General features: G+C 46.3%; 7 protein-coding genes and 1 long non-coding RNA gene across 14 annotated transcripts; 3 read left to right on the top strand and 5 right to left on the bottom strand.

Moving 5' to 3' along the window:
• Window positions 1–1,276: 1,276 nt before the first annotated feature.
• Window positions 1,277–4,856, bottom strand: ALDOC (aldolase, fructose-bisphosphate C). Its single transcript, XM_047080745.1, has 9 exons — window positions 4,751–4,856; window positions 3,576–3,697; window positions 3,276–3,487; window positions 3,110–3,164; window positions 2,855–3,015; window positions 2,652–2,735; window positions 2,248–2,422; window positions 1,922–2,121; window positions 1,277–1,773 (listed from the first exon to the last, which is right to left on the bottom strand). The coding sequence occupies exons 2-9, from the start codon at window positions 3,685–3,687 to the stop codon at window positions 1,678–1,680; spliced, it is 1,095 nt and encodes a 364-aa protein (XP_046936701.1). The 5' UTR covers window positions 3,688–3,697; window positions 4,751–4,856; the 3' UTR covers window positions 1,277–1,677.
• A 657-nt stretch (window positions 4,857–5,513) lies between these two features.
• SPAG5 (sperm associated antigen 5) lies at window positions 5,514–27,792 on the bottom strand. Of its 2 annotated transcripts, none has more exons than XM_047080731.1 (24): window positions 27,643–27,792; window positions 27,276–27,401; window positions 20,379–21,466; window positions 20,099–20,273; window positions 14,828–14,902; window positions 14,496–14,588; window positions 14,270–14,404; window positions 13,932–14,051; window positions 13,719–13,811; window positions 13,503–13,616; window positions 13,036–13,129; window positions 12,684–12,831; window positions 12,502–12,604; window positions 12,178–12,311; window positions 11,598–11,736; window positions 7,953–8,064; window positions 7,699–7,785; window positions 7,315–7,435; window positions 7,094–7,205; window positions 6,637–6,717; window positions 6,317–6,472; window positions 6,155–6,229; window positions 5,943–6,023; window positions 5,514–5,710 (listed from the first exon to the last, which is right to left on the bottom strand). In XM_047080731.1, the coding sequence occupies exons 1-24, from the start codon at window positions 27,691–27,693 to the stop codon at window positions 5,639–5,641; spliced, it is 3,585 nt and encodes a 1,194-aa protein (XP_046936687.1). In that variant the 5' UTR covers window positions 27,694–27,792; the 3' UTR covers window positions 5,514–5,638. The 2 variants fall into 2 exon arrangements, with proteins under 2 accessions (XP_046936687.1, XP_046936686.1); XM_047080730.1 differs by having other exon boundaries at window positions 20,099–20,276; window positions 27,643–27,791.
• Window positions 27,793–32,874: 5,082 nt separating this feature from the next.
• LOC124513135 (MLV-related proviral Env polyprotein-like) lies at window positions 32,875–38,863 on the top strand. The gene is made up of 6 exons (XM_047080899.1): window positions 32,875–32,929; window positions 33,869–34,066; window positions 34,115–34,239; window positions 35,199–35,419; window positions 36,453–36,902; window positions 37,483–38,863. The coding sequence occupies exons 1-6, from the start codon at window positions 32,875–32,877 to the stop codon at window positions 38,747–38,749; spliced, it is 2,316 nt and encodes a 771-aa protein (XP_046936855.1). The 3' UTR covers window positions 38,750–38,863.
• Window positions 38,864–43,591: 4,728 nt separating this feature from the next.
• Window positions 43,592–48,520, bottom strand: RSKR (ribosomal protein S6 kinase related). The gene is made up of 12 exons (XM_047080729.1): window positions 47,934–48,520; window positions 47,292–47,540; window positions 47,116–47,199; window positions 46,934–47,002; window positions 46,485–46,554; window positions 46,154–46,258; window positions 45,937–45,977; window positions 45,668–45,695; window positions 45,467–45,556; window positions 45,295–45,383; window positions 45,048–45,158; window positions 43,592–44,665 (listed from the first exon to the last, which is right to left on the bottom strand). Exons 1-12 carry the CDS (start codon window positions 47,988–47,990, stop codon window positions 44,444–44,446), a joined length of 1,215 nt encoding a protein of 404 aa, XP_046936685.1. The 5' UTR covers window positions 47,991–48,520; the 3' UTR covers window positions 43,592–44,443.
• A 93-nt stretch (window positions 48,521–48,613) lies between these two features.
• On the bottom strand, window positions 48,614–76,057 carry BLTP2 (bridge-like lipid transfer protein family member 2). Of its 2 annotated transcripts, XM_047080727.1 has the most exons (39): window positions 75,929–76,054; window positions 74,921–75,044; window positions 74,361–74,410; window positions 73,916–74,063; window positions 73,620–73,738; window positions 73,328–73,388; window positions 72,972–73,161; window positions 72,711–72,834; window positions 72,176–72,300; window positions 71,863–71,930; window positions 71,604–71,749; window positions 70,868–70,986; window positions 70,593–70,756; window positions 70,175–70,433; window positions 68,856–69,061; window positions 66,422–67,514; window positions 65,796–65,987; window positions 65,463–65,665; window positions 65,203–65,321; window positions 64,868–65,088; window positions 64,385–64,575; window positions 64,163–64,262; window positions 63,835–64,037; window positions 62,291–62,585; window positions 59,713–59,870; window positions 59,238–59,444; window positions 55,064–55,163; window positions 54,670–54,852; window positions 54,212–54,333; window positions 53,574–53,729; window positions 53,367–53,488; window positions 51,909–52,089; window positions 51,184–51,270; window positions 50,873–50,983; window positions 50,600–50,735; window positions 50,365–50,495; window positions 50,083–50,184; window positions 49,599–49,733; window positions 48,614–49,177 (listed from the first exon to the last, which is right to left on the bottom strand). In XM_047080727.1, the coding sequence occupies exons 1-39, from the start codon at window positions 75,991–75,993 to the stop codon at window positions 48,995–48,997; spliced, it is 6,699 nt and encodes a 2,232-aa protein (XP_046936683.1). In that variant the 5' UTR covers window positions 75,994–76,054; the 3' UTR covers window positions 48,614–48,994. The 2 variants fall into 2 exon arrangements, with proteins under 2 accessions (XP_046936683.1, XP_046936684.1); XM_047080728.1 differs by lacking the exons at window positions 48,614–49,177; window positions 49,599–49,733; window positions 50,083–50,184; window positions 50,365–50,495 and having other exon boundaries at window positions 50,600–50,751; window positions 75,929–76,057.
• Window positions 76,058–76,210: 153 nt separating this feature from the next.
• On the top strand, window positions 76,211–77,732 carry LOC124513024 (uncharacterized). The gene is made up of 2 exons (XR_006962279.1): window positions 76,211–76,474; window positions 77,607–77,732. It is a non-coding gene; the product is annotated as an uncharacterized LOC124513024 (long non-coding RNA).
• Window positions 77,733–79,107: 1,375 nt separating this feature from the next.
• SDF2 (stromal cell derived factor 2) lies at window positions 79,108–88,166 on the bottom strand. Of its 2 annotated transcripts, XM_047080726.1 has the most exons (4): window positions 87,906–87,996; window positions 87,475–87,635; window positions 84,599–84,795; window positions 79,108–79,789 (listed from the first exon to the last, which is right to left on the bottom strand). In XM_047080726.1, exons 2-4 carry the CDS (start codon window positions 87,581–87,583, stop codon window positions 79,502–79,504), a joined length of 594 nt encoding a protein of 197 aa, XP_046936682.1. In that variant the 5' UTR covers window positions 87,584–87,635; window positions 87,906–87,996; the 3' UTR covers window positions 79,108–79,501. The 2 variants fall into 2 exon arrangements, with proteins under 2 accessions (XP_046936682.1, XP_046936681.1); XM_047080725.1 differs by lacking the exon at window positions 87,475–87,635 and having other exon boundaries at window positions 87,906–88,166.
• A 258-nt stretch (window positions 88,167–88,424) lies between these two features.
• Window positions 88,425–121,309, top strand: SUPT6H (SPT6 homolog, histone chaperone and transcription elongation factor). 4 transcript variants are annotated; one of them, XM_047080723.1, is made up of 37 exons: window positions 88,425–88,522; window positions 98,112–98,244; window positions 99,265–99,423; window positions 99,520–99,596; window positions 99,953–100,145; window positions 100,379–100,463; window positions 101,333–101,606; window positions 101,990–102,091; window positions 102,342–102,458; window positions 102,801–102,890; window positions 103,072–103,214; window positions 103,860–104,008; window positions 104,157–104,255; window positions 104,779–104,908; window positions 104,994–105,144; window positions 105,321–105,475; window positions 105,667–105,862; window positions 106,215–106,354; window positions 106,471–106,588; window positions 107,711–107,787; window positions 108,065–108,200; window positions 108,502–108,639; window positions 108,717–108,884; window positions 110,485–110,612; window positions 111,748–111,955; window positions 112,539–112,686; window positions 113,123–113,265; window positions 114,024–114,164; window positions 115,215–115,410; window positions 116,028–116,266; window positions 116,808–116,921; window positions 117,093–117,217; window positions 118,858–118,970; window positions 119,249–119,326; window positions 119,419–119,585; window positions 120,042–120,229; window positions 120,509–121,309. In XM_047080723.1, the coding sequence occupies exons 2-37, from the start codon at window positions 98,136–98,138 to the stop codon at window positions 120,693–120,695; spliced, it is 5,181 nt and encodes a 1,726-aa protein (XP_046936679.1). In that variant the 5' UTR covers window positions 88,425–88,522; window positions 98,112–98,135; the 3' UTR covers window positions 120,696–121,309. The 4 variants fall into 4 exon arrangements, with proteins under 4 accessions (XP_046936679.1, XP_046936676.1, XP_046936678.1 ...); XM_047080720.1 differs by having other exon boundaries at window positions 88,425–88,526; XM_047080722.1 differs by having other exon boundaries at window positions 88,425–88,567.
• The last annotated feature ends 796 nt before the right edge of the window (window positions 121,310–122,105 follow it).

The raw sequence follows: 122,105 nt of genomic DNA, 5'->3' as shown, positions 1-122,105 counted from the left end.
GCCCCGCGTCGGGCTCTGTGCTGACAGCTCGGAGCCTGGAGCCTGTTTTCGGATTCTGTGTCTCCCTCTCTCTCTCCACCCCTCCCCTGCTCATGCTCTGTCTCTCTGTCTCAAAAATAAATAAAAACATTTTAAAAATAATAAAATAAATAAATATTCACCAAATAAAATTAAAAAAAAAAAACAGAATACAATTTATATAAGGGGCGCCTGGGTGGCTCAGTCGGTTAAGTGGCTGACTTCAGCTCAGGTCATGATCTCTCAGTCTGTGAGTTCGAGCCCCGCGTCGGGCACCGTGCTGACAGCTCAGAGCCTGGAGCCTGTTTCAGATTCTGTGTCTCCCTCTCTCTGACCCTCCCCCATTCATGCTTTGTCTCTGTCTCAAAAATAAATAAACGTTAAAAAAAATTTTTTTTTTAAAAAAGAATAGGGCCTGGTGGGAGCACATAGCAAGTGCTATATAAGTGTTAGCTATTTTTGTTAATATGAGGTCAGGTCACACTGGACCTACATTCCCATATTGCAATAATTTGGTGGGTGGAGCATTGATTGCACACTTTACACAGAGCATGGGCTGCCCAGTTCACACAGAACATGCCTACCAAGTTCTTTCAACTTTTCATCCCTTCAGACGGCCCCAGGTGTTCGATGTATGTACCCCCCACACCCCAGCCAAGTGGTCAAAGTTTAGCATGAAACCTCACCAGGGCTTCCCTTGCCCAGACCCTCAAATTGGCCTTCTCTGTGCCCTCATCTCCCCCAAACGGGAATGGGCAATAGCCCTTGGCAACCTCCTAGGTACCCTGCTCCGTCTGGCAGTCCTGAGCCTTGGGGCTTTTCCTTGCTGGGCAGGAGCCCAGGTGTTCCTCCTGCAGTGCCACCCCCACCCCAACAGAATGTGTCAAGCCCCAGCAGGGTTCAGCACACAGAAGTGAGTGACTGCCATCCCCCTTATCCCAGTTTTGGGCCATTCGCAAAAGCTGCCTTCAGGAATTGCACAAGTCTCGCCTTACTCCATCCTTCAGACGCAGCCCAGTGCCTCTGATGTGGCGGTCCTGAAAGACCTGCAGCCTTCCAACTTTGGACATTAACCCGCAAGAGCTTGAGCTGGGAATGGTGACTGGGTGTGCCCCTCCCCTCAACACTTCCAGCCCAGTAAAACTCAAAACCTACTCTGTCCTCCACAGTCAGAGGGCCCAGGCAGTCAGCCAAAATCAGAAACTGAGAAGTGGGCGTCTGAGGCATCTGATGTGTAAAACAGACAGACAAAGTAGCATGTTTTGCTACCATTTATTTGCTATGTGGTATGTACCCAAGGTGTGAGTCATGTCTGGTGTCCTATCCTCTGATCCCAGAAGAGAGGACAGGCAAGGAAAGCCCAAGGAGAAACTACCACATCATGGGGAAATTGCGGGGGCTAGCAGAGGCAGGGGGAAACCGAAGCATCCTGCTCTGGCTTCTAGCAACTTCTTCTGCCCTCAGTCGTGAGGGGCACCCCATCCATCTAATGGTCCCAGGTGGCAGCAATGGGAGAGGGGAGGGGAGGACAAAAAAGGAAGATGACTCCGTGCTGGATGCAGGCATGTCTGCTCTGCATGACTGTTTGGCGCTAGCCATTACTATAGGTGAAACTGGGTGCAGGTGGCCAAGCCAAGGGCTGTGACATGGGATGCGTACTCAGTAGGCATGGTTGGCAATGTAGAGGGACTGTGCCGCTGCTCCGCCATCTTCTCCACTGCCTTCATACTTGCCCTGGGCCGCAAGCCCATTCACCTGCAAAAGAGCAGGCGGGAGGGGGGTTCGGGGGGAGTAAACAGGCTGACCCAGCCCACAGGGGCCAAACCCTGCCCAGGCTGTAACCTCTGAGTGCCCCCTGCCTAGCTATACCCCTCTCCCCCAATCACCACCTCTAGCTCCCAACCTCGGCCCGCTTGATGAACTCCTCAGTGGCAGCCCCAGCATTGTCTTGTTGCCCTCTCCAGGCATTGAGGGCAGAGGCCTGCAGGGCACGCCCGTAGGAGAAGGTGAGGGCCCAGGGCCGAGGAAGGGGGCAGCGGTTGATAGCATTGAGGTTGAGTGATGCTTCCTCTTCACTCTGACCCCCAGACAGGAAGGTCACTCCTAGGGTAGAGTAGAGAAGACAAAGTGGTCAACTCTCTAGTTTTCCAGGGTACAGGACCCACGAAGACCAGAAGAACCTGAGGATGGGTCTTAGGGATAGGAACGGGTTAGGAAGCACGGTGGTACCTGGGACAGCCGGGGGCACAGTGCGACGCAGGGCAGTGACAGTTGCCATGGCGATCTCCTCTGGGCTGTATTTAATGGGACAGGCATGGCCAGGGGTCACCATGTTGGGCTTGAGCAGGGTCCCTTCGAGGTACACGTGATGGTCACTCAGGGCCTTGTACACGGCAGCCAAGACCTGGGGAATCAGAGGTTTACTAAGGTTCTGGACTCTTGTTTAACCCTCCCTGTTTAGGGGAAGGTGGGCATGACTGGGAGGGTCAGTACAGGCTCAAACTCACAGGTGTGTTCTTGGATGAAGTAAAAGAATGCTTGGGGAAAGTGCTTGCATCTAAGCCAAGGACTATGGGGAACAGGCTCCCCTGTCAGACTGTGCTTGCGGTGTCTGTACCCAGGTGTGGACTCACCTTCTCCGTAACATACTGACAGCGTTTGAGGTCATGGTCTCCATCAGGCAGGATCTCAGGTTCCACAATAGGCACAATTCCATTCTGCAGGTAAGAGCAGAATAACTTGGGAGGGGCATAGGTAGGAGGGGAGAAAGCCCTGGTAACCCTCTCCCCACTAGGCACCGGGCACCCATCTGACCCCCCCTCACACATACACACACCTGCTGGCAGATGCTGGCATAGCGGGCCAGCACGTTGGCATTCTCCAGAATGGCAAGTGCTGAGGGTGTGCGCTCACTGATTTTCAGCACGCAACGCCACTTGGCAAAGTCGGCACCATCCTTCTTGTATTGGGCACAGCGTTCCGAGAGCCCATCCAGCCCTGCAGGCATAGTGCCAGCCTCATCACTCTGCCCCTCTGTGCCAGCATCAACCATCCAACAACCCTGTGGTCCTGAAGCCCACCCATCCTGTACCTTGAGTGGTGGTTTCTCCATCGGTCCCCGCTAGAGGAACTACACCCTTGTCAACCTGTAGGGGAAACACAGGCAGAAGGCTGAACCCAGGCAGGATTCCCCTTGTCACCTCTCTCACACACACCTATTTCCATGTTCAGTCCCCATTGAGGGCCAGTGGCTGCACCTTGATGCCCACGACAATGCCCTTATCCTGGATGGTACGAACGAAGGGAACACCACTGTCATCTTTCTGGTAGAGTGTCTCATGGAAGAAGATCACCCCTCCGATGCACTTCTTCACACGGTCATCAGCACTGAACAGGACCTGGCGGTACAATCTGCGGTTTTCCTCTGTGTTCTCCACTCCAATTTGGCTCAGCCGCTTGGCCATGCTTCCTGGGGGCAAACAAAAGAAGGGTAAGCAAGCTCATCCCCAGGGCTCTCTGGCCACCTCTACCCCACCTAGCCACAGGCCCTCACCTACCTACAGACTCATCCGCGGCCAGAATGCCTTTGCCTGGGGCCACAATCCGAAGGGCGATGTCAGACAACTCCTTTTTCTGCTCAGCAGAAAGGGCTGGGTACGAGTGGGGCATGGTGACAGCTCTGTGGAATTGAGACAAGATATAAAAGCTGGACCCGACCTACTACATCCTCTGCTTCCTCTCTTGGCCATATGGGCCAAATGGCCTCCCCCCACCTCCCAACCAGCATGGAGCTAGGAACAAGGCAGTTGTCCTTGGCATAGGTCCTGGGCAACACAGTGGCACCAATCCCTCTGACAGCTAGCAGGCTTAGGGCCCCAGTTCCCACATCTCCTTTTGTCACTGGTGGGCACCCTTCCCAGCCCTGGGGAAAGATGCAGGGTGGGGGTGGGGACGTGAGCAGCCCCGAAGCTACAGGTCTTCTTGTGAAACTACTGCCCAAACGAAGACCCAGTCCTTCTTTTACTGAATTTGGCCCTGTGAGGTAGGGCATGAGCCCTGGCCTTTCCAATTGCCATTTGTCAGCCTCAGCAGGGCCCCTAGGGAAAAGTGCACTTACTTCCCAGGCTTCAGAATGAGGCAAAAGTACCTATCACCCCTCTTCCTGCACCTTCCAGGGGAAAAGTGGGGGACAAGTGGGGAGCAGGAGTGGCACAAAAAATTGCCATAGGCTTCTGTTACCGCTTCTTTTCCATAGCTCAAAGCTGACTGTCTTTGCAACCAAATGGGAGCAGAGGATCAGGGTTGAAAGGAGTAGAGGGCCTGAGAAAGGGAGGAAGAGATGCAGGAGCAGGGGGGAGACCTGTGGGCAGTGGATAGGGAGACAGGCTAACCAAACCAGGGGGCAGAGAAGGCAAGACAACGGGACAAGGACTTAGCCCAGGAAAGGGAGCAGGCTGAGATGAAAACGGGCTGGGCGGGAGAGGCTGACCCCAAGGAAAAAATCCGGTAGGCAGAGGAAGACTGAAGTCGGGGCCTGAGGGCTGAGAGGAAGGGGTGCTGTGGAAGAGGCTGAACCACAGGGTTTGGGGTGGACAGAAAGGAGACAGGATGTAAGGAGAGAGTTGAGAAGGCACATCCAGGCACCCTTGGGAGCAGGCCAAGGGGGACAGAAGTTAGAGTCATAGAGAGGAAGCGGAGATGCTGAGCAGCTCCGGCCTCGCTCCAGCCTCACCTGTCCGCAGCGAGTTAGCAGGCAGCCACAGGAACAGCGCGGATTAAGGTCGGCGACAGCTGTGGCTCCCAGCTCAGGCTCCGATAAATGAGGCTGCGGATGCCGCAGAGCTACGTGACACCCCCGAGGGGCGGGCACCTCCCCGCCGTAGCCACGCCCCCTCCCCCAGACTGGTGTCCTAGCAGGGCCACGCCCACAGAGGCGGGGCGACGAGGTGGAGTGACTACACGGCCAGGTTCTCCGAGGCTGTTGTCCCCTCCTACCTCTTGGAGCCCTGCCAATAGGGCCCCAGGGGCAAGAAACGGCCTTGCCCTCATTTCTGCCACAATCGCCTTCACCGTGTGCCCGGCACTGTGCTGGATGTTGGGGATTGAGCCTGGTCTGGTGAAGGAGAGTCACCTAAGCAGTCACAACTGGTGAGGTAAGGTGGCACCAACAAAGGGTGGCAGTCCAGCGCAGGGAGGAGGAACTGAGTTTCTCTGTTCTCGTGCCCTTATTTACCAAGACCTAGCCTAGAGGGGGATGGAGAAGGTAGGAGAATGAATCCTCTTCTGTCCCGCCCCCAGGCTAAGAGCCAGGGAACAAGCAGTCCAGTGCCTAGAATATTGAGGAAGCAAGAGAAGGGAGGAGGGGCAGCCAACTTTGGCTCTGGATGCAGCCAGAGGGTTGTGTGAAGGGTGCCTAGGGAAAGTGGGCCAACAAGCTTCTTTGACCTCATCCACCTCCCATGCCCAAAAAATAAGATTCAGTGAACCTGAAGAAATACATTAAATATACTTTATTTAAATAGCATTAAACATAGCTAGCTCTATGCCGGTTGGTCCTGATGTTGGGGTAAGGGAGTATAGTAGGTAAAAAGGGGTGAAATGGATTCGAGCTTTCAGTTTCTTAGCTCAGAAATTCCAGCAATCCCTGTAGCTCCTTGCAACCCCTCACAACCTCTGGGATGGATAGCAGAGTCTGCAAAAAGAAACAGAAAAGGCAGCTCAAGGTCACAAATCCAAGGCTCTCAGCCCCAGGGAGCACCAACTGAGTCAGAGAGGAGAAAGCAGAAGCCACAGGGAAGCCTGCAACAGTGAGTCAGGCCCAGTGCTCAGCACCGGCTGAAAACCAGAGCAATGCTCATCAGCACTTCCTGGGGCCAAGCCCCGTGCCAGGAGACTTAGCTGCATCAACTCCTTCCCTCCTTTACCTCATAAATATGCTGAACGATGTCATCTAGTTTCTTTAATTCCTTGTCAGAGCGCCGAAGATTCTCCTCCAGGATGTTTCTCTAGAAAGCAAATAGGTTGCATTAAGGCCTATACTCAGAAGAACAGCATAGCTTGTGGGGCAAGGAAAATATGGCAGACCACTTGCTAGTAGTAGTGGGAAATGGCCCTGGAATGACAAGGGAATTCTTACATGGCTCTGGAACTTGACCATGAGTTTTGCCTTCTCATTTTTCATCTCCAGGAACATCACCCTTAGCTTGTCCACCTGTAGATATGTCCATATCAGCAGAGGCACAGCCTAGGGTTCCCTCCAGGTGCCCAGCTCCTTTGTTAACTCCGAGTCACCTCTCACCTCTTGGGAGAGCCACACTTTCTCCTGGATCCAGTTAGTGGCCATAGGCTGACAGTCGGGATTCAGCTGACCTGCTAGGGTCTCTTGTAGCACCTTAGTCTCTGTCTCCGCACGCCGAAGTGAGCGGGTGAGCTGGGTGACCTCCTCTCTAAGGCTCTGGGGATGAGAATGGAGAGGTACCCAGTGCCCTCAAAGGGCCTCTCTATCCTTTTTATCCCATGTAGTGACCAAGGGTAGACCAGGGGATCCAGTTCCCATATTTGAGATTCTAGCTATCAGTGACACAGAAGGCAGATGGCCAGGCATCATCCTGAACGTACTATGAGTTCGCCACTCTTGTCTATCTGCTCTAGGATCTTCTCGTTCTGCTGTTTTATCACTTCCTGGAGCTCCTTTTCATTCTGTGAGGGAAAGGGAGGTAAGAAGTACTGGAAGAGCTGGCTTCTTGGCAGCCCTTGCCAGGAGATAGGACCCATGTTTAACTCCAGTAATACCAATTGATAACACCCCAGTTCTTCCTCCAGGGCTATGTTAAGCAGGCACATTTCAGTGTTGAGAGAGTTCCGCCAGAGTTCCTGACTTCTAGGTCAGCCTGGCAGATGGGTCAGCCCATAGCTAATTCCCAAACATGTGAAATGTCTGACCCCAGGAAGGGCAAAACTAGGGCAATGGTTGGAAAATCCCCACCACCCAGATTCCTGGAGAGACCATGGCTCCCAGTGGGCCAGTAGAGCTGCCCCAGTTCTTGATCGCCCCACTTTCAGGCCCCTCCTTCACCTTGTAGCGCAAACACAGGGTCTGGTTCAGCTTCTCTATATCTGCTTCCTTTGCCTTCTGGGCTTCCTGATGTCGTTCTTCCTGGGCCTGTAGCCTAGCCTGCAGATCACAACTAGGGGAGGGAAGAATTCAGCATTACTTCTGTCTTCTCAGGCACTGGCTGGGCCCTTGACCTATCTCACTTGACCTGTCCTCTCTAATCAAGACTGCCCTCCACTCACATCCTTCGCTGCAGAGTCCTGATGGCTTCTTCTTTAGACTCTTGCAGCAGAGAACACAGGCTTTGCAGCTCCAGAGTCATTGTACCCACTTTTGCCAGGCTCTTCTCCATGCCTGGGGTCTCTGAAAGAGCAAGTCCTAGCTGGAGATAGAGCCCTTTGGCTCTGGAAGGAAGAAGTGTGTGTAGCCATCATTGCCACAACTCTTATCCATGTTCCCCACCCATAGGATTTGAATGTCCGGAACACTGCAGATCCCAAAAGGCAGAAACAAAATGAGCCCATGTAAAATTGAGGTTTTTAGAGCAAAGTACCTCTCACTGCTTTAGTCTTTATCATTAGTACCAGATCTAGAAATGAGGCAGGATCCCTGGAGCCCATCCTAACCTGTAGGCTGAAGGGAAACCATTGAAGCTACTCTGGTGAAAGCACTCTTGTCACTTCCAAGCAAGGGCACAGGAGCTGCTTCTGGCTCTAAAACAAAAACCAACCAAGGTAGAAGGCTCCTCTGGTGACCCGGTCAAGGGTCTGCCATAATAGAAGCCAGGGAGACAGAAGTCTGTTGGTGGGTATCTTCAACAGCTGAAGATATCAGGGGCAAGGTCACAACTTTCCCACCCTTAAATTCCAGGGCCTTTAACCTTCATCTGCCATTGCTGTCAAGATGTTTCCCAAGAAGGCACTGTCAGCAGGTGGAGGGTATTCCTGGGTAGGAGCACAGGCTGTGCTTACTGGGAGGGTCTCTGCTTCAGCCTAAAGATAAAGGAGAAAAATTATCAGCTGCTCTTCGGGGTTCATGATTTCCTAAACTTCCAGGTACTCACCAGCCGTCTCCTTTGGAATGTTATTCTATCTCCTCCTTTTTTTCTCTATCTTCAACTCCTCAGCAACTTTCCCTGAATAACTTCTCTCACTAAAACAATAACAACTAAAAACAGAAACCTTCTTCTTACCTTAAATCCCATCTTAAAATTGCCCTTTCTCTTTCCCTTCTATTAAGAAAAAAGAAAAAGAAAAACAAACAAAATAAAAAAAAAAACAAACCTGCATTTCCTGGGGTACCTGGGTGGCTCAGTCAGTTAAGCGTCTGACTTCAGCTCAGGTCATGATCTCACAGTTCATGGGTTCGAGCTCCACGTCAGGCTCTGTGATGAAAGCTCAGAGCCTGGAGCCTGCTTCAGATTCTGTGTCTCCCTCTCTCTCTCTGCCCCTCCCCCGCTCATGCTCTGTCTCTGTCTGTCTCTCTCTCTCTCAAAAATAAATAAACATTGAAAAAAAAATTTTTTAACCCTAAAAAACCCTACATTTCCTGCCTAAAATTGCCACTATCTACTGACTCCTTAGTCCACTACACTCAGCCTTTTCTGCCCCACCATTCTACCAAAATTCTTGTTTGGTTCACCAACAGCATCCTTACTTTCAAGTGCAATGGACACTTTTCAGCTGTTTTACCTGACCTATGTGATAATCGATGACCATGTTCTTCCTTTAGAAACGTCCTTTCCTCAGCTTCTGGGACAGGACTCTCTCTCCTTCACAGGTAGGCCTCATACCTTCCCATTTCACCTACCCATAGGTCCTTCCTTAAACTCTTGGGAGTCCTTTTGGTTCATCCTTGGCCTTCTTTCTACTCTAATCCATTCCTCATGTGGCCTCACCTTGGGAACTCCACAACCTCCACTTCTACGTGGATAACCTTTCAATCTGTCTCTCTCAACTGTATTATTTTCCCAATCTCCAGACCCAAAGGCTCAAATCCCTGTGAAAATCTACCAGAATGGTCCATAGTTAATCTGACATTCAGATGTATAAAGCTGAGCTCACCATTTTCCCTGTCCCATCCCACCAAAAATCTGGTCCTCCTCCTGTATTTACGATCTGAGAGGGGGGGCTGGAGGTGGCAGCAAATTAAGCCTGCAGTTCAAATCTGGCCTGCCACCCGTTTTGGTAAATAAAGTTTTATTGAAATACAACCATCCCATTTATATACATACTATCTATGGCTGCTCTTGAGCTACAAAGGCAGAGTTGAATAGTTAAGACAGAGACAACATGGCTCACAAAGCCAAAAAGATTATATTGTACTTTAGAGGAAAAGTTTGCCACCCTCAGTTCTAGAAAGTATCATCATCTTTCCAGCAATCTAGAGATAATCATTCACTCTTGCAACTTACTCCTACACCAAATTGGTCTATTATTTCTATTTCCCTAATAGGTATTGAATTCATCCAGTCCATCCTCTCCTCTACCTTTTATAATTGCCATTAGTTCAAGCCTTCAGGCCTCTGGCCTACTATCCTAGCCTTGTCTCCATGTCATTCTTTTTTTTTTTTTTTTTTTTTTTTAAGTTTATTTTGAGAGAGAGAGGGAGAGGGCATGCGGGGCTCGATCCCATGAACTGTGAGATCATGACCTGAGCCAAATCAAGAGTCGGACACTGAACCAACTGAGCCACCCAGGTGCCCCTCCTTGTCATTCTTGCCCCATGTAGCTCTTATACTCTATTTATGAAGAACTACTTCCCAGTCCCCAAACTTGCCAAATTCCATATGAGCAGGGCCCTGCCTTGTTCACTTGTAGTCCCAGCACCTCACCCAGGTCATGTTACAAGGTAGATACCACAAAAAAAGTACACACAGTGTGTCTCTGACTTTAACAGACTGTTCCCCTCTACCTGGTAGGTCTTCCTACATAATCCCCCACCCGCCTTGGCCTTCAAACTTCCAAACCTGAAGACTGCCCAATTGTTACCTGCTTTGAGAAGACATATTAACTGTCAAAGGTAGAACTGATGTTTTTTCTGTACCCCCACAGTGGTCATCCATGCAGACATCTATCATGATCACAAGTCAAGATGTCAAGTTTACACCTATCTGCCTTCCCTGTAAGGCTGTGGATTCTTTGCATTTCCTGTGCTCAGCACACACTGGGGTCAAATCATAAGCACTTCCAGGTTTTAGGACCGTGGGTGTATCTTTTACTATTGAATAAGCTAATTAACTCTCTATTCTTTTTTTTTTTAACTTTATTTATTTATTTTGAAAGAGAGAGAGAGAGAGAGAGAGAGAGAGAGAGAGAGAAGCGGGGGAAGGGCAGAGAGAGAATGAAAGAGAATCCCAAGCAGGCTCCATGCTGTCAGCTCAGAGCCCAATGCGGGGCTTGATCCCATGAACCCTGAGATCATGACCTGAGCCAAAACCAAGAGTTGGCCACTTAACCAACTGAGCCCCCCAGGAGCCCCTAGGTCTCTATTCGGAAAGATATCAACAGTTTATTGTTTAGTGTGCACTGTGGGAAAGTCAAAGAAGCAAGGCTAAATTTCTGCTTTCTTTAAATATAGTCTAGTTGAAGAGACCGGATATCCAAGGGAAACTAAGGCAAGTGCAAAAGGGAGAGCAAGTTCATGACGAATACAATAGGAGATTACTGAGTCCATGTGATGGTGGAACATTTCAAAGAAGGTGAAATAGGAAAATAAGGAAAGGAAAAGGTATTTCCAGTTTGAAGACAGAGGAAAATGGACAACAGAGGAAAATGGACGTGGTAACAGCCCAAGCCTGGGTGTGAATAGAAATGGGACCTGTGTGTAGTATACAGGCAGTCTAGTTGGAGTAAAGAGTTCATAACAGAGAGGCAGGAGACAGATGAAGAAAAGTTTAAGTGACAGGATGAAGAAGTCTTATAGGCAACTGAAAGTCAGTGAAGGTCAGAGATGAAACAAGAGTAGCATTTTAGGAAGACCATTCTATATAATAAAGATACAACTGGAAAAACTCTCAGTAAACTAGGAATAGAGGGGAACATCCTCAACCTGATAAACAATATCTAGAAAAGCCTATAGCTAGGGGCGCCTGGGTGGCTCGGTCAGTTAAGCAGCATCTGACTTTCGCTCAGGTCACGATCTCACAATTTGTGAGTTTGAGCCCCACATCGGGCTCTGTGCTGGAGCCTGCTTCTGATACTGTGTCTCATTCTCTCTCTGCCCCTCCCCCACTTGTGCTCTGTCTCTCAAAAATAAATGTAAAAAAAATTTTTTTAATTAAACAAAAGCCTATAGCTAACATCATACTTGATGAAGAGAAACTCCAAGCTTTCCCTCTAAGATCAGGTACAAAGCAAGGACGTCCCCTTCTACCCCTCTTTTTCGACATCATAGTGGAAGTTCTAGCTAACGCAGTAAGATAAGAAAAGGAAATAAAAGATATACAGATTGGGAAGGAAGAAATAAAACTGTCTTTGTTTGAAGATATGATTGGAAGGGAACAGAAGGAACCCCCGGATCCTACCTTCTCCTTTAGTTTTGCCTGTAGGAAGAGAGTCAGTCTCTGGAGTCGCTCAGTTAGCACCCCTAGCTCTTGGGAATACTGACGTGTCTTCTCCAGGTCTTGTTCCTGGTTCTCTGCTACGGTACTAGCCAGTTTAGCCCTAAAATAAGGAAGGAACAGAGAAAACAGCCAAAGACCAAGCAACCTTCTCCGAACACCTCTCCCAAATCCCCATACAGAGCTGCATTCAAAAAGGGAAACAATATGGGGCGCCTGGGTGGCGCAGTCGGTTAAGCGTCCGACTTCAGCCAGGTCACGATCTCGCGGTCCGTGAGTTCGAGCCCCGCGTCGGGCTCTGGGCTGATGGCTCAGAGCCTGGAGCCTGTTTCCGATTCTGTGTCTCCCTCTCTCTCTGCCCCTCCCCCGTTCATGCTGTCTCTCTCTGTCCCAAAAATAAATAAACGTTGAAAAAAAAAAAAAAATTAAAAAAAAAAAAAGGAAACAATACACTCTCTTCCTTCTTGGAGACTTTAGCTTCCAGAAACGTTCCCAGGAAACATAAACACTTAGCAGGGGAAGCACCAAAAGGCAGAAATCTTACTTCAGGTTCTCTACAGTGTCCTTGAGGCCCTCACACTGCAGGCTGCGCTCCCGGAGCACTTCCAGTGTGGTTTTCAACTGACACTCAACCTGGCCCAGCTCTAGGTGAGCAACCTGATTCTCTTGGTCTGCAAACTGGGGACACAGGAAAAGGAAGGCAGGCAAGGAGCAAGAGAGGGAGGGGAGAAAAATGAGACTAAGTGGGACATTTTAGAGCCCTGGGAACAGAGGCTTTTTCCAGTCCACAGTCTCAAACCTCACCTCAATACCATTAGGTGAAAGTCACACTCCTACCAGTTCCCCTGCCCCAAGCCACATTTCTTACCTCCAGCGTCTCCTTCAGGTCCTGCACCTCCTTGGTCAGGACAGCTTGTTGTTGCTGCAGCTCTGCCTGCATGTGTTTTAGTGCCACCTCTTCCTTTTGCCATCTGCCAGAGACCTTATATTAGACCCCTTCAGTCCTATATCCTGGGCGCCTACTGCCACAATAGCCTGATCAGAACTCACTGAGTAGCCTGCTCCTCATTGCTCTGGGTAAGCTTGCAGACCAACTCATCCTTCACGGCCAGGTCCTGGGTACAATGGGCATGCTGACTCTGTAGCTCTTTTAGCTGACTCTCCACACTGGCCAGGATCTGCAGCTGAGCCCGGAGATCTAAACCAAAAGTATCCTAATTGACACTATGTAGTCATCGGGCCAAAACCTCCCCATACTTCTGCTCCAAAACAAGTGCTCTAGAGCACCCCCTGGCTCTACTGCCACACCCCAAACTTCAGCAGGGCACAACTGCTTTCACATGTGCGCATACACACACACACACACACACACACACACACACACACACACACACACACCTACCTGTTGCTAGGCGACTGTTTTCCAATTCCAGTTGTTCTATTTGGCCTTTGCACTCCTCTAAATGGGTAGAGACTTGTTCCAGCTCCCTGGAAACCTAGGAAGAAAAGATCGTTTTTCTACCACAGGTTTTCCTGAATCAGGAATCCTAGGACTCAGCCCAGCTTCTCTTTCTGGACAGGACAGCAAAGCACCTTGTTCCTAGGCAGCAACACTGCAGAAACAGGCTGGTCCTCAGGAAAAAGTAGAAAGAGGAGAAAAGTTGCTAAAGAAGGTGCTAAAGAGCAAAGGAAACAACTGGGCCCAAGGCCATCTATAGTGAAGGGACCTGGCTGGTTTCCAAACCCAGAGTGAAAAAAAAGACAGGTCCAGCGTAAGAGGCTAACGATACCACTCATTAGAAAGTCCTTCTGAAGAGAAGGAGGAAACTAGGCCTTAGGCCTAAGCAGTCCCCCACTCCTGGTTTGTACCTGCTGTTTTTCCTCAACTGCAGCATCACGTTCCTGCAGGGTCTGCCGGCTCTTGGCTATGAGTTTCTCTGTGAGTTTTCGAGACCGGCTCAGCAAAGCTGTCCATGTTTTATACTACCGGGGGAAGCAAGCAGGTCAGGGAAGCACGTTTGAGGCAAGGCTCCCAACAGGGCTGACTGTGCATAAAGGAGTGATATGATGGCCCCAAATACTCACATCCAACTGCATGGATATCCAGTCCTGTTGTAAGTTTGATGTAAGACTCGCTGTCTGCTGACCCAACTCTTCTTGCTCAGTATGAAGCCCTACCTACACAAGAAGGATTGCCTATGGAGACCCTTTCCTCTGGAAAGAACAAAGTGGGGAAATAATGGCCATCCTCCCGGTATGTCAGTATGGACCCCAGGAAAGAAAATGCCTTCAAATTACCAGCTGGGTCTGGGTGTCCTTCAAAAGGCCTCTGAATTCCCCCAAGGAAGCCATGTCCTGTTCCAGCTGGCTGATGCGCTGGCTGGCACGTGCACAGAAAGCCTCTAGCACAGTCTCTGCCTATTAAGGGGAGAGGTTGTGAGGACATGGTGGGCAGAGGAGTGAAAAAGCGCAAAAAGCCATAACTCTCCACTATTATTTAGTTTAGTTTAGTTCATTACTCCTCAGAGCTGGCAGTTCTTAGGCCACCCACCTGTGTCGCAAGCGAAATTTATGTTCCTGCAGGAACCCTGGGGAAGACACCTCCCACATCCAAGAACAAAAGCCTGACACCTTACCGCATCCTTGCCTCTGACGGCCATTTCCTCTTTGTGTTTCGCCTCCTCCTTTTCTGCTTTGAGGCTCTGGAGCCTTGCCTTCACTTTCTTCAACACATCAAAACAGCAGGAGACCAAGGTTTCTGCACGCCGAGACTATAAGACAAGACTCAGACATGGTGTCTAGTTCCTTTTTTTGGCTTTCAGTCTCACCAGAGGCCTCTGCGTTCATATTCATGCTGCTTACCTCCTGACTCACGGTAGTTTTATCTTCCTCTAAGTGCAACAGAGACAGATGAAGCAAGGATATCAGCTCTTTGGAAACCAGCACCCATGACTGCTGTAGAGGGAAAAGTGGTTAGGCTAGATCAAATAAAGTCACTAAGTAGGAAGTAACAGGGACACTGGGGAGGAAAACCACTGACCCCAATTTCAAGCTCCCAGGAGGGAGATGTGCTTAACAAAGGTTTGGAAACCTCCCTTTACTACCATAGCTGAGTATCACCATTTGCTAACCACCCAAGGTTTTCCATGCTTGATGTTCACAGGAGACCCAGTGATGGTATAATCAAAACTTACCATGGCATTCCTGGCCTGCTGCAGAGCCTGTCCGATCTCTTGACTCTCCTGAAGATGCTGAGGTTTCTTACTTATCTAGTCAGAGAAACAAAGTTGTGCCTTCTGCATAGGCATCATACACAGCCAGCACCACATTCCCCCTCCCACCCACTGAGACACAGGAGCCTCTCCTATTAAAAGCAAGAGCAGGGGCGCCTGGGTGGCGCAGTCGGTTGGGCGTCCGACTTCAGCCAGGTCACGATCTCGCGGTCCGTGAGTTCGAGCCCCGTGTCAGGCTCTGGGCTGATGGCTCGGAGCCTGGAGCCTGTTTCCGATTCTGTGTCTCCCTCTCTCTCTGCCCCTCCCCCGTTCATGCTCTGTCTCTCTCTGTCCCAAAAAAATAAATAAACGTTGAAAAAAAAATTTTTTTAAAAGCAAGAGCAAAGCTCACAGCTCAATGAGGCCAAGCAAAAAAAAAAAAAAAAAAAAAAAAAAAATCGAGGCACATAAAAATTCCTTTTCAAAATAACCTTATTTTTTTTCTAACTATAAGGATGACATGCATTTATTGTAAAATTTTGGAAATATAGAGTGAATAAAATGGAAAAAGAAACCATTAGTTTTACCACCTGGAGCAATGATTATTTATATTTTGAGAGAGAGAGAGAGAGGGAGAACACAAGAGGAGAAAGCGCAGAGAGAAGGAGAGACAGAATCCCAAGCAGGCTCCACGTCATCAGCGCATAGCCCAATGCAGGGCTCGAACTCAGGAACCATGAGATCATGATCTGAGCCGAGATCAAGAGTCGCACACTTGGGGCGCCTGGGTGGCGCAGTCGGTTAAGCGTCCGATTTCAGCCAGGTCACGATCTCGCGGTCCGTGAGTTCGAGCCCCGCGTCAGGCTCTGGCCTGATGGCTCAGAGCCTGGAGCCTGTTTCCAATTCTGTGTCTCCCTCTCTCTCTGCCCCTCCCCCGTTCATGCTCTGTCTCTCTCTGTCCCAAAAATAAATAAACGTTGAAAAAAATAAAAAATAAAAAAAAAAAACAGAGTCGCACACTTAACTGTGCCATCCAGGCAGGCGCCCCTGGAGCAATGAATCTTACCAACAGTATAGCAGCCACCCCCAAAAGGTTTCCACATAACTCCAGAGATTTCCTTACTATAGGGATTTGCTAGAAGTGGAATATATTACTTCCCTCAGGTGTCAGAGAGAAAAAAAGTTGCAGACTGATTTAGAAAGAAACTACCATATTCAATGAATTTTAAGATGATTATCTTTTTACACAATGCCACTGAAATTGGTATATATCTTAATATTGATGGTGTTTTAGGTATGATAAATGACAGTAATGCTTAAGAAAACTACAATTGAGATTATAACATAAAAATGAATGTGTGGTCCTGCTTTTATTATTTAATTTTATTATACTGTTATTTAGCCCTGAATTTCTTTAAAAACATTTTTTTTTAAATTTTTATTTATTTTTGAGACAGAGAGACAGAGCATGAGCAGGGGAGGGGCAGAGAGAGGGGGAGACACAGAATCTGAAGCGGGCTCCAGGCTCTGAGCTGTCAGCACAGAGTCCGACGCGGGGCTCGAATTCACGGAGCATGAGATCATGACCTGAGCTGAAGTCGGATGCTCAACCTACTGAGCCACCTAGGCGCCCCTAAAAAAATTTTTTTTAATGTTTATTTATTTTTGAGACAGAGAGAGACGGAGCGTGAGTGGGGAAGGGGCAGAGAGAGAGGGAGACACAGAACCTGAAGCAGGCTCCAGGCTCTGAGCTGTCAGCACAGAACTCGATGCAGGGCTCAAACCCATGAACTGTGAGATCATGACCTGAGCCAAAATCGGATGCTCAACCGACTGAGCCACCCAGGCGCCCCTATTTAGCCCTGAATTTCTATTTACTGTCCTCACTGGAATAGCCTGAAACTGGGACATCTGCTTAGGGGGACCTATCAAAGTAGAGTACCACCCATTTTTAACTTCTGCTGGTATTTTACCTCACATTGAAACTTCTCAGAGATTATCTGAACTCTGATTTCCTTTCTTTAAAAACCATGACTGCAGGGGGAGGGAGGCAGTTCATGAGTTCGAGCCCTGTGTTGGGCTCTGTGCTGACAGCTCAGAGCCTGGAGCCTGCTTCAGATTCTGTGTCTCCCTCTCTCTCTCTCTCTCTCTGCCTCTCCCCCACTCACTCTTGCGTTTTTTCTCTCTCTCTCAAAAATAAACATTTTTTAAAATTTGAAAAAAAAGGGGGGGTACCTGGGTGGCTTAGTCGGTTAAGTGTCCGACTTCAGCTCAGATCATCTCATGATTTGGGAGTTCGAACCCCACACTGGGCTCTCTGCTGTCAGCTTGCCTGCTTCAGATCCTCTGTCTCCTCACTCTCTGCCCCTCCCCCACTAATTCTTTCTCTATCTCAAAAATAAACATTAAAAAAAATGTTTTTAAAGAATAATATTGGGGCGCCTAGGTGGCTCAGTTGGTTGAGCATCCGACTTCACCTCAGATCATGATCTCACGATCTGTGGGTTCGGGCCCCACATCGGGCTCTGTGCTGACAGCGCAGAGCCTGGAACCTGCTTCAGATTCTGTCTCCCTCTGTCTCTGCCCCTCCCCTGCTCATGCTCTGTCTCTCTCTCTGTCAAAAATAAATAAACATTAAAAAAAAATTTTTTTAAGAACAATATTACTTTAAAAAAATAAAAAAGGATATATCCGAGGAAGAACTACTGAGTCAAAAAGTTTGAAATGCTTTAAGGGTCTTACTTTCAAAAAAGGTTGAACCAATTTATATATCCTACTGACAACAGGACAATGCTAGCCAGCATTATCTATTTTATTATTTACTATTTTGTTAGACAAAAATAGCATCTCATTGTTTCAATTTGCAATTCTCTGATTACCAGTAACTTTCTCAAATATTTATTAGTCATTTTTATTTTCTCATTCTCTGTCTATTCGCTGTGTTGGCACAGATAAAAATTAGTATGCTATGCAGAGGACTTTCAAGTTCTGAGAAAAGCAGGGAGCCGTCATTACCGCTGAAAGGCAGCCATCGTCTGAGACAAAACCCACTGCCGGAGCAGCAGTGCTGAGTCACGATGTTACAGAAGTCTGGATTTAAGGAGATAATCTTGAGGAGTTCACCACTCCCTTCCCCAGCGAGGCGGTCATCATTCCCTCCTGCATTGTGCAGTGGGGCACGGAGTATTCTATGAGTACAACTAGTGCTCAGAGGTGGGCAGTCAGGCAAGTGATGAGATTAGCGTGAAGGGGGCACCCAAGCGGCAAGGACAGGGCATTGTGATGGGGAATGGCTGAAGGTGCTGTCACTTCCCCTCTTTGGCTCTGCTTCAGTTGCCTCCAAAGGGATTTGGCAAGCTTCAGGGAAAGGCCGACTCAGGGATGGGGATGGGGATGGGGATGGGGAACAAGGTCAGGATTCTGGCAAAAGGTAAAGTCTTATTTTGAGGATATTTTCAACCCAAGGTCTTTGGGCGTCTGGAGACCATCTCTTCTTAGCAGCAGCCACCCATTACCCCAAAGGCCCCAGTACTGAGGCTCTCCATTCCTTCCCTGGACACCATTCCCTTCCTTCCTCAGTCTGTGCTGTCACAACCAGAATCCTCTAGAACAGTAGTCTTTAAACTATTTTTCTCTCAGATCTCTCAGAATAATTTTGAAAGACTGAGTACGCTTAAGTTTAAATTGTTACAAAGGCTATAATTTCAACCATATTATAAACACTGATAATTTGAAATAAAACTGTTAGATCACTCTTAAATATATCCAGTGGTATACTACATCTAGCATAATGATTTAAAGCCTATTTGATGCCATTAAAAAAATGCACCAATCAGGCGCCTGGGTGGCTCAGTCAATTGAGCGTCTGACACTTGATCTCAGCTCAAGTCATGATGTCATGGTTCATGAGTTAGAGCCCTGCATCGGACACAGTGCTGACAGTGTGCAGCCTGCTTGGGATTCTCTCTCTCTCTCTCTCTCTCTCTCTCTCTGCTCCTCCCATATGCGTTCTCTCTCTCTCTCAAAATAAATAAATACACTTAAAAAAATATTTTGAAAAAAAATGTACTCTTCTTCTTTTTTTTTTTTTTTTTGAGAGAGAGAGGGTGCAAGTGAGCACCCAGAGAAAGAGAGAGAGAGAGAGAGTAGCAGGGCTCACTTGAAACAGGGCTCATGTTTTGTTTTTGTTTACCCGAAGCAGGGCTTGTGTTCACCTGAAGTGGGGTTGGTGATCACCAGATGCAGGGCTCATGCTCACCTGAAGTGGGCACGAGCTCACCCGATGAGGGACTCAAACTCACCGACCGTGAGATCATGACCTGAGCCGAAGTCAGATGCTTAACGATTAGGCCACCCAGGCACCCATGCACAAACTCTTCTTAAACAGTCAGACATTTTTTATCAGCCCTTCTCCTTAAAATTGCATGTTTACTCCTCTCAGACTTTTATCCTAATGTAATATATCTTAAGTCTGTAACATACTTAAAGTCTATTATTCATCAATATCACTGCAACAGCAGAAGTCCATTTTACTCAGTAAAAATTTTATTGGGAATCGTCTGTTAATGAAATGGATATAGCTTCCTTCCCCATATTAGTTCATGTGTCTGTGGATTACTGTAATTCCTACAATAAAACATGGCTCAGTGACAATTCTATACCTATTTCTTTTCTTATAGATATAAGCACTCAGAATCTTCTTCACATAAATAATGGGAGGAATGGAGGTAGGAATGGAGAAAGAGAGGAGGGCGTGTCACCCAATCTACGAGCTCCTTTGGAGATCCATGCCAAAAATCTCATAGTAAACTTTCATCAAAAATTTTTAATGATCCACAAATATAATTAAAGTCTTCCTTCAATTTTGCTGAAAGCATGCAAAAATGGTGTTACATAACCATTGCAGTCATTTGCTTTCTCAGCATGTACACAAACATTTTCTATTGTCCTTTGATTGCTATTCCTTGACAATGTAAGATTCAGGATAGGTAGTAAATATGCTGTTCTTCAGTAAAGGGGGCAAGGGCAGTTGAGAATGGGAAAGTAGGAAAGAAAAAAAAATTGGTCAAAAGTACATGTGGAAGATGAAGACCTAGAAACTGATTCCTTTAAAATTTTCCTTGCATATATTCCCTCGGAAAGTCTTGATGTATCCCAGGAGTAAAGTGAGTACCCACAGCTTTAAGGGATTTTCCAGATCCTCAGCATACATATTCTAAGGAAAAGGCCCACTGGGAAGAAGAGCTTTCTTACCCCACTGGGAGAGGTGTCAGTCTGTGTGCTACTGTCCTGAACTTCTGAGTGAGGGACAGTCAGCTGCCTCTTCCAGTCCCGCAGCTGGCGGGAGAGAACCTCCAGAATGACAAGAGAGTTCAGCAGGTTATCTTCTAGGTCATGTCGAGATAAGGCAGTCAGATCTGGAGGATGGCTGCTGCAGCAAGAGAAGAACATGAGGAGAAGAAAGGGAAAGGGATGGGAGTGGCAGGTCCAGATTAATGGAACCCAGGAGGCACAAAGTTACCGGGACACTTACCCCCATAGGAGGTGCTCTGTCTCAGAAGTACCATCCTTGATGTCCACTGGGCCTGTCTGGGAGGTGTTTGTACTTTTTTCCTGCGCTGCTGGGGGAGTAAACCAAGTCCCCACCGAGCAAGTAGGGTAAGGGGTAGTGCCAATCGCTGCGTCCCGAAGCACAGAGGGGAGGGATAAGCTCTGGCGGAGATTTTCCAGCATGACCGAGGTATTCACACCTTTTTCCAGCCAAGCCAGTGGGGACATCCACGGCCCTGTATCAGAGACAAGAATCCTACCAGCATCTTTTACTGCTGGGCTTGGAGCAGCCTGGGATTCCATTTCTCCTGGATTTGGGGTCAGGCATGTGGATGGAATAGCTTCCATATTTGAGACAAGTGCTTGTTCTCCTAATTCACCCTCCTCAGGGAGTGTGGGAAAGCTCAGTTCTCTTTCCTCTACAGCGCTGTGCTCTACAATTTCCTCCCCTGGGTCCACATGAGTGCCAGGGACATCTGCTGCTAAGGCAGTTGAAGGGGAGAGCCAGAGCCTGGAGGAAGGCAAGAAGGTATTTCTTTCGGAAGGGACTAAGTCCTCAGGCACAGCCTCAGTCCCATCATCCCTGAGGCTTTCTTTGGAGCAGTGTGGCTGTTGCCCAGAACAGGGATTTGGCAGACACTCCAAGACATGGGATGGAGGACGCTGAAATGTACATTTCTCAGACGTAGCAGGAACAACTTCTGAAAAGCTGTCTTCTATGCAGGCCGCCACCCCCTCTCTTAGCAGATCTCCTGGCCTCAAAGACTCATCTGGAGAGAAGCTGTTTGTCTCTGTCATGGAATCTAAATGAGCCTCAAGGGTAACTTGCTGTTGCCCCACTGGAGAGGATACGAGGACCATGGTTTTAACCACATTGTTGTCCAGTGGGTCTACTGCTTCCTCAGATGTTTTGGGAGTAGAGTTGGTTTGGGGATTCAGATCTATGAGCCGCTCATCTGATTCATGCTGACAAGCTTCTAGCCACTTTGAGGGATGGCTGAACTGTTCTGAAGGGGAATCTGTCCTCTTGGCATTGACAAAATCCACTGGTGATGCATTGTTGTTGCCTTCCTGCCAAAAGAAACAGAAGTAGTTGGCCAAGGCAGTCATTTCTAGTTCCCAACATATAATTACAGGTATAGGATACTGTCTGAACACAAAGAGTTTTCATTACCTCTGCTTAGGTAAAAATTGGCTAAGCCTGGCTGCTCACTAAAGAAACCCTAACCTAAACCTAAACTAAACCCTAACTAAAGCTGGGAAGTCATCTTAGGTTTTTTCCAAGTGAATCAGTCTACAGTATAAACAAGGCTGAGATAATCTATTCATATCATGGGGAGATGGTAGCTTGAATGTGACCCCACTTGTCTCCAACCCCTCCCTCCCATTCCTTTGAGAGAGGATCCTGAGGTAAGCTCTGCCAGACTCTAGAGTTGCTACAAGATTTTCTCTTCTAGAACAGATGAAAAACTGGGGACCAGAGTTAGTGTAATGTCTTGCTGGGGCCCACAGAGATCCACAAACCCTAGGAAAAAGGGCAACGTCAACCTGCACTAGTGACCTAGTCTCCCTGGCCCCAAGAGCTGAATGTGTCCTAAACACAGGAGTTGAATCCATTCAACCCTTGGGATTTGAAGAGCTCTAACCTTTGTAGCAGAGGAAAATGAAAAGCAGAGAGACTTCCTGCTGGTACCCTCATAAAGGACTGATAACCCCCATATGCCGGTTCACAGGGACAAAGACCCACTGTACCTTCTACCACCTGCAGGGTTGCTGGTACCTGAGACTCAATGAACAAGAAAAAGAAAATATGAATGTACTTAAATGGATCTAATAGCCGGAGAAAGGGCAAACCCTAAGATAGTAAAGTAAACCCTAACAAAACAGCTGATGGGGGGCGCCTGGGTGGCTCAGTCGGTTAAGCGTCCGACTTCAGCTCAGGTCACGATCTCGCGGTCCGTGAGTTCGAGCCCCGCGTCTGGCTGTGGGCTGCTGGCTCGGAGCCTGGAGCCTGCTTCCGATTCTGTGTCTCCCTCTCTCTCTGCCCCTCCCCCGTTCATGCTCTGTCTCTCTCTGTCTCAAAAATAAATAAAAAACGTTAAAAAAAATAAAAAAAATAAAATAAACAGCTGATGGAAGAAAGAGACGACAAGGTAAGACAATTCAAATACAGCACACATACACAAAGACTTTTTTTTTTTTAATGTTTATTTTTGAGTGAGAGACAGAGCATGAGCAGGGGAGGGGCAGAGAGAGAGGGAGACACAGAATCCAAGGCAGGCTCCAGGCTCTGAGATGTCAGCACAGAGCCCAATGCAGGGCTCAAACTCACGAAACACGAGATGATGACCTGAGCTAAAGTCGGACACTTAACCGACTAAGCCACTCACATGCCCCAAGACCTTCTGAAAATAATAAAAATTACTTTTAGAAACAACAACAAAAATGAGCTTTTAAGCAAAAAAAACTCATTAAATGAACTGAAAGAGGATGGTCAGAGTTGAGGCTCAAATTACTGGCCTGGGTAATCAAGTGGAAAAATATCTTTTTTATTTTTATAATTTTTAAAAGTTTATCTATTTTGAGAGAGAGCATACATAAGCAGGGGAGGAGCAGAGAGGGAGGGAGACAGTCCAAAACAGGCTCCACACTGCCAGCACAGAGCCTGATGTGGGCTTGAATCCATGAACCACAAGATCATGACCTGAGCGGAAACCAAGAGTAGGCTTTAACTGCCTGAGCCCACCCAGACGCCCAAGTGGAAGAGTATTTTAAAGCAAAGACAAAAATGCAAAGAAATGTATATCTTAGGGAAAAGCTAAAAGAACTGGAAGATAAACCCACTAAACCTAACACACGAGGAAAAGAAGTTCCATGAAAAAAAGAGAATACTTATAGGAGGCACTAATTAACAAATATTAGAAGGAAATGTCGGGGCGCCTGGGTGGCGCAGTCGGTTAAGCGTCCGACTTCAGCTCAGGTCACGATCTTGCGGTCCGTGAGTTCGAGCCCCACGTCAGGCTCTGGGCTGATGGCTCAGAGCCTGGAGCCTGCTTCCGATTCTGTGTCTCCTTCTCTCTCTGCCCCTCCCCCCTTCATGCTCTGTCTCTCTCTGTCTCAAAAATAAATAAACGTTAAAAAAAAAAATTAAAAAAAAAGAAGAAAATGTCTCTGAGGTAAAGACCAGAGTTTGCATATTGAAATGGCTCACCAAGTTCCAAGCAAGATTGATAAGAAAAAATAAAATTTCTGAACCATAAGGAAGATAAAACTATTTTAATATTTTTAATGTCTATTTATTTTTGAGAGAAAGGGAGAGAGAAAGAAGGAGAAAGAGAATGAGTGGGGGAAGGGCAGGGGACAGAGAATCGGAAGTAGGCTCCACGGTGACAGCAGAGAGCCGGAAGTGGGGCTCAAACCCACAAACTGCGAGATCATGACCTGAGTCAAAGTCAGACATTTAACCGACTGAGCCACCCAGGAGCCCCAGAAGATAAAAACCATTTTAGAAGCTTGATATAAAGACCCATTATTAAAAAAAAAAAAAAATCAGACTTACATGAAATCTCATTTACAGCAGTGGATGAAGCTTTAAAAAATAAGGTTGAGCTAAAATGGGCTTCCGATATGCTGGCAATGTCCTAAATACTGACTGGGTGTTGGTTACTATGATGGGTACTTTATACAAATTTGTTAAGTTGTATGTTTTATGTACTTTCATATATTTTATTTCAATTTTGAAGTTTTTCTTTCAAAGTGTTTTAAAGGAAAAGTAGAAAATAAAGGGATGTCAAAAAGATATGTGGTAAAAACCAACAAAAAGAAAGATAGGATATACAAAACATAAATCAGTCTGCATTAAATAGCCCAGAGACTAAACAAACCAAAGACTTTTAGGAATGCAAAAGTGCACCTTACAGTTTTTGCTGTGTTTACCAAGTTCCTATTTATTCTTTTTAAATATCACTTAAGGAGAGACGCCTGGGTACCTCAGTTGGTTGAGCATTCAACTCTTGATTTCAGCTAAGGTCATGATCCCAGGTTCGTAAAATCAAGCCCAAGTTGGCTCAGCGTTCAGTGGGAAACCTGCTTAAGATTCTCTCTCTCCTTCTGCCCCTCTCCCCTGCTCACTCTACCTCTAAAATAAAAGTATGATAATATATGGATGTGTGTGGATATAAACACATACAGACAGATAACACATAAAGAGATGCAAGAAAGGGGGCACCTGGGTGGCTCAGTTGGTTAAGCTTCTCTTTATTTCGGCTCAGGTCAGGATCTCACAGTTCGGTTCTGGAGTTCAAGCCCTGCCCTCGGGTTATCAGTATAGAGCCTGCTTGGGATTCTCTCTCTCCTTTCTCTGCCCTTCCCCTGCTCTCTCCTCCCCTGTACTGCACCCCACCCCACGCCCCCGCCAAAAAAAAAAAAAAAAACAAGAAAGGATTGTCTCTTTTTTTTTTAATGTTTGTTTATTTTGAGAGAGAGAGAGAGGGGGAGAGAGAATCTAAAGCAGGCTCTGAGCTGTAACAGAACCCAACGGGAACGCCGGATCTCAAGAACCGTGAGATCATGACCTGAGCCAAAATCAAGAGTCAGATACTTAACCCACTGAGCCCTCCAGGTACCCCTAAATAATCAAAAATTTAAAAAGCAAAAAATAGTGGGGTGTCTGGGTGGCGCAGTCGGTTGGGCGTTCGACTTCAGCTCAGGTCATGATCTCACGGTTGGTGAGTTTGAGCCCTGCATTGGGCTCTGTGCTGACAGCTCAGAGCCTAGAGCCTGCTTCGGATTCTGTGTCTCCCTCTCTCTGTGCCCCTCCCCTACTCACACTCTCTCTCTCTCTCTCTCTCTCTCTAAAATAAAGATTAAAAAAAAATTTTTTTAGCAATAAATAGTTATTTTGTTGGGAGAAAAACTCTTTTTGTCTATGTAGCTGAGCGTATCAGGAGGTAGCAGAAGGGAGACCTAAATTCCATTCCATTCTATTCTGCTACTGTGATTAAATGGCTATGGTTACATTCTATCAAGTTCTATGAAGATCAGTTCCCACTAGGTACTTTTCTTTTTGTCTAAGCTATACTATCTAATTTGGTAAATTAAAATTAAATAAAACTAAAAATTTAGTTCCTCAGTCACATTAACTACTGTAAGGGTTAAATTGTAGTGTAGGGCTAATGCTTAGCTTGAAAAATAACAGCTTTGTGTTGACACTGAAGGTTAAGCCTTGCTTTGCTCTGGTAAACTACGCCTCATACCCTTGTAAATTAGGCTTCACCAATTAAGGAAACAAAAGTTCAAAGAAAAGAGCATCAGAGGCAGGGTCAAGGAGATCCACTGGTTGCAACTTAGAGGCAGAAAGTCTAAAGTAAACACCTCATTAGGCAACTGTTTCTAACTCATCTGGAACCTGTTTCTTTGTTCTGTTCCCAGGTGATGATAAAACGATGTGATCGGTTATAAAAACTCTGTACCCCGGCTGTTCGGGGCCGCACTCTTATCAAGAGTGTTGGTCCCGATCGGTCGGCCTTGCCTCTCATTGTAATAAACTTTGTTGTGACTGTCACTGGTGCCCGTAGCATTCTGTTTCAGGAGTCGTGTGGATGCAACACTACTAGTGTTCAATACCCACATAACTAATAGCCACCAGACTGGACAGCACAGATTATCAAACATTTCCATCGTCCCAGAAAGGTTTTTTTTTTTTTAATGTACGTTTATTTTGAAAGACAGAGAGAGAGAGAGAGAGAGAGAGCGAGCGCACATGCGGGCAAAAGAGAATCCCAAGCAGGCTCCAGGCTCAGCACAGGGCCCAACATGGAGCTGGAGCTCATGACTGTGAGATCATGACCTGAGAGGAAATCAAGAGTTGGACGCTTAACTGACTGAGCTACCCAGGGACCCCTTTCATCCCAGAAAGTTCTATTGGTGTTACAGTGTTTTCAAGAAAGGCTGCTACCCTCATACATCTGTTATTCAGGCCGCTTAAGATTCTGTTTTTACATTTTCTTCTTTCCTCCTCTAACCTATTTTATTTATATCCCATCTTCCAAAAATAGTTCAGGCTGCATAAAAAAGAAGATAGATGGACAGATCAACTTAATGAATACAAAATCATAGTCAAGAAAGAAAAAGAAAGCAGATTTTCGTATTTCAAAGAGTAATAGTAGCTACACCTGATGATCAAATTTGACCCTGAGCTTTTTAGAAGCCAGAGCAAAAGGGAAAATATGGTAACCCACTTAGTTCTCATTATCAGAAAGAAAGAAAAAGTGATTTCTTCAGGAAAACAATTTTCCCAGGCAGTTAAGTTCTAAAAGAAATTTCTTCAAGGAACCTTATAGAGGGGTCAATCTCCTTCTTCGGCAAGTTTTTACAGCAACTGAAAAGCAGTTTATACATGGGTACTTCTCTCAAGACTTTTGACACATGGACAACTCAGTGAGGGCACTTCTACCAGGGGCTAGTTTAAGTGAAGATGATCCAAGTACCCTGCCTTCCAGTGGGGTAACTTGACTCCAGGAAGAGTTCTGACTACTTCTTGGAATGGATATGAATATTGCCTCACTACCGCAGCCAACTGATCTCTGCTTGAGTGAGCCCACGTTTAGGGGGAAACCACTAATCAAAGCGATAGTATTTCTCAGTACTTTGGTAAAAGTTTAACGGGGGAAGACGTGAGAAAAACTAACAGCCAAATAGAGGTCCGGGTTCTCAGTGGATTTCCTTTAACCACCCTAGGGCACCTCTCTGTTGGCCTGAATAGCTGTAAATGGATGTCACTAAGGTAGAAGACTTCATTACCGTTATTAATTATGTTCCAGCCTTGGCCCTCTGTTCCTCTGAGGCCTCGGCCTCGGCAGAGAGCCCAGTCGAATCTCACCTGCAGTCCCAGCTTGCACAGTGATGAAGTCGGCGAGTAGCATCCGGGGGGCCCTTTTCCAGAGTTGGTGAGGGCACCAGGCTGCAGGGTAAGTTCTCGGAGAGGAGTTCTCATAGCTGGTTTTCCCTGAGAAAGAACAGAGTGTGAGAAAGCCTGAGCTGGGTCTTCCCTCTCTAATAAGCTCCTGGGGGCAATAGGAAGAGTAGACTTCCACCCCAATGGCGCTGAAGTTGCGGGACCAATAAGACTCCACACACATCGCGGTCCCCAGGCTGGACCCAGCTTTCCCCGACACTCGGCGTCGCCGGCGTCTCCCCCACCGAAGCCCCGATCCAGCTCTCTCTGTCCCTGAGGCTCCCCTGCTCACCGACTGGGGCGAAGGCGACAGGCTAAGGTTCAGTTTTTTCACCCGCCACATTTTCACCACAGAATACGGGGTCGATCACCTCCCAGACCCAAGAGGTGACGCCATCTTCACCCGCCTTCTTTATTTGAACCCGCTCCACGCCTCCCGATTGGCTGCTGGGGCTTCGGTGCGTCGGCCAGACGCGTCCGCTCAGGGCTCGAGCCCGGCGGGCAGGGGGCGGGGCTTGGTCCGGCCCCGCCCCCACCGGCCCGCGGGCGGCCCTCGTTCCTTTGACCGACGCCTCCCCCAAGCAGCTCGGGCGTGGGCTGGAGGGCTGCTTCACCCTGAGGAGAGGGTACCGCTGGCAGCTGGAGAGTCGAGTATCCTGTCCCTCCCGCTTCCGGTAGACCCCCCCCACCCCCCACACACACCGTCAAGAAAAGTTGTCTCGGTTGCCTGGCCTCAGGAAGTCCCTCCTCAGGTTTCCCTTAGTTACCTGGAGCCTCAGGCTCGACCGGAAGGAGCCGGCCGCGAGTGCGGAGGGGAGAGGTGAGTGGAGCGTTTTGGAATCAGGCTTCCTCGGGGCCTTGGCGCCTAGGCCCTGCAGCGGCGGTGGTGGCCTGAGGCGGAATTCACCCGCGCTGTCACTGAGCCTCCTCACGGTTTCTGGTGTTTTCTTGGGACTTCCCTCGGGGCCTGCAACAAGTTTGCGGGAACCACGGCTAACGAGTATTGAACATTTGTTATGTACCTGGCACTGTTCCAAATGCTTTATTATCTATTAACTGCTTTAATTCTCCCGGGAACCTGTGAAGTAGGTACTGTAAATACCACCCTTTTACAGACAAGAAACGCGGTCATAATGAAATTGGCCCAGTGCCCCGCAGGTAGTTAAACAGCAAGAGTCGAGATTTCAACCCGCGTTACCAATAAAGTACTATATTCTCACGTCAGCCTGAGTCCCCTCCGTGGGAAATCTCCTTATGGAAGGTGGAATTGATTTTTGGAAACAGCCTAACGGTAGGTATTCAAAATTAATAGTTTATGATAAAGTGTGTTCTTTGCAACACTCACTGCGCCTTATTCACACTCTTGAGAGTCTTAATGAATTGGAAAAGGAAATCATCCAAAGAGGAGGAACTATTAATCTGTCATGAACTGCAGGGCCCTCAGGGGATGGGCTTCTCTAGAACCCTGTTGTCTGATACCATGTGGCCAACATGTGATTACTGAACATTTCAGATGTGGCTAGTCCAAATTGAGATGTGTTATAGGTGTAAAATACAAAACCTGGGTTTCGAAGACTTTGAGAAAAAGATTATAAAATATTTTTTAATATTGATGTCACGTTGAGATTCTATTTTAGGTCTTGTTAGGTTCAGTAAAATGCATTAAAATGAATTTCACCTGTTTCTTTCTACCTTTTTAATGTGGCTACCAGCAAATTTAAAATGACGTATGGGAGCTTATATTGTACTTCTATTGGACAGCACTGCTCTAGAAACATAAGAGTCCCAGCGTGCAGGCACTACAGAGAACAGTTGCTTGAATGGAAAACTGGAAGAAGGACAATGTAAGAGCACACACAGACTTGAGCCTGGGGTTTCCCAAGACTCAGCAGAGAGAATCCCAAGGTGTATGTACTTCTGTTCCATCAAAAAGATTCAGCAAATAAAACAAGGGTGGAAAATGGCAGAAAAACCAAAACAAAACCAAGTGCAAGGGGTAAAAGCTTGTATTATAGAAATGTGTGTATTGGAATGCTTAGTTCTTGTCGCAGTTGGTGTATCAGATGCTAGGTGAGTAGCCAAAATGATATGGTGCTTCCAGCAGCAGATGAGGAGGGATATGGAAGGGTAGATGAGTGGGAAAATACCATTATAAATAGGTAACATAAACATAAATAGGATGTTTGTTGGTGGTGTTTTGCATAACTTCTTAAATGTGGTGTTTTTCAAATTATAAAAGTATTCGATTTTTTTTTATAGCAAGTGAAACAATGCAATGCAAAGATATATTAAAGACAAAGCCTCCCCTCCTGTCCATTCTACCTTTCTGAGGTAATCAATAGTGTGCACACCTTTGTAAAAACATATATGCATACACATACACACAGAAGTTTTGTATGTCTTTATTTACACACACATTTCCGCCCACCCCAAATTAATTGATTCATAGAATGGGGTCTCTAGTGTCTTTTTTTTTCTCCACTTCTCTCCCATTTTTTCATGTTCTCTCTCTCTCTCTCTCTCTCTCACACACACACACACACACACACACACGGAGGGGAAGAAGGCATTGAGTTCTTCACAAAAATGGCATTATTTCTTACACTGACATTTTTTTTCCCCTCACTCAGTGTCTTGTATAGAGTTGTTTCATTAAGTAAATTCTGTCCCCAGCGTGCGGCTTGAACTCTCAAGAGTCATGTGCTCTACCAACTGAGCCAACCAGGTGTCCTTATATACAGCCTTCTACCTCAGCTGATAGAGATGTAATTAATTAATTTGTTACTTCATATACCTTGCCCTTTTATAAAAAATAGGTTCTCTATTATAATTTGTAGGAGTTTTATATTATAGACCTTAACTGTCATCACACTGCAAAATTTTTTTAGATTTAGTTTTATCCATTGATTTATTTTCATGCTGTCAGCGTAGAGCCCAACTTGGGGCTCAAACTCACAAACTCTGAGCTCATGACCTGAGCCAAAACCAGGAGTTGTACACTTAACCAACTGAGCCACCCAGGTGCCCCTGTCCATTGACTTTATTAATGGTATCTTTGGCCATACATATAATACTTTTATGTGGTCAAGTTGTTTATCTTTCCTTTAAGACTATCTTGATAGTCTTAAAGATAGTTGATTGAGTCATTCATCAAATTTTTACATAAATATATTTTTCTTTTATGGTGCTTTCATTTTCTGTCTTGGTTTAGGCGTCTCCTCCATCCCTTGATTGTGTGGGACCCAAGGAATTTAACAAAAATCCCCTACCCCTGGACAAGCAGGCAAGACTAACTCCATTTTGTGCTACACCCACCATGTCATGTATAACCCCCACATGACCTACTTTGCTTAAGACACTCCCCCACCCTAGTCAAGCCGCTGAGCACACCCTTACTGGAAACCAGCTCATATAGGAATATGGAACCCCTAACCGCCAAAGAATGTAAACTCCGCCTTTTGCCCGCCAAACTTGTGCGCCAATTCTAACCAGAGTGGTAGGCTAGTTCAAACAGTTACTATAGGGTAAATTGTAATTCAATTGGCCACCTGCATGTGGACTGACAAGACTATGCAACTTTCTGTGTGTGTTACAATCTCATTGGCCACTGGCCCCTATAAAACTGCTACGCCTTTTAACCGAGGGGTCCAAGTCCCTGCTCCTCTGTGTCGGGTATACTTGGGCCCAAGCTCGAGCTTGCAAATAAACCCTCGTGCGTTTGCATCGGTATCGGCTCCTTGGTGGTCTCTCGGATTTTAAATTGGGGGCGTTATATTTGGGGGCTCGTCCCGGGATTCGAGAGACCCCCAGGACCCCACCCGGAGGGTCCCACGTCTGGTGAGTGCACTCAGCTTATACCTTTCGTGCACATATTTTCTGAGAGCTCTATACTGTATCTCTACCTGTAGGAATTCCAAACTGTCTTTGGGTTGGCATTGGCTTAAGCGGACATGCTGGCGAGCCGTCGACCGGAGGTCTTGGGAGATGTCCCTTGCCCCCGCCAGGAGGATGAAGTCCTCATCTGTGAAGGGGGCCGGCTGCCATTACGGACAGCCAGCCCTTCGTTTTACTTTCTGTTTTGTCTCCGTGGCCGCGCTGGAACGTTTGTCTGTGTTATTGTGTCCTTGTTAACCGTCATAACTCTTTGTGTCTTGGTGTGGATTGAAATGGGGCAGACCCAAACCAGCCCCCTGTCTCTTATGCTCTCCCACTTCTTGGACGTTAAGGAAAGGGCTCATAATTTGAGCACAGACATAAGAAAAGGGAAATTTCAGACTTACTGCATGTCAGAATGGCCAACCTTTGACGTGGGATGGCCCTGAGAAGGAACTTTCCACCTACCTATTATTTTGCAGGTCAAGGCCGTAATCTTCAAGGACAAACCGGACGGCCACCCTGACCAGGTGCCCTACATCCTGGTCTGGCAGGACATGATTGAAAACCCCCCTTCTTGGCTAAAACCATTCTTACCCCCCAAAGCAGGACCTACCAAGATTCTAGCCCTGCGGAAAGCTGAGAAGGAGACTGAACACAAAGGCCAAAACGCCCCTTTATCCGGTCTTGCAGGATTCCTCTCCGGAAGACCTGATTCATCCGCCGCCCTACCAGGCTCCCCCTCCCCCTTCCGCCCCTCCATTGGAAGCACCAGGGGCTGCAGGAAGGGCATCACCCCTCCCTGATGAAGGAATTCCTGTGCGTGGGCCAGCAGCAGGGACACGTGGACAGACCCACCGGGCGACCCCACCCTCAAATATGGGGCCGGCGGACTCCACCACCCTTCCCCTCCGCGCCATGGGGCCTCCCGACGAGTCTGGAGAACAACCAGTGTTATATTGGCCGTTCTCCACCAGTGATTTATATAATTGGAGAACTCAAAATGCAAAGTTCTCCGATAACCCAAAAGATTTAATTGGGCTTTTAGATACTGTTCTCTTTACCCACCAGCCTACTTGGGATGACTGTCAGCAGCTCTTGGCAGGTTCTCTTCACCACCGAACAGAGAGAACGAATACAGGTGGAAGCTCGGAAGTCTGTCCTGGGAGAGGACAGACAGCCGACTCAAAACCCAGATCTCATAAACGCTGCCTTCCCCTTATCCCTCCCTACCTGGGACTACAACTCGGCTGAAGGTAAGGAGAGACTCCGGGTCTACCGCCAGACTCTAATGGCAGGTCTCAAGGCTGCCGTGCGCAAGCCTACTAATCTGGCCAAGGTATATGATGTAAGACAAGGTAAGGATGAGAGTCCAGCAGCCTTCTTAGAATCACAAAGGCTTTTAGGCAGTACACCCCTCTGAACCCAGAAGCCCCAGAAACAAAAGCCACAATTATCATGGCTTTTGTTAATCAGGCTGCTCCAGACATCAAAAGGAAATTACAAAGAGTGGAGAGGCTAGGAGAGAAGAGCCTGCAGGACTTAATAATAGTAGCAGAAAGAGTTTACAATAATAGAGAAAGCCCGGAGGAGCAACAGACTAAGCGACCGGCAGACCCGAAATCTGGCTAAGATCCTGCTGGCTACAACCATGGATGACCCACAGGAAAAACGGAGGTACCTCAAGAAGCTGACTTCAAGAACAGGTAAGGAGGATGGCCCTGGTCCCCGACGGGAGCGCCCTAAACTAAACAAAAACCAATGTGCTTATTGCAAGGAAGAGGGCCACTGGGTGAAAGACTGCCCTAACAAAAGATCTAAGGCCCCTGCCAAGATATTGGAGATGGAGGACCTGGACGACTAGGGGAGTCGGGGTTCGGTACCCCTCCCCGAGCCCAGGGTAACTCTCAGAGTGGAGGGGCAACCAGTTGAATTTCTAGTGGACACTGGGGCACAACATTCGGTCTTACTACAACCCCAGGAGAAATTGGCAAGCAAGACCTCATGGGTGCAAGGGGCCACGGGGGCCAAACAGTACTCATGGACTACCCGAAGAACTGTGGACCTAGGCATGGGCCGGGTATCCCACTCCTTCATGGTCATCCCTGAATGTCCCTACCCGTTGTTAGGTCGGGACTTGCTCACCAAGATGGGGGCACAAATTTGCTTCCACCCCGGAGGGGCAAAAATCCTAGACAAAGAAGGGCAACCGATTCAGGTGCTTGTCCTGAGTTTGGAAGACGAATATCGTCTCCACCAGACGCCCCCAGTCCAATTAACTGACATTGACTGTTGGCTACAGGAATTTCCTCAGGCATGGGCAGAAACTGGGGGAATTGGGCTGGCCCGACACCAACCAGCTATATACATAGAACTAAAACCGGGGGCAGACCCTGTCAGGGTCTGCCAATACCCCATGCCTCTCGTGGCGCGAACGGGAATCACGCCCCACATACGGCGACTACTAGACTCAGGCATATTAAGGCTCTGCCAGTCGGTATGGAACACTCCCTTGCTGCCGGTGCGAAAACCGCACTCTAATGATTACAGGCCAGTCCAGGACTTAAGGGAAGTCAACCGGCGAGTAATGGATGTGCACCCCACGGTCCCAAACCCATACACCCTCCTCTCCACCTTGCCTCCAGACAAAAATTGGTATATGGTATTAGATTTAAAAGATGCCTTTTTCAGCCTGCCTTTAGCACCCAAGAGCCAAGACCTTTTTGCTTTTGAATGGACGGACCCCGAGAAAGGCATCAATGGCCAACTCACCTGGACTCGACTACCACAAGGATTCAAAAACTTACCAACCATCTTCGATGAGGCCTTACACGAAGACTTGGGTGAGTTCCGTTCTGAGCACCCTCATTTGACCTTATTGCAATATGTAGATGATATCCTGCTGGCGGCGGAGGACCAGGACACTTGCCTGCAAGGCACCAAGGACTTACTCCAAACTATAGCAGCTCTAGGATACCAGGCCTCAGCCAAAAAGGCCCAAATCTGCAGAGCAGAGGTGAGCTACATGGGGTACAAATTAAAGGATGGACAAAGATGGTTGACAGATACGCGGAAGGAAACCGTCCTAAGGATCCCACAGCTGCAAACCGTCCGTCAGGTACATGAATTCCTGGGGTCGGCAGGGTTCTGTCGACTATGGATTCTGGGTTTTGCCGAGATGGCCAGATCCCTCTATGACGCTACCAGGCACCAACAAAATTTTGAATGGACAGAGGCCATGAACAAGGCCTTTAATGACCTTAAACAGGCCTTGCTGTCTGCCTCGGCTCTCGGGTTGCCTGACCTAACCAAGCCCTTCTACCTGTATGTAGACAAGAAAGACAGGGTGGCAAAAGGGGTCCTTGTCCAGTACATAGGTCCCTGGAAAAGACCCATAGCTTATCTCTCTAAAAAGCTGGACACGGGGGGCGCCTGGGTGGCGCAGTCGGTTAAGCGTCCGACTTCAGCCAGGTCACGATCTTGCGCTCCGAGAGTTCGAGCCCCGCGTCGGGCTCTGGGCTGATGGCTCAGAGCCTGGAGCCTGCTTCCGATTCTGTGTCTCCCTCTCTCTCTGCCCCTCTCCCGTTCATGCTCTGTCTCTCTCTGTCCCAAAAATAAATAAAAACGTTGAAAAAAAAAAATTAAAAAAAAAAAAAAAAAAAGCTGGACACGGTGGCCGCTGGATGGCCCCCATGCTTAAAAATTATTGCCTCGGTGGCCACTATGGTCAAGGACGCAGACAAGATAGCCATGGGGCCAAAACTATATGCTACCACCCCACATGCTATTGAAGGGGTACTCAAACAGCCCCCAGACCGCTGGATCAGCAATGCTCGTCTGACCCATTATCAGAGCCTACTGCTAAACCCCACCAGAATTTTATTCAAGCCACCTACAACCCTGAATCCGGCAACACTACTCCCTAACTCAGACTGGGACCCCCCTCTGCATAACTGTCAAGAGATTTTGGCACAGGTGCACGGAATCAGGGCTGATCTCCGGGACCAGCCACTGCTGAACGTGGACGCCACCTGGTATATGGACGGCAGCAGTTTTGTCCGAGAAGGAACCAGATACGCGGGGGGCAGCCATAACCACAGAGATGGAGATCATCTGGGCAGAGCCATTGGCAGCCGGAACATCGGCTCAACGGGCAGAACTGATCGCCCTGGCCGAGGCACTAACCATGGGAGAAGGTAAACGAATAAACATTTACACCGACAGCAGGTACGCCTTTGCCACCGCTCATATCCACGGAGCCCTTTACAGAGAGAGAGGGCTTCTGACAGCAGAGGCAAAGACTTAAAAACAAAACAGAGATTCTTGAACTCCTAAGGGCCCTCTGGCTGCCCAAGGCACTAGCTATCATCCATTGTCCAAGACACCAAAAAGCAGACACACCAGTAGCCAGGGGAAACCGGCTAGCCGACTCAAAAGCAAAGGAGGCAGCCCTTTTGGTGACTCAGGTTTTAACAACCATGCTACCCGATCCAGGGGCACCGACCCTGCTGGACACCCCCAACTATACTGGCACTGACTTACAATGGATTAAACGCTCGCCTATGACCCAATGCTTGCATGGCTGGTGGAGGGCCGCAGACTCCAGCATCATCCTGCCAGAGGAACTAGGATGACAAGTCCTATCCAAAATGCATCGGAGTACTCCTATGGGAACAAGAAAGATGGAAGACCTCATACGACATGCTAAGATCATTATTAAAGACTCTCGAGCAAAGATCAAGCAGATTGTGGCAAGCTGTCATGCATGCCAGCTAACCAACGCCACCACCCATGGGTCTAACCCCAGAACCCAACTCAGGGGAGACCGCCCAGGAACATACTGGGAAGTAGATTTCACTGAGGTAAGGCCTGGAAAGTATGGGTACAAGTACTTGCTAGTTTTCGTAGATACCTTTTCAGGGTGGACAGAGGCATTCCCCACCAAGCACAAAACAGCGCAAACTGTGACCAAAAAGCTGCTGGAGGACATTCTGCCAAGGTATGGATTTCCTGCCAGGATCGGATCCGACAATGGACCAGGGTTCATTTCTAAGGTAACACAGGGAGTAGCACAAATACTGGGGGCAGATTGGAAATTACATTGTGCTCACAGACCCCAGAGCTCAGGTCAGGTAGAGAGGATGAATAGGACATTAAAAGAGACCTTAACTAAATTAGCCTTGGAGACTGGCGGGACTGGGTCACTCTCCTCCCCTTTGCCCTATATAGGGTGAGAAACTCACCATATAAGATGGGACTGACTCCCTACGAAATCATGTTTGGTATACCTCCACCTATCATTCCTGCCTTGAAACCCGAAGTGCTTGCTGAGTTCAATGACCAACAATTTCTTTTCTCCCTCCAAATGTTACAAAGAGCCCATGAGCGGGTGTGGCCTAAGCTGAGGGCCCTCTACGAGACCGGGCTGCCTCCTGACCCCCATCAGTATCGACCAGGCGATTGGGTGTACGTGCGGAGGCACCAACAGCAGATGCTCCAACCTTGCTGGAAAAGACCCTACATTGTGATCCTGACCACGCCCACCGCTCTCAAGGTCAACGGAATAACTCCCTGGGTCCACTACACCCACGTCCGGCCAGCTGATCCACACGCCGTCCTCAAGGACTTTGTTCCGGAATGGAAGAGTCAGCCCGACAAGGACAATCCCTTAAAGCTAAGGTTGCGTCGCTCCCACTTACCCCGCTAATATTACTTGCGCTGTATCCCCTCGCGGCTAAACCCAACCCCAAACCACTTAATCTAACCTGGCAAATCATCACCCCAAGCTCTAATCAGGTAGTAACCCAGCTGTCCGAGCTACACCCTAGAGGGACCTGGTGGCCTAATCTGACTATTGACTTGTGTGAACTATTCAGTCAGGACCCCTGGCACCAAGGCAGAATAGGAATACCAGGATGTGGCACCGAGAGGGCCAAGATGGCCCTCCAAGATACCTGTTTTTATGTGTGTCCGGCCCCCTCTCAGTCTGACCATAATAAGGCCTCCAAATGCGGTGGCTGGACAGACTACTTCTGCAAAACATGGGGTTGCGAACAAACTGGGACATGCAATTGGCTGTCACAAAACCCATCCGGCCTCATAAAAATGCAACTGAATACTACGCACCCCTCATGCTCGGAACGCCCTTACTGTAATCCAGTCACCATTTCCTTCACGGAGACCGGGAAACAAGAAACAAATTGGGGGGTAGGACTTCTGTGGGGACTCCGGCTTCACCAAAGCGGGTATGATAACGGAGTCCTATTCATGATCAGACAACTAGAGAAACCGAAAGGTTAAGGGAAACCCTTGGGATAGGTCCCAACACTGTGCTAGTACCTCCTCAACCTCAGGCAACACCTGCAGCACACCCTCTGAATCTTGCCCACAACACCTCCGGTGGTGGCACCCCAGTCCCAACTCTCCTCTCTCCTCTCCTCCCCATCGACCCTTCTCAGCACCCTCTTTGGGCCCTGATGTCCAAGGCTTACAAATTCCTCAACGCAACTAAGCCCAATCTTACCCAATCCTGCTGGCTGTGCTATGACATCCGCCCCCCCTTCTATGAGGTTATCGCAATAATGGGTCAATATAACACAACCACGGACCCTAATGCTTGCAGGTGGAACCCAAAGCCGGGTAGTAAAGGCCTCACCTTGCAGTCCGTGTTCGGCCAGGGACTCTGTATAGGCACTCCACACCACCACCAGGCTCTGTGCAACATTACACAGCCTACAAATAATACAGGGTATTATCTACCGCCCCAAGACAGTTGGTGGGCTTGTTCTGAGGGTTTAACTCCCTGTGCTCACGGTCAGGTTATAAACAGAACTGGGGGCTTCTGTGTGCTGGCTCAGCTACTCCCTAGAATCATCTACCATTCAGATGAGCGGGTACTTCAGTGGAAGGGCACAGATACCCACGGGCGAAATAAAAGGGAGCCCATCTCCGCTATCACCATCACCTCCCTACTGGGAATTGGATTGGCTGGCACAGGGACGGGTATTGCCTCACTAGCCACCCAGGCCTCCCACTACAGTAGCCTTAGAACTGCCATTGATATAGACCTAGAACGCATAGAAACCTCCATTTCCCACCTCCAAGAATCCCTAATGTCTTTGTCTGAACTGGTGCTCCAAAATAGGAGGGGATTAGACCTAGTTTTTCTACAACAAGGAGGAGTCTGCGCTGCCCTGAACGAAGAGTGCTTTTTCTACACTGACCACTCAGAGATAGTACGAGAATCAATGGCTAAGGTAAGGGAAGGATTAGCCAAGCGAAAACGAGAGCGAGAGCAGCAACAGGGATGGTTTGAATCATGGTTCAATCATTCTCCCTGGCTGACTACCTTATTGTCCTCCCTAGCCGGTCCCCTGATCATCCTTCTCCTCCTTCTGACCTTTGGGCCCTGCCTCATTAATAGACTAGTGGCTTTTGTCAGGGACCTAGTCAACACAGTTCAACTCATGGTACTCAGGCAACAATACCAACCACTGACTCTCTCCACAGAAACCCAGAACCCATGATTGGGTCCTGCATAGTATCCTCTGAAAAAGGGGGAATGTGGGACCCAAGGAATTTAACAAAAATCTCCTACCCCTGGACAAGCAGGCAAGACTAACTCCATTTTGTGCTACACCCACCATGTCATGTGTAACCCCCACATGACCTACTTATTGCTTAAGACACTCCCCCACCCTAGTCAAGCCGCTGAGCACACCCTTACTGGAAACCGGCTCATATAGGAATGCAGAACCCCTAACCGCCAAAGAATGTAAACTCCGCCTTTTGCCCGCCAAACTTGCGCGCCACTTCTGACCAGTGATGGTTTAGTTCAGTTACTGTAGGGTAAATTGTAATTCAATTGGCCACCTGCATGTGGACTGACAAGACTATGCAACTTTCTGTGTGTGTTACAATCTCATTGGCCACTGGCCCCTATAAAACTGCTACGCCTTTTAATCTAGGGGTCCAAGTCCCTGCTCCACTGTGTCAGGTATACTTGGGCCCAAGCTCGAGCTTGCAAATAAACCCTGTGCGTTTGCATCGGTATCGGTTCCTTGGTGGTCTCTCGGATTCGAAATCGGGGGCATTACAGATTGTAGATCTTTTTAAAAAAATTTTTTTTAACGTTTATTTATTTTTGAGACAGAGAGAGACAGAGCATGAACAGGGGAAGGGCAGAGAGAGAGGGAGACACAGAATCTGAAACGGGCTCCAGGCTCTGAGCTGTCACCACAGAGCCCGACGCGGGGCTCGAACTCACAGACCGTGAGATCGTGACCTGAGCCGAAGTCGGATGCCTAACCGACTGAGCCACCCAGGTGCCCCTACAGATTGTAGATCTAATCTCCCAAATGTTCTTATAAAATTTTTATGTTTTGATCACATTTAAATCCTTAATGTATCTGGAATTAAGTTTTGTATATAATATTAAGTAGGGGTCCAAATATTTAAAACACTTGGGTTTTTGTTTCTTTTTAGGTAATCTCTGTGCCCATTGTGGGGCTTGAACTCACAGCCCCAATATCAAGAGTTGCATGCTCTACCAACTGAGCCAGCCAGGTGCCCCAACACTTGTAGTTTTTAACTTTAGGATTAGATATTACTTATTTTGTAAAAATGCAATTACATAAGCCAAATCAGCAACTCTGAGAACTGCACCAGGCAGTTCTAAGTGAACTCAAGGATGAAACTGTGGAATTAGTAGCCCTGCTTCAATGAATGGTGTATGTATATATGATGCAGTATGTGTATGATATGTATGATGGGAGTTCTTTTTTTTTTTTTTTTTTTTTTAACGTTTATTTATTTTTGAGACAGAGCATGAACGAGGGAGGGTCAGAAAGAGGGAGACACAGAATCTGAAACAGGCTCCAGGCTCTGAGCTGTCAGCACAGAGCCCGACGCGGGGCTTGAACTCGCAGTCTGTGAGATCATGACCTGAGCCGAAGTCGGCCACTTAACCAACTGAGCCACCCAGGCGCCCCTGTATGATGGGAGTTCTGAACAAAGGAGGCAGTGTAACAGCTGCTAATCAGTGGGGCTCCATAAACCAGCAAAACTCAGGCCAGTGAAATCTGAAATAATATGTTCCTCAGAACATAAACAAAACCAAACTATAGGGAGGAAGGTAGCATGCTTTTTTTGTAAATAAAATGTCCTGATTAATATATTAGAACTCATCATAGTGGTTGTATTAGTTTGCTAGGGTTGCTATAACAAAGTATCACAGACTGGGTGGATCAAACAACAGAAATTTATTTTCTCACAATTCTGGAGGCTACAAGTCCGAGATCAAGGTAGACCAAGTAGAGTTGGTTTCTTCTGAGGCCTCTCCCATTGGCTTGTAGATAGCTGTCTTCTCCCTGTATCTTCACATGGTCTTCCCTCTGTATGTCTGTGTCCTAATTTCTTCTTTTTTGAAGTTTATTTATGTTTGAGAGAGAGAAAACACGCGAGCAGGGGAGGGGCAGAGAGACAGAATCCCAAACAGGCTCTGCACTGTCAATACAGAGCCCAACATGGGACTTGAACTCATGAACTGTGAGATCATGGCCTGAGCCAAAACCAAGAGTCGGACGCTTAACCGACTGAGCCACCCAGGCGCCCCCCCCCCCCACCCTGCCAATTTCTTCTTTATAAGGACACCTATCATTGGATTAGGGCCAACCCATATGACCTCATTTTAACTTAATTGCATCTTTAAAGACTTTTCAAATACAGTCACATTCTGAAGTACTGAGGGTTAGGATTTCAATGTATGAATGCAAAAAGGGGGGGTATGGTGGAGACACAATTCAGCGTAACAGGGATTAATAATGCATTAAATAGGATTTTATTTTTAAAAAGCTTTGGCAAGATTTTTATATTGAAGAATTTAAAGAAGTAACTAAGGAATTGTGATTACCAGTTTGTTAAATGCATGAACTAATAAACAGATCGATACGTGGTAAAGAAACTTAGAGGTAAGAAACAATGAGTAGAACTACAAAGACACTTTTCTAGAAGGAGAATATACAGATTGGTGTTACATTCTTAGAAAAGATAATCTTACATTCTTAGAAAAGATACAAGGGAGTACAGCATAAAATATCCACTTTGATAGGTATATTTGATTTCTTCTAGGTAATGAAAAATCAAAGCATAGGGTTAAATTTAAAAGATGATTTCAGGTTGTATATAAAAATATTTTTTAGGGACTCCTGAGTGGCTCAGTCGGTTAAGTAAGCATCCTACTCTTGATTTTGGCACAGATCATAATCTCACAGTTTGTGATGGGATTCTCTCTGCCCTTCCCCCCTGCTCACGGGTGTGCATGTGTGTACTCTCTCTCAAAATAACTAAACTTAAAATTTTTTTTAAATAAAATTCTAATAAAAAATTTTATCATGAATAAGTAAAAGGTATTCATAGGTCAGTGATTCTAAGTGGGGGTCAGGGGTGGCAGGAAAGACTACCTTCCAGGGATGAGCATATCAAAACTATGGGTGAGGACAGTGCTTTTTTAAATTATACTTTCTGAAACTTTGATTTTTCTATCATCCCCTCCACTCTACCCTGAGAATCACTGTTATAGTGCCCCACTGATTGAAGAGAGTATGTTAAAAATGGCACTTGATAAGAAATAATTCAAACTGCACTTACATGATTATGGTCTCAAAGCTATCTGATGTGACCTAAGAAAGGGACCCTAGTGACCTGTTAACCATGTCCTAAAGACCTTAACCCAATATGCTGCTGTGATCAGAGAGGCTATATAATGTTGGGTGACCTGAACATTAACTCTGGACCAGGACACACAGTATCATAAAATCATCAGCATCTGCTTTTTGAAAAAGCATCACAGAACTCAGAAGCCCATTCTCTACAATTAAGAATCAGTGATTATAACCCCCCTCATTTTATATGTAGGAAACTACAATTCAGAGAAGTTAAGATAACTTGTGTAAAGACTCTTAAAATAGTTATTGGTGGATCCAGGCACCAGTCTAATATTCTTAACTACTTTAGAAACCATTAATTCCTATTACAAGTATTCAGGGTTTTTACCCAATGTGCAGTTCTGGTCACTACAACTTAAAAAAAAAAAAATGTAGTAAAGCTAAAAAAAAAAAAAAGTCTGAAGAAAAACAAATTAGATAATCGAAAGGGCTACTGTTACATTTATTTATTCATTTATATCCCAATCTCATTCCAAAAAAGGCTTACAAAGATGCAGATAATATAGTAAGAAAAAAAGATTAAAACAGAAAAATGAAAATAAGGAAAATAAAGATAGGAAAGGAAGATGGAACCAAGAATGTGGCTAGCATACAAAATATACGATGTGAAGTCCTAAACACTTGCTGGAAATGGACCACAAATTAGGCTCTAAGTGGCATAGCACTGATATGAAGAAAAAATTACAGTCAGTTGAATGTTTAGTGTCTTTAAGGTAAAATCAAACAGCAATTCAGGAAAAGCACAGCTGAATTCAGAGGAAATTTCTCCCATGCATCCTTAAACAGAACATTATGAATTGTAATGATAAACACCCTTTACAATAGCCACAGCTATTAAATTTCACAGGGATTTTCCTACGGATTGCCAAAGTACAATCCAGAAAAAGCAATTCTGCAGAGGCCAATAAAATGCCAGCTATACAGGGAAAATCTGGCTTAATCCAGGGACAGAATTAATAAACACAAGTACACAGAGTACTTTCCAGACTCTCTTTGGTTTGTAAAGAGAGATCAAACATAACTGAAGGGTAATAAAATGAAGGATTTGAGGGGTGCCTGGCTGGCGTGGTCAGAAAGGCATGTGACTCTAGATCTTGGGGTTGAGTTCGAGCCCCACAGTGGGTGTAGAGATTACTTCAATAAACAGAGTTTAAAAAAAATTTGTTTTAAATGAAGGTTTTGAGAAGTTTAGAAAAATGAAAACAAGTTATAAATGCCAGAAATGTATAAAATTTAAGGTCCAGATGACTTTCCTTACTAAAGAAAAAGGTTCAGGGCGCCTGGGTGGCTTAGTTGGTTAAGTATCCAACTCTTGATTTCGGCTCAGGTCATGATCTCCTGGTTTGTGACTTTGAGCCCTGCATCAGGCTCTGCAGGGACAGTGTGGAGCCTGCTTGGAATTCTCTCTTCTTTCTCTCTCTGCCCCACCCCTGCATGCTCTCCTTCTCTCTCTCAAAAATAAACATTTTTTTAAAAAATAAAAAGGAGGGGCACCTGGGTGACTCAGTCAGTTAAGTGTCCAACTTTGGCTCAGGTCATGATCTCACAGTTTGTGAGTTCGAGCCCCATATGTGACTCTGTCCTGACAGCTCAGAGCCTGGAGCCTGCTTCGGATTCTATGTCTCCCTCTCTCTCTGTCCCTCCCCTGCTCACGCTCTGTCTCTCTCTCAAAAGCAAACATTAAAAAATATATATTTAAAAAATAAAAAGGAAAAGGTTTTTGAAATACATCTCTAACCTTAGATTTTAAGGCTGATGTCATGCCTCTTAATCCCTTGGTTTCCCCATCAGAAACTGAATCCCAGGTCATCTAGGGAAATACTCAGTTTAATAATCCTTGTGTCTTCCGAGGAGACTTTGTTTTGGAAAAAAAATTCAATAGCTGTTCCAATTAGCCCTAGAAAAGACATTTAACCCATCCATATTTCAGTTCTTATTCCTCACATTTAGGCTATTAGATTCACTTTTGAAATTTTTAAACATTAGATTTATCACAGACTGGCTTTGAGCCCCCAGATCACATGTTTTAGCTACATATTTAGGGGTTAAAATGCCAGCTTTTGAGACTTTTGAAAAACATTCATACTACTTCTGAGAAACCTATAAAACACATAAACAGCACCTTGAGACTCCATGAAGTGTTACTTCTCAAGAAAGGAAATACGGCAGAGAAACAAGGAAAGGGAAAAGTAGAATAAGCCTCTGGTTGAAAGCTTCAGGGTATGAGCATTGGAGAAATGCAGCGAAGGAAAAGGTCAACACTGATCCGAGATGTTGAATTGAGAGGTGAGTTGTATTAGGGAGTAGGGAGGGGTAGGGCCAATTGTGGCTGCCAATAGCAGAATGCGCAAGATTTGAACTCTGGTCCAACAACTAGAAGAACAGAATAGTAAGAGGCTACAGAGTAAAAACAAACTAGATCATCAAAGTGGTCATACTGAGTTGGCAGTGGAGGAGATCCTTGGGTTCTCAGGCCCCGATCTACAGTAGAGGGGCTCAAGCAAGGCTGGGATGGACCAGGTAGGACTCCAGGTTACAGTCAAAGTTCTTGAAAAGCATGGACTCCGATGGACTGGGCTGGGTAGCTTGTGTCTCCATGACAAAGTTCACTGGCTGCTTCTGTAGGAGCTCTGGGTCAAAGGCCACACCCCGAAAGAAAGGGTGGACCTGGAAGTGATGCAAATAACGTAGACGGTGGAGGGGATTCTGGCATAAGAGCTGAAGGCAAATAGAGCATGAAGGATAGATGAGATAGGAGAGGGGCTAACCAGAAAAGCTGGAAAAGAAGAAGTTCATGGGCTGTGGAGGGCAGGAAGAAGAATCCTAAAGAGGATTTGAAAGAGGGAGAAATTATTGGGGGCAGAGGTGGGAATAGAGGCACTGTCCTGGTAAGAGAGCAGCACTGGCCCTCTCTCTCAGAAGTGACTGATTATGCATGGGGAGGATGGTACTTGATCAAGTTAGAGCACGTGCGCACGCACACACACATACACACACTCACCAAATTATTAGAGGAATGGGGAAATCTCATTTCAATAATAGGGAAAGGAGAGAATTGAATGGTTTGGTAGTCAAGAAGGAAAGTAGTGTTCACTCTTACCTCATGGAGCAGGAGTGAGAGCCCCTGGTTAAGAGAAGTTGGGACCTCAGAATCATAGTGTGTCACACTTGCCAACATGGCCACATGATCCCTCTCTGCAGCCACTGGAAACTGAGTTAAGAGGTGGGGAATGGGGGTGGGGGGCAGTGGTAGCATTGTTTAGTAGGAATAAGGCAAGATTTCCTAAGTTCTTCCCACTACAGGGCAGAGCTCCTCTCTTTGCCCAACATCCCTACCATCTTCTCACCTTCCCAGTTGCCAGACAGAAAAGCAAGACACCCAGGGACCACCAGTCAGCAGCATGGTTGTAAGGCCCTCCACTCAGGACCTCTGGGGCTAGATTTGAAAGACAGGTGTCACTGACATCAACTGGCTATCCTCTGCCAATGCTTCCCCACCAGTTTTAGCCCCTGTCTCACCCATGTACTGAAGGGTGCCACAGATAGTATAGGCTCGGGCTCCCTGGGGCAGGTGGCGGGACAAACCAAAGTCTGTCAGTTTCACATGGCCTGTGAAAGATAAGGCAACAGCACCACTCTGTTCCACCCCTTGTCAGCCATGACATATTCCCAAACTGACAGTACCTCTAATTCTGGGGCTAGGAAAAGAAAAGGACTTACCTCGTTCATCCAGAAGGATATTCTCCATCTGAAAAATCACAAGTGAGAGGTTATTCATCTTCCTTTTGACCTTCTTTTATCATATATACCTGTCCGCTGAGGAAGATGCCCTATTCAGCATTCAAGTCTATACTTTGAGGGCTCTTGCCCAAATCCTTAGCACCCTTGAGGGCCCCAAGGTCAGCTATCCTCATCTCCCCTCTCCCTTCTTAGATCTGTTGGTACTTCTTACTGATGCCCCACTTCAGAGAAAAAGTGCTTAACTCTACCTTCACATCTCGGTGGATGATGCCCAAATCATGGAGATAGCCTGTGGATGACAGCAAGTAATGGGGTGTGCTAAAGCTCTCCTGTCTTTCCAGTTTCCCTGGTAGTTCCCATCCCATCCCTATTCCTGTTCTTTGACCTCCAGAGTTAATACCACTTCTCTCTGCCCCTCCCCCTTAAGTCTTCCCTCATTTCCATTACCATTTCTGTTTCACTTACACAGCACCAGAACCAGTTCAGCAGCAAAGAGGCGGATGGAAGCCTCAGTCAGGCAGCCGACAGAGGACCACAGGGAGCACAGATCTGTACTGCAGTAGCTGCACACTGCAAAGGACCAGAAGTCTAGGTGATATTGGGGGGTAATGTGCCTGGGCTCAAAGGCATTTTAGGCCTCTTGCCCAAACTGATGCCACATGTTGTTCCCTCCCTTTGGGAGACAGAAACACTCAGAGAAGGGAAACAGCCAAGGGAGAACAAGCCAAAGGGATAGGTAATCTCAGGTGGAGTACAATGGGACGACTCTTGGAAATGAGAGAGACCAGTCACTCACTAATGAAGAGGTGTCGTTTTCCCTGCCAGCTGTCCCCCAAACCGTGTACAAAAGGATGGTTGATCTGTCGCTAGGGATGAAAAAACAGGAAGTTAGGGAGGAAAAAGGGCACTGAGGATCAAGACAGCCAAGAAGTCAGGATTTAACCTAGTTGTGCAGAAAGGGAGCTGCTGCCCTACCTCTAAGTTCAGGTGAACAAAACAGTAGGGACTGCCTGTCTGGTAATCCCAAAACCAGCATGATACTATGAACACACCAGGACATGCTAGAGAGGTTTCCCTGGAAGGACCTAGAATTAGCTGCTGCTAACTACCTTTCCCAGGATCTGCTTTGGTTGAAGCAGAGGGAGGGGGCAGAATAAGGAAGAGCAGGGCAGTTGGACAGGAAAGGTGCTTTCTCCATCTGTGGTTTAGTTCTTCCTAGGCTCCATTCCTGGGCTCTGTGCATACCTGGATGCTAACCTCCTCTTTGCACTGCCTCAGGATGTCCCTCTGTAGGACCTTTACCTTGGACACCACCTATAAAAGGAGAGGAGTGATGACTCCTATGCGTTGTTTATGCCTCCCAACCTTTCTGAAACCAAGAATAGAAGCAGACACTAGAGAATGATATGGAATACCTAGGTCCCTACCTTCACTGCAAATACTGCTTTCTGGTCACAATCTAGCACCTTGAAGACTGTTCCAAAGGAGCCTTTAGCCACAAGTCCTAAAATCTGTACAGAGAAATTAAGAATAGGGTGATTGAAACTCTGGTCATTTCTAGATGTCTCCCCAAGACTGAGACCCCTTCCAGGGACTGACCTACCTTCAGCTGGTGATGCCCTGTAAGAGGCCTAATGGGAAACTCCGGCAGAAAAAGGTTGACGAACTGAGGCACTGGCCACTCAGACAGAGGCTTCTCTATTAGCAACGGGGTCGGCTCCAGGGGCTCCTGGTGTAGGCACTGATGCCCCCGTAGTCCCCACAGCTCTTCCAGACCTGACCTGGTAGTTCCCACACCTGACCAGAGGCTCTTCCAGCCTCGGACCCAGGGACCCTGGATGTTGCCACCCTGCTGAGAACCAAGGGAGCCACTCTAAACCTCTGCCCTTGAGGCATTACAAATTCTGCCCATCTTAGAGGGCATACCCTCAAATCTTAACCTTAGAGATATGTTTTTGAGCACCAGGCAAAATTGCTACTACCCTTGTTTTGGGCCAAGGCCTAGATTTCCTGGACATGATTCAAATCCTCTAGGAAATCAGTATGTAGACATTTTCTCCATGAAGCATCAGAAATTCGTCCTGTACCTCTCAGTATGGGGTTGGGATATTTTCACCGTATAGCCTCCTGTTTCACCTCCACAGTGGGCATCACTAACATCCTCTTCACTGGTCAGTTCCCAGGCCTCAAGCCCATGTCCCCCCTTCACCTCCCCTAAACAGGCTGCCAGAGCCCCACAGCCTACCTTATGAGAAGCAACCACCCGGGCATGTTGCCCCTGCCGACAGCTTACTGTTCCCATCCAAAGCCTCTGCCTCCTCTACCTGCTAAATCTGTTGTCCCAGTTACATAAGCGATTCCTCCCCCTGATGCTACATTACACATGAGCCCCGCCTCTTCCCTGCTATTCATGACTAGAGATGCAAGTGGATGCAGCCAAACCCCACTCATCCTCAAATCCTATCTGCCCACCCCAGTTATGAATAAGCTTATAGCCAGAACTAAAATGTGCAGAGACCTATCAGCATGGGGCCAGTGTCACACCAGAGCTGGGAAGTATCTGTGATAGGGCTTCATGGAGGAGGGAAGAGGCCATCCTCATTAGAGTGGCAGCTAGAGGATGTGTCTTGGGTTGATGGGGAGGGAAGGACACAGGTTGAACCCATGTACTTAACACACCAAAAAAAATTAATAACTAAAATAGATTTTTTTTCTCTTTAAGTCATTTTCTTACCATTCTCCAGGGCATGCCCCAGGGGGATCCATGGCCAGCCCTGACTCCTATTGCCATTTTCCCAAGTGAACTTGGCACAGATTGAGGAGGGGCTGATTTCCCCCCAGAACCCTAATACCTCCTGTACAAGGCAGTGGAATGAGGGAGAGAGCGGATCCTCCCCTCAACTTTCTGGCACAGAGGGAGAGCAGTTACACTTAGAAATATATATGTATATATTTATATATAGGTCTATAAAAATTTATCACACTTGATCAGAACTGTCCCTCCCACCCTTTCAGTTGGCCCCAAGGGAACCAGATCCTGATCCTGGGCCCAATCCCTGGGTCTTGCTCTCTTGATGCCTCTCTGGCCCTGCTGATCAGTGTGAGGTAGAACTCAGCATTATTATCCACCGTGTTCTGCAGGGAACAGGCCAGCTGCTAAAAGAGCAGTGCCTCTCTCCACAGTACCCTGTGAGCTCCTGACCACCACAAATCCTGATGGATGAGGGGAAGCGCCTCCCACCCCACAAGTCCCTGGGGCCTGAGCCAAAGTCAGATCCTGTACTGCAGCCACTCTTGCATGCTGGATCACTTGCGCCTGCCAAAGATGGACTTCTTGCCAGGGTTCTTGTTGCCCACACTTAAACCGATGAGGAGTCGGGCTTTCTCCTCCTCTTCCTGCTGTTGCATGTTGAGATCTGATTTAGTTTCTAGCTTTCCCCGGACCTCAGACCCTGTTGCAGGCTTCAGCCTTAGCTTCTCTTTGATTACCTGGTAGGTTGAGAGGAGTAAAAGGGAAGGTAAATATTAGTGGAACAGGCAGAATAAATCACTGTGAACCAAGTCAAAAAAGATTTGTTAAGCTTACATGAAGGCACAATGTGGCAATTCAAATTATAAAATGATCTCTGCTTTCAAGAAGCTTACAGTCTAATTAGAACCTATTCTAAACCTGAAGTTGCATCAGCCCTCAGTTCCCTAAAACTCAACAGCAGTTAACATATGTAAGTGTAACCATTTAAACATCTGACCAAAGTCATGGAGAGGGCAGGGATAGAAGTTGCTCACTTCATTCACCTGCCCGTTGCCAAGGCTACTTGTCCTACATATGTCCTACAATGAAATGCTCCTGAGCACAGGACCTGTTTGTCAGCCCCTGCTAACCAAACAGCCACGAACTCTGGCAGGATACCTGGGCAACCAGGGCTTTGCGGCTGTCCCTCTTGACAGCCATGGCAAAGTCTAGCCATGTCCATGTGTTGTTGTGGTACTCCAGACAGGGCAGCACAAGGTTAAGGTCACCCCAATCCACACTATTCTTCTCACCCTGCAAGAGAAGGAGGGAGAGGGGAGAGAAAAGAAGAGCGAAAAGATCAGCTGCCATTTTTAGTCCAAAGCTAATACTTTTTTAATGTATGTGCTGCTGAAGTGAACACACAGTCCAATCTAATACTTGAGTCCCAAGTCTAGCACTTTCCTGCAGCAGCAATCTAAAGATACTGATTTCCCTTTACCTCATCCTGTAACAGTACTGACTCCTGAAGGCAGCAGAGGGAACAGCAGATTATTACCCAAAGACCATCTTCACAATTTAGACTGTCGTGCCTAATTTTAATCTCTGATCTTATCTGGTTCTCTTCCCGCCCTGTTCTAGAAAGTACTAGGGAGGAGCAGACCTTGTAGCTGACACAGAGAGGAACCTGTGGAATCTTTATGTAGATGAAGGAGTTGTTCATGGCAGCTCGCTCTTTCATCTTGTCAATATCATCCACAGGGTGCTAGGAAAGGCAGGAAACGAATATGAGTTCTTGAAACCATCAGAAGAAACTTAGAACCCCAAACATCTCCATCTCCTTTCATCCCTGGAAAAGACTCAGGAAACAGAAGAAATCTTCAGCTGACCCAAACAGAACCCTAGGATTCTTCCATCTTTCTGTCATTAGGGACATGTCTGGTACCTCAGGTACTTTCCGAAATGATCTTCTGACACCAGAACTCCGATTTAAGCCTTGTGCAACACCCTTCCCAGGGCCCAGTGGTGCTGCATCATCTGTTGCAATCAGCTGCCGAGGCTTAACCACTGGTATTCCTATGAAAAAGCAAGCACACCAGCTGTTGTCCTCTTTCTGAAGCTTCAGCTATCTCTGAGGCTGCTACCCCAGTCTTCCGGATCTCCACCATAAAAGTTCTCACCAGTAGTCACCAGTTTGGACTTATCTTCTTCATCACCAACCTCATCATCTTCTACGCTTCGGCCAGGAAAGAAAAAGCCCATTATTCTATGGAAGAACTGGTGTGTCAGCTGGATGGTGAGAGGCACCACATTTACCTAAAGAGGAAAAAGGCTGAAGAAGCAATTAAGCTCAGACATCATCCCTCAGTTTACCTACCCCTAATGTAACATTGACACACACATAGCTTTTGAGTGCCCTTTGTTCCTGGGTCCCCAAAGGACTGTTTACTAACCTCAAAGTGTTCCTTAACAGAAATACCCCCAACAGGGGGCCGGACTTTGCTGAAAAGGCGGAGGGCTAGCTGTCGCCCAGATTGGCAGGAGCTCTGGGGCCGTAGGACTACCTGTAAGATAAAGAGTGATAAATCTACCCACAAATCCCTGCAGACTAAGAGGAAAAGCAACAGTCTTGCTAAGCTAGACAAGCTTTCACCTCTCAGATCACCACAGTATTTCCCTTAGTGGGTTTATGGGGAAGGGCCATTACAAATGCCCTGTGTTAGGAAGCATGAGAATGGGGCAGGAATGGGGAAATAAGACTTGCCTTATAGACGGCATTGGGGAGGAGGTTGTTCATAGTGAACCAGCCCAATTCCAGAAGATGTTCTGCTGTGTCATCAGACTTATTCACCTATAAAGACAGATTGCCCCCCAACCCCACCCCACACACTATTATAAGTCTTTCTCAGGAGCTTGCTAGAGAATTGCTACATATCCTGTTTTCAGGTTCTCCATATGTTTAACCCCAACCTTTGGTATCCCTTTCATCTCCATACAGTCAATTCACCCTTTAATCCAGTGTTTCTCATGGACACTACTAACAAGAGCACTAAGTGCCAGTAATCCTTCCCAATTACTGTGATAGTCAAAAATGGTCTCACTCATTTCCAAACTCCCAGGGGGAAGGAGTGTGGAATAATGAATCATGTCTTCTCCTCCATTTATTGCAGGAAAGCTGAATGTCAGTATAGAATTAATTCTATTCCAAGCTGGTATTGGAAGATTACTTCTTTCTGGGCCATATTTCTAGGGATAATCTTATTCAATGAAAGAAGCATTTGATCAAGCTCATCTATATCTGTATTATTTAATATTACAAACAACTACGTCTAAAGGGAACTCTGCTCATGTATCATCATTAATAACCATTAATACCAGCATTAGTAATCATATAATAATTAGCCTCTTTGTTTCTCCGAGTTAAGACTCCTGTGATAGGTCAATGTCTCTCAATACAGCTGCCTTTATGTGACTGTATATACCCGATACCTTGCTGTAGAGGAACCGCTGCAGCTCCAGTTCAGCAATTCCTAGCTGCCCATCTTCCTCTGTCAGACGCCATCGTGCCTGAGCAAAGTAGAACTCAGTGCGACGAACTACACTCACATCTTCTTGTTGTTTTCGCAACTCCATCTTATTGGCCTGCTGCAATTGGAAATCCTTAAAACACCTATAAATGGACAGGAGGGCCAAAGCCAATAAGGGTAACAGCATTTGGGTTGGGGGTGGGGTAGAATGCTCTAGAATGATGCAGGAGGTAAACCCAGAGATGGACCTATTTTGGGACAGCTATTCCCTATTTTTTTTCACTGGATTCATGCTCCTCACACCCTGGGCCATGGGAGAATAAATCCTATCTTTCAAATTTTTCAATTCCACAGTTGTTGTTGTTGTTGTTTTTTCTTAAGTTCCACACCCATCTTGAGAAACTTAACAGAAGACCATGGGGGAAGGGAAAGGGAAAAAAACAGTTACAGAGAGGGAGGGAAGCAAACCATAAGAGACTCTTAAATACAGAGAACAAACTGAGGGTGGATGGGGGGGTGGGGGAGAGGGAAAAATGGGTGATGGGCATTGAGAAGGGCACTTGTTGGGATGAGCACTGGGTGTTGTATGTAAGTGGTGAACCATGGGAATCTACCCCAAAAACCAAGAGCACACTTCACACACTGTATGTTAGCCAATTTGACAATAAATTATAAAAATATATATACACATATATGTATATATGTGTATACACACACACACACACGTATATATATATGCGCATGTCACATGCTAACCATGTTAAAAAAAAAAAGTAAGTTCCACACCCAGCATAGGGCTTGAACTCATGATCCTGAGATCAAGAGTCACATGCTCTACTGACTGAGCCATAGAGGTGCTGCTTTTTTTTTTTTCCAAGGTTTTATTTTGGGTTTTTTTGGTATATTTTGAGAGAGAGAGAGGGAGAGACAGAATCCCAAGCAGGCTCCCCGCTGTCAGTTCAGAGCCCGACGTGGGGCTCAAACTCAGGAATTGTGAGATTATCACCTGAGGCAAAGTCAAAAGTTGGACACTCAACCGACTAAGCCACCCAAGTGCCCTCCAGGTGCTTCTTAATAAAGTAATCTCTGCCCACTAATAAAGCCCTACAATTGTATCTGCAATTGTGCTCCTTACTGACCAACTTCCAAGATATTTTATTTTCAGTTCACCTGCATAGCACCAGGGCCACAAAAGCTATCTTTCTGAGCTGATTTTCTCCTTTCCCAGGAGGTACTCTAATGAGGAGCCAAAGCAGGGGCTCTCCAGTTCTCAATCTCTTGGCCAAGACCAGCAACGCTCATTCGGGAAGTGCCCAAATCTACATCAGCCTTTGATAATGCACAATAGATCTAAAGCAAGGAAGAGAAATCAATTCCAGCTGGGGCACTAGAAAAGGGCAGGGAAAGGATGCTATGGCACCTGATGAGGATATTCAGCTCTTCACTTTCCAGCTGTAGGTTGGCCTTCTCCTGGTTTAGCTGCAACTGAAGCTTTTGGTTCAGGTCAAGCAAGTTCTCATTCTTGCTGTCATCCTGCAAAGACTAGGGAGCCAAGGCAGGAGAAACTGAGAGGAGATCTCCTTTGTCCTAGGAGAACACCCTCTCCTCAAACTGCCCTGGTGACTACCTTCATGATAGAATACATCTGCTTTTCCAGCTGCCGTATTTGGGCCACATGCTGCCGCACGGCCTCCTGCAAGTGTAATATGCTGCTGCGCTGTTCCTCAGGATTGCTAGAGATCTCAAGCTGGAACCTGACTCGCTGCTTCTTCTCACTATGCTCCTGAAGGAATGGAAAAGGAAATGAGCAAGGTTTCTGGATAGACATGTCTTGTAGTAAGGTGAAATACAGAAAGGAACAAGAAACAGGGACCTCTTCTGGAAAGCTTACTTGTATCTGTTACCATTAGTAGCAAGCATAAAGGGTAGGCCAATGCAGAAGACATAAAGATTTCACAATAAGCCAGTGCCACAGGGTAGGGATAGAGGTGATAGTGGGGACCAGTTACTGTTTTTAGAGGTATTAAAGTGACTCAGCGGAGAACTGACCAAGAAAAACCACACATAAACAAGCTCTGCAGTCTCAGAAACACTCAGACCTTTTCTAGACAATTTCAACTGCTGCTATTGACTAACACAGGATGTACTCACCACAAGGTCCTTTTTCAGTTTGAAGCATGGCTTTTCTTACTGGACCCCAAATAAAGCACAAGGTCTGTCAGTTCCTGTGAGGTTAACTGGCATTCTATTAGGGCCCATGCTCACCTTCCGCTTAGGTTCTACGTGGAGCAGCAGGTTGTTGACGATGTCTAAGATCATGGCATACTGAGCCGGGTTGGTGGAGATTTCCAGCTCATGATGAATAAGGGTGAAGGTATCCACAGCTCCTAGGTAATTGATAGCAGCTAGGTAAGAAACTCAAGTTTCTCTCTAAATATCGACCCCATCTTCTAACCCATATTTGGTATTAGTGAGAGATGCTCATGGGTAGAAATAGGTTTTCTTATTTTAGAATTAAACAATATCCATTCATCCCAGTTCCCTCCAACAGTCCAGTTTATTCTCTTATAGTAGAACTTACACAATGTAGAGCAAAGTGAAAGTGTTAATGCCCAGGGCACAGTGGGACTTCTAATAACACTACTAACTCAAAACCACTAAGGAAATAGCTACTTTCAAAAATTCTCTAGTTCCCTTCTAAAAGCCTTTCAAGCCCTGAATACCTTCCTGTTTCTTTAGGAGATCTTCCTTTTCCTGGTTCTCATGAACCTCAGGTGGCTTAATCTGAGTTGCCAGCTCAGGATCAATGTCATGGCTGTAACTAATATAGTACATTCGGCAGCTACAGCGTGAAATGATCCGTTGGACTTGCTGGGCTTGTTGCGCCTCAGCTGGCTGGTTCCAATCTGGGAAGAGGTGGGAAAGAGATAAGAGAAAGACATTTTCAATGGAGGTATTGTGAGAACCTCCCAGCCATATGTGATGTTTAGGGAACTCCAGACACTTGCTTTCCCCCTAGCCTAAAACAAAATGGTCCTATTCCAGCATATGTTAATTTTAAGAGTATGTAAGAAAATGCACACCTAACAACATGATGGGGAATAAGGGAGAGCTGACCTGTGGTGGTGGTAACCATGCCTCCCACTGCCTGCCCGCTCTCCATCAGCTCCTGCACAGAGTCCAGACTACGCTGCCGGTGCTCCTCAATATTCTTTACCTGAAGACAGAGATACAGGCACCTTTAACTCCTAGCCAACTGGGACACAGATGATTATGATGCAAGTAATACTATCTAAATTTCCACTGCCTGGAACAGCTTGAAGGATCTCCCAGGGTAGAAGACATACATGACTCCCTCCTGGCCCACCACCTAAATTCTCCAAACCCAGATGAGTTACATGCCTGCAGGCCTGAGACCAGAAAAGCAAGCTAGGTTAAAATCATATCCTATCTGGGGGCACCTGGGTGGCTCAGTCAGTTAAGTGACTCTTGATACCAGCTCAGGTCATGATCTCACAGTTCTTGGGATCAAGCCTCACATCAGGCTCTGCTTGGGATTCTGTCTCCTTCTCTCTCTCTGCTCCTTCCCCACTTGTGCTCTCAAAATAAATAAATAAACATTAAAAAAAAAATCCTATCCCACCTCACACCCATTAGGATGGCTACAATCAAAAAAAAAAAAAAAGTGTTGCCAAGGATGTGCAGAAATTGGAACTCTTGTGCACTGTTGGGGTATGTCAAATGGTACAATGGTACTATGGAAACAGTATGGCAATTCCTCAAAAAATTAAAAATAGAATTTTTGCTATGTGACCTAGCAGTTCCACTTCTGGATATATACTGAGAAGAACTGAAAGCAAGGTCTTGAAGAGATTTGTACACCCATGTTCACATGGTATTATTCACAATAGCTAAAATATGGAAGCAACCCAAGTATCCACTGATAGACAAATGGATAAGCAATTTGTTGTACATACAACAGAATCCAATCCTAAAAAGGAAGATGCTACAACACGAACAAACCTTGAAGAGATTATAGGAAGTGAAATAAACCAGTCACAAAAAGACAAATGCTGTATGATTCCACTTATACAAGGTACTTAAGAACAGCCAAAATCATAGAGACAGAAAGTAGAATGGTGGTTGCTGAGGACTGGAAAGGGGAAGGGAGGTTATTGTTTAATGGGTATAATTTCAGTTTTATAAGATGAAGAGTTAGGGAAATGGATGGTGGTGATGGTTGAACAACATTATGAATGTATTTAATACAAACTTAACTTTACACTTAAAAATGGTTAAAACCAGGGGTGGCATCCAACTCTTGATTTCAGCTCAGGTCACGATCTCAGTTGTGAGATCAAGCCCTACATCGAACTCTGCGCTCAGCATAGAGCCTGCTTGGGATTCCCTCTTTCCTTCTCTCTCTCTGCCCCTCCTCTGCTCACACTCTGTCTCAAAATAAATAAATAAACTTAAAAAATGGTTAAAATGGTAAATTTTATATCTTACCACAATAAAAAAAATTTTTTTGAGGAAAAAGTCAATCCTGTCAAGCACAAAAAATTTCATCAAAACCAGTGACTTTCCCACCCACTTTGATATTCATGCAATTGTGGTTTTGCTGTTTTCTGTTTTCAGACAACCACTCTGACACTGTTGCCCATGGGGTAAAGGGAATGAATTCTTTTGAGTCTCTCTGCCAAGCTGAAGTCAAAGTGAATAGTAGAATGAGTGATATGAAGACCATAAGCAGATCTGCCAAGTCACAAAAAATTTCATATGGGAAAGGCAAGATCAAAGTACTCCCACCAAACTCGGTGAAGGAAATCATAAGCAAAACGAAAAGACAACCTACTGAAAGGGAGAAGATATTTGCAAATGATACATAAGGAACTCCTACAACTCAACACCAAAAAAACCCCAAAAAAACACATTAATCCAATTAAAAATGGGCAGAGGACCCGAGTAGACATTTTTCCAAAAGAAGACATACAGATGGGCTAACAGACACATGGAAAGATGCTCAAATTCATTAATCATCAGGGAAATACAAATCAAAGCCACTTCACAGTAAAATGGCTAGTATCAAAATGAAAGAACACATGTTGGCAAGGACGATGAGAAAAGGGAAACTGTGCAACGTTAGCAGGAATGTAAATTGGTGCAGCCATTCTGGCAAACAATACTGAGATTCCTCAAAAAACTAAAAACAGAAGTACCATACGATCTAATAATTCCACTTCTGGGTATTTATTTGAAGAAAATGAAATCATTAATTCGAAAAGCCCTATATTTAATGCTTATTATGTGTATTTATAATAGCCAAAATACAGAAGCAACCTAAATGTCCTTCAACAGATGAATGGATAAAGACGTATTTTATATATACACAATGGAATACTACTAGCCATAAAAAGGAATAAAATCTTGCCATTTTGGGCAATACAGATGGACCTAAGGGTATTATCCCAAGTAAAATCAGACAGACAAAGATAAATCCTATACGATTTCGCTTATATGGGGAATGTAAAAAAGAAACAACAAAAACAGAAATAAACCCATAAAGAACTGGTGGTTGCCAGAGGGGAGGAGGGTGGGAGGAATAGTTGAAATAAATCAAGGGGATTAAAAGGTACATACTTCCAGATATAAAATAACTCAGAGATGAAAAGTACAGTACAGGAAATAGTCAATAATACTGTAATAATTTTATATGGTGACAGATGGTAACTACCCTGGTGAGCATTTTATAATGTTTGTAATTGTCAAGTCACTATGTTGTACACCTGAAACTAATATGTCAACTATACTTCAATTAAAGAAACAAAAAAACCCCTAGGATATTCTACTCTAATGCTAATATCACAGCCTGAGGAAAAAAAGGGTTCACATGTAAAAGAGGGCATGCCTAAAAGAAGCAGAGGCCCGGAAAATGCTAGAGATCTTGCATAGCTCATCCTGCCCACCTCTGCCTGAGTATACCTTCTATGCCTACCTCCTGAGATTAGTGGTAAAGAGCACTGCTTGCCTGAATCACAGATGTAATATATCAGCATGACCTCTCATAGTACCAATAACTTGACCCTTACTTGGCTTGACATCTGATTAAATGATTACCTTGTGTGTAATTACACCTGAGGTTGCTTAGATTGAGCCCTAAGGTTGTTGGAGTAAGAAGCACCAGGCAGGGAGGACAGAAAAGGGATTAGCTTTTTCCCCACTGAGGAGAATGGTAAATGAAGTTATCCTATTGGTCCTTAAAGATGTAGCTGGATCCAGTAACTCATTTGGGTGTACCATGCCCAGCACAATGTGGACACTTCACACCGGTTAAGAAGTAACAATGCTGAGTATTAGGTACATCTTATAACTATTAGATCTCCTATTACTCTGGGAGAATATCCTAGAAATTATAGAGCAAATTCAGTTTTACTACACTGAAAAGAAAATCTATAGCCTAGTCCCTGCCAACTGCTCATAATTCCACCATCTAACAAAATGCTATCTTGACACACTTAGACCTCCTCTGACATAACTTTTTAAAAATGGTGTAATTATTTTCCATCTAAATGAAGCTTTGTATTTTTCAAAGCAGTTTCTCACCCTTGATCCTTTCAACAATCTTGTGAGGGGGAAGTATTAACTCAATTTTACAAATAAAGGCGACTTGGGGCTCTGGGGTGGCTCAGTCAGTTTAAGCCTCTGACTCTGGATTTCAGCTCAGATCATGGTCTCAGAGCTGTGAGTTTGAGCCCCACATCGGGCTCAGCACTAACAACGCAGAGCCTGCTTGGGATTCTCTCTCCCTCTCTCTATGCCCCTCCCCTGCTCTCATCTCTCTCTCTCAAAATAAATAGATAAACTTAAGCAAAGTAAATAAAGGTGACTCGCCCAAAGGCTCATGGCTACTATAACAGCAAAGGTGGCATTAGAACTCACATAACCTGAGTCCTAGACAAGCAGTCCTTGTATTCAACCTTACTGCTTTGCTGAAACTAATCAAACATCTTCTTAAGAGAAATCAGAGAAAGGACAGATAAAGAATTTATCTAAAGTTCTCAGGCTTACTGCCTGTTCTCTTGGCTGCCTGCTGATTAGTGTGATTTATTAGCAGAGGTCAGCAATCTTCTCAAACGTAAAAAAGTTCCAACCCATTTTATTCTAGTGCTGGGAAACAAGAATTTCCCTCACAATAAAAAAGAACAGCAAGAGATTAAAAAAAAAGAAAAAAGCACTATGTGCTCACAGACCACAAATCAGAGACTGCCTGCAATTCCTGTATTTGACTAACCTCTAACCAGAGCTGTCGGCCATCCTGCTCAGTGGGGCTGCTTTCAGTGGTGGCAAAGTACTGCATGCCATCCAGTAGGCAAGTCCAGGATGTCTTTTGCTTCAATGTGTCACCATACCAGGCTGGATGGTGTTGGCACTGCAGCAGCTGAGCTTTGGCAGCTGACACAATGACACAGCCTTCTGTCTCCGCTCCACGAAGAACCATCTATGCCATAGACAGGAGCAGAATCATAGCACAAGGGCCACCAGGGAAGATGAGAAGGTCAGTGAAAGGATTGTATCAATGAATGCAGCTGGATCTAATTCTGGCTTACACTATGGTTTTAGAAATGGAAGGATTATCCTGGATACCTGGTGGAAGGAATAATTGTTTGGAGCTCTATCTGCCCATTCTTATTTGGCGCTGGGAGAAGGTGAACACATATGATTAGGATCTAGCCCAATGCTGGGGTGCTCTGGTAAAGAGAAGTTACCTGGCAATTAACCAGCTCAATAAGGCAGTTTCGGTTATATATATCATCCGTCTGGCAGGCAGCGATGCCACACAGCTGATCACTCACACCTGATTCCTCTTCTGTGAACACTACAAACCTGTCTGTCTCTTCAATCAGCTTCTGCAACATGTAGGCACCTGGCAGAGAAATAGGAAGTGGAAGAAAGTCACAGTCTCAAAGGAATATGGGCAATACATCTAGGGCCAAACCAATCTTCCTTCAATTTCTCTAGAAAATACTCTCTCCAACCTGCAACTCCAGCCCACCCACTCCCCTCCTTGATCTCTGAGGGCAAAATAAGGGTTGTCATTTCATTTCCTCAATTTTAACAAAAATAACAGATTCCCAAGAGCGCTATATAATAGCAGCATTTTTTTCTCTTAGGTATATCAACCTCTGATTACTCTAGGATCTTTCTTCTCATTTTGTTCCTTATATTTTTCATTTTATATTATTTTAAATGTTGTTTGTGGACCACTCCTTTCCATATGAAACCACTCCTTTGCCATTAGTGCCACTGTGTTCTCATAGCTCTACTGCTTCCTACGATTATGCCTCTAAATCCTCTTCTCCCGTGTCTTAGAAATAAGTATCTCCTCGGGTTCCCTTCTCTTCCTCTTTCTTCTAATGAGTTTGTCTAACAGAGTGTTATGGTTAGCAGCATCCAGAATCAGACTTGTCTGCCTGTATTTAAGATCCTATCTCTGCCAGTTACTCGATTGTGACTTTCAGCAGCTTGCTTTAACCTGTGTCTCAGTCCCCTTGTCTGTAAAATAATAATAACTATCTCATAAGGTTGTTGAGGGAATTTAATGCAGTAACATATAAAAGTATTTTGCAGAGTACCTGCCACACAGTAAGCAACTATTATTATCTACTTGGGATTAACTTTTAGCTCTATGCTGAAACTCTCAAAGTCTTCACCTCTAGTACTAAGCTTTTAGATCCTCATTTCCAGCTGTTGGTTAGACATTACCTAGATGTACTACTTGCACCACAAACTCAGCATGTCCAAATCTGAACTCAACAACCCTGTTCCTCCCCGAACTTCTTTAGTATTTAGTATCCTCTGGCTCTCCTATCTCTGATATTACTGTTACCATCATGCTAGTCCCAGGCTCAAAGCCTCAGTCATTATTGCTTTCTATCTTAACTCTTTCTTCCAACCAGTTGTCAAATTTCTTAGTACAATAACATTTCTACCCATCCCCTCATCTCCATTCCCACTGCCTCTACCAAGTTCAGGCCCTCATTACATGTTGTTGGGACACCATAATAGTTTCCTTATCTGTGTCTCCACCTCCAGTTTCTCCTCTCCAGTCCTCCTCCACAGCACTGCTAGATTTATCTTCCTAAAAGTAAAGTCTCATGATGACACATCCCCATTCAAAAACTTTCAGTAGTTCACCACTGTCTACTGAATAAGGACCAAAAACTCCTTAGCCTTGTATAAAAGACCTGTGATGGTCTACCTGTGATGGTCTATGTGCAGCTTTCCTTTCCAGGATCTTCCCTCGCTCCTCGCCTTAGTTACTCTCTATGCCAATTGAAACAGATTGTTCGCTCTCCTTTGAACATACGGAGCCTTACCAAATCTACTCCTATTCAGGATGCCTTGAATGCCTTTCCTCCCCATTTCCACAGGTTCAAACCATACTCAGCCTTCAAGGTCCAGCTCAAATGCTACTTTCCTCGATAAACCTTTCCCTGATTGCACTCCCTCCTTCATTCCAGTCAAGAACTCCCATATACTTTTTTCTCTTTTGATTTCTTTTGATATCACTTTCCACCTTGTTCTTAAATTTACCACGAACTTGCATTCCTCTATACTTATTCCCTCTCCTTAAAATGCCCTCTCCTCTTTTCTTGCCTGCCGAACTCTTATTTATTTTTTAAGGCCCATCTCAATGATCTTTTCTGGGAAGCTTTTCTAGATTTCCCTATGCTGATTTAAATACTTTCTTCTTAAACATTCTTAAAAAGCATTTTCATAATGAAATAATAATTTACATGTCTATTAGTTTCTGAGCTTCTCCTCATTTTTATATCCCTAACGTCTAGGGTTATGTCTGGTACATTATAAACCCACAATAAGCTAAAATGAATCTATGAATGAATGAGTGATTGGGAGTGAATGAATGAACTAAGCTCATCCAGAGATGATAAACTTGTTGAGGCAAGTAGAATGTCATTCATTTTACATCTCTCACTGAACCCAGCACAGTGCTTTACGCCTGTTAAGTACTCAATATTTGTTAACTGAACAAATTAATTCATCAAACCACATAACAATTCTTTAATCATTTTTCTCCCTTACTCATCCCGTTCTGGCCCCATCACTCCTTCATGATCCTCTCCTCCTTCCCACAGGATGACACCCTTTAAATGCCCCTATATCACGGCTATGTAAGTCAGAGGTGACCTACTATGGAAAAAGAATAGTTTTCATCTCTATATCTAGATGGAACCAGCCATGATTTAGTCCTCCCAGTTCTTGTTCAATCCTATGCACATATCCTACACCTAACTCTATGAAGTCTTATTTCCCCCAGCTTACCTCCTGAGGACCCCTTATCAGGCTGTCCACTAAAGCTGGGAGTGCTGACAGGAGGTGGGGCTGGGGCACTGGTCAGAACACTCTGCTTTGGCTTTTTAGCTGGCATCTGGGGATCAATCTTTAACCCCTTCAGGGCCTCCGTAGAGAGATTACGTTTGAGTACAGCTGCCTTTTTATAGCCATCATATAAACCAAAGGCAATGTCCCGATTGGTGGTTGTCCAGGAAGCCCGTAAATCTACCAAGTGCAGCTGGTGTGTATGAAAGGCAGGATCCCCAACTCGAGTAGAGAGCTCCTAAGAAACAGGAAAAGAACCACAAGGTAGCATGGAAATTCCCACTATTTCTCCTGGACCACAAAAGCAGAGGCAAGAAAACAAGCTTGTTGAACAAGAAATCTGTTCTGGGGGAGAAAAGACCCTGGAGAAAGAAAAACTAAGTGGTCTTAGTTTGTGCATTAGATTGCATTCTGACTACATCCGCTGTATTTCAATGATTTAGAAAATTTCAACACATGGGGCGTGCCTGGCTGGCTCACTCGGTAGTGTATACGACTCTTGATCTCCGGGTCATGAGTTCAAGCACCACCTTGGGTGTGAAGCCTACTTTAAAAAAAAAAAAAAAAACAGGGGCGCCTGGGTGGCGCAGTCGGTTAAGCGTCCGACTTCAGCCAGGTCACGATCTCGCGGTCCGTGGGTTCGAGCCCCGCGTCGGGCTCTGGGCTGATGGCTCAGAGCCTGGAGCCTGTTTCCGATTCTGTGTCTCCCTCTCTCTCTGCCCCTCCCCCGTTCATGCTCTGTCTCTCTCTGTCCCAAAAATAAATAAAAAACGATGAAAAAAAAATTAAAAAAAAAAAAAAAAAAGAAAAGAAAATTTCAACATAAAAAATCTTTCCTTAATTAGGAAAAACAACAACAAAAAATACCAAAGAAGGTGCTAGGAAAAAAGTTTTACTGTTTCTTGAAAGGCAAGAGACTATCTTTAGGAGAGGGAGAGAAGGAATATTCAAAAAGAGGTACGCTGATACAAATGATAACAGTGAGTTCATCAGACAGTAATGATATATATACTTGGAATACAGTTAGAAACGTTACCCGGGACTTTGCTTAAAACCTACTGCTATGGACTGAATTGTGTCCCTCTCCATAATTCATATGTTGAGACCATAATCCCCAATGTGATAATATTTGGAGATGTGACTTTTAGGAGGTAATTAAGTTTCCATGAAGTCACAAGAGTGAGGCCCTTGTGATGGGATTAGTGCCCTTATAAGAGACACCAGAGAGTGTGTTCTCTCCCTCTCTTTTCCTGCCATGTGAGGACCCAGCGAAGGCAACTGTCTACAAGCCAGGAGGAGAGCCCTCACCAGAATCTGACTATGTTGGCCCCTGATCTTAGACTTTCCAGCCTCTAGAACTGTCAGGAATAAATTTCTGTTGTTCAAGCCACACATTCTTTGGTGTTTTGTTATAGCAGCCCTGTAACAGCAGACTAAAACACCTACTGATAAAAATAAGGTAGCAAAGAGACTGTGTCAGGCGGTACCTCCTCAGCCGTGCGATTGCTGTGCCGTTGGTAGGTGAGAGAGGACAGGCTCAGTAGGTGGGTCTTTGTTACCAAGGGATCAAGGCAGTGATCAGCATTTTCTTCAGTGGGTGAAGCCATCAGGTGAACAGTCACCTGACTTAGGTCACTAACCATCTGGGTCACACTCCAGTCAGAGATGAGACGCCGCATCACTGTGCCCGCTGAGAAAAGGAGGCATACAGAGCCCATGCAGACCAGTACAGAAGAACAGTGTGGGACACATAGAGGGAAGAGCAATGTGAAGGGCAAAGAGGGTAGGAAAAATGAAGGCAGTCTTTGACCTTACCTTGAGGTATAAGCCGCTGAGTTCCCCTAGTGAAGACATGGCCCTGACTGCACTCAATCTGGATGCCCCGTTGCTGGGCAAATGAGGCCCAATAATGCACCTGGCAACAAGAGAGCATAACACTGAACAAAGAATGGCATCAGATGATTAAGATGAGAAAAAACACGAAAACGAGGGAAGGGGAAAGAACTGAAGATGTCACCAGGGCTGTCAGAGCCTGACCTGTAGCTGGGGAAAGAGTGCAGTATAGGAAAGCTGCTTGTAGTGCTGGCCGAGTTTCTTTTTGCTAGGTTTCAGGTTATTAAAGAGCTTTCCCCTACAGATAGGCCTTGTGACACTAGTCCAAGTTGCCCAGAAGTTTTGCATCCAGCGCAGGGTACTACTATATAGCAGAATCCGGGGCTGGGATATCGCTGCAAAAGAAAGGATAGACATTTCCTACCTGTGGTTAAAACACAGAGATAAAGCTAGCTTCAGCTTTTAGAGGTTTAAAAATCCAAACAGCATTCAACCTCACACTATCCCCAACACCCATTCCTTTTAAAGATCTAAGCTTTGTTTTCACCAACTCTCTCTCAGAAAAGGTCCTAATCCAAATCCTCCCTTGCTTTCCTTATCCCCTCCCCCAAGGGTCAAGTTGAAGTCCTCGGTGTTTAAGCCCATCCTCCCAACCCTTCCTCCCACTGCCCCAGACCCAAGCCTCACTCCCACTGTGCCGGGTCAGATCCATCTTGATGGAGAGATTGAGGTTCTCAGAGCGGAATGCCCGGTAGGAGTCATGGAGCTGGCCCAAGGGCACCTCAGGCAGGAACTCTGGAGCCCGCAGAGTGACACCATGGTGATCATGGGGGTTCCCATGGCACAGCCACTGCAGGTCCAGTGTCATGCAGAGGTCAGGCAGGTGAAGGAAGCAGCAGTCATCATACCTGTCTCACAACAGAGTCCCAGCCCTCAGTGCCCTGGTCACTTGCAACCCCCTGGCCCTTCCCCACTCCCCCCAACCTGAGTCCCTCACCCCGTTGAGGCATTACTCCACTCACTTAGAAGCTGTTCTCACGTTGACATCCAAGTCACCCTTGAACACAAACTGACCAGGTTTCCAATGAAAAGACAGGTGGCTCCACTCCCAGTGCATATTTTCAGTTGTGTTGTACGGGTCCTATAACCATCCCCAACAACTTGGTGAGGTCTGGATACAAGTATCCTCCAAATCTCCCAAATCAGTACCTTTTTCTCTCCCTACCATGTGCTACACAGGCCCCAACCATACCATCCTAGTAACTCCTCTGGAACCCCTCACCTCAGTAGCCAGCTGGTGCAGATTTGCCTGTTCTATGTCCATGTGCCAGTCCCCATGAAACAGTAGACGGCTCTTGTCCCACCAGGGCAAGGGTGGGCTGGGGTCAGCTGAAGGCTTGGTCAAGAGGTCCACAGATTGGCTAATCAGGGTCCAGGCTGGATCCCAGCACGGGCCCCATACCACTGTGTACTGGAAGATTTCCGCTGGGACAGAGGGGCAAAGGGTACAGGTTGTTACACAACTTCTTTCTTCACTCCAGAAGGGCCTCAGCTCATCTCCCATCCTAGCCACCACAACATCCCTCAGCCAAACCAACTGCCTTCCTCTACTCACAGCGGAAGTCGTGGTAGAACTTGAGTGGGGGCATGTTCCTCTCTACTGCCACATTACCCCATGGAAGCCCCAAGTGCAAAATCTGACGCCGCCGGGAGCAAGGCTGACCACTCTGCTCGGTGCCCACAAGTCGACCCATCAGCCTCCAGTCACGGATCTCAAACAGGTATCGGGGATAATCTCTTATCCGAACTGTTATTACAGGGAAGATATACAATGGCTATTCAGAGGACTGTCTCAATATTCTCAAACATTTTTCTCCCCCACCACTACTTTTACCCAGCTATTTAACAAAGTCAACTGAGAGAACAAGAGCTGGCAGTTGACAGAAAAGCTGAAAAAGGGCATGGAGACACCGAGCAGATGGTGAGGGGAATACCACTGAGATCCAAGGGGTACACCAACCCTGAAGACGACTGTGTTAGCTGTCCCTTTATGTTAGCCAAGCAGTTTCAGGGTGAAATTCAGGAACAAAGAAAGGGAAGAGGAGCCCACCCATCCCACTCCACCCATCCCACAACCACCAGAGTTCCCAATATAACTGAGCTCCTCTGCATCCACTCAAAGAGCTTCCTGGAGCTGGGAGGGCAAACACCAGACTCTGCAAATAAGGAAGTACTACTTACCCAAAAATGTCTTAACACTGCACTTGAGCATACGACACCACTGAATGACAAGATCTACTCCCTCAGCAGGGAAAGGGCTGCCTGGATCAAGCTCTTGAACTTGCTCTACCACACGCTCAGGGCCATGGAAGGAGACATCTGCCAGAGCTACCAGCTCTAGCCCCGCCAGGCTCCAAGTGAGCAGGGCCCGGCGCATAGGTGTGTTGCCATAGAGACGACGGGAACGCTGAATGTAGATTTCGATGTTTTTATGTTCCAAAGAGGCATAGAGCTCCTCAATTTTGCGGGCTGGCAGTAACTCCCCATGTTGCTTCCGAAGGGCAGCCACCTTGGCATCCAGCAACTGCAGCCTTTTGGCACTCTCCTTACTTTCATCCTTCATCAGTTCATAGTTATCACGAAGTTTCACCTCAAAAATGTCATCCAGGAAAACCCATGAGAAGTGCTGAACCTTCAAGAGTAGATCCGGTGGGAGTGGGGCAGGGCTTGGAGAAGCCTGAGCATGAGTTCCTCGATGCAGCCCCTTCAGCCATTTCTGAACTCCCACAGCCTCATCCAGAGTTCGAGAGAAATCGTACTGATAAGGAAACTCCACTGAGACTGATCCCAAGGACAGGAGCCAAACACGGTTCCGGAGGGTCTGCAGCACAGGGAAGGGGTTCCGGTGGAGGATCATCTCCTCCAGTTCAGGTAGCAGCTGTACTTCCACCTCCTTGAAGTTGAAGATGTTATTGCCATCAAAGCCGGCAGCCAGCTCTGGGCAGTAAGCCTGCAGTGAACCCCCATGCCTGCTCAGCGACACACTCTCTGCAGCCAGGGTAATGAATTTGTCCTCAGCTACAAAAGCTGTCAGCTTAGCTGTGCTCACCTCTAGTGTGAGGTTTAGGAGCCGCTTTGGAGGAGATGGCTCAGGGAGATGACCTTCTGGCTCAGACGCAGCCTCTGGAGTCTCTAGTGCAAGGAGTGGAACAGTCTCGGGAAACAGAGTGGCTCTTAGTAGGTCTCGGCAATGCAGGGTAGCCAGGATGTGCTGGTACAGGTACATGTGATCTGGGGGGCTCCAAAGTAAGGTCAGCCCTGCACCACACTGAACCTTCAGGGAACAAGAGAAAAGAATCTGTCAGTTACAATATCCCCAAATAGGAGAGCTGACCGGGAATATTATACAAGCACACCTGGGTCAAGAACCATCTCCACTAGGAAGTATTTCCTGAGTAGCCTCATTAGTTACTCCCTTGCCTTGTTCCCCTTAGCACGAATGTGCTAAGCTAACGGTTCTTGTTCATGTGTAAGAGCACTCACACTTTTGAATTCTCAACTGGATTCTAAATTGTCCAAGAGTAGAGATCATGTGTGTTGATTCTTTAATATCTACCATAGGATATCAGCTATGTACAGCAGACAGTTAATCATTTGGCTTTATATTTCTGTCTATGAGTTATTTTTCTATAACAGGCTCACTCTGCATAATAACCACTGCAACAATCAATTTGAAAATGTTTTATGCATTGATTGCATCTTAATTCTTAAATATAAAAAAGACTGACCACACAAATCAATACAGCGATTGATTTACACAAAAGTATGCCTCAAAGAAGGGAGTCCTTGTCAGCTTGGAAAACAAAATCAATTCTGAATAGTGAAGCAGAGAAAATTTAAATTCCAGAACAGAAAAATTCCTTTGAGTTCCAGCCTCTAAAAAGGCAACTCTTCAGTTTCCAAGGGAAGCTGAAGCCTGACAATTAGGAAGATATCCCACACCTCTCCTAAGAGGATTCCATGTCCACCCGATAGTCTGAGGAGAAAAATCTTGGAAAGCCTCTTAAAACTTGCCAGTGCCTCCATCTTTAGAGCCATTCCAGCCTTTTATTTTTATTTACTTATATTTAAAGATTTTATTTTTAAGTAATCTCTACACCCAACGTGGGGCTCGAACTTAAAACCTCAAGATCAAGAGATGTATGCTCCAGCAAGTGAGTCAGCAAGGCACCCCTCCCTTCCAGCCTTTTAATGAGCTGGGTGCTTCAGGAAAGTAACACCAGATCATGATCTTTAAAAAAAAAAAAGCTCCTTATTTTTCAGAGATATGCACTGAAATGTTTACGGTTGAAATTATACGTCTGGTATAGGTCTGCTTCAAAATAATCCCAGAGCGGGAGGTGGATGGCAGAGTGTAGCTAAAACACATTGGTCCTAAGCTGGCAATTACTGAAGCTGGGTATGGATACGTACAAGTTCATATGTTCTAATTGTGTGTATATTTTACATCCCACAATAAAGAGTTAAAAATGTACAGAACAAGCAAGGACAAAAAGAATAACACAAAGTGTCCTATTTCTCACAGTTTGAGTTTCACACCAGACTCAAAAGACTGGGAAATGCTCTAAGCCTAGGGAGAAGCCAACCTGACTCCACCTCCCCAAGGAAGCATTACCTCCAGGGAGCGGATGCTGCTGTGGTAGGTGATGGACAGCATGGAGAGGCTGAGCACGGGAGTGGGGATGTCAGGAGCCTTGCAGCACGGCTGCATCTTCTCTGTGACGGACTTCACCAGCGCAAGCACAAGTCCCTGGACACCCACAGTGGAGGTTTCAGCACTTCCCAGGATAGTCAGTGTGTCCAGTCGGACCTCGGAAGCACCTAACATCCAGAAACCATGTCAGCATCGGTTCGCAGCTCTCAAATGGCAACCGCAGCCCTCACTCTCCTTTCTTATTTATTCCCTCCACTCTAGCTTTCTGTGTTACCCATACCTCCCTAAGATCATTCCTCATATTTCAGGGAAACTTTTCCTCTCCTAAATTAACCTACCTAAATCTGGCAGACCCAAAGAAGCTCCCTAACTGCTACAAAGTGCCCGGAGACGTACCAGTTACTTTTTAGAACTAAACACACACGGAAATAAAAAAAATCAATTTCTTGATCAACTATCAAGGCTTTTTTTTTAAATGTTTATTTTCTTTTTGAGCAGGGGAGGGAGAGGGAGAGAGAGAGTGGAACAGAGGATCAGAAGAGGGCTCTGTGCTGACAGCAGACAGCCCGAAGCAGGGCTTGAACTCACATATTGTGAGATCATGGCCTGAGCCTAAGTTGGACACTTAACCAACTGAGCCACCCAGGTGCCTCAAGGCTTTTTTTTTTTTAATAATGATTTGACTTTTTATTTTTTTAATACAATTTATTGTCAAATTGGCTTACATACAGCACCCAGTGCTCATCCCAACAAGTGCCCTCCTCAATGCCCATCACCCATTTTTCCCTCTCCCCCACCCCCTTTCTTAAATAAATCTTGCTTAATATTTAATATCTCCTATAGACCTTTAAGAAACATCAAGAAACCCAATAGTTGTGTAAGACCTTCCAGTATCTCATGCCTTTAATTTAGAAAATTTTCACATAATCATGGGGTACCTGGGTGGCTCAGTCAGTTAAGCATCCAACTTCGGCTCAGGCCACCATCTCGCAGTTGGTGAGCTCCAGCCCCACGTCGGGTTCTGTGCTGACTGTTCAGAGCCTAGAGCCTGCTTCAGATTCTGTGCCTCCCTCTCTCTCTGCCCCTCCCCCGCTCATACATGCACATGTACTTGCTCTCTCTCCCAAAAATAAACATTAAAAAAATAAAATTAAATAAATAAATAGAATAGAAAAATTCACATAGTCAGCTTCATTAAATGAAAAGGCACAGACTGAACCAGCATAATCTGCTTAGGTTAGAAACTACCCACTTCGGTACAGACTTCCTGTCCCACTTACCAACCAGGGCAGAAAGGGTGAATAAGTTCATGTCCTCCACCTTCAAGTCCACCTTCCACAGTAGTGACACAGATTCCCCAAATGAAGACTCTCTAGAGACAGCGGACTTCCCAGACTGTATGTCCATCAAGGATAAAATGCGAGAGAGACACTGGGCACAGGTATCTGATGCTTCTACCTGCAGTCCTCGAATCGTACAATCAAGAAACAGGGTATCTGACTGGGTGCTAGACAGGCCCAAAGGCTGGTTATAGCTGCCCTAGAAAAGAAGCAGAGGGAGCCCCATTATGAGCATGCAGACACACAGTTCTATAATACCCTGATGCATCATATTCTGGCAAAAAGGGGCTCCACGCTCTAAAGCAGGGCAGGACAAGGAAACTATATGGGGCTCCTGTTCACCAAAGTCCCCACCTACCTGTAGTGTGAAGGAGTCCAGGACAAGTGCCTCACCCCAAACATGCATATTGGGTGGGTGGGGTGCCCGCTGAATGTGAGAGTCACTGCCCACCCGCCAGCAGAGGTGGTCCACAGTTAGGACGCCGCGCTGATGGATACTCTGTGGCCTCAGGTGCTGGTAATCTGAACAAAGAAGGTGGGAGACAGGAGTTCTGTGGAACCACTGTGGCCATCAAGTGGGCCCAGCTTCACTAATGGACAGATTCTTACTCCTTTTCCATACCAGAGCCTTACCTAGAGAGATGGAATTGAATCCCAAGGCAAAGGGTGGTGTATCACCAAGCTGAATGGAAACGTTGACATTGGAGATGGAAGTGCTAAAGATAATGGGAGCCAGGATCTGGGGGAAGGTTCTGCAAAGGGACAGACATCACTGTTTGGTAAGGAAAGAATTCCAGCTTCCTATTATGGAGGAGACACCTGAAGCTCTCCAAAGTCAGGGTGAGTTTGGTTGTGATTCTTAGAATGGAAAACAACCAGAAAATTAAAAGACTGAAATTGTCAGTTTGCTGTTTACTGCTACTCCCAACAGTAATCTGCAGGAATGCCACAGTTACTAGGTTGAACCACATGAGACTGCCATTTCATAGGTCAGATATGAATGTCAAATATAGACATCAGCATATCATATGATTCAACCTAATACAACCAAGGGGCATTTCTTCCAAGCCATGGAAGGTGACATGACCGACCACCTTAAAATCTAAGACAGACAAGACACTGTGGATCATTTAAGTTCAGTTCAACAATTGTTTATTTTGTATAATAAGGCACTATGCTGAGCAATAAGGACATAGAAACAAAAAGGACCTCATCCTACCGTCAAAGAACCTAGTATAATGGGGAAGATCTATAAAACAGAATTGCTACTGAAGTAATCAAATACACGTTTAACACAATATGCCACTTTAGACCAAAAGAATCTGAGAATCCACCTGGTAAGATGGTGGCTGAAAAAGATTACACTGACCTTTTTTTTCTTTGCGTAAGAACAGATGAACTAGACCCTTGGGTCTCCAGTGCTAGCATGTGCAGCCAGTGAGAGAATTCCTGGTGCCGGTAATGAATAATGCAAGTATTCAAAACCAGGGAGGCTAGGAGGTCGATGGTAGTCACCTGAAAATAAATACCAGAACTGTGGGCTTGGGTTTTATCTCATTAGCTCACAATGCAATGATACAGGGAGAGAGTAGAGAAAGGAACGATTCTTCGTATCACAGTCATCACACCTGCACACTGGCCTTGAGGGAGTTGAGACAGACAATGCGCTGGCGGCTCTGGGACAGCAACAACCCATCTGTAAGGGTAAAGAGCAGATCAGAGGAGAACACTGGGGAAACAAAACATAAAACTAGGAGAGGGTCAGAGGCAGGCAAGCAGATGAACAGATTATCACCCAAACTCATGAATTGGGGCTATTTTCTCTCAGTATGTTCTCTCCTCTCCATCTCCAGTTACACTGATATTAAACTAAAAAGACCAAATGGGGCACAGGGGAAAGAGTGTCTGGTACTCTCAGTACCGACATCCCCACCCGTGAACCTTTCAGTACGAGTTCAGTGTTCATCTGTGCCATATCAGAGTTTGCTGTGAAGCTTCGAAGAGGCAGCTGATCCTCATCACGGTGGTACAGGAACTGCAGCAGCTTCAGTGTCCAATTCAGGTGCCTGGATGAGAGACAGACTCTGGCTCAGAAATACATGCCATTCTGGGGTGACTGGGTGGCTCCGTTGGTTAAGCGTCTGACTTTGGCTCAGGTCATGAGCTCGCAGTCCGTGAGTTTGAGCCCCACATCAGGCTCTGTGCTGGCAGCTTGAAGCCTGGAGCCTGCTTCAGATTCTGGGTCTCTCTCTCTGCTCCTCCCCCATTCACACTCTGTCTCTCTCTCCCTCCCAAAAATAAATATTAAAAAATAAATTTAAAAAAAAAAGAAAAAAAAAAAAAAAGAAATACATGCCATTCTTACTCCCTTTCTCCCCACAGACAAACTCAGTGCAGCTACTAGGCTGGTTACAGAGACCCCAGCATATAGCTCCAGTTATCATTCTCTGTACTTCTGTGCCAGGAGAGATCTCACCTCTTTTGACTGTTCATGGATAGCACCACACTTGTGATCTCCATCTTCACTTTGACCTGGTCTGGCAGCTGCTGAAGGAGGTACAGGCCAGGCAGAGCTGGCTCAGCTAAGTTCTCTGTCACCTCTGAAAACATAAATGAATAACACAGGAGCAATGAATCCTGAACACACTCAGGATTCCCAAAATGCCCTGTCCTCTTTGGCCACGTCTTCCACATAAAATAGGGTAACCCAATACCCAATATTAGGCCGGGGCTTTACCTGAACAAGGAACAGGTTTGGGTGCTAGGCTTGGGCTCTGGCGCAGCAGCTGACTATGGAAAAGGCCCTCATGCAGTTCAGCATGGAGTGTCCACATATCCACAGCGATCACCTTCAGTTGCCGACTGCTGATGCCCACCTCTAGACACAACTTTAGGGCCAGTGAGAGCTCCGCTAGGCAGGTGTCCTCCTACAGGGAGGATAAGCCTCTGAGGTGTTAAGAAGTAGGCAGTTTGGGGTCAAAATGCAATGGTCTGGAACACCACCTTGAGAGAATCCACATAAGAACACAGAAGCTCCTTCGTATCTTGCACCCAGAAGGAAACAAGGCATCTGAATGACCATGACATACTCACCAACTGGCCACTCTTTAGAACTTTGCTGTTGATCTGATTTAGGCTCACCTCACATTTCAGCCTGGAAAAGGAAAAAAAAAAAAATTAGAGTACTTGGCCCCTTTCCTCACCATTTAAGTTCAGTCAAGCTTTGCTGGATGAAAGGAACAAGGCAGGGAGAAGTGCCTAATCTCAACCTCTCCTCAAATGCTACAGGATGAAAATCTGACACCTTAATAAGAAAATTCACCCACGCTAAAACAATTTTAAGACAAGAATGGAATTACCTGACCCTCTTCTACCCAATGGTTACCTTTTCCCATCACTGTCCAAAAGAAAGCTGCTTTCTCTGATCTGAATGTGCCACAAGGACTCAGAAGTAGCCACCTTGAGAACCATGATGTTTATAGAATCTACATGAATGGAGAACAGCTAGAAGAAGCAAAGAAGAATAATGATTAATATCAAGGCACTACCTTTCCCTCCTAACAGAGAAAGAATAAGAGGTAGCTCTTGATATGATGTTCCCAAAAGAGTGGAAAAATCCACCCATGACTACAAAGCCAGCCATCCCTACTACAGTCCAGGAAACTGGGAGAAGTATCTCACCTGACAGAAGATCTTCAGTAAGGATGGACTAAAGGACAGTTCCTTTTGATGCACCCCAGTGCTCTGAGAAAATGGGGCAAACAGGCCAGAAACCTTCTGTAGATCCGTTCTGATACGCACTTCTCCAAAGCACAATGCCACATAACGTCTGTTCAGAAGAGAAACCTCACTATCATCAGGTCCACCCTTCCCTAGCAGTCTCCTCCCCCCCTCACCTTCACTCTCTCAACCTCCCTAGAAATACAGCTCAAATCATGGATAACAGTCTCATAGTAGGTATCAGTATCTGTCTCACGAAATAACAGCTTGCAGGCTAAAGGGGAGGGGAAGAGGGAGACATCAGCAAAACCCCTCCTTGGGTTGTGAGGCCTCTGTAGAATGTCATTCTGCAAACTCCAATTCCAAAAGATTCCCCAAGGGAAGAGTAAGGATGTCGAGTACTCACGGCAGATCATGGCTAAGGAGTTTGCTGGAAATCCACAGGCTATCAATTTCCTAAAACAGTGTGGGAGAAAGCTTTGTACATTAGCTGCCAGGTAAACCATTAGCAGCTTGACAGACAGGAAAAGTTCTACGAGGAGGAAGCCCTTCCACTAAATATTTTCCACTCCATTTCCACCAACTTCTCTCCTGAGCACTATATCCTGCTCCTCACAATGACATTGGCTCAACTTGGGTTAGTATTTCTCTTTCATGGATATGTTGCTGTTTCCCCTCTTAAATTAGAACAGTAAGCTCTTCTATTTCCTGTTATCTTTGTTCTGTCCTTACTTCTGTATCTTTCTTATTGTACCCTGCACACTCTGTGCCTTATAAGGATTTTTAACTCAACAACTTGCATTGATCCCAGCGTTTCCAAACTAACTCTTAAGATCATCTTGGCAAAGGGGTGCCAAGGCTGGGCTAACCAGGAAAGTCACCCAGAATTTTTTTAAAAAGTAATAAAAAGTTGAAATTCAGCTGGGTCCACCCACACACATACCCAGGGAGTTGCCCAAGACTCACCACTGTTTGCTGGTGCTGTTGAAACTTAAGGCTGACATTCTGGATCCAAAAAAAGGAGCCGATCTTTAGCTCCGCCTGCAGCTTCCGCTGACACCACTTGGTGGCCAACCGGACCACAAACCACCTGCAGAAAAATCCTTGTGAGTTCACAGGACCCTCTCCCAATTTGGGCTTTCCTCATTCTTTGCTGGTCCTAGAAGGCCTTGCAAAAAGGTCATGTCCTAAAGCTGGATCTTCTGGGCAACTCTCCAGTCTCCGAAAACAGCATTCTGTCACTTACACTCAGCCACAAAGATCAAGACCCTAATTCTGTAGTGTCCCCTTCACCCAGATGAAATCAAACTACAGTCCACCTCCTAAGTTGGGGACAAAGAAAGCAATCCTTCCAACCCTTAGGAACCCCAGATGAAGAAAGAAGAGGCCCCAATAGGATTCGAAGTACAGGTAGCTGTGTCAGATGTGCCATCAAATACTCCCCCACACAGTCCATGTCTCCGCCCTCTAGACAGGTGTCAGAGAGAAGGCGGTGGGGTCACACCCGGCCGGCTCAAATGCCGTTCTCTCCTGGGCAGCCAGACCTGTTCCGGCTCCTAGGGCGAGGCTGCAGGTGCCCTCTGCACTCGGTGAAGGGTACACTCAGGGGTGTGTGAAGGGAGAAAGAGAGACCACCAAGCGGGGGCCCCTCTACACACACACACACACACACACACACACACACACACACAACCTATTCAGCTTCGAGCCTCAGCATCTCCTCAGGCCTCGCCCGCTCCCTCAGTCTCCCCTACTCCCAGGTCCTCGGCGCCAGCTCGGGTCTTACGCCCCCGCTCAAGCCCTCCCCTCGCCGCGCGACCCCTCCGCGGCCCTCCTCGGGCCCTCCCCCTCCGCCGCCTGCACACCGTCCCCCCCAGCCCCCTTCCCCTCCCGCGCGCCCTTCTAGCGCGCCCCCCCCTCCTCAGTCTCTTTTCCTTCCCCAGCCCCCGCCCGCTATAGCCGGGATCCCCTCACCGGCCTAAGAAGAGGGCGCAGAGCGTAACCAACAGCAAGGCCACCAGCGCGGAGAACAGGGGCATTCCGGCCCCGGCCCGGCCTGGCTCTGGCCCCCGCCCTGCCGGGCCCCCCCTCCCCACGCCGGCTCCGCTCTGCGCCGCCGCGGGCCGACCAGCCGCACGCGCAGGAACAACACTGGACAAGGAAGCGTTGGAGCGCGTGCACCCCGCCCCCCACAGCCCGCCAGCCAGCCCGCTGTCTCCCTGCCCCACTTCTCCCCGCGACAGCGATCCGGCAGGGCCGACCGGCTGCCTGCGCGAAGTACGGGCGTGGCTCCGGAGGAGGGAGGGCGGACCTCGCGCCGACTGACACAGAGGCCCCGCCCGTGGACCCACCCTTCCGCGCCCGGAAATGCGGGCTTGCAAGAGACCGGAGTCTGAGCCCCGTACCCTGGCTGGCAACAGACTTCGCTGTCTCATTTCGGCCCGGGAGTTCCACTTTCAAAGCACTTTCCGGAGGCATAGAGTCGGCTTGGCCACTGAAGGCCCGGGCTGAGGGCGCTGCGTAAGTTATACCCCTGGGTCCTACGAAGTAGCTGTCATATTTTACTCAAGAACCTTATCTTAAAATCCTTAAGGAGGAAACCAAGAACTAAAAGACATCAGTTATGGGGTGCCTGGGTGGCTCAGTTGGTTAAGCATCCAGCTTCAGCTCAGGTCATGATCTCACCCTCGATGGGTTCGAGCCCTACGCTGGGATCTGTGATGACAGCTGGGAGCCTGGAGCCTGCTTCCTATTCTGTGTCTCCCTCTCTCTCTGCCCCTCCCCCACTCACACTCTCTCAAAAGTGAATATTAAAAAAAATTTTTTTTTAATAAAAGACATCAGTTAAAATTCCCACCTCATTCTATCCAAAAAGGAATGAGTTTTTCATTCATTTTATTATTTGAATACTGTTCTAGTCACTTACTACATATTGACCTGTGTGAGCTTCATTGGACAAGTTTTCGGTGTCTTCTCTGTACAGCACGATCTGGGCACTGGGCTGGGGGAATATGACAGAAATAGAGAATATTGTTCTTGCCCCTGAGGAACAAATACTTTATCTGGGAAGCAAACATAATTGCAAGAAATAATTCAGGACCAACTTTATTTTGCCTGTTTCCTTCTCTGTGAAATGAGGAAATTGGACAACATTCCCTTCCAACTCTAATACAGTGATGCTAATACAATAAATACAAACTAAAGAAATTCTGAGGACTTCAAAATAAGTACTTCATATCCCTTTGCTCTCTCATCCTAATCTCCATAAATACCCTTCAAGATTTTACTTGGACACTTTTCCACTACTTCAGATAAAGCACCATTTCCAACTTTCACATAGAATCGCCCATAGTTTTTACCCCTCCAACTGGTTTCTTAGTCCTCTTGCCTGTCACATCTCTGCAAAGACTCCACCATTTGTTTCAAATCCATACTTCTCTCAAGCTCTACCGCTCCGCCATCTTCCTTGTAATCTGCTTCCCAGCAGGGTAGATTCTGTTAACCCTAAGGGAAGGCCCAATGACTCAGTGAAAACACTGTTCAAGCCATGTAGGGGTACCTTGCAACAAACCTCCCTACTCTCATTCATCTTGTCCAATCTGTTCCCTTTATTCAGCTGATTCCTAGCATTTCCTTTCTTTTTTCTTCCCAGACTGTCACCATGGAGAGATCTCAAATGATCAATGCAACTGAAGCGGGAAAATGGGGGAGAAGATGGAGATAGAGCCCAACTAGTTCATGGTCTCAACTTACTGAAATAAGTCCTTGTAAAAAACACCAAGCCTTTTAATGTCATAGGCACATACCAGGTATCCCCAAATGTTTAATGTTGAGTCCCCAAAGCAAAGGAGGAAAAAAAAAAATCCATGTTTCTTTCTTTTTAAAACATGGGACTCAAGGGGCACCTGGGTGGCTCAGTCGGTTAAGCGGCCGACTTCGGCTCAGGTCATGATCTCATGGTCCGTGAGTTCGAGCCCCGCGTCGGGCTCTGTGCTGACAGCTCAGAGCCTGGAGCCTGTTTCAGATTCTGTGTCTCCCTCTCTCTGACCCTCCCCTGTTCACGCTCTGCCTCAAAAATAAATAAACGTTAAAAAAAAAAAACACGGGACTCAAAACTCACCACCACGAGATCAAGTCACACCCTCCCTCCATGGACTGAGCCAGCCAGGTACCCCCCAAAAAATGTTTCTAAAAATAAAAAGACCTGCTAGTCACTGAAATTCCAGCAGATGGCAGACACTTCTGTTCACCACAACCATGCTTGAAAGACCTAGGAGCAAACTTTCTAGAATTGACCCAGAAACAAAAAGGAAGAAATGAGGTAAACAGAGAACGAAAGTTTTCTACCCCCCGTTCAGAGAAAGATATCCCTACATTTGTCCAAAACGAAGCAGTTATCATCCAAGAGCGAAACACAAGTGTAATGCAGTTAAAAAAAAAAAAAAAAAAAAGAGACACAGCTGGATTCCTATCCTTAAATTATTAGCTTTAAGAATTCACACAGTTGGGGCGCCTGGGTGGCTCAGTCGGTTAAGGGTCCAACTCTTGATTTCGGCTCAGGTCATGATCTCACGGTTCCTGAGTTCAAGCCCTGCATCAGGCTCTGCGCTGACAGCACAGAGCCTGCTTGTTATTCCCCCCGCCCAGCCCCCGCTCTCTGCCCCTACCCTGCTTGCACTCTCTCTCTCTCTCAAAATAAATAAACTTAAAAAAAAAAAAATTCACACAGTTACTAAACCTTTATGTTCTGCATTGGTAAAACTGTTAAGATCTACCCTACAATACCTCTGTGAAAATTAAATGAGGTAAGAACTACAGTACGGTATCTAGTTTTAGCAGTGAATAAATATTGGTTCCTTCTTACTACCCTTAACCCTTTCTCTCAACTGCAGTAACAAATTCAGAGTAAAACATTTTATTGGCTATTTATTAAGCTGTATTCCTTGAGGGTCTTTAGCCATAATTAGTCAAAAATCTAGTAAAACTGAGGTGCTCGGAAAGTGGAAACAGAGAAAAAGTTTGGATGCAAATAAGGCTCTTAAAAGGGCCCACACCAAAGGTTTCTGGCATCTCAAGAGTAGTAGCGGTGACTCTCGTAAGACTCAAGGATCAATCAGATTATGAAATAGCACACCTAATAAATGACAACATGATGACTAATAATGAAATTCTTTATCATTCTGGAGAAAGTAGGAGAAAAGTCACACATCAATAATGCATGATGCCAAGCTTCTGAGGAGTAAAAAGTTCCCAACTAAGAGACGTATCTCCCTCAGTTTCTGTTTTATCAATACGAACAAAAAGTATGTGCTCCTTCACCAGCAAGTCCTGTACTCAAAAAGAACTGACCCAAAGTCTGGGAGAACAACCAATTCAAGTGTGAAGGGCTGAAGCTTCCAGCCACAGCCACTGTATTCTGTCATGCATCTTCATCTCAGTGGTGACAAGGCCACTGCCCGGGGAACCTGTGGCAGGGATCCCAAGGTGGAGCAGCAGCAGCAAATGTCATGAACCCTGTGCGGTGGCACTGGCTCACAGCTTCCAGACTCATAGCTCTGCGTGATGAGCTTCTGTCTTTAACAACTCAGTGGGCTTCATGAAGATGCCTTCCATGGTTTTCCAGTAGTTGTTCTGGCTAGGCTGGGCCATGCCATGTACCTCTTTTTGCCCACTAATGGGTCGACCGTATTGTTCTCCGGTGACAGACAGCAGAACTTCAGTGGAAGAATGCTTGAACCGCACCTCACCATCCCTCACCCAGTAGGGCCCATTACAGAGCACTGTCCAGTCATCCAGATAATCGCCTTCACCCTCCTCACCAAAAGCGCTCACTTCCTGAAAGACACAAAGGGTTGCAATATTAGCATGACTGACACATAGGCTCGGGAAGGAGACAGAGAGGGAATGGGAAGAAAACTAAGGCTACCCAAGGTGAAAAATAAGAGGCTTTCCAGGGTTATTTAAAAATAAAAAGACGTGGGGCGCCTGGGTGGCGCAGTCGGTTAAGCGTCCGACTTCAGCCAGGTCACGATCTCGCGGTCCGGGAGTTCGAGCCCCGCGTCAGGCTCTGGGCTGATGGCTCAGAGCCTGGAGCCTGTTTCCGATTCTGTGTCTCCCTCTCTCTCTGCCCCTCCCCCGTTCATGCTCTGTCTCTCTCTGTCCCAAAAATAAATAAACGTTGAAAAAAAAAAAAAATTAAAAAAAAAATAAAAATAAAAAGACGTGGGGCGCCTGGGTGGCTCAGTCGGTTGAGCGTCCGACTTCAGCTCAGGTCATGATCTCGCGGTGTGTGAGTTCGAGCCCCACGTCGGGCTCTGTGCTGACAGCTCAGAGACTGGAGCCTGCTTCGGATTCTGTGTCTCCCTCTCTCTCTGCCCCTCCCCTGCTCATGCTCTCTCTCTGTCTCAAAAATAAATAAAAACATTAAAATAAATAAATAAATAAAAAGACACAAAGGACATGAAATCAGTTGCCCTAGGATTATGTTCCAAACACTTACTTTACAAGAAATCCAATGCTTGCCTTATGTTTTCTATTACAGTCTTACTCTTGTTCTTTGACTTGAAGTATTCCTGCCCCATTCCCTTAACTACATTTAAAGTGACCTGGTGAGCAACACAAGTTACAAAGGGAGATGGGCTCTGGAGACTGGCAGACCTTGAACCCCAGCTCCATTCCTTCCTGTGTAACTCCTCTGAGCCTTCATTTTCTCATCTAAAAAATGATGACAGTATCACATTATAGAATAATTGTAAGAACTAAATGAAATAATAGAATAAGTGATAGCAGTCTCTCTTCCACTTCTCTCCTAATCCCATTCCCCTTAAAGCCAAATATTCAGAATTTCTAGTGCAATAGAAAAGTTACAGGGGCATCTGGGCAGCTCGGTTAAGCATGTCCTTTTTTTCTTTAATTGTTTAAAAAAAATGTTAATGTTTATTTATGTCTGAGAGCAAGAGAAAACACAAGCAGGGGAGGAGCAGAGACACAGAGACGAAGACACAGACTCCAAACCAGGGTCCAGGCTCTGAGCTGTCAGCATAGAGCCTAATGCAGGGCTCAAACTCACGAACTGCAAGATCATGACCTGAACCGAAGTCAGACGCTCAAGGGACTGAGCCACCCAGGTGCCCCTAATTTTTTTAATGTTTAGTCATTTTTTGAGAAAGAGAGAGAGAAAGCGTGAGTGTGGGAGAGGGAGAGAAAGAGGGAGACAAAGAATCTGAAGCAGGCTACAGGCTCTGAGCTGTCAGCACAGAACCCGATGCGGGGCTCGAACTCACGAACCACAAGATCATGACCTGCATCAGGCTATGTGCTGACAGCTAGCTCAGGGCCTGGAGCCTGCTTTGGATTCTTTGCCTCTTTCTCTCTCTGTCCCTCCCCCTTTCGCGCTCTCTCTCTCAAAATAACGTTTCTTTAAAAATAAATAAAAATAAAAGATTAAATAAATAAATAAAACAGTCATTTGGAAACAGAGTCTGTAAGACTAAAGGCAAAAGGAACTATACATAATTAACAATTCTACTATACTTGCATATGGAACTGAACAAGTAATAACTAACAGTGGTGGGAGCCAGATTATCTGTTAGCGTGGAAATTTACAAATAAGTAAAGAGAAGAGGCTAGAATGACTTAAGTGGTAATGGATTATATATAGTTGGAGATGTCAGTAGGAACTCATGTTTAACATAATACAGATACAGGTCCTTATGCATATAAACATTTAGTAATACATGTATACATATACACGTTTCTTTGCTCTGTCAGGTGAGAAGGCCTAAAAGATCCAACACACCCCAGTAGCAACAAACTCATGTAAGAGCTAAGATCATGGTTTCTAATATCATCCTCCGATAAAAGGAAACAGACCTTCTTGGAGGAATAGCTGATTCTAAGGACTGGGGCAAGAAATATACAAGATGAAAAAACTAAAAAGAAATATACAAGATGAGCCTAGAGTATCTTTCAGTGCCAGAAAGAAAGGACAGTTTAAAACACACACACACACACACACACACACACACACACACACACACAAAAATGGGAGTATGTCAAATGGATGGAGGAGACAAACGAAAGAGCTCCCAATGGCAAAAGTTGGAACAATTTGCGCAAAAAATAAAGGCAGTGTTAGGGGATCATAACTCAATGTATAAAATATTCATGAGCCCATACTGATATAAATAAATGATTGAATAAATAAGTAAAAAGAGACAAATCTCCCATGCAGAAGAATTCCAAATAAATTTTGTAGCTACTCTATTCTATGGGAAAGGGAGTATAACTCCCATTCCTTAAGTGTGGGTTGTACATAGTGACCTCCTTCCAAAAACACAATATGAAAAGGAGGAAGAAAAGAATAGCTTTACTAGAGAAACCTGACAAACACTATTTATTTCAGCAAGGTAATCAATTACCAACATAATCATGCAGCTCCGTATGTACCCTTGACTCTGTTATGAAAATGCCACTTTACTCCTGTGGCCTTCCTCCCAAAAACCTTTGTAAATCTGATCTATTGTGACAAAAAGATCAGACAGAGCTCACTAGAGGAGCACCCTATAATACACTTGACCAGCATCCCTCAAAACTACCAAGGTCATCAAAAACAAGAATTTGAGAAAGTATCACACCTAAGAGTAGCATGAGACAGGACAACTAAATGTCATGTGGTAGCCTGAATGGGGTCCTGGAACAGAAAAAGTACAGTAGGTAAAATCTAAGGAAATCAAAATAAACCTTGGACTCTGGTTGATAACAAGGGGCACCTGAGTGGTTCAGCGAATTGGGCATCCCACCTGTGATTTCAGCTCAGGTCATGATCTCGCGTTTCACAGGTTCGACCCCCCTAGCTGGGCTCTGTGCTGAGGGTGTGGAGCCTACTTGGGATTCTCTTTCTGCCCCTCCTCCCTGCTGGCACTAGCACTCTTTCTCTAAATAAATGAATTTTAAAAAAATCAATGTATCAATACTACTTTATAGACTGCATGAAATTTACCTAATGTAAGATGCTAGTATGGAAAACTATATGCAGAGTGGGGGTAGGACGGAAGCAGTCATTAAGGGGTCCATATCTCCTAAAAGCTCAAGGCTTGAAAAAGTAGCATGATACTAGGGCAGCTGGTTGGCTAAGTAGAGCATGCAACTCTTGATCTTGGGGGTCATGAATTCAAGCTTCAGACTGGGCACAGAGCTTACTTAAAAAATAAAAATAAGAAAGTGGCACAAAACCTAATTCATTTTGTTAATATGGTTAGTTGGCATCATTTAAAATAATAATTTTTATTCAAAGTTTGGAAAACATTGGTTTTTTTTTTAATTTTTATTTTTTTTTAACATTTATTCATTTTTGAAACAGAGACAGACACAGAGCGAGCTAGGGAGGGTCAGAGAGAGAGGGAGACAGAGAATCCAGAAGCAGGCTCCAGCACAGAGCCCGACGTGGGGCTCAAACTCACAAGCTGTGAGATCATGACCTGAGCTGAAGCCAGACACTTAACCAACTGAGCCACCCAGGCTCTCCTTGTGTTTGTTTTTTTTAAGTATAGTAGAAACACAATGTTACATCAGTTTCAGATGTATATTCAACAAGTCTATATATATCGTTATGCTCACCCCAAGTGTGTAACTACACGTCACCATACAATGCTATTACAATACCACTGACTATATTCCCTATCCTGTAGCTTTCATCCATGTCAAAGGGACTTATTCATTCTGTGACTGGAAGCTTGCTATCTCCCACACTCCTTCACCCATGCTGCCCATCTCCCCACTCCCTTCCTCTCCAACAACCATCAGTTTGTTCTCCACATTTATAGGTCTGACTCTGCTTTTTGTTTGTTTTCTTAGATCCCACATATAAGTGAAATCGTATGCTATTTGTCTTTCTCTGACTTATTTCACTTAGCATAATACCCTCTAGGTCCATCCATGTTGTCACAGATGGCAAGATCTCATCCTTTTGTATGGCTGAGTCTATTGTGTATATATGTCTATGCCAAATCTTTCTTACCCACTCATCTACTGATGTACACTTGGGTTGCTTCCATATCTGGACTATTGCAAATAATGCTGCAATAAATATAGTGGTACATCTATCTTTTCAAATTATTGTTTTCCTTTTTTTTAGATAAATAGTAGTGGAAATACTGGATCATACGATATTTCTATTTTTAACTTTTTGAGGAAACTCCGTACTATTTTCCACAGTGGCCGCACCAGTTGGCATTCCCACCAATGGTGCACAAGGGTTCCCTTTTCTCTGCTTCCTTGCCAACGCTTGTTCTTATTTGATCATAGCCATTCTGACCAAGGATATCTCGTTGTGGTTTTGATTCACATTTCCTTGATGATGAGTGATGTTCAGCATCTTTTCATGTGTCAACACTGGGCTTCTTTATTGCAGGATTTATCAAGGTGACTTATGATATGCTAATATATACCTATTCTTTCCTCATTTCTTGATTTCATCTAGATGCACAATCTCTACTTTGACCAGAAACAATGTCCTTCAACACTTTTGAGACAAAGCCAATTCTCCAGATCTGTACAAAAATAACAGCTACACCTAAAAAAGAAAGAGCTAAGAACCCAGATATCAGACCACTCAATGGAGTAATGCACAGGATGCCACCACACCTGGTTCCCAGAAAGAGGTGAGGTGAAGTGGTGACTATGGAGATTTCGGCCAGTGTTGACATGTGTCAGCCGGATGGGTTGGCCACATCTGATGGGGGTTCCCCTCTCACACACTGTAGCGGTCTTCCCCCGTATCCTCCAGTAACTATTGCTGTCATCCACAGAGGTTACACCTGTCACTGACTGCTGCCCACTACCTGCAGTCAAAAAAAAAAAAAAAAAAGGAAGGAAAAGGGTGAGCTCAACCAATCACTCTCTTTCTTAAGGCCAATAATGCACCCTGTGCATAAAATAGGTTTGGAGGAGTAGAGAGGAAACCCTGAGCTTGATAATATTTTTTTGTCTACAGCATTAAAAAATATGTGAAAAATACTAAACATGTTTACATAGTATTGTCTGATAAATTATAATTAACAGTGTACTGTGTCAGAAAACTCTAAGCATTTGCATCAAAGGGCACTAAATAAATGCACTTACATTCATTTTTTTGAAGCACGAGTATTGTTTACCTATATATAATATCCTGGATAGCACCTAGGATTTGTCAGGTGTCTAATCATACAATTGAAACGTATTTACTATTATTCAACGTTTACTACTGTCACATCGCATTACAATGTATTACTTTTGTCACATTTCACAATTAAAAGGAGATTAGCTTTTGTTGTCAACTTTACTCCAAGCGGTTGTTGCAGCTCCTTAATTCCTGTAAGTGATCTATGTTATAAAAGTATTCTTGAGTCCTCTGAATTTGGTTGATGCTGCCTCAAGAGGTACAATTCTATGGGTTAAAAATACATAGCTACAAGGTTATAAAGAAAAAGTAAAACATACAGTAAAAGTTGCTAGGTAGCTAACGTGTACTGAGCACTTTCTTAACATCAAATACCAATCCAAACCTTTTGCCTGAATATTCTTATTTCATACATGCATATATTCTCTTAGGTAGGTCTTATCATCACGATCATCTCCATTTTACACTGCACTGTCAGAAAGGTACATCCAAGGCCACACAGCACCAAGAGACAGTGCCGGGGTTGAACCTAGATGGCCCAACTCTAGAACTCACACTCTTAACCACTCTACCACATGGCCTCCCATGAAGCTTCATTTCCTGTCAAGTTTCTGTAAAGTTATATCAGAGACCACTTTCTCTTATAAACTCCAGGAATATTCTCTTCCCTAGGCTTTCATCTATTACTCAGTTCTTTAAGGTACTCAAGACACTTTCCTAGTTACTCTCACCTTTCCTCCTAGCTTTGCCTTCAGTACCCTAGCGATACTCGCCTTTTACCACTTAACACATTATGCCTTATACCACAGTTATCTGGGTAAATGTAGCCAAACTACCAGTTTCTCGCTATTGCCTCTTCCACTCACAATGGACTTCGTTACATCTAGAAAGAGAGAGAGAGAGAGAGAGAGAGAAAGAAAGAAAGAAAGAAAGAAAGAAAGAAAGAAAGAAAGAAAGAAAGAAAAAGAAAGAAAGAAAATCAAGTCTCCCTCCTGACTTCTGGTTATTGCCTTACAGCCTTACAGCTCTCTTTGTCCTGGATCACTGCCATGCTTCACTAAATCATGGTCTACACTTGGTGTCTTCCACTTTTTCATATTCCATTCAACTCTCCACTTCCTCTCCTATCCTTCAGAGATCAGATGGGATTGAGTGTGTTCAGAGTAGTATGGCCAGTAGAGTTTTCTCCCACCCTTAAATCTTGGATTACCCAGAGTCTACCTTTGTCCTTTTTTTTTTTTTTAATTTTTGTAATGTTTATTTATTTTTGAGAGAAAGAGACAGAGTGTGAGCAGGGGAGGGGCAGAGAGAGAAGGAGCCACAGAATTCGAGAATTCGAGCTGTCAGCCACAGAGCCTGATTCGGGGCTCAAACCCACGAACCGAGAGATCATGACCTGAGCTGAAGTCGGACGCTTAACCAGCTGAGCCACCCAGGTGCCCCTATCCTTATCTATTCTTAAATACTTGTTGGAGGTCAGGACAAAAGCATTGATACATGCTTCAACAGGTTCTTCCAAGGGATTCAAATTGACACCAGATTGAGAAGAACCACAGTTCATCCTGAGCAATCTCACTTTCCCGATATTTTCAACTCCCCGCCCTGTGGTACAATGATGTTGTACTTAACTCTCTACCTCAGGCTCAGCACAGATCTTTCTTTTGAGATCCGGACTGAATCTGGTTCTAAAATCTGGCTGCCCATTAGAAGCACCTGAAAAACTTGCAAATCTACACATTACTATTGTCAGGCCTCTCTCCCACATTCTGATTTAGTAGATCCAAACTAGGAAACTACATCAAATTAAAAAGTAACAAGCTGGCACATAGTAGGTGTTCACTGAATGGCTGCTAGGATTATAAAACATCCCAACAGTGACAACTCAATTCCTTTCCTAGTTTAACTGGTCAGATGAGTTTTGAGAATCATGAGCCACGGACCAGCCCCCATCTTCTCTTAGCTAATATCATCAGTCATCCAAGACAGAAATCTAGCAATCATCTTAGATGCTTCTCACATCTCACTAGCTGAACTTTTTTTGGTCAGTTTTTGTTTTCCTGTAACTTGCTAACTGGCTCACTATATCTCCTGTATCTAGAACAATATTAGGGACATAATAAAATTTTATTGAATGAACCCACCAACTAAGCATTTTAATGTCCTACGTTAAAAAGCCCTCTAAATGATTTCCTCCCCAATTCCAATGAGTGCTTTAAATTCTCTACAAGGGTAAATTTGAGTAAAAAGAGGACAAAGGAAAAGGATTGAAGAGCGAGTATAAAACACAAAATAGCTAGAACAGAGGAAATATAGTTAAAAAGTGAGGTCTTGGAGTTCAAGACTTCAGAGATACAGCACTTACTGTAATTTTCTACATGTCTGTCTCTCCCGCACTGAGTAGTGCCAGCCTGGAGTAGCTGAAAGCAGGCTTTGAAACTGGACAGATTTGGTTCGAACCCCGTCTCTGTCATTCACTAGCTGCAAGGCTCTGAGCATGTGATTTATTTGAGTTTGTTTCCTCATCTGTAAAATGAGGATAACAATCGTCTCTACCTCGTAAGAATGTCATAAATCCAAAAAAGCATCCGTGCAATGTGCCCGGTACATAACTCACCAGACAGAAGCTAGTATAATTATTAAGCCCAATTCTCCGATTCTCCGCCTCTAAACCTCAGGAACCTATCCCAGGATCCCCTAACCTTCCCAGACCACACCCCTCAGATATTCTCTTGGCCCCGCCCCCTCCGGAGCCTACCAGGCCTTCCCAGCCCACCCGAACCCGGGTGGCAGTACCTGACCCATATCGCACGTCGTGTGAGTGCAGTCGCACGTTGTGGCGCGTATTGAGTAGCTTCACTACAGAGCCGCATGTAACGACAGCCAGATTGGACGCTCCCACAGCACTCCACAAACCGCCCAACAACAGTAGCGGCACCACGGCCATCCTAGCTATAGCGCAGAAACCCTAATCTTCGAAGAAAAATTAGGCCCCTCCCCGGAAGCGGAAGCTGCAGGCGGAACCACAGAGAAGAGGAAACGGAGACGCCCTAGTCTAGTCTTTATGGTTCCTTTGGCTAGAGCGGCCTGAGGAAGAAGCCAGGCCTGACGTTTTCGATCCCCAAGCTCTGTTCTCAAGTCTCTGCGACACTTTCTTCCTGAGCCACTTCTGCCAGTTTTCGCGCCCTCCCAAACGAAGCCTCGAGAGCCGGGTGAGAGGAGAGAGCAAGAAATGGCCCGCCCACTCCCGGTGACAGGGAGCCGGAAGTGACGTAGCACGTTGACGCAGCAGCGGCGGCGGTGGCGGCGGAGGGGCCGTGCGGTGGGTCCGTACTATCTTTTCCCAGTCTCGGTTCGACGACTCCATTTTCGGCGGTGGGGGCTTAGCGCACCGGAGTAGCGGCGGGCTTCAGGCAGGTAAAGTTCGGACTGGAAAGCGTGTTCCTCGAATGGGGCAGGTGAGAGGAACTAGGCTCCTAGGGCCTGGTCCCGTAAGGGAAGAGGTATTGGGGAGCCGTATGCGGGAAGAAGGGGGGCCCCCGGCCTTCACTGCTCTATGAAGGAAAAGGAGGAGGAAACCGGAGTAGTTGCCTAGAGTCTCAGCGCTTTTCCCAACCCTGTGCTACCCAGAACCGGTGAATTGGTCGCCTTGTTGTATCAACAGGCTTCCCGGGATTCCGTCCTTCTCTCGCAGCTTGTGAAAATTGGGCCACGCCAAAAGATTGGGAATGGAAGGGACTTAAGGCTTCTGAGTCAGGATCAGGTGATCGAATTTATTGTTCTGGGGATGTTAAACCTACGGAGCTTTCAGCAGCTCGACCATCAAGTTAGAGGGTGATGCCAAATGGTATTTTTTTCCGATTGTTGAAAATAAAATTAGAACTTTTTATATAGATGCCTGCATTCATCAACCGCCTAACCCAAACATCAGAATGAGCTATTAAGTGAAAACTTCATTTTCTTCCATTTTCTGCCTTTCTCCCCAGGCAGTACCTTGAACCAGCAGGAGCAGTTCTTTTTCTAGGTTGTTTGAAGAAGTGATACTTATTTTTATTTAAGAGGAGGCCTAAACTCTTTGAAAATGCGTCCGTGGAAATTCACTGTAATATCAGAAGTAGCAAGGGAGTATTAAGTTACACCGCTGCTATTAATGAACATGGACAATGTAAACAGTCTTGAATTTGATTAATTTATTCGGGGGAAAAAAAGCCTACCTGCACTATTTATCTGGATGTTACTGGTTTTAAAGTCTTCAGTGTATTCATTGCAAAAGTATGATTACTCCCTTATCAGCCGAATTTAGAGCCTTTTACATCACTAGTGTTCCTTCAGCCAATACAAATATATTCTTTCAATCTTGTATGGCTACTAGATTAGATTAGCATAGTATTGTTACCCTAAGAGGTTTAAACCTCATTAAGAGATTAATCACATCTGGAAGTGGTGCAGTCTAGAGAGGCTCAGGCGTGTTTCACGGTTGTTTCTCAATAGATCTTCACAAGAAGCCTACCCAGTATAGTGGAAATAAATGGTCTTTGGAGGCAAGTAAATTTGCCCTTGATCCTGTGTTCTTGGTCTCAATAAATGGTGCCATGATCAGAATTCTGTGTAAAATCCTTGGATTTTTCCTATTACTCCTGGATAAAATTAGTCACCCAATCCTACCAAAGCTGCTCCCATCACATACACATTCTGCTCTGGTATCCCGCTTATCCCCCTCCAACTACCATCCTAGTTTTTTATTTCCCTTCATAGCCAGATTTCTACTTGTATCAGCTTTTTTGAATTTTATTCATTCTTCAGGCTATACTAGTTTGTCTTCTCTTCTGACCATTTGGTTGAAATTTCTGTCAAGGTTACCAGTGTTTTCTGTATTGCTGGATCTCATGGATACTTTGTTCTCGTCGTCTTCCTCAATCCCTGGAATATGCAACACAGTTTACTCCTGGATTGTCTCCATTTCTCTGGTTGCTCCTTCTCAGTCTCCTTTCCTAGCCACTTTTGCTTTCTGCCTACTGTCTGAATGTTGAATTTCCTTCAGAGTTTAATCCTGGATTCTCTGCATGCGTCCTTTAGATGATCCAGTCTCATATCTTTAATAACCATCTGAAAGCTGGCAACTCTCAAGTTCAAACCCCTAGCCCAGCCTTCTCTGTGTTCAAGAATCGTACACAGAATTCCTGTTTAATAGCTCCATTTGGATGTCTCTTAGACGTCCCTAATAACAAAAAGAACGTTGTAGTTTTCCCATCATTCCAAACCTTGTCTTCCCTCTCTAAGTGTTAACTGTCATCCACAGGGTTACCAAAGCCAGACCTCTGAGAGTTATCTTGTTGTTGTTGTTGTTGTTGTTGTTTTTCCTTACCACTCTCCTCCCCCAAGTCTTTCAGTAAGGCCTGTCATTTCTACTTCCAAAGTATATTTCCAATCTATCTTAGGTTCTCCATCTCTACTTCTACCACCCTCTTCCAAGCCACTATCGTCTTTTGCATGGGCTCCAACAATAGTATCCTCAATTTTCCCTGGTTCCACTCGGATACCCCTGCTGTTCGTTTTCCACATAGCAGGTCAAGTCTGTTTAAAACACTCCAGTGGTTTTCCTTGGCCTTGATAGCCCCACTTGTGCAGCCCCTCAACCCCCTTCCATTCTGCTGCCTTCACCATTCTCTGGTCACACTGACCTTAGGACATGCCAAGTTCTTGCCCACCTTTTCTACCAGGAACCTCTTCCCCTGGCTCTTCATACCACATCCTACCCATTCTTGACATCTCAGCCTAACCTCACCCTCTCAGAGGTGAGAGTATTTCCTTCCTAGTACTTACAAAGAGGCTTATTTTGTTTGCAGTTTGTCTCTTACACCAGAATACAGATATCCTAGGGGAAAGGACTTTGTTTTGCACATGCCTGACATGTAGTAGGCACCCATCAAATGAATCTTTGTTGAGTTAGTAAGTAAATTAAGTCAATTCTGTTTAAAACCCTACAGGGACTTCCCGGCACCTTTTAGAGTCCAAAATCTTTAACTTATCCTATCAAGGCCCTTATGACTATACTCCCAATTCATTATGAACCCTTCTCCATCTCTCCAGTCAAACTGGCCTTCACTGTCCCTGCCACAGCACATTCTGGGCCTTTTGCTGGAAGTGCCCTTCTCCATCATCACCGCTTACACCAAAGAAGCCAGCTCCTCCCTTTGCTAACTCCTCCACACTCTTAAGGTGTTTATTCAAAGTCATTTCCTCTAGGAGCACCTGGGTGGTTCAGTCAGTTAAGTGTCTGACTTCAGCTCAGGTCATGATCTCACGGTTCATGAGTTCAAGCCCCGCAACGGGCTCTGTGCTGACAGCTCAGAGCCTGGAGCCTGCTTTGGATTCTGTGTCTCCCTCTCTCTGCCCTTCTCCCGCTCACCCTTTGTCTCTGTGTCTCAAAAATGAATAAACTTAAGGAAAAAAAGTCATTTCCTCAAGACCCAAGTTGGAGTCTACTCTCACAGGTTCCCATGGTACCTTGGTCACTAATTCTTTCAATGACTCCTGTACTTGTAGCTCAGGGGTCGCCAGACTAAAGCTCCTTGGCCAAATTAGGCCACTCCTGTTCACTTATATATTATCAGTATCTGATTTTGTACTGCAGTGTCAGATCTGGCCCTCTGTGGTTTGATAGCCCCTGTGCTAGGACAGGAACTATATGTTCCCCAGTGTGTGTGGCACAAGGCTCAGTAACTTACTCCCTGTGTTGCAGGGATTCTGATTCTGGTTACATGTTTCAGTTGTTTCTGCTCCTCTTTTGCCCTTTCCTTATTCCCCAAGGAAATGTGGAAAGAAAAGAGATAACTGATATTTTAAATTACTTAATATTAGTAGTCATTGTTAACCATAATTTTTTTTAAGTTTATTTTGCAGGGTGGGGGGAGAGAACAAGCGGGGGAGGGGCAGAGAGAGAGAGAGAGCGAGAGCGAGAGCGAGAGCGAGAGAGAGAGCGAGAGAGAGAGAGAGAGAGAATCCCAAGCAAGCTCTGCACCATCACCGCAGAGCCTGACACAGGGCTTGAACCCAGGAACCATGACATGATATCGCGACCTAGGCCGAGATCTAGCTTAACCGACTGAGCCACCCAGGCACCCCAATGATAATGCTTTTTATACTATGTATTTGAAAAGATCATAAGGCTGTTATTTTCTGTAAATGTGGTGTGCACGTTAAAATGATTTTAGGTAGAGCTAACCTTTTCTGTATTTTTTAAAGTAATCTCTGCACCCGACATGGGGCTTGAAATCATGATCCTGAGATCAAGAGTTGCATGCTCTACTGACTGAGCCAGCCAGGCACCCCTAACCTTTTATTTTAACATCTTGATTTGATGCGATTAGGTTTTTTTTTAAGAGTTCTGAATTAAAAAGAACTTGTCATAAGTGAACTCTGTACTTCATTGATTAAACTTTTAGGTTTTTGAATTTCAAATTGGGTAGTCCTAGGCTTTTGCTCATAACATACAGACTGCCTTATAGTTTAAACTCCACATCAGACTTGTGGGGCTATTCCCCAGACCATTAGGCCCTTTCAGACCTAAGCCTTTATTCATGTTGCCTTTTTCCAGATTATCTTCTTAACTCCTCTCAACTCAGGCATCACCTTTTCTGAGGCATTCTCTGACCTCTCTCTTCATATTGTTCTCATAGTCCTGGTATATAACTGTAATACAATGTTCACTATGCTTTATCATAACTTTATTTACGAGGTTTTTGAGAAAGATTGTGAGTTCTACCAAGGTAAAAGGCATATTTTACTCATTTTCATATATCCAAGTCCCAGCACAGAGCTTAATCCTTAAAAAAAAGTAAATGTTAATTGAGCTGCCAGTGGAGGGAATTAACAGACATCTTCGCTCTGGTCTGGTCTCCTTTTAATTGCCTCCAACATCATCTTGTTCAAAAGGAGGGACTGCCAAGGGCCTCCCTGTGGCAATCTGATCCTAGCTCCATTCCTCATCCTGAGAGTGTCATGGTAACAACCAGCCTCTCCCTTTGAGCCACATCTTGTACTGCAGCTGTGCTTCTGCCTGGAGAAACTTCCTTTTACTACCCCTGGCCCTTCCAGACCTATTTCAGTATCAGATTTAACTTACGGTCTGAATATGGGGAAAATTCAAGAGCACAAGTACTAAATAAAAAATCTGAACTACACTGGGCCCACCTCAGATATCATATTAATAATAATCCTATGCTAGCAAATAGTATTTTGGGGACATCTGGGTGGCTCAGTGAGTTAAGTGTCCACCTCTTGGTTTTGGCTTGGTCACGATCTCACAGTTTGTGGGATCGATCCTCGCATCAGGCTCTGCCCTGACAGTGTGGAGGCTGCTCAGGATTCTTTTTCCATCCTTTTTTCTCTCTGCCCCTCCTGCACTCATGTGTGTGTGCACACTTCCTCTCTCTCAAAATAAGTATATAAACTTGAAAAAAATACATAATGTTTTTGTTCTGGAATAGTTGCTGCTTGCCAGCCTCAGCCTGCAGTGCTGTTGCAGCACCTTCTGCCCATCTAGCTCCCACAAGCTGCAGCAAGTCAGGATTGCTTCTGGCACACATCTTTTAGCTGGAAGTCTTGGCAGTGAGCTAGATTGGAAGCATTCCCCAGCTATGGCACAGCATGTACTCTATTGCTAACCTAGGGATTGAGAGGAAAGCTGCGTGTAGCACAGAGCACCAGCTGCCCCCCGGGACAGAAGAAAGCTGTTGTTTTCATCAGGTAGGCTGTCTGTTTCTCTCTGTTAAGTAGGCTGGAGGGCATCTGGTCTGCAGGAGCTGGCATTTAATGTGAAGATGTTAAGACTTTATCAGACTGAATTTGTGGGTCTGATAGCCTAATTAAAGTAAGCTGTGTGTGGGGGCTGCTGTACCCAAATCTATTTTTAATGGTTTAGTTCAGAGCTGGGGGGGGGGGGAGTGATGTCAAGATTAAAATTAGAGCACCAGATTTAATTAGCAGTTTTAGGTACTCAATTTTGGCAGCACTCAAGTAAATTACCTTAAGGACACAGTTCTTGGGGAAAAAAGCATCAGTCTAACTGTAAGACTTTCCGTATCACCACCCTGTGGGGTGTGTCACAATCATATAGTATAGCAGCTCTTAAACTTTTTGATCTTAGGACACCTTTATCCTTTTTTTTCTTTCTCTTTTTTTTTTTTATTTTTTTATTTTTTTATTTTTGAGAGAGAGATGGGGCACCTGGGTGCCTCGGTTAAGCATCTCACTTCAGCTCAGGTCATGATCTTGCAGTTCATGAGTTCAAGCCCCACATCTATTGTCAGCCCAGAGCCCACTTCCAATCCTCTGTCTCCCTCTCTCTCTCTGCCCCTTCCTCCAGCCTACACGCTCTCTCTCAAAAGTAAAAATATATATAATTCTATATTTTTGAGAAAGAGAGACAGTGTGAGGGGGGAGGGGCAGAGAAAGAAGGTGACATAGAACCCAAAGCAGGCTCCAGGTTCCAAGCCGTCAGCATCGAGCCCGAGGCTGGGCTCGAACCCACAAACCACAAAAATCATGACCTGAGCTGAAGTCCGTTGCTTAACGGACTGAGCCACCCAGGTGCCCCAGGACCCCTTTGTAGTCTTAAAGATGATTTAAGACTCCAAAGACATTTTGTGTATCCGAGTTGTATCTATCACTGTTTATGAGATTTTTATATTTTGATATTTACCAGATTACAAATTAAAATTGGGCATATTAATTCATTTAGAAATTATAACAAGTGCACAAGAGAAATTATTTTGCTGTATAGGGGTATATTATTAACACAATATACACCTTAAACTGACAGTTTCATATGTCTATCATGTAATAAAGCTGGAGGAAAAAATAAGCCCACTACACTTTAACATAAATAATACTTTTATGGAAACTGTACTCTTCAAAATTAGTGAAAAGAGTGACACCGTTCTACTTTTTTTCCCACCAATTCTTTTTAACGTCTGCCTTAATAGAATATAGCTGGATTTTCATACCTGCTTCTGCATTCAGTGTTGTGATACTACACATCATATTACCTCTAGAAAACTCCACTGTACACTCATGAGATAAGGGAGGAGGTGGTCCCTGGACCACACATAGAGATCTACTGATAGAGTAGAACAACTGTGACTTTGGAGACAGACAAATCTTAACCCAGATCTCAGCTCTTGCAGTTGATATTTGTGTCAGCTTGAACAAGTGACTTCATCTCTGTTGAAGAGATCTGTTTTCTCCTTTGTTGAATGGAGAGAGAAGTGTACTGTAACTCATAGATCAGTGTAGGGGTTAATTGGTATTTCTAAAGTGTCTGGAACTTGGTAGGTGTGTGATTATTATTCCTCTGAGCACTTTTTTTTTTTTTTTTTTTTAACTGCTTAAAGGAAAGGCCTATATTAGTTTTGGTTGGGTTTTGTGTGAATGTTGTAGGTTGGTTCTCTTCCTATGCCTGCTCTCTGCATATAATACAAAAAATTATTTTATGGTCCTTATTTGTTTTCATATCTCTGTCTTTCTACTAGAAGTCAACTCCTTGATAACAATTCTTTTTCTCTTCAAACCCCCACGTCTCAGCAAAATGTATGTACATGGTAGACATTCATTAAAACTTGAAAATAATGGCATCTGAAACCTCAGCCTGAAATTGAACATAAGACCATATCATTGCCCCTCCCTTTACACAGAACTCAGTACCTTCAGTTTTGTTTCTTTGAGTTCATTGGTTAATTGATTGTGGTATCAATTGATACCAGTAAGGGTAATTTTCAGAAGAATTAGAGCCACAGAATTTAAGGCTCCTTCTAGAGCTCAGAGCATTTCAAGTAGCTGTTAGCCAGCCTCCTCTTTTCTTCCATCCCACTGCCATGTTTCACTGGGAAGGTGGCACTAATATGAAAAGTAAGTAATCTATATGATAGATACTTAGCAGTTCCTATTTTGTACAGAGCACCTAGAAGGTACAGCTTATTTGGTACAGGGTCACCAAGTGCCTTGTAATGCCTTTCATGTTGCCGTTTATGTTTTCTTGGTTTTCATTAGCCCTTCAATTAGATATGGTCTCTAACTTCCAGAAGCTTATGGTCTAAGTGGGGAAAATGGGCACAAATACAGTGGACCATCATTCAGGACAAAGTGAGGGGTGATGTTGAGTTTATCAGCAGCCAGCTTCAAGATTCCAGAATAAGATCTTGATGTTATGATTTGTGAGATGCGTGCTGTTTTTTAAAGTCCTACAAGGTCTGGAGGCCTCGGTGGCTCAGTCGGTTAAACATCCAACTCTTGATTTCAGCTGAGGTGGTGATCTCACAGTTTGTGACTTTGAGCCCTGCATCAGGCTCTGCTCTGATAGTGTGGAATCTGCTTGGGATATTCTCTCTCCTCCTCTCTGTCTCTCTCTCTCTGCCTCCGTTGCTTGCACATGTATGCTATGCTCTCTGTCTTTCTCAAAAATAAATACAACCTTTAAAGTCAAACAAGACACAGGAAACTCCATGTTAGGGTTAGGGTTCTGGGGTTATCCACTGCCATTTCCAGGCTTTGGATGAGTCTGAAAATGGGGAAGCAAAGGACAAATTTGGGATCAGTTGGTACAGAATTACAGAATGCTAAGGAAAATTAGGCCCAAGTTTCAAATTCAAACTCAGTTAACATGTATTGAAGCCATAAACTAGGTTCTTTCCCTCGTGTCATGTGATATGCTCAACTACTGTCCAAGGTAGGCAGGTAGTGCTATTCCTCTTTTCCAGATGAAGAAGCTGATACTCAGACAAATTGAATAATTTGCTTAGTTTACATATCTGGCAGATGGTGGAACCAGGATTTGATTTCTCCTCTTAAGCCCAGCAATCTTTGCAGTTAAGTATGTTGCCTTTATTTTGTAGGCCACAGAAGTTGCTTTCAAAGTGTTTTTTTGCTGCAGAGGTCAATGGTAAAAATAGGGTTATGGTTCTAATGGTTCTAAAGAGACCCTTTCTCCACCCCACTACTGCTCCCAACCACTACTCACATAAGGGGGCTCAAGTTCATGAAATGTTGTTTAATCCGTTAAAAAGGATGTTCCTTTTGGCTCTGCCAGTAGCCAGGTATAGTGTACATGAAAGTGCCTGTCATTATCACTCATTTCCCAAATTTCTTATGAGAAGCCATATAACATCACTGCTACCATATGCCAACCTATATAATTATCCATACACTAATTCTTTCGTCATTCACCCATTCCTGCTCCCAAGTGATAAGTGAAATAAAATTCTTTGGTATACTGTTGACCCTTGAACAATGCAGGGGGTAAGGGCACTGGCCTCCTGCACAGTTGAAAATCTGCATATAACTTTTGACTCCCTGAAAACTTTACAAAAGCCTCAATTAACACATTTTGTATATGTACTATATATTGTATTCTTAAACCAGAAAAAAAAAAGTTAAAATTGTATGGAAGAGAAAATCCGTTTACAGTACTCTGCTGTGTTTATTGGAAAAAACCTGGGGCTCCTGGGTGGCTCAGTCAGTTAAGCACCGACTTCAGCTCAGGTCATGATCTCATGGCTCGTGGATTTTTAGCCCCGTGTCTGGCTCTGTGCTGACAGCTCAGAGGCTGGAGCCTACTTCAGATTCTGTGTCTCCCTCTCTCTACCCTTCCCCTGCTTGTGCTCTGTCTCTCTCAAAAATAAATAAAAACATTAAAAAGAAATTTTTTTAAAGCCTATAAGTGGACCGTGCAGTTCAAACTCCTGCTGTTTTCGAGTCAACTGTATGTAGAGAAGTTCTGTGTAATCAGTCATCTTTTTCAAGGCACATGTAAGAGGAGTAACCATGGGAAGAGTGGAAAATGGAAGAGAGAAAGCCATCTGATTCTTACTGTCTCCTTCCTAGGTGGAAATGATTGAGGGGCAGAGCAGTGGCACGTGGCTAAAAGGCTGTTTGTGGAAAGGTTTAAAGTGCTCTGTGAAGTCACGTGTCTCATTTTTTCTATCCCCATCTTCCTTCCTTCTCTAGGCATCTTAGGCAGGCCGTGAGAAAATGTCTGATTTTGTGGAAAGCGAGGCCGAGGAGTCAGAGGAAGAGTACAATGATGAAGGCGAAGTGGTGCCCCGAGTCACCAAGAAATTTGTGGAGGAGGAGGATGACGGTGAGGAGGCCCCAGCCTCAAGCTTCTCCCCACTATTGCTAAGCTTTGGATAGTTGGATTCTTGCTGATGAGAGGCTCAGGCTGAGCACAGAAGTTATCACACATGAGGTACCAGCTTGAGAATTTTCAGTCATTTATAGAAAATACCTAACTGAGCATCTGTCTGCTATGTGCCAGGTCCTGCGCCTAGAGCTAGAAATGTGAAAGGAAGACCCTGCAGTCATGGAGTCTACATTGGCGGGAGGGGACAGACAGGAAACCAACAAATAAATGCGTAACGTTTTCCTCTTTTAGAGACCCCGCAGTGTTGGTATTTATGAGCCCAGTTTCCTATTTCTCTGGCCAAACCCAACCATTAGGATCCTCAGCAGAGTAGAACCATGAAATGGCTTTAAAGACAGGAAGGTAGGGGCACCTGGGTGGCGCAGTCGGTTAAGCATCCGACTTCAGCCAGGTCATGATCTCGCGGTCCGGGAGTTCGAGCCCCGCGTCAGGCTCTGGCCTGATGGCTCAGAGCCTGGAGCCTGTTTCCGATTCTGTGTCTCCCTCTCTCTCTGCCCCTCCCCCGTTCATGCTCTGTCTCTCTCTGTCCCAAAAATAAATAAACGTTGAAAAAAAAATTAAAAAAAAAAAAAAAAGACAGGAAGGTAAATTTAAGTGTTATCAAAAGAATTATGGATGAAAGAAATAATGTAGCCGCTGAACTTATAAATTAAGAGGAAAACAAAGATTACTGGTGGCTGTAAAACTCCTAGTAATGATTTTGAAAAGCCATGGTACTTAGGAAGATTATCTTGCCTAAAGACAGATGAGGAGTGTAGAAATGAGGTAGTCCTTTCCAGATGCTCCTGCTCAAACTCAGTGGCCATGTTTTTTACATCTTTAGATGAAGCTGAAGAGTTAACATGGCATCCACATCATTAGGCTTAGAGCAGATGGAGAATCACAGTTAAGCAGGGGGTCCTGCCCCACCCCAGCCCATTTCCCAAACTCCATGCCTCAAACATGTGTATTTTCCAGATGAGGAGGAGGAGGAGGAGAACCTAGATGATCAGGATGAGCAAGGCAATCTGAAAGGCTTTATCAATGATGATGACGATGAAGATGAAGGGGAGGAGGATGAGGGTAGTGACTCTGGTGATTCAGAAGATGATGTTGGCCACAAGAAGAGAAAACGCAGTGAGTAGTCTCTCCTCAGTCAGGTGAGGCTGGGGTGGAAGTTACAGTGGACAAGGGGCCTCTCCATCACCATGGGTAACACTTTGTTTTCTCCAGCATCTTTTGACGACCGCCTGGAGGATGATGATTTTGACCTCATTGAGGAGAATTTGGGTGTCAAAGTCAAAAGAGGAGTAAGTGTCATTCTTTGTCCCTGGGGATGAAGGAAAAAGCTCTTGAAATTCAGTGACTTCTGGGGGACGAGGCACCTCCAGAACAGTGTGGGAAGCATAGAGGATGAGAAAGTTGCTCAGTGTCATTGTGCTGTGGAGACTAGATTTGCATCCCAGGTCTGGGCGCTTGTTAGAGAAAGACTTGTCAGGGTTTGAAGGGTGGGCCTTGGTGCTGAAAGAGCATGTCTTAGTGTGTTCTTTGCCATCTCCCTTGGTCAGCAGAACTGTTGTGGGGAAAATGGGAATGAGACTAGAGAGCAGGCACCCTTAGGCCGGTCCTCTCAGACCCTGTTGAGACAGGTTTTTTCCACCCCTAGCAAAAATACCGACGTGTCAAAAAAATGTCAGATGACGAGGATGATGACGAGGAGGAATATGGCAAAGAGGAACATGAAAAAGAGGCTATTGCCGAGGAAATCTTCCAGGATGGGGAAGGGGAAGAAGGGCAGGAGGCTGTGGAGGCCCCCATGGCTCCTCCAGAGGAGGAGGAAGAAGATGATGAGGAATCAGGTATGTGGCATCAGGCAAGAAAGCCAGTGTTTGGGTGGGTGTTGGGATTTCCTAGCCCTTAGGAGCAGAATGGGAAACCATTCTTCACCTGCGGGCCCCCAACATTTGACAGAAGTTCGTTTTTAGGAGCCTCCCTACTCTTCTCACTGGCCACTCACATAGTAGGAACTAAAGCCATTCAGTCCTGGCTCATCCCTTGCCTCTGAGCACTAATCCCTTCCTTCCCTACCCAGACATCGATGACTTCATTGTGGATGATGACGGACAGCCTCTGAAAAAACCTAAGTGGCGGAAAAAGCTTCCTGGATACACAGATGCGTGAGTCGGGGCTGGTACAGGGTGGTGATATGGGCGCCTGAGTAGACCCCGTCAGGAAAGAGGAAATCAGAAGCTTCTGCCAAAAATGGGACATCCCATCTCTCAACCATTTTGCTTCCTAACTCAACTAACCTTTACTAGGCAGGAATTTCAGACTGTTCCTAGAAGCCCTGAGAACTGTCTATATTAATAGAGCCCCTGTGGGATTAGGAGCCACACGTGTGTAGGCTTCCATCAGCCTCCCTCTTCACCTGAAGCTCCACGTCTATTCATTTATGTATTGGCATTCTGAGTATAATTTTGTCGGAAGAAAGCTTTTGCTTTGAGGGAATACTGTAATACCTTAGCAGAAGATGGACCCACTGAGCAGAATGTGGATCTATCTGCCCTGTTGGGTTTGACCCCAGAGACTGGCACATGCCAACAATGGGCTTTTTATCTTTCATAAGTAATAGTTTTCCCAGAAACCTCCCCCAACTGAGCCTTTATTTCCAAAGCGAACATGCTTGCTTGCTTGATTGCTTGCTTATTTATTTATTTATTTATTTATATAGAGCAGAGAGAGAGCGTGTGTGTGCGTGCACGTGCATGTGCAAGTGGGTGAGGGGCAGAGAGAATCTTAAGCAGGCTCCATGCCCATCATGGAGCCCAGCACGGGGCTCAGTCTCACCACCATGATACCATGACCTGAGCTGAAATCAAGAGTCTGATGCTTAACCAACTGAGCCACCCAGGCGCCCCTACTTTTTAAATTTACCTCTCTCTTAACCTTCTCAATTTCCTTTGGGGCAAGTAAAGGGTCTGTGCTGGGGCTGCATTTCTCCTCTCATCAGAACCTGGGCCAAACCGTCTTTTGCTCTCACCCACAGGGCCCTGCAGGAAGCCCAGGAGATTTTTGGTGTGGACTTTGACTATGACGAGTTTGAGAAATACAATGAGTATGACGAAGAACTGGAGGAAGAGTATGAGTATGAGGATGATGAGGCCGAGGGTGAGATCCGAGTGCGCCCCAAGAAGACCACCAAGAAACGTGTGAGCCGCAGGAGCATCTTTGAGATGTATGAGCCCAGCGAGCTAGAAAGCAGCCACCTCACAGATCAGGACAATGAAATCCGAGCCACTGACCTGCCTGAGAGGTTCCAGGTAAGAAAGCATCAGCTTCTGTCCTTCTGCCAATGTGTCATCACCTGCCCTGAGCCTCTTTGCTTCAAGGGTTGTATCAGAGGAGCAATCTAGCAACAATCTGATATCGAATATATATAGAAAGTTGGCTTTTGAACTCCATCTGACCAGGTAGTGCAGGGAGTCCAGGTCTTAGAGAAGGCTCTTCTGCTGCTTATGGTTCTTGAAATGGCACTCTTTCTTTAGCAAATACACAAAGTATGTCTACTTTGTGCCAGGACAGTGCTCTTCTGGGTGCTGGAATGTGTCTGTGGAGCACACATTTCTTTCCGGAAGCAGTGTATGTGTTATCCTACAGGGGTTACAGGATAAAGTCAGTCTCACTATTGTCTTATCCTGTGCAGCTCCGCTCCATCCCAGTTAAGGGGGCTGAAGATGACGAACTAGAAGAAGAAGCTGACTGGATCTACAGGAATGCCTTTGCCACACCAACCATTTCTCTTCAGGTACCCAAAAACAGATCCTTATGTTTGACATGAACCAGAAGCCACTTCATCAAGATGAAGACCTGCTCCTACCATGCCCCAAACATCTATATGTGCCTAGTACAGAACAAGTATGGGTGTGTACAGGTGTATGAGAGATTTTTCTAGAACTCTTCTGACGGAGTTCTCTTTTGACATGGAGTAGTTTCATGTATGGTAAGACAAAGCAAGTAACGGTGTTATTGCTGTTTCTTTTTTTTTCTGGCTCCAGGAAAGCTGTGATTACCTAGACCGAGGGCAGCCAACCAGCAGCTTCAGTCGTAAAGGGCCCAGCACAATTCAGAAGATTAAAGAAGCCCTGGGTTTCATGCGAAATCAACACTTTGAGGTAGCACCTCAAGCTGTCATGGTCCCTTGGTTAGAAATTCAGCTAGGGGCTGAGGGAAAAGGTAGCGCCCTGTGAGATGAGGAGTCCCCTTCTGTCTTCAGGCATGGTCCCTTGGCTCAAGAGTGTGCGAACCAAAGGAGACTCTGGTAACCAGGAGAACACTTGTTCTACCTGTCTGCAGCATTATCTTCCCCCGTGGGGCAGAGCACGTGCCCTGGATGAGCCTGTGGGGGAGTCCAAGCTTCTGACTGTTGAATTTCCTGGAGCTGTTTACCCCTCTAGCAAAGGAGCTCCTTACAGATCTCTCCACTCTGGTTGACTGCAGTCTCCTTGCCACCCTAGGTGCCTTTTATTGCTTTCTACCGTAAGGAGTATGTGGAGCCTGAGTTGCACATCAATGACCTGTGGAGGGTGTGGCAGTGGGATGAAAAGGTACGATGGATCCATGCTCCTAAGAGGCTGAGGTGTGGCTTGGGCACCACTACTACCAAAGTCCAAGCCTCCTGTACATATCAGGTGGCTACCCTTCCCGGGGTCGCCTGGTAAGAAACAGAGCAGCCTTGGGTCTCCAAAGCTGAACACCAGCCCTTAGTCGTGCCCTGTCCTATCCTAGTGGACCCAACTGAGGATCCGCAAAGAGAACCTAACACGGCTGTTTGAGAAGATGCAAGCTTATCAGTACGAGCAGATCTCTGCCGATCCTGACAAACCCCTGGCTGATGGCATCCGGGCTCTAGATACCACCGACATGGAGAGGTAAAGTATGCAAGGTTTATTCTATTACAGGGCGCCCTCAGACCAAAGGCCCCCAGGGAGCAGTGTAACCTACAAAATCCTCAGCACAGGGCCCATCCCTTAGAAACCCAACTTGTCACCACACCAAAAGTGATCTCTCTGGCAAACAAATTCATCTTAGTTACCTATATGGGTATGAAAGGTGAAAAGGATAAGATAGTCACATTTGCCGATCTGAAAATTCCCTGTACATAAGGGTATGTGGAAAACCAAATTATAACCAGAAAGGAGCTTGGTGAGCCTGGAATCGGTGGAGTGCCGGAAGGGTCAGATGACTTTAGTGGCCAGTGTCATGAAGCTGGTGGGGGAGGGACAGACCATCTCAAGAACTCTGAACTTTGCTAGAGACGTGGTACGTCATTTGTCTCTCCCTTTTCATCTCCATTTCTGACAACCACCAACCACCATTTGTTTGACATATTCCTTCTTTAAGATACCTTGCTCTTCAAGGAAGTCACCGTCTGGGGTCGTTGTGTGTCTCTAATAATTGAAGAATACAGACACCTATCCTAGTTGGGACCTTCCCTCCTGGGAATTGGACCTGTTGTAGCAGAACTGGGGTGTACCCTTAGTGACAGTTGAGGTCTTACATCCCTTTTCCTCCAGGCTTAAGGATGTCCAGTCAATGGATGAGCTGAAAGATGTCTACAACCATTTCTTGCTATATTATGGTCGTGATATCCCTAAGATGCAGAATGCTGCCAAAGCCAGCCGCAAGAAGCTGAAGCGTGTGAGGGAAGAGGGAGATGAGGAAGGTGAGTGCTGGAACAGAAAACCCAGGAGTCTTGATGGCCACACCATCCCCAAGGATGCCCTTGGCTGAGTGCCCTTTGGGGCTTCCCTGCATGTGGCAGCTCCTTGGGAGTGACGAAACTAGAGCACTGACTCATGTTTTCTTCCCAGGTGAGGGTGAAGAGGCAGAAGACGAGGAGCAGAGGGGCCCAGAGCTCAAGCAGGCCTCCCGCCGAGACATGTACACCATTTGCCAGAGTGCTGGCCTAGGTAAAAGCTAGCTGTGTTGTGTCCTGGGCGTTCCAGCCTTGAGCAAGGGGAGTTCCCAGATGGTCGCTGGTGGGCAGGAAGAGGACTTTTTTGAGCGAATCACTAATCCAGTTGTGAACACTGCCCCCCCCCAGCACCCACGCCCACCCACAGTAGTGGTCTAGCCTCTCCCTAATTTCCCAGAGGAATGGGAAGCTCATATAATCAGAGGGACAGAGTTCATCCTAGCCTTGAGAAGCTCTTTATTAAACTGTAGTTTCCACCTTAGTTCTGAGCCCAGGAGTCACAGAAAATTACTGTTTTTCTGGGTTATAACAGCCTGTCAGGTGTTTAAAGACAGGTTTTTTTTTTTGTTTTTTGTTTTGTTTTGTTTTGTTTTTACTATTCTTTGTAAACTTCCTGGTGCTGCTTATTCATGACCCTCTTAAAGTCTAGTGCCCAGAATAGCTGCTCTGGACTCGGAGACCAAAGAGATTTGTCAGCCCAGCAATTGCCTTACCTTTCACACTCCTGTTTGCTTTAGATGGCCTGGCCAAAAAGTTTGGACTGACTCCTGAACAATTTGGGGAAAACCTGCGGGACAGCTACCAGCGGCACGAGACAGAGCAGTTCCCTGCAGAGCCTTTGGAGCTGGCCAAGGATTATGTTTGCAGGTAGGCTTGTGGCACGTGGCTGGCAGGAGGAGGGGCCCGAGGGCAAAGACACTGTCATCCTGCAGCTGCCACATTTTCCCCACAGCCAGTTCCCTACACCTGAAGCTGTGCTGGAAGGTGCCCGCTACATGGTAGCCCTGCAGATTGCCCGAGAGCCCCTCGTCCGACAGGTGCTGAGGCAGACCTTCCAGGAGAGAGCCAAGCTAAATATAACCCCCACCAAGAAAGGTAGAAAGGTGAGCTGGGTGAAGGGCTTTGATCCAACACGTGGCCCAGCTCTGTGTTCGACTGAACTGAGTTTCTTGCTTTCATGCTCATCTGAGCTGTCTGCCGGCAAGCAGAGAGGCAGTCTTTTCTCCCAGGGTCAAGCCCAGCCTGTCAGTAAGCTGACGATTCCTCTTAATGTGTACAGGATGTGGATGAGGCCCACTACGCTTACTCCTTCAAGTACTTAAAGAACAAGCCTGTTAAGGAACTGAGAGATGACCAGTTCCTCAAGATCTGCTTGGCTGAAGATGAAGGGCTGCTCACCATTGACATCAGCATAGATATGAAGGGGGTAGAAGGGTAAGCAAAGCTCTGGGGTGGAAGCTCTTTCTGGGAGGGCTTGATGAAGGGTCAGCTGGAGGGAGGGGTCCCTCAGGAATGTGAACCACAGTTTGAGAGGTAGGCAGGCCATTGTCCCTGGTTCACTGTTTGTGGACATTTCAGTGTCATCTTTCCTCCATCCCCGACCCTGCAGTGTTGTTTCTCCTCAGCTACGGCAATGACCAGACATATTTCGAAGAGATCAAACAGTTTTACTACCGAGATGAGTTCAGCCACCAGGTGCAGGAGTGGAACCGGCAGCGCACCATGGCCATCGAGCGAGCCTTGCAGCAGTTCCTCTATGTGCAGATGGCCAAAGAGCTCAAGAACAAGCTGCTGGCCGAAGCCAAAGAATATGTCATAAAGGTTAAGACTCACGGTCTTTAGGCCTGTGATTTCCCCAAACTAGAGCTGAGAGTGAAAGAACTCCTTACAAGTAGTCTTCTAGCAAACAAGCCAGGGGTCACTCCCGAGACCCCCCCGTTTGAGGAGATTCTTGGCTTCCCACCCCCAGCCCAAACACTCTTTGTTTATATTGCTGTTCTCTGTATACTCTCCTGTTTCCACAATTAAGGTATGCCTTCACACTGTAAGCCTGCAAAGGGCTAGGAACACGTGCACACGTCAGCGCAGCCTGTGCACATGTGTACCCACATCTGTTCCCTTAGCACACTCGGTGAGCCTGTTGGCCATAGTGTCTGGTGTGTCTCCTCCCCAGGCCTGTAGTCGGAAACTCTACAACTGGTTGAGGGTGGCACCCTACCGGCCAGATCAACAGGTAGAGGAAGATGATGACTTTATGGATGAGAACCAAGGGAAGGGCATCCGCGTCCTAGGCATCGCTTTCTCCTCTGCCAGGTAACTGCCTGTTTGTGCCTGCCCAGCCTCACCCTTACCTGTCTTCCTAATTTCATTCTACTCTTACTTACATCCTCTTATTTCTGATTGTTGCACTACTCTTGTCTGGTTGGCAGAGATCACCCCGTGTTCTGCGCCCTGGTCAACGGTGAAGGAGAAGTGACAGACTTCCTTCGACTGCCCCATTTTACCAAACGGCGGACTGCATGGAGAGAGGAAGAACGGGAAAAGAAGGCAAGTGGCTAGGATAGGGCAACCAAGTGTACATCTTAAGCGCGTTTTACAATTCTGTGGGGGTATGTGTTTATGGTCTACACGACATCCTTTGCAAGACCCTGATTGATCTCCACGTGCTTGCTGAATACTGGAGTCCTGGGATAAGTCTCAACTTCCATAAGCAGTAGATGGCACTCACGTTCTGGTGCAGAATTTACTTCTGGCTGGAGGCCAATTCCTAGGTCTTGTGTTCTTCTGGAAGCTGCCATTATAGCCTCTGTTCTTCCCAGCATCTGGGTCATCCTGTTCCAGTAGCTGAAAGCCAGTGAGGCATTAAGCCAACCTTTTCCCTGCTTTAGCCTTTCAGTGTTTCTTCCAAGGAAGGAGGAATTTAAATTCATCTCATGTGTATGCTTCTGATTTTCTTAACCTAATGGTATCTTTCAATTTTGCGAGAGACCTGCATTCTAGAGTAATTTTTCGCAACCATTTTTTAAAAAGAAACATCGGGGCGCCTGGGCGGCTCAGTCGGTTGAGCGTCTGACTCTTGATTTCAGCTTAGGTCATGATCCCAGGGTCATGGGATTGGGCTGCCCACTGAGCATGGAACTTGCTTAAGATTTTAAGACCCATTCTTTCTCTCTCTCCCTCTCTCTCATCTCCCCCACTCATGCTCTCAAAAAAAAAAAAAAAAAAATTAAAATAGAAAAAGATAACAAGGAATTGAGATTAGAATAGTCCTGATAGCTAAGCAGTGGTTTATGGTAGAAAAAACCCAAGTATGTTTACACCTGGCTGGCTCAGTCAGAGAAGCATGTGACTCTTGATCTTGGGGTCGTGAGTTTAAGCCGCACATTGGGTGTAGAGATTACTAATTAGAAAGGAAGACCCAATGTGTTTAGACCATCACGACCAAGGATGAGCCAGAAGTATAGTAATTTTAGGAAACGTTAGCAGATATATAATATTCAAACCAGAGGTCTTAGTCTCCTTGTTTTGTGTGCTAGTTAGACCGTGTCTATGCATTATGGAGTTTATTGTTCTCTGGTCTTACAAGGTCTTGTGCTACTTAGGGAGAGAGAACTGTTAGAAATCTCCCTGTCTTCAAAGCCATTCAGTTCCAATTTTATTTCAATCCAGGCTCAAGACATTGAAACCCTAAAGAAATTTCTTCTGAATAAAAAGCCTCATGTGGTGACAGTTGCAGGAGAAAACAGGTAGGGGCTCCAGGGGAACTCCAGGGACTAGACCTGGCTTAAATTCATTCATTCCTTCTTGTTGAACCTGGCATATGCCTCTAACAGAGCAATAAGCATGTAGACCCTTGGTAAATTTCCCATCCCCGGGGCGGTGGCGGGGCGGGGGGTGGGTATCTCTTTGTCTTCAAAGCCCCTTCCTCCCCCATCCCCACCCCCACTTCCACCTCAGCCATGAGTCTGTCTATCCCTGAGAAACTTCAGAAAGAGCCCTGACCAACACCCCTCATCCCTCCAGGGACGCCCAGATGTTGATTGAAGATGTGAAGCGCATTGTGCATGAGCTGGACCAGGGCCAACAACTGTCCTCTATTGGGGTGGAGCTGGTTGACAATGAGTTGGCCATTCTCTACATGAATAGCAAGAAATCAGAGGTAATGCTGGAACCCCATTCTTAAGACCTGCGCAAGCAAGAGCTGTCAATCCCTAGGAAATTTACTAGGAAAACGAAGGTTATCGAGGGCACAGGACTGCACTTGTTCACTTGCCCGTGTGCAGTTGCTTCATTTTGCCAGTCATGCTTTGGAGTGGGAGCCCTGCAAATTAAATTGGTCCCAGGAAAAAGGGGTCCCAGAGGAGACAAGAAAGTGACTTAAAGCCAGAACGGTTTGAATCTCCTTTTGCTCTCAGAACAGAGGGGACTTAATGGTCCTGCTGGTCCTTGTTTGACTCTAGGCAGAGTTCCGGGATTATCCTCCAGTGCTGAGACAGGCCGTCTCCCTGGCCCGGCGCATCCAGGACCCTCTGATTGAATTTGCCCAGGTGTGCAGCTCTGATGAAGACATCCTATGTCTCAAGTTTCATCCCTTGCAAGTGAGTATGATTCAACAGGCAGGCTTAGCGGGCAGAAGGGCACAGTAACCTTATCCTTGTCTGCTGTTTATCGGCAGGAGCATGTGGTGAAAGAGGAGCTGCTCAATGCCTTATACTGTGAATTTATCAACCGAGTCAATGAGGTTGGGGTCGATGTCAACCGTGCCATCGCCCACCCATATAGCCAGGCCTTAATCCAGTACGTCTGTGGTCTGGGACCTCGAAAAGGGACCCATCTCCTGAAGGTAAGATTGGGTTGAATGAGAAAGTAAGAAAAGTTCTATTTCACTGAGCCTTTACAATTGCCAGTATAATTTTGACAAAAGGTCAGAGAAGTAGAGACTGGTATAAGAGTCATCCAGCTAGTAAGAGTCCAAGTCAGGGGCGCCTGGGTGGCGCAGTCGGTTAAGCATCCGACTTCAGCCAGGTCACGATCTCGCGGTCCGTGAGTTCGAGCCCCGCGTCAGGCTCTGGGCTGATGGCTCGGAGCCTGGAGCCTGTTTCCGATTCTGTGTCTCCCTCTCTCTCTGCCCCTCCCCCGTTCATGCTCTGTCTCTCTCTCTGTCCCAAAAATAAATAAACATTGAAAAAAAAAAAATTAAAAAAAAAAAAAAGAGTCCAAGTCAGACTTCAGACCCAAGTGGCCACAGCTACTATGTGTACTACTGTACTTCATTACTATACTATAGTGGCTCATGGAAAAGATAGCCATAAACTAGGATTTAAAATGGATGGAAGAAGGGGCACCTGGGTGGCTCAGTCAGTTAAGCGTCAGACTTTGGCTCATGTTATGATCTCATCCATGAGTTCGAGCCCCACGTGGGGCTCTGTGCTGACACCTCAGAGCCTGGAGCCTGCTTTGGATTCTGTGTCTCCCTCTCTCTCCTCTCTGTTCCTCTCCCACTTGTACTCTGTCTCTCTGTCTGTCTGTCTCTGTCTCTCTCTCTCTCTCTCTCTCTCTCTCTCAAAACTAAAGATAAAAAAAAATTTTTTAGTGGGGGGCGCCTGGGTGGCTCAGTCAGTTGAGCTTCAGACTTTGGCTCAGGTCATGATCTCTTGGTCTGTAAGTTCGAGCCCCACGTCGGGCTCTGTGCTGACAGCTCAGAGCCTGGAGCCTGCTTCAGATTCTGTGTCTCCCTCTCTCTCTGCCCCTCCCCCATTCATGCTCTGTCTTTCTCTGTCTCAAAAATAAAATAAAACGTTAAAAAAAATTTTTTAATTTTTTTTTTTAATGGATGGAAGGAGGGGTACATGGGTGGATCAGTTGATTGAGCGTCTCTTGATTTCGGCTCGGGTCATGATCTCAGTTTGTGGGATCAAGCCCTGCGTGGGGCTCTGCACTGACAGCAAGGAGCCTGCTTGGGATTTTCTCTCCCTGTCTCTTTGCCCCTCCCCTGTTCCCATGCATGTGTGCACATGCGTGCGCTCTCTCTCTCTCTCTCTCTCTCCCCCTCTCTCTCTGTCTTTCTCTCAAAATGAATTTTTAAAACTTCAAAAAAATAATATGGGTGAAAGCAAGCATACCAGACACAAACCTCAGGATAGTGGTTTTTATTCCAGTGGGTAGAAAAAGGATTTTCGTCAAGTTAATGGAGGATTTAAGGAACTTCGGAAGTACTGGTAATGTTCTTTTTCTTAAGAAGAGTGAAAGGTACTTGGGTGTATGTTTTATCATTAACTTTTAACTTACACATTAGTTCTATATTATCTTTGGCAGGTGTAATGTAGTTCACTAAAATAATTTTTTTTTAAGTAGCAGACAGTAGGGTATAGTGCTCAGTTAGATATTGAGGCATGGAGACAGAGGGTTCCCCAGAAACCTGAAAGCCCACACCTCTCTCCTAGATCCTGAAGCAGAACAACACCAGGCTGGAGAGTCGGACCCAGCTGGTCACCATGTGCCACATGGGTCCCAAAGTCTTCATGAATTGTGCTGGCTTCCTCAAGATCGACACGGCCTCCCTGGGGGACAGGTGATGCCCTCTTCCTGGGTGGGCCAGGCAGAATTCCCTTGGGCTTTGCTTTGGGGATTCAGGGGATTAGGGCTGTCAAAGGGCCCAAGGTATTTGAATTAGGAAATATTTTAAAGCAAAGGTGAGCAACCCTTTATTAAGTCAAGAGCATCTGACCTATGGAAAAGATCGGTTCAATTATGTGAAGCTTTTTTTGTATGAGGAAAACATAAAAAGAACCAACTTATTTTTATAAATTAAGGACAGAAAACATACAAGATTTCATTCAGTAGACACAAACATGTTCTGTTATTATGATTTGCCATGGCTAGATAAGGGTGGGGCTAGCAGGGGCAATGGAAAAGGAGTGTGGGGGTATGAGGAGATAAGGAAGGGGGATAGAGATTCAGTATGTTTTCAGATGATGTTATTGAGAGAAAGTTCTATTCACTTGGACTTTGGACTTCACTATTGACCTCTTCCTCTCCAGAAGTTATCAACTCAGTCTTTGGAGGATCTTTTCCACGGGCACATAGCTCCTCATTCAGTAATGGAAATCAGTGGGGAAATAGGCTTCAAGTTCTAAAACTTCATTTTCCACCCAGCTTTGCTGTAACACTCCACGAATAACATAGGTCCATGTGAGTGCACGGGCAAGACCAGCCTGGGAAGGCTTTATGGGGGAAAATAGCTGTCAGCAAATTGTCAGAGGTCTTTTCCCCCTTCTTGTTTTATCTTATTATATAAGACTTGTTTAAGTTCATTATATAAAATTCAATGTATAGCAATATTGTGCAGAAAGTGGAAGTCCCCCATAATCCCACCCCCCAGAGATAACTACCATAACAATTTGGTGTGTACTACAACGTTCCTAAATTTTATTTTTGCTATGCATTTACTAACTACCCATTTACTACAAAAATGGGATCATACGGTTCATAGTGTTTTGCAGTGCATTTTTCACGTATCAGTATATTGTGGCCATCTTTCCATGTCAGCACACATAGATCTACCTCATTATTTTTAATGGCTGTATAGTATTCCATTGTATGGAGGTACCCTGATTTATTTAACCAGTTCCCCATTGGTGGACATTTGGGTTGTTACTAGAAGCTTCTTGTTCTATATCCTTGTCCCTTTCCTGCCTTTCATTCAGCACCGACTCATACATTGAAGTTCTTGACGGTTCCCGAGTCCACCCTGAGACCTATGAGTGGGCCAGGAAGATGGCAGTGGATGCTCTGGAATATGATGAATCAGCTGAGGACGCTAACCCCGCAGGAGCCCTCGAAGAGATCTTGGAAAACCCAGAGCGACTGAAGGATCTGGACCTTGATGCCTTTGCAGAAGAACTGGAGAGGCAGGTAGGTGACAGTGTAGAGGCTTGGCACAGAAGTCACCCGCAGTGGCTTAATTGGGAGGAGACTCAGGCAGCAAATCTCCAGAAAACCTCCAATGGTGTTAATGTGGGAGACTTGATTCTCTCTTCTCTCTGCCCAGGCTGCATGTAGCTTTGCATGTATCTGTTTCCCACATTGGGTTTCTGTGAAGCATTTTTATCCAAGAACATTCCATGTTATAGCAGAGAAAGTTTTGGGGGGCACTTGGGTGGTTCAGTCAGTTGAGCATCCAACTCTGGATTTGGCTCAGATCATGATCCCATGGGCGTGGGATTAAGCCCTGCATCAGGCTCCACGCTGAACTTGGAGCCTGCTTGAGATTCTCTCCCTCTGCCCTTCTCCCCTGCTTGTGGGCCTTCTCTCACTTTCTCTAAAAAAATAAAAACAAAAAAATAAATAGAAAGTTTGAAAAAATTCTATGGTAAATCTTGATGGGAAAGAAGAGAAGCCCTGACAGGAGCCAACTGTCTTACTCCTTTTGTTGCAAGCCCCCTGTGGCTCCAGTTGGGAGGGTTGCAAGGCTCTTCCTGTTGGGCTTCTTCCCCAGGGCTATGGTGACAAACACATCACCCTGTATGACATCCGGGCGGAGCTGAGCTGTAGGTATAAGGACCTCCGGACAGCCTACCGCTCTCCCAACACAGAGGAAATCTTCAATATGTTAACCAAAGAAACACCAGAGACCTTCTACATTGGTAAACGCTGGGTCTGGTTTTCAGCTGGAGGAGAATTTGTGGGGTGGAAGGGTGCATTTACTGTATATGTTCAAACCAAGCGATGATTCCAGCAGAGTGAGACAGGTTTATACTGTAGGTAAAAAAGACCGGGGGAGCTTTTAAGATTATTATTAATATATGCAGCCCTGAACTAGAAGTCAAAACTGAGTTCAGGGACCAATTATGCTTCTTAACCTGCTGCTTCAGGATCTTCAAGGAGTCACTTCTATAGGCATCATGTTCCCCCGTCATCAAATCAGGGGAAGAGCTCCTTAAGGATGTGAGCGAAATCAGTAGAGATGCCATAAGCCAGATGTTCTGACACTAAAAGGCCAGTGGGAAGAACACCTCTCCAGTTCTCTTAGCCTGGTCCCCATTCTCTTCTTTCCTTCCCTGTCCTCTCCCTTTCCTGCAGGAAAGCTCATCATCTGCAACGTCACTGGCATTGCCCACAGGCGTCCACAGGGTGAGAGCTATGACCAGGCGATCCGCAACGATGAGACAGGGCTGTGGCAGTGCCCCTTCTGTCAGCAAGACAATTTCCCTGAACTAAGCGAGGTATGTGCTGCACTGTTCCTATGGTCACTGAGTTTCCTCCATTGAATGTCTCTAGAACGGAGTCTAGAATCCAGCTATTTTAGATCACGCTTTTCCCAAACAAACAGGGACGAGGGCTAGAACACATACAGGTCTAACATGAAGTCCCTCTATATGCTGGTCAGAAACAATCAGTGTGCTTCCTTCTATTATGGCTCAGCCTTTAACCCATGTTTCCTATTTTCTGGGGATCTAACTCAACCAGATTATAGACCTGAGGGTGTGCGTTTCTTACTACAGGGCAGGTACGGTGTTCCTGTACATGCTAGTTGGAAGGAATCTATAGGCACTCCTGATTTTTTTTTCCATTTTCCACATGAGACAGTTTCCAGACTTTACCCAATAAATAAGCTGGTGGGATTTGTCCCAATAATAAAGCCAAGGGGCAGCTGGTTCCCTGAAATGGATTGTTCTGGGGAAACTGGCATATGTATTTCTTACATCCACTAGGTCAGAACAGAATTGGGAGAGATGGGCCTCTGTGGCAGCTAGAGGGACATACAGATAGATTAATATATTTTATATTAATATATAAATTAATAATTTAATTAATATTAGGGATGTTCAAAATCTGTGTTGGTGGGTGGCTTATTCATTGTATTTCAGACCATGTTGCCAGGTGTTATGGCAAGATAAATTGCAGCACCCCAGCAGCTCTTTTCTGAACGTAGATCTCCAGAACCTTAATGACCAAGCTCCTCTCCTGATGCACTTTTTAGGTCTGGAACCACTTTGACAGCGGTTCATGCCCAGGCCAGGCCATTGGTGTCAAAACACGGCTAGACAATGGTGTCACCGGCTTCATCCCCACCAAGTTCCTCAGTGACAAAGTGGTAAAGCGGCCTGAGGAACGAGTGAAGGTAGATGGAAGACTAAACTAAGACATCTAGTGCAACTTTCAGCTGCCCAAATGGGGCTCTCCGGAACTTTGGGCTGCGCCTCCCTAGAAGTGAGGCTTGGTTCCCAGTGGCTGCTGGTGGGGAGAGAGTCAGGAGGATTTATAACTGGCTGAAAGAAGCCAGGGTGAGAGGCATGTGAATGAGTAGCAGCTTTTGTTCTCTTTGTGATTATTTCATTGGGTTGCCAGCCCTTTGGGAGAGGGCTCTCTCTTCCCATGTGGGAGGCTGTGATTTAGTCTGTAGGCAGGAAGCAGGGCCCAGCATTACATGCTGTGAAACAGAAAGGCTGAGCTTCCTTTCTGTTCTAGTATTCTCCTGCCAGCTGCCATCTATTATGTACCCAGTAGATACGAGCACTTGACGTTTACATGTGTTGTCTCTGATCTCTCAACTTGATGGGGAAGGAAAGGAAACCTTTTTCAGAGAAATTTGAGTGCCTTTTCCAGGATTACCCAGTTAGTTGGTGACATGGCTAATATACCATGTCTGCCAAATTCTCTAGTTCTTAGTGTCATGAACCCCTGAGAACCGTGGACTTAGGAAGATTGGGGAAAACATTCCCAATCAAGGAAGCCAGGGAGATTTTTAAAAGAAGAACCATGCAGTGACTGGCTTTTGCCAGTGTTTAGATGGAAGGGCTCAAGTCAGGGGGAAAGAACAGAAAGCTGTTGTTTTGCCTCTCCTCCAAAAAGGGCAGCCAGACTTTGCTTTTACCCCAGGAACAATAATTAGGTAACTTTATGGGAAAAGGGAATAGTGCCAGTGGCGGGGTAGATCCCAGTAAGCTCCGGTTGTTTTTCCTGTCTAGAGTGAGAGGCATCTGTGCGGGGCATGGCTGGTGGTCTGCAGACCAGACTCACCTGTCAACTCCTAACCTGCCACTTGCTAGCTCACTGGCTTTGGGCGAGTCACTCCATCTTTCTGCCTGGACTTCGGTTTTCTCACATGTAAAATGGGGCATCGGGCTAGATCATCTTTGTCCCTTCCAGCTCAAATGTTCTGTGGATCTAGGTGGGAATGACCGTTCACTGCCGCATCATGAAGATTGACATTGAGAAGTTCAGCGCAGACCTTACCTGCCGAACCTCAGACCTCATGGACAGGAACAACGAGTGGAAACTGCCCAAGGACACGTACTATGACTTTGACGCTGAAGCAGCAGACCACAAGCAGGAGGAGGACATGAAACGGAAGCAGCAGCGGACCAGTGAGTGTGGCCACCACCTGTGCAGCCCAAGTCTTGGCAGCCCCCCCGCCCTCCCGCAGGATTCATGTGCTGATGGCTATACCCCAGTGGGAGTGAGCACTCGGCTTTGAGGTGCTGCACCTCAGAGACATCATGGATGGAGTCACTGGCAGGGTTGAAAGCCAGGGTCTTCTTGGGTCACGTGTTCTTTGCTAATACACTGTGACTTTTTTTTTTAACGTTTATTTTTGAGACAGAGACAGAGCATGAACGGGGGAGGGTTAAAGAGAGAGAGGGAGACACAGAATCCAAACAGGCTCCAGGCTCCAAGCTGTCAGCACAGAGCCCAACGCGGGGCTTGAACTCAGGAACTGCAAGATCATGACCTGAGCCGAAGTCGGACACTTAACGGACTGAGCCACCCAGGCACCCCTACACTGTGACTTTTAAAGCTTCGTTCTCTCAGCACTTGAGGAACCCAGGTTCACACACAAAACCTTCACATTAGAGAATTCAGGTCCAGAGAGGGCAAAAGAGTCTCAGAATTTGATAGGTCAGAAATAAAGCCACAAATTGTCCCTTTGCTGTGGGCTCCCAGTCCCCTCCCCTGATCTGTACTTCTTTCTTGGCCTCCTCAGCATACATCAAGCGAGTGATCGCACACCCATCCTTCCATAATATAAATTTCAAGCAAGCAGAAAAGATGATGGAGACCATGGACCAGGGTGATGTGATCATCCGACCAAGCAGCAAGGGTGAGAATCACCTGACAGTGACCTGGAAGGTCAGTGATGGCATCTACCAGCACGTGGACGTGCGGGAAGAGGGCAAGGAAAATGCCTTCAGCCTGGGAGCCACCCTGTGGATCAATAGTGAGGTGAGAGCCAGCTCCTGCTTCCCATCCCCTCTCCTACTTCCAGAAACAAGCCATTTCTGCTTACTTTCATGTGACGTTAGTAACTTATATGCATTACATATATTTTAGCTGTGTAGAACAGAATAGGAGGTTGATTATGAAAGGAGTCATTTGATAACAGTTTTGTGTATTTTGCTTCTCTCTGTCTTCCCAATTTTAAAATAGACTACCTATAGAGAGCCAGTGGAGGAAGAGGAGAAAACATATATGCACATGATTGCGTACACACACCATTTCTCGTTTTCAGTAGAAGGAAATTTTATGAAGCTCCTTGTTATTCCCAAGCACCAGAGGAGAAGCTAGGTTATGGTTTAAAGGATTTTATGCCTTGTAAGCTGATAAATCTGAGCAGGATGTATAAATTGAGGGGACTTTGCAGGGGAGCGAGGCTACAGCAGGGCTGGGAAGTCCACTCCCTCCCATGGGTTCTCTTCCGAATAGATTAGATGAAGGAGTCTCAGCTCTGAATGTGACACATGGGGCCTTTACCATATTCCCACAGGAATTTGAAGACTTGGATGAGATTGTTGCTCGCTATGTCCAGCCCATGGCATCCTTTGCCCGGGACCTTCTGAATCACAAGTATTATCAGGACTGCAGTGGTGGGGATCGTAAGGTGAGCCAGGGCTCTTTGAGGCATGACATCTCCCAGTCACTTCAGGATATATGGTGTCCCTTCAGCGTAGGGGACGTTCAGCTGGTGAAGGAGGTGTACCTCATGTATGCGCCAGACATTGTGTACCAAGCATGCTGCTATCCCAACCTCTCCCCCTCGTTCTACCCCCAGAAATTAGAGGAGCTGCTCATCAAAACTAAGAAGGAGAAGCCCACCTTCATCCCTTATTTCATCTGTGCCTGCAAGGAACTGCCCGGCAAGTTCCTACTGGGATACCAGCCCCGGGGTAAACCCAGGTGAGCACTAGTCCTGAGAAGGTGCTGCCACTGGGGTCCACGGATAGGCTAGCAGGGGAGTTAGAGACCCCTGGAGCAGTACTCTCTCTGGTTCTGCTTGACTGTCTTTTCCCTCTTACCTGTTGGAGGTTGGAGGTGGGGAAAGAGGGTGATGATTTAGAGGTAAAAAGCAAAGAAAGATACTTTCCCCAACCCTGTGAAAAGTTTCCTTCACTGTTTTTCCCTCCCAAAGAGTGATGGAAATTACCACTCTCCACCTGACTGGCAAAGATGAGGGCCAGGACACAGGTCTCTCCTCACTCTCTGCTTCCCCCTCACCAGGAGGTTCGACACAAGGTGGCTCACTGTTGCTGTGGTGTGCCGAATAATTTCTGCCTGCACTGAAGGGGTGGGTCAGGAGAGCTTCTCTCCTTCCTATCATTGACCCTTCTGCTCCCTTCTATGTGTGGCTAACAGGCTGGCCTTCCTAGACATGCCTTTGTCTGGATTCCTCTAGAGCTCACTCTGAATCAAAGTCTCATTTTTTGGGATCTGCTTTCCTTTTGTCTGTTACCCAGACTGATAATCGTATCAGTCTTCTCTACGCCCCCACCTTCCCTTCGGCTCGTGAGTTTCTGCTCGTATCCCTATACTGCCTGTCAAGATAAACAGCATAAGACTATGTTAGTCTGGGCTCAGTGGCTGGGTGACAAGAAGCTCTGGACTCCAGACCCTGCACTGTCTTGGGCACATGTAGAATATTGTTGTCGTTTCTGAGAAGCCATTTCTGATTCACCATCATGCTTCCAGAGGATGGCAGCCAGGGCTGTTGGCTGGACACTGTCCCACAAGGAATCTTTAAACGAGGAAGTAGAGGCAACGCAATCACTTCCATAGAAAGGTGTGCAGACTCCTTGTGTCGCAGCATTAATGACACTTGATAGATGATTTAGAAAGCAGGGTTCAACTTAACATAAATGAGAACTTTCCAATATTTCTCATTGTCTGTTGGTAATTGACAGCTGTCCTTTATTGAACAGAACCCTATCTTAGGTGTTGTGCTAAGTGCCTCATACATGCTGTCTCATTTATTCCTCACACACAGTTCTGTAGGTTTAAGTGCTGTTACCTTTGTTTTTCAAGTGAAGCTGAGATTCAGGTTTAATGACTTCACATAAAGTCATATAGGTAGTGAGTGACAGCCAAAACTGCAAGTAGAACTGGTCTGAACCCAGAGCCCATCGTCTTATCTACTCTCTGCCCTGCAGTGTCGAGTAAGGTCAGACTAACCACCTTAACTGGTATTTCCAGATTCCAGCGCAGGGGGAGACAGCAGGACAACAACCCTGACACTGTGGCCTCAACTCCTGCCACCACCTGCAGTGTGCTGCCATCACACTGCACCCCAGGATGGTGGCCCAGCCCCCAGCAGGCCTTCTTCTGATGGCCTGTACCTGTCACACCAGGGCTGCCGACTCCTGGCCTTGACTGTGCTCACCTCGTCACAGTGCAGCCTCCTTTGACAGGGTCAGGGCTCTTTCATCTCTCCTTTCACCCCAGCACCCACTTTGGCTACTTCACATGGTGGAGATCTGTTCTGGCCGCTCTCTCACAGCTGGCCCCAAGTGGTCTCTGACACAGGTTTCCTTCCAAAATCCCAGGATAGAATACGTAACAGTGACTCCAGAAGGATTCCGGTACCGGGGCCAAATCTTCCCTACTGTGAACGGACTTTTCCGATGGTTTAAGGATCACTACCAGGATCCTGTACCAGGTGAGTTCTGTTCTGAGTTCTGGGATGTGCTTAGAGGGACACGAAGGTCCAGAATCAAGGTGATCACTAGCCACTGGTGGAAAGGATGAGGCCTGGGCTGTCACTGAAGCTGTCTCACTCCTGTTCCAGGCTCCTAGCATCAAGGAGGTCCTCCATCCACTTTGCTGATGCAGCTTCCCTTCTTTCCACCCACCTCAGGACCTCCTCCAGTCCCCTTCATTGTGAAAACAGAAACAGGTTTCTGGAGGGATATAACTAACTTTGGTCGTTTCCTACAGGCATCACCCCTAGTAGCAGCAGTAGGACCCGGACACCTGCTTCTATCAATGCCACCCCAGCCAATATCAACCTTGCAGGTGAGCTCATGTCTGAGACTGGGAGCTGGAGGGATGGCACTAGAAGACTTTGACCTCTAACGTGCCCATCTCCCACCTCTGTGTGCCTACAGATCTGACACGGGCTGTGAATGCCCTGCCTCAGAACATGACCTCGCAGATGTTCAGTGCCATCGCAGCGGTGACAGGCCAAGGACAGAACCCCAACGCCACGCCAGCCCAGTGGGCCTCGAGCCAGTATGGCTATGGCGGCAGTGGAGGGGGCAGCAGCGCTTACCACGTACGTGGCTTGGGGACAAGGCTCCCTGCAGAGGGTGGAGAAGAGCAAAAGGGAACATTCATCCTTTGCCAGCCTGTGGACATAGACTGCCCTCTGGCGGTGTCTACCCCAAGGGGCTTCATATGTACAGATGGGGCCACCACAGCCTTAAGAATGGTCTCCAACACGTGTTCCTTTTCTTTGGGCCCTCTTGAGGGTAGAGGGAGTAAGAGAAAGTCTGATTTTTCTGTGGTCCTTTGGGATCTTTGGAACCCTTAAGTGCTCCACACTGGCGGGCCCTGTTGTGCCAGGTCCCATCCTGCTGGCCTCTCTCTCCCACTTGGGACCACACATTGCTCAAGCGATGGTCAGCTGGAAAGCTCGGTGATGAGCCCCGGTTTTCAGCTTGCCAAAAGTTCATAGCAAGGCCAAATAAGCCCCAAACCCATCCCCATTTAACTATTCACCCTTCTCCAGGTGTTCCCAACGCCAGCCCAGCAGCCAGTGGCCACACCACTAATGACCCCCAGCTACTCCTACACAACCCCAAGCCAGCCCATCACCACACCACAGTACCACCAGCTACAGGCCAGCACCACCCCACAGTCTGCCCAGGCCCAGCCCCAGCCCTCCTCCAGCTCTCGGCAACGGCAGCAGCAGCCAAAGTAAGTATGCGGTTTGTGGCACAGAGCAGGTTATTAGGGGCAGGTGTTGTCAAGAGGCCAAGCAGTTCAACATAAGCAGGTCGCTTGGACCTTGTGAAAGCCGTGACCCAAGCAATGTCTCTAGAACGACCACTTTCTGGGAAAAGACAGAAGAAGGTGATGTGACAAAAAACAGGTCCATTTCTGTAAAGATGGACGATCAGCAGTGTTTGGTGGGAAGGCTTCGTTCCGGTGAGGCCCCAGAGATTCCTGATCTCAGAGGCCCCTTCTCCCTCCCAGGTCCAACAGCCATGCAGCCATCGACTGGGGGAAGATGGCAGAGCAGTGGCTACAGGAGAAGGAAGCGGAGCGGCGGAAACAGAAGCAGAGGCTAACACCTCGGCCCTCTCCCAGCCCCATGATCGAAAGCACCCCCATGTCCATTGCTGGCGATGCCACCCCGCTCCTGGATGAGATGGACCGGTAGGGGGCCTGCTCCTAGGACTCTGGTTACCTCTGAGGCTGGGAGAGCCCGGCCGCCCACTGCCTCACTCCCTGTCCCGCCTTTTCTGTCCATAAAGTGGCGTGAGTTGACGTTCTCTCTGGTGGTCAGCCTGGATGGGTGACAAGCTGGATGGCCTTGGGAATTTGAGCTCAGTGTAAGCTAGGCGACAATTCTCCCACTCCAGGCCCTCACCGACCACCTGTTCTGGGACCAGGCTGGGCGGGGAGTGTGGCGGGGAGGAAGAAGAGGAAGACGAGAATGAGAGTGGAACAGTTTTGTATTCTCCCTACAAGCCATTTTGAGCTTCTGCCCTCACCTGACTCTGGGCTGTGACCCCGGGGCACCAAGCTCAGCACATGAGTCTCCCCCAGCTCTTGTGGGGAGAGGAATGCTATTTATTCAGTTTCGGGCAGGAGGGAGAGGAGGGAAGGTGTTTCTGACCCAGATGCCAACAGCTTGGGTGGCTATCAAAGCAGAATTGCAGGGGACACGGGAGCAGTGCTAACCTGCTCAGCCCCCGCCTGGCCGCCTTCACCCACCTGCTGCTGCCTCCGCTTCCTGCCTGTCATTTGAATAAACAGTGTTTCTACAGAGCATTTGGCAAAGCCTCTCTCTCCAACGCTCCGGCTCTTGAAGGGTGGCTTTCCAAGCTGGGTTTGGAGCTCTGACAGCTCCCCCTGGTTCTTCCAGGCCATCAGAGAGGCAGTGACTCAACAGCAAGCAGCTTCTGTATCTGACCGCCCCGGGTCAAATCCGTGCTCCACTTCCCAGCCCTGTGCCCTGTGCCCTGAGGGAACCGAGGGAACTCCTGTTGTCCTCGAGCCAGCCATCTCTGTATGGTGACCTGCCTCATCTGCCTCCCTGGGGCAGCTGCAGAGGCAGAGAATGTGTGAAAGCGCTCTGCCAAGGGGAGGCCTGGGACCTCATCGGTCCTCTACACGTTAGCCGCTGTCCCTACGCTCTCACATACCCGCCCCATCTGCTTGCCCACTAGCCTTCTCTGGCACAGCAAGGAAGGGCCATGAGTAAATTTGGCCCTTCTCAGCTTGAGCCCCTGTACCTCTTACCTCACTCTTTTTGCCAGCTGAGCCTCAGTCTCCGATAGTACCTCTGCACAAGTCCAGTATGTCTGCCCCAGGATGGGCCCCATGCTCGCCTGCTACCACACCCGCACGCCCTGGAAAGGGAAGTGCTGGGATGTTGTGGGGGAAGCCAGTCCCCGCCCCGCCTTCCCTGCTTGGGACCGGCCAACACCCTGGCCCTGGCCCCTTCCCCCTGCCTCACTGCCTCTTTTTGTTCCAGACTCCTGGTCTCCTGTGTTCCTTCAGAAGGGCCTCCTCTCCTAGCTTTGCAAGTTGGTGCTAAGAAAGTGAGGTTCTCCCCCTCCCTTTC

The sequence above is a fragment of the Lynx rufus genome, unplaced genomic scaffold, assembly GCF_022079265.1.
Source record: "Lynx rufus isolate CCGP_SWC_20201006 ecotype Redwood Valley unplaced genomic scaffold, mLynRuf1.p SCAF_18, whole genome shotgun sequence".
Lineage (NCBI taxonomy): Eukaryota > Metazoa > Chordata > Mammalia > Carnivora > Felidae > Lynx > Lynx rufus.
Note: the sequence above shows the minus strand (reverse complement) of the source record. Positions and strands in the feature narration are given on the sequence as shown.

Coding starts and splice junctions, on each gene's coding strand:
- LOC124513135 (XM_047080899.1), top strand. CDS start 32,875: ATGGATGACCCACAGGAAAAACGGAGGTACCTCAAGAAGCTGACTTCA. Junction 32,930..33,868: donor GAAGCTGACTTCAAGAACAG/GTAAGGAGGATG, acceptor CCTTGCCTCCAG/ACAAAAATTGGTATATGGTA. Junction 35,420..36,452: donor GGCACTAACCATGGGAGAAG/GTAAACGAATAA, acceptor TGCCCTATATAG/GGTGAGAAACTCACCATATA.
- SUPT6H (XM_047080723.1), top strand. CDS start 98,136: ATGTCTGATTTTGTGGAAAGCGAGGCCGAGGAGTCAGAGGAAGAGTAC. Junction 108,885..110,484: donor AAGGGACCCATCTCCTGAAG/GTAAGATTGGGT, acceptor CCTCTCTCCTAG/ATCCTGAAGCAGAACAACAC. Junction 112,687..113,122: donor ACCAGAGACCTTCTACATTG/GTAAACGCTGGG, acceptor CCTTTCCTGCAG/GAAAGCTCATCATCTGCAAC.
- BLTP2 (XM_047080727.1), bottom strand. CDS start 75,993: ATGCCCCTGTTCTCCGCGCTGGTGGCCTTGCTGTTGGTTACGCTCTGC. Junction 73,389..73,619: donor TTGGACAGTGATGGGAAAAG/GTAACCATTGGG, acceptor TTCCTTTTCCAG/GCTGAAATGTGAGGTGAGCC. Junction 62,586..63,834: donor GCAATCGCACGGCTGAGGAG/GTACCGCCTGAC, acceptor CCTGTTTCTTAG/GAGCTCTCTACTCGAGTTGG.
- SDF2 (XM_047080725.1), bottom strand. CDS start 88,056: ATGGCCGTGGTGCCGCTACTGTTGTTGGGCGGTTTGTGGAGTGCTGTG. Junction 84,796..87,905: donor CGACGTGCGATATGGGTCAG/GTACTGCCACCC, acceptor TTTTGACTGCAG/GTAGTGGGCAGCAGTCAGTG. Junction 79,790..84,598: donor CACCTCTTTCTGGGAACCAG/GTGTGGTGGCAT, acceptor TGTGTCTTTCAG/GAAGTGAGCGCTTTTGGTGA.
- SPAG5 (XM_047080730.1), bottom strand. CDS start 27,693: ATGTGGCGGGTGAAAAAACTGAACCTTAGCCTGTCGCCTTCGCCCCAG. Junction 11,737..12,177: donor GACACTGTAGAGAACCTGAA/GTAAGATTTCTG, acceptor TCCTTATTTTAG/GGCTAAACTGGCTAGTACCG. Junction 6,230..6,316: donor AAGTGTGGCTCTCCCAAGAG/GTGAGAGGTGAC, acceptor ACATATCTACAG/GTGGACAAGCTAAGGGTGAT.
- RSKR (XM_047080729.1), bottom strand. CDS start 47,990: ATGGGAACAGTAAGCTGTCGGCAGGGGCAACATGCCCGGGTGGTTGCT. Junction 47,003..47,115: donor AAGCAGTATTTGCAGTGAAG/GTAGGGACCTAG, acceptor CTCCTTTTATAG/GTGGTGTCCAAGGTAAAGGT. Junction 45,696..45,936: donor TCATCCACCGAGATGTGAAG/GTAGAGTTAAGC, acceptor GTGATTTTTCAG/ATGGAGAATATCCTTCTGGA.
- ALDOC (XM_047080745.1), bottom strand. CDS start 3,687: ATGCCCCACTCGTACCCAGCCCTTTCTGCTGAGCAGAAAAAGGAGTTG. Junction 3,165..3,275: donor GCATTGTCGTGGGCATCAAG/GTGCAGCCACTG, acceptor TTTCCCCTACAG/GTTGACAAGGGTGTAGTTCC. Junction 3,016..3,109: donor TGGAGAAACCACCACTCAAG/GTACAGGATGGG, acceptor CTATGCCTGCAG/GGCTGGATGGGCTCTCGGAA.